Genomic DNA, 136,850 nt, shown 5'->3' on the forward strand with positions numbered 1-136,850 from the left:
GACATTTTTGTTTGAACGGCTGAAAAGTCGCAGCTGCATAAAGTAAGCATGTTCTCCTACGATATCATTCTTCTTCACATTTTAAATTAGGAAAAAAAATAGTCTGCTTTAATTTGCAGTGCAAACCCTGTGCCTTTACAGAAGGGCCAGGTTGAGCCAGGTGATACCGTCATCTCCAGCGCCCTGATAAACTGAGTGGAGGAGAACACGTGTGTGTCCACATTCACTTTGCAATAGAACCGGGGAAACGATTGGGGAGGAAGCCAACGAAGACAGTGATTGTGGCCTGGGAGACTAGCAGGCTGCCCAGATGTGTTTTACAGGGAGTCAGTTTCCTGGTGTGGACACCAGTCTGTGAACTCTGGCCTTTAGTTCGCTTTAGTAGGCTTAAAAATTCAACTGTGCTAGAAAAGCAAGGTGACTGGCCTTCTAGAGATTGACTCACAAGAATTAGTCACAGAACACTTTAAACACCAGGATATAACTGTGAAGTTCATTAGTGAATTCTGTTTCTCCAGAGTAGATTCCATGTGAGACCAGTGACTATCCAAGAGGGAAAGAGGTTGGGAGTGGGATGGTGGGGAATGACCCTCCCTATTGAGCAGGGTCCTCAGTCTCTCTGGGGAAATTGTTTAAAGCTACTTAAATCCCCTCTATCCTCTCCACCCACGCCCCTCTTACCCAGCTTGAGACAGCCTTGAAATTCTGCTAGCCCCTTCTAAGATGTCATGGTTCTTTGACTAAAATTATGGCTAACGTTTTTTTAGGAAGGGTGTAATTTGCTCAGCTCTGTATCTTTAACAAAGGTAGAGAATCATTGCCTTTTCCAAATTCTTCTCAATGTAAAAATCATCTCAGCCATTTACTTTAAGTGGTGTCTGGACTTCCTCCTCTAAAGGTTCATGTGAGCCTCATGTGATGGTGATTCTTACAAATCCAGCAAGTCTGGGCAATGCCGCTCCAGGCTACTCCATCTAGACACTAAATCATTGTTCTCATGCGGGCCTCCTTTTCCATGCTGCTGAATATTCCAAGTCACCTGTTCCCACTACCCTCCAGGAGATTCTCAGAACTTTTATTTGCCATTTCTCATGTGGCCCCAAAACTTAACCCTGTATGCTGGAGGCGAAGGTCATACAGTAAAACCCAAACAATGTCACTGTTAGCCAGTCAAGCATATACACAGAACTCTAGGGGTTAAATCAACCCTTACTACTGGTTCAGGTGCTATATTTCAACCAACCAGATCCCACCCAAGAGTGATGGATATTTGGTACTGTTCTTTCTAGCTCGGTCAGTTTACTGCCCTTCCAATTCTGCTCCACCACAGCTGTATACTCTCCTAACAGACCCGTGGTTTCCTCTCTTGGTCAGCAGTGGTCAGTGTTCTTTTGGATCCTAAGGAAAAAGGCAGGAGCAGGGATCCTCATAGTTGTTTGACCTCTGAATGGAACAGCTAATATAAAATGAGACTATTTGTGCTAAGATTCACCTCCTTTTTGACATATCTCCTGAACTATATTATGCTAAAAAAAGTATGTCTGCATTCCAGTCTACACAAGACTATTTTCTACTACCCTGGCTTTAGGAAAGGGTCAAGCTATCAGCTCCAGAAAAGGCAGGGGGTGGGGATTTAGGAGGAAAACCCACCCCACTCACATGTCTGCTCCATCCCCATTCACTTCCACAATACTCTCATTGATTTCCCCTGAGCTCTTTGACTCTGCCTGTTACCCCTTCTTCATGATCACAAACTCTCCAATACTCTCAATCGTTTCTTGCAATATTCCCTGTATTTTTGGCCTTAATTGAAATCTGGGAACACACATTCTCTGCAGCCTGTAAAGGGTATCTGATTATCTTCTCACACTCAATGTACCTTGGAGTTGAAAAGGAAAGTCTGTGTTCCTTTGATTTCTAGAGATATTTCAGAACTGAGGTTATGCCAGGCTTTAGTGAGATGCCCCACTCTTTTGAGGTATTCACGTCTTCTGTACCATCTTCTTCCGCTCTTCATCCCAATGTATTATTAATGTTTGGCTCCTTATTTACAGTATTCTCTATATCTTGTCTGGCCATTATTCTGGGTAACTTCAACATCCATGAGAATTATTCTTTTAATGCCCAGAACTCTGAAGTGACCCCTTCCTCTTCTTTCCTCCACCTCACTCACCCACTCATAGCCACATCCCAAGGCCCTGCTGTTGGCTCAAAGTGCTCAGATAAATACTTCATAAATCTTACCAGCTGATCTCTTATTCATCCATATTCTCCCATCTATCATTCCTGGTTTGCAAGTTCTGCCACGTCTCCAGATCTCTAGGTATTGATCTTTTTACTTTTCTTTTATTGGTTGGCTCCCTCCTCTCTTCTCTTCCTGACCATTTTTATTTCTGAGTCCATTGTATTGACACTATCCTAGACTCCCTCCCTCCTTTGCCTGTGTCTCCCATCCACCCCTTCATTCTCTGTGCCATGCCTAAGCGGCTGAGTGCTGCTGGAGAAAGACACTATGGCCCCGAATTCCATTCAGTCATCAATGCCATGTTGTCAGATTAAGAAGTTTCTCTAGTCAGTTCATGTTCTTACTCTCCAGTGGGGGTACTTCAAATGGTCCCCATTCTTTCCCAAGCCTTTCACCTGTCCCACTTCTTTATTCTCAGTTGATGATGTTCCTTTGTGGTCAGCAGAATAGGCCCCCAAAGATGTCCACACCCCAATCCTTGGAACCTGTGAATATCTTACATTACAAAAGGACTTTGCAAAACAGCCTGGATTATCCAGGTGGGCCCAATTTAATCACGCGAGCCATTAAAAAACATAACTTTCTCCAGCTGAGGTAGAAGAAGTCAGATAGACTCCATGTGAAGATTCAATACACTGTTGCTGGTGCTGGGACAGACCCCTCTACCTGCTAAGGGTGGCCCACAGCTGACAGCCAGGAGGGAAACAGAGACCTTGGTTCTGCTACTGATGCGAAGTGGATTCTGCTAACAGCCTGGATGAGTTTGGAGTCCTGCTGGAGCCTGCTGCTAAGACTCTTGCTGGCTGACACCCTGATTTCAGCCTTGTGAAAGCTGGAGCTGAGAAACCAGCAGAGAAGCCTGCACACCTGCCCTACATACCTGTGAGATAATACATTTGTGCTGTTGGACACTAGCAAGTTTTTGGTCATTTGTTATAGCAGCAATAGAAAACTAATACATGCCTTCTAACTCACAGAAAAACAGAAGCACCAGAAGGAGTGATTGCAACTTTCTGCAAGCAGTCTGCAAACATTACTGCATCACTCCCATGCTTTTCTTTGTCTCCTCTTCCCTCTTGTTTTATTGGAGGAGCTGTTCTTTCTCATTTCTCAGGCTATTTTTTCCCATCTGTGTTCTGGATGCCATCTCCTCCTGACTTCCCCTGAACTGTCACTTTCGATTATCCTCCCCACCGTCTCTCTCATTTCCTTTCCTGCTTCCTTCCCATCGGCATTCCACTGTAGAACATTTTCATCACTACAATACCTGGTACCCGTTAGCACTGACTCCTCATTTCCCACCAACCCAAATTGTGTTTTGTGAATTTATTATGGTATTACTTTAGCACCCCTTACAGGCCAGCACTTCAGAGAGCCAATTCAATGGCCTCCTGCTGGGCTCTCCCTTGGCCCATGCCATCAGGATCCTGCTCCACCACAGCATACCTGCACTTCCTCTGGTTACGGTCAACACAGACCTCCCTGCCACCAGATCCAATGGACTTTTTCCGTCTTTATTTCACTTGCTCTCTCAGGAGTGTTTGATATAAATGAACACTCCACCTTTCTCAAACCTCCCTTTTTCTTGTTTTGTTTTGTTTTTTTTTTTGACACTACGTTATCCTGGTTTTCTTCCTCTCTCTAGTTTTGTATTTTCATATCTTCATTGTTCTCCTCTATCAAAACCTGTAGTGTTGGGCTCTCTCAGACCTCTCCCTTTCTCACTCTGTATGCTTTCCAGGCCACCTCATTTTTTCCTTATAGCTTTCTTGTTATCTACACACTGACTATCCCCAAATTCACCTCACTAGTTTATGCCTCTTTTCTGAGTTCCAGGCTGATACCACCACATTCACTTACATCTCCACTGAGTCGTTGTACATCTCAAACTCATCAAGTTTCAAACTAAGCCCCTTCCTCCACAAACCTGTTTCTGTCTTGGCATTTTCTGTATTGCTTGGTAAAAGGCACCACCATCTACCCAAGTGCGCATGTAAACAAACAAAAAAAGCAGGAGTTATTTTGGCTCCATTCCCATATCTAATTGATCTGTACATTCTGCCCATCATACTTGAAATCCACTCTGCTTCCTACATTCCCATCACCACTCTCCTAACCTAGACCACTGCCATCTTGCCCCTGGACTGCTACAAAGCTACTTATTGCTCTCCCTACACACCCCTGCCCCCCACCCATCTTGCTCCAGTCCAGAAGTATGGACAATAATATTAATAAAATGTGGCACATGGTACCTTTTATTTACTTTTCTGAGGACCCCAACACTTTTATTTAATTAGAGTATTGTATACATAGTGTAGTAGTACTAACTATAAAAAAGGTAGTCCAAAATTTTCCATTAATAAAAAACTGTAAAAATATTATATTAAACTGTTCCCCAAATATAATCAGACTACCAGATTTCATGTTCAATATACACATAAGTGCACGAGCAGGACCCACTAATATAATAATTGTGAGAAAAGAGTATATTGTACAGTGCTAAGTTTTAAAAAATCAGAATAAAAATCACATGTATGATGTTGAAATTATCTTAAACAATAGAACTCTAAAGAATGCAGGTCAGAAAACAAAATGTAAGAATGTTTCTTTTTCCTTATCTTTCACTTGCTCTATAATATGGTAATATTACCTTATATTTTGATAAAGTTTAAAATGAATGTTTTTCAAACTAAAAAAGTAAGATTATTGTTACATCAGTGTAAATGATACAATTTAAGAAATGGTGGTCAAAAGTATAAACTTTGGGGACAGATGTCCTGGTTTTATACAAGAGTGTCACTTATTTGAGTATGATCTCAGGAAAATAGCAATCTCTTACCTTTGCTTATCTAATATGCAGAGAAGAGCTTTATGAGTACCTACCTCAGAAGGTTACTGAATGGATTAAATGACGTAATACAGGGAAATAAATTTGCATAGTTCCTGGCATACAATAACTTCTCAATAAATGGTATGTGTTTGCTCTGGCACAGGGTGAATACCTGAAACCCCAAATCCACAGGGTGAGCAGCCTTAATCTCTAGTTGTTCTGGGAGTTACTGTCTCTCCAACTAGGTAGTAAGCTGCCCTAAGTCATGGACTCATTGTATTGGGTTGGCCAAAGAGTCTGTTAAGCCCTGGCTGGCATAGCTTAGTGGATTGAGCTCAGTCTGCGAACCAAAGCATTGCAGGTTTGATTCCCAGTCAGGGCACATGCCTGGGTTGCAGGCCATGGCCCCCAGCAACTGCACATTGATGCTTCTTTCTCTCTCTCTTTCTTCCTCCCTTCCCTCTCTAAAAATGAAGGAATAAATAAATAAATAAATAAATCTTTTAAAAAAGAGAGTCTGTTGTTTTTTCCAAAATATAAAAGACATTTTTCATTTTCACAAATAACTTTATTGATTTATTTTGAGTATGTCGGCTATCTCCTGCATGACATAACACTGACTGTTCTCAATTAATGTCTCGATTTGATCACTATTAACTTCAACCTCTCTGACCGTGGAGCATCGTCCAGTGAGAAATCTCCAGCATGAAACTTCGAAAACCACTGTTGATACGTTTGGTCAGTCACAGCACCATCTCCATGAACTGCACAAATCTTTTTTTCTTTCTTGCATTGTAGTTGTGTTTTTACCTTTCTTGAAAAATAAAGCATAAAATGATGAAAATGTGTATTTTCTGCCATCTTCAATATTAAAATGGCTACACCAAAATTATCCAACTTTGATGTTTTTTAAAAAATGCACACTGATAATGACAGCTGTCACAATACAATCTAACAAAATTGTTTTGAATGTAGATAAAGACAACTAAGTGTTACCAGAGACATCTTACAGAAAAAAACAAACAAACTTTTTGGCCACCCAATATTACTGCCTTTCAAATTCCAATATTGCTTGGGTTGTTGTTTTTAATTACAAAAGCAATGCAGGCTCACTGAAAAATTGTCAAGAAATACAGGCTTCCCCCTCACACTCTACCCTTCTATATTTCATGGCAAGAGTTAATATATAGTTTGGTTATGGGTTTTTCAGAGGGCAGGGTGTCTTTCACAAAAATAGTATGTATGTGTTGTGTGTATCTTCTCGCTGCTTGTATTTTTCACTTAACAAGGACCGTTTTCTAATTCAGAACCTATGGGACTATTTTATTCTTTTTTTCTAATTGCCTACATAGAACTCCATTACATGGAGTTCTATGTAATGGTACTTTACCATTGGTTTGTTCTTTAAGGCTTGTTCATTTGTTTATTTCACTCACTTAGCAGTTACATGGCAGGCACCATGCTGGATCCTGGGAAAATTATAAATAGTGCCACAATAAAAACCCTTATGCAGATTTTTTGAAAAGCAAACTTTCCCATTGCTGGGACACATGTTTAGAATAAGCACATAGAGATTCTTAGATACACAACGTGGGCACAAAGTGGAAACTCAATAACCATTTGTTGGTTGAGAGAATGACTTAGGTACATCCAGAGTAGGAGTTGCTATAAAAGGAGATAGACACAACAGATACAAGTTTTCCTAACTCAGTATGTTTTAATCAAACCAAATGAATATCTGTAAAAGTTGATTTACAGTATGCAATGGTTTAGGAAAAAAATCAACAAGAACATACCTGTCTGCCTTTTTCTCCCTTACAACACTTAGCATTATTATTTTTGGAAGGTGACTAATCAAGGACTTAGTAAATTTTGATACATTATAAGAACAAAAAGCTGCCATTAAAAAGAAGAAAAATCACCTCTGTAAGATGGACAAGACACTATTTTTCAAAACAGAAATTAGGACATATGTCTCCTATGTTGACAAAGAGTAGAATGTAAAAACTTCATGCAACTCAATCACAATTATACTGTTGTTTTTATTGGAGGATATTTAGGTGGTATATTAAAATGACCTAATTATTTATTTCACAATATTAAACTGAAGCCCAATAGTAACCACAAATGCAGAACTACCCACTAGGCCTCCCAGATGGATCTTCCCACAACAGAGCTGCAGGATTTACATCACATGATAATGCAGACAGGATGGCAGGTTTTGTTTTGTTTTTTTTCTATTTCATCCATGTGCTTAGGCCCCAAAGCCCCACAACATCATTTTTAAGATCTATAGAAAGTCTTATTTACACATATTTCCATAATCTCCAAATATCTGGGCCATAAAGTAGGAAGTATGTATGTGGGATATTCACCCAAACTTTCCTGTGGCTGCCCATATGAATCTAGTCTTTTCATGTTACCCATGGACAAGACACCTGAGGTTCTGATTAAATCTGTGATGGTCTGTAAAATATGTTGGCTTGGCCCTGACTGGGTGGCTCAGTTGGTTGGCAAGGAGTACACCAAAAGTTTGCAGGTTCGACTCCCGGTCAGGGCACACACCTAGATTGTGGGTTTTATCCCTGGTTGAGCATATAGGGGAGGCAAACAATTGATATCTCTCTCTCTCTCAAATCAATAAATGTATCCTCAGGTGAGGATTAAAAGATTTTATTTTAGAGTTGGTTTGAATTTCCATTTGCTTTGACTACATCCTGGCAAACCAATCTATTTGCTATTGCCTTCTGGGCAAAATGCCTGGGCTTTGTAAAATTAAAAATGAACTCCTATGGAAAAGAAAAAATAGACCCAAGGAAAATAAATTTCAGTTGTTGGTGTTTCCTACTGAGTGCATTTCCCACAACAATGCTGTGGAACCTTTGGTTAATTTCAGGGGCATTTTTATTCAAGGGAGACTTCTCTAGTAACATCTCACACTTGTCTGTTTCCAGCCTCACTGCATATTTTTCTTTTTTTCTGCTACCACTGCGTTTAATTACCATAGACAAATGATTGTTTACTCATATTATTTCTGCACGAGGCACCCAGAGATGCCTATGGATTACTTTTGTTGTTGATTATATGGAATCACCCAAAAGCCAGTATAAATCTTAAACACAATTACTCTGTCCGCAGGTAGAAATTAACAGAAATCATTTGTTAATTCAATTCAATGCAGATTTGGCAAAATCTCCTCTAATTCATCCTAGGTAGAATTTCTGCGGCTGCCATCCTTTACTTTGAAAACTGCCCAGCAGGTGTGTATGAATAGAAACACCAAAAACTGTGGAGCCTTGACAATTTTTAGGAAGGCAACACCCCTTCTAAAAACATCAAAGAAACCACACATGACTTCCTTGTGCCCCCAAAGCTGTGGCAAAGTGCAGTGTTCAGTTGAGCAAAGAAAGACTCTTTCACTGTTTATTTTGGTTACGGTTTCTTATCCTTAAGAGAAGTGAGTCAATTAACAGGACAAATGACACGGTGGTTAGTCACCGAAGGGAAAGTATTATTAGCCTCATTAACTTGGAGCACCCTTCCACCTTGCACCTGGAGTTGCCACTGTACGGACTGATGACTAACCCTGCCAGGCCACTGGGAGGTGTGGGCACCCACCTCTCAGATTTTAGGCCCGGGCAACACCCTTTGAATAACCGCCGGTGTCCCCAAACCCACTCATGTCCACGTCAGGAAGCAGTTCCCGAATTAGACGAGTTGCGGGGGGGGAATCCCTCCCCGGCCCCGCCCCTTAAAGTAACTGGGAGTGACACCTAAACAACTTTCCCAAATTAATCTCAGTCACTGGTCACCGAGATCCGCTTCGGGTGCTCAGCCTCTGCGCGCAGAGCCAATCGGCCCTTCCTGACTAGCCCCTCCTTCCCTGCACCTTTAATGGCTGGGAAAGGGGAGTGTCGGCCGGGGTTTTCTTAAGAAGTCGCACCGGTTTTTCGAGCTCCGCTCCGCGCCTGGAGAGCCACAGTACCGGGAGCGGGCGCTGCCAGTAGCGGCTAGCGGTGAGTCACTGTTTGGACAAGGAGTGGGCGGGCGAGGGTGTGAGAGAATGAATGATGTCAGGAGCGCGCAAGGCGGCGGGCGGGGAGAGCGGGCCTCGGGGCCGCGGTAAACACCCAGCACTGCGCCGCCGGCCGAGACGGGAGGGGAGACCCCGCCCTCGGCGCGCACTAGCCACCCCAGCAGTGGAGGTACTGCAACGCCGCCGACACCGGCCTCGGGGGTGGCGGCCACGGGAGGGCGAGACCCCGAGCAAACTTTCTAGCGGCTTCGGCTGCGGAGGTGGCTGCGACAGCGGGCTCTGTCCGCTAGCAAGTCGTCTGCGGGGAGCTAGTGCCTTTGCCTTCGGCTCGGAGCAGGTAAGGAGCATTCGTAGGGGCTGGGAGGATGATGGGGAAGCTGCGCGTCGAGCAAAGCGCGGGGAAGGGGAAGGTAGACAGACTGCTAGCGTGAACGCGGCTCTAATTCTGCCCCCGTGAGCTCCACCCCAGGGCATCCCGCCTAGGTTTTGCCGGAAAGAGGATTGACGTGTGGTTTCAGTCTCATTGCCTTGAGCTTTCAGCTCATTCATTTGCAACCATTTCGGGTAACTCGGTCCTGGCGTTGAAAGGACGCTTTAAACCATAGGTTGTTCAGAGGCACTCCGGAGGTCAAGGCTGAAGTTCAGGTGGTGACGGAGGGTCTGATTCTCTTTTCCTTTTTAAGAGGCTCTGGGCAGCCCGTAAATAAACCTTTCAGCGTTTCGCGGCCCCTTAGGGAAAGACTTGGTTTCTTAGAGCAAATAGGTGGGAAAGGACCTGTGTATCTTTCTGAGATATGGGTACTTGTTAATAACTCCCAGCTGTGTCTTGAAACTCAAGCGTCGTGTCCTGCTTTCTTTTATTTATCAGTCTTTGTCATTCTTCTATTTTATCTTGCCTGTTCTGATACGACCTTAAACTCATTTTGACATGTATTTTAAATTTCAGAGAGATTTGTTTAGTGTCTCCAGGTCAGGTGCGAATTTCGAATTTAAACTTTATAAAGAAATCTTTGTTCCACCCCTCCTCCCATATATTAACGGTTGGGTCCTCAGTTACATTAAACATTGTGATTCAGTAAAATGGGACTATAAGGACTTTAGAGATAATTAGAATTAAAGCGCAAAAGACCTGTAATGTCTGGCACAAAGCAGACCCCAACAGATTGTAACTGTTTATATATAAATAATAGGGTGTTCCAGCTGGCTCAGGTGATAACCAATTAATTTCCACAAGTTTTCCTACTTACAGATTTGGTAGACTGAGGTTTTGCTTGTGAAATCCTTTGGCAAGTTCCTCCGAATGAGAAGGGGTGTCTTCAGGAGGTAAACATTTCAGTGTATATACCTGAAAGGTGTTTGGTTTCCACCTCAGGTTGAGGAAACTGCTGCTCATTGTTTAAACAAAGTCAGAGTTGCTGAAAGTGAAAACTTGGAATCTGAAGGAAGACTGGATGTGTGGAAAACTCTCTAACTATCCTTAAGTCTTCTTAAAAAAAAAAAAAGCTGTGCCACATTCCCTTGGCTTAATGATACTCTTACTTCACAATAGTCTTCCGGTTGAAGTGTTATTTTTTTTTTCATGAGTTAATATTTAATTTGGTTTCTTTAGTTTCGTTTTTGAGTAAAGCTGATTGACCTCTGAACCTGGAGTGAAACACTTGGACACCTTTGCATTGCTGCTTCCAGTCCTCAGTTTCTCTTCTGCCAGTCTCATAAAAGCCCTAGGAAATATTCCAAAGAAGCCTAAGCACTGGTTCAGGTGAACCAGTTATTGAAAACATTTGTTTTTCCCATATCTACAACAGTTTTTAGAGTCAAAGGTCATGGGTGTTTTCCCTCAGCTCCTTTGTAGAGATCTTGAGACTTCAGTGGCATCCAGAATACCTGAGGCTATCTGGGTGGTCATTTACCAGCTGAGTTACGCTGAACGAATTACTTAAACTTTCTGGGATTCTTGTGGGACTTAAAAAAAAATAAGGAAAAAATAGAAATAATCTTACATTCATTAACATAATCAATGGAATGCAAGTGAGAACTTTCCTTTTTAAAGATTTTATTTATTTTTTTTACTTTTTGAGGGGAGCAGGGGAAGGGAGGGAGAAAGAGAAGGAGAGAAACATCAATGTTTGAGAGATACATCAATCGGTTGTCTCTCACACTCCTGCAACTGGGGACCTGGCCCACAACCCAGACATGTGCCCTGACTGGGGATCCAACCAAGGACCTTACGGTTCTCAGGCTGGCGCTTAATCCACTGAGCCACACCAGCCGGGGTAAATTTTTTTTAAAGAAGTGATACTTTGAAGTGCGATTATTTATTTGTTTATTTTAAGAAACAACTACTAAGAATTCTAGACAGTTTCAGACTAAAGGTAGCCTATCTGCCTTTGCCCAGTTCTCTTATGGAGAAATTAAAGCCTCTGTTCTGAACTACTGCTATCAGACATTTATTCGGTTCATTCTGTTGGTGAACATTTAGTGAACAACTGCTATTCCAACCACTGTGCCAGGTGCTATGGATGCTAAGAAGAAGGAGACACTGGAATGAACTGGGTTCATTCTCTACATACTATTTTCCAACTTACTTTTCTCCCACCCAAACATGGGCATCTTTATATCTTTAAAATATTCGTACAGTGTCATTTACAGTTTTCTGTTACATATCTGCATTTCAACTCAGTCTCCTATTGTTAATTTGTTTCCAGTTTTCACTAAAGCAACTTTGCATTAAATATCCTTCTAGCTATATCTCTGTTCACATCCGTGATTATTAGTCATTTTAAAAAGTGATTTATAATGTTTAATTTAGCTTCCTTTTTAAAACCACATTCAGAATTAGAAAAGTTTCTCCTTCCTCTTTAAAACTTGGGTTTTACATTCTGTGTACCTTTAGTGTTTCTTATAAGGTTTCAGCAATAGGATCAACATTCTCTGTGGAGCTGCATAATAGGTCACTAGCTCATTGCATAAGTGTTTATCTGATGAAAATGGAGCACACAGGCTTTCTTAAAGAACTGTTTGTATTATTGTTATTAGTTCTAAAGCAAACTTCTTTTCATGGGGAAGGAGAGAAGAATGGAGCAGAGCTAATTGTGCCAAGCAGCTCTCTAGAATAAATTGTACTTCTTCAATTTGCTCACTTAGGTGCCCAGTAAGATAGGTAAGTTAAATTTTTCAGATACTGCATTTACTAGGCTTATCACTAGGTTTTAAATAGTATTAATCACTTTTAAATAGGTCACCTTTTAAAAGAAAACCTTACACATTTGTTGTTTGATTTTTTTGAAAAGTATATCATTGGTAAGACATTTTGGGTTGGTTTAATGAAAGTGCAAGAAATTTCCATTAGTGAATTTTCATTATAGGTATAAAGTATAACTTCATTTAAACATTCTTAAGTTTTATTGGGTTGACTAAAAAGTTCATTTAGTTTTTTTCATACAATCGTTGTAGTAGTGCTTAATTGTCTTTAACTTCATTCAAAATAATTTTGTTAGATTGTATTATGACAGCTATCATATCGGTATGCTTTTAAAAAACATCAAAATTGGTGAATTTTTGTGCAGCCATTTTAATATTGAAGAGGGGAGAAGATTCGTAACATTTTGAGCGTATTATGCTTTATTATTTGAAGAAAGGTAAAAACACAACTGAAATGCAAAAAAAGATTTGTACTGTATATGGAGAAGGTGCCGTGACTGATAGAACAGGTCAAAAGTGGTTTGCGAAGTTTCTTGGTACTGCTGACATTTTGGCCAAATAATTCTTTGCTGTGGGGCTGTCTTATGCATTGGAAGATGTTTAGCGACACCCCTGGCCTCCACCCACTAGAAGCCAATAGAAGGAGATAGCCAACATACTCGAAATATCCAAATCAATAAAGTTATTGGTGAAAATGAAAATTGTATCTTTTATGGAAGATAATAATAGACTTTTTTTTTTGCCAATCCAACACTGTAATATCATACTTTCTTTGCTACCCTGAGTCAAAATTTTAATTTTGCTTTGGGTTTATTTGTCTATTTCCAATGCTGGTTACTTTATCCTGATAGATATGATAAAGGTGTTGGAATATGAATGTTCAATTCAGCCTTTTCCTACAGAAACCCAGATCAGTTCACTTTAGTAATTTCTCATAATGACTTGTAATTAGCAGAATTTTAAAAAACAGTTAATAGAATTAATGTGTAAATAGGATAATCAGGTATTTGCTGGTTGTTTTTCCCTACTTCCAAACCCTAATTTGATTATTTTCTTACAATTCAAAATTCAGTCCTACAATTTTGTCTTAGTTTGATAGTGTTGCTTAAAACTTCCAAACCAAACTTGTGCACATTCTTAGATTTTTTTTTTTTTTTTGAAGACACATTAACTGGATTGAGTGTCTGGTATGTACATCTTTTCTCTCAATATACTCCTTGGTACTGCTCTTAAAAAATTAAATAAAATCACACGCTAAAATTTAAGTTAAAGTAGAGGAGAATGAAAGGGGATGGAAGGTAACGAATTCGAGTCTGGTGAAACTGTATCAGAAGGCCCGTCAGGTGTGCCCCCCTGCGCCGCCTGGTAGTGCCTGTGCTGAGGCTCGTGTGTGGTGACACATTTTGACTGTGGAAGGAGAAATGTCCGGGTGTCAGGGCCAGCCTCAGACAAAACTGAGCCGGAGCTAAAATAGTCACCTTAAGCATTCTCAACTCTAAGTTTACCCAGCATGCCTGCCCATACCAAGAAAGTGTTCCATGGTTATCTGAATGAAGGCGAATTACTGTCCAACTGAAACCGTGGAACTGGAAACATTGTATTTATTGAAAATTGGGGAATAAGCATTTACCTCTGGACGCAATCACTTTTCATGAAGATCATTAGAAATGCAAAATACATGATAAGAATTAAACTTTTAAAAATCCTTTCTACTAATTAGAAGGGACTGCAGGGAGGGGTGTCCCTGAAGGTGGGAAAGGAACTGCAGAAAGAAGATAGGACAATGCCAAAGGCAGATCCTGTGCTCCTGGAGGGGTGTACGTCCTCTCAAGGCTCCTGGGAACTGGCTTCTTCTGTTGGAACTGGGGTTGTGTGTATGATCCCTGAGGGCCTGGCAGGGGTAAGAATGTGTGTCAGAGGTGTCTCTCGCCTGCTGTCCAATAAGAATCTTCCTGCGAAGCTGCCTTTTAACACACAGCCCACCCAGGTGGGTTAAGGCAGGGATACTTTTCCTTATCTGGGAAGTACTTCAGTTAGGTGGTCTGATGTAACACCTAGAGAAAATGAGAAGGAATGAGGGTTTTTTGTTTGTTTTTATTGTTTTGTTTTTAAAAGATTTTATTTATTTGTACTTAGAGAGATGGGAAGGGAGGGAGACGGAGGGAGAGAAACATCAATGTGTGGTTGCTTCTCATGTGGCCCCCACTGAGGTCCTGGCCTGCAATCCAGACATGTACCCTGACTGGGAATCGAACTGGCACCCTTTGGTTCACAGCCTGCGCTCAATCCACTGAGCTACACCAGCCAGGGCTGGGGATTTTGGGGGGGTGGGGGAGGGTAGGGAAGAGAATCAAAGAGTAAGTGGTTTTGAGTCCTGGACTGCTTAACTAATAGGGGTGCCTGGGAGGGATACCTTCAGATAGTACCTGTCTCCAAAGAGTTGTGGAGACCTTTCTGGAAGACTGGCAGCAGTAGTTGGAAGTGAAGGTAAGCCTTTGAAACAGAGGGGCCAAACAGAGAGGCTAAACACTCAGGTTAGTTCTCCCAAGCTTCATCATATGCAAAGCTGGAGGCAGTGAGGTAAAAGTGTGAGGGTTAAATAATGGCAGGTCCTCTGAGGTAGGATGGCGACGACAAAATGAAATGATGTCGTCATCCTTAGATGGATGGGGCTTCGAAACAGAAATTGCGTTATCTCCTGGGGAGGGAGGAACAACACAGAAAGGTTAATGTACTCAAGGCTGCAGAGCTGGTAGGAGGTGGAGCAGGGATTTGAAGCCAGAGGCAGGGGTTCTAGTGCCCACAAGCTGCCCCAAGTCCTTCTTGGCTTCCTGTAATGTCTCCACTGGTTTCCGAGATATGGCAGGTTTGTTGGGATGTACTTTTGGCACAGGATTGTATGTTACCACCCCATCTCCTGGGATGTTTCTCCGGCCTGTGCTGCCTGAAGGTCGTGAAGTAATGCAACAGAGATGAGTTAGGCCACGTGGACTTGAGTCCCAGCACTACCATCACTCACCACTAGGTGACCTTGAGCAACTTTCCCGGCTGAACATCCATTCCCTGAAATGGCTGAAAAATGGAAATAAAGTGGTATTTACTTCATAAGGTGACCGTACGAATGCCATGACTTTTATGTGGGTAAAACATGGGGAATAATGCCTGTCTCAGAATAAACACTGAGGGCCTCAGCTCTTGTTACTTCTTTACATAGAAGCTTGACCTCTAACTTTGAAAACAAAGGGTTCAGTCCTTTCATCTCAAAAATCAAATTGTTATTTCTCATTAAAATGGCTTATTTTGTGATTAGAGTATGTATTTGTCACATCTTGCCTGGACTGGGATGGCCTGGATCCTACCCCTCCTCTTCCCCTCCTCTTTTCCTTCATAAAATGAAAATATTGAAGTCAATTGTACACTGCCACTGAATTCAGGAACTTTCATAAGAAGTTTGTAAGGTCAGCTGTGAATGCTGAAAGCTTTCAAAGCCGCAGTCACAACACGCCGGGCCTCTCAGCGGATGCTGGTAGTGTCCCTGTAGCACAAACACTGCTGTCCTTGCAGACCTCAGCCTTCTGCGGAGTTTTGTGCCACAGACACCACTGTCCCAGAAAATGCCGGGGCCATTAAGAATCACAAACCCTACTGTCCTCTCCAGTGCTCTGCATCTTTCTTTAGGAGGCCCTGAGACAGTTCATTTAACACAGCTGCTGCTACTTCTGGATTTGCATTTGTTCATTGAGTTGCTTACCCATCCAGTTATTACTACCCCTGTAGTTGCTACTGAACTTCAATAGCAAGAAGGGGCATTGTTGGTGTTAAATTGTGTGTGTGTGTGTGTGTAAAATATCATATGCTCTATGAGAGATTAGTTAGTGCTGAAAAGTACATTCCCTTGAAATATAGTTTGATTGGTCAGTTATGATCAGGAAGCAGGAACATTTAACATTTTACTTAAGATACTTACAATGCTCACTGTGTGCCAGGATTTGTTTTGAGTACTGTTAGTCATTTATTCCTCTTAAATTACTGTGCAGCAGATATACCCATTTTAGGGTTTCTATTTGAAACAGAGGTTAAGTCACTTGCTTAAGGTCACACAACAGAGTTGGGCTCTGAAGCAGACCGTCTGGTTGCAATCTGACCGCTGCTCTGTTCACTGTGGAATCCAGCATTCATCTCATAGTGTGGGCCTCAGTGGTGTCCTTAAATTTGCAGCTTTATCAAAGGAAAAGGTACACCCATCCAGACTCCTTATGTTGTCAACTCCTTATGACTTACCGTGTGGAGGATTGCAACTAGGCCATGTGTTTCCTTCTGGCTATTGAGAGATATTGACACTAGCATTTCCATATACTATTGTCAAACATTTTTCTCTGAAAGCTCCTGAGTGCTTTATCAGGTCTGGGAAAGCAACAATGTATTCTCTCTCCATTCCACTATTCAGCACCTTCAACTCAGCAAGAAGAGCTGCAAATTACACCTGCTATTCTAACAGTTTTTATTTTTAGTTTTAGGGCTTTCACCTATTGCAAATTAAGACAGTTAAATGTCCTTATTTGTGGAGAATCTCTCATGCATGTGAGGTTTATTTGGCCGTTTTCTAATTACTATTGAAGACAGTAGAAGACAGTGGTAGGCAGAATCACATCTTAATCCTCAGAACCTGCTATTTTAATACGTCACAAAGGGGAATTAAGGTTGTGGATGGAATTAAGGTTGCTAATCAGGTGATGTTAAAATACAGAGAGAATTCTGGGTCTTCTGGGTGGACCCAGTGTAAGCACAAGGGTCCTTCTTAAGTGCAAAAGAGAAGAAGAGTCCAAATAGGAGAGTTGGCATCAATAGAGAAACTCCCACAGCCATTGCTGGCTTTGAAGGTGGAAGGAGCCATGAGCCAGGGAATAATGCACAGTCTCTAGAAACTGGGAAAATCCAGGAAATGTGTTCTCCTCTGGACCCCAGGAAGAAATGCAGCTATGCTAACACTTTTATTTTATTTTATTTTATTTTATTTTATTTTATTTTATTTTATTTTATTTTATTTTATTTTTTATTTTTAGAGAGCGGAGGGGAGGGAGAAAGAGGAAGAGAAACATCAATGTGTGGTTGACTCTTATGCGCCCCCTACTGGGGAACTGGCCTGCAACCAAGGCATGTGCCCTCCCTGGGCACTGAGCCAGTAACCCTTTGGTTTGCAGCCCACGCTCAATCCACTGAGCTATACCAGCCAGGGTGACACTTTGATTTTAGCCTAGTGACATCTGCTTTGTACTTCTGACCTCCAGAGCTGTAAGAAAATAAACTTGTTTTGTTTTAAGCCACAAAATCCGTGGTAAATTGTTACAGCAGCAACAGGAAACAAATACAGGGAGTTACTAGAACAATCTAGGTTTTGATTAGTTCCTGTGCCAGCCCTGGGAAAGGCTACCTAATCTCATGATACATTGTTATGGGCACATCAGGCATAGCAAGTGTTTACAGTTTGAGGCTGTTTTAGTTTACTATATAAAATTAACCGCTTTGGGCAAGGGTGTGAAGGGGAGTTAACTTTTAGTAATTCTATACATTCTTATAACTAGCAAATATTTAAAATGACAGTACCAAGATTTCAGCAAAAAAACAGTCTTATTGATTCTGGGGCAAGTGGAGCCGTGTCGGCCTTTTTCATTAGAGTTTCCTGACAGAAATGTGGTTCTGCATCCCACCATGGAGTGGTGGTCATAACTGCGTTCGTTTGGGATAAGATGATAGCCTAAATGCGGTGGTGGAGATTATCACTTGAGTTTTGACTTCAGATTCCCTTTAAATTTTTTTAACCTTTTATGTGCTCTGCTTGCCTAACAATATTCTTATGAGTTCTCTGAAAGCAAGGGCACAAGGGCTTCCCAAATTGTAATGAATTAACGAATAAAAGGTGTTAATCATTCATGGGGTCATCTGTAGTAAGTACCTTGGGAACTGTAGGCCCCCAGGGTAGACTATATCTTGGATTGGAAGTGTCAGTTACTGAAATTAAAAATAACAAGAAATACTGTCAGGCATGGAGTTAGTTTTTTTTCCCCCTTAAGAAATCCTCCGATAACAATCTTACATTGTGATTTGTAGACAACTTCCTTCAGTTTAGGGTCTCCTGTTGGTACAATGTAGAAAGAGCAAGAAATAAAATCTGTACAATGTACCAGAGTAAGAAATAAAATCTTGGGAATCTTCTTGTCGTGGGAAATAAAATGCGGGATAATGTAGGATTTTTAAAAAATAACATTAAGGAAATATGGTGGCAAATTAGCTGGATGGTATAAATATATGGCCTAGCAGTTTCTGGGAAGGGGTGGAATAGGCTCTCTTATGTAGAAGTATACAAATATTAAAAACTTAAAATCATGGGATAAGGTATTTTCATATTTGCTGTTCTTTTAAGTATACCCTTTTTAGATCTGGAATTGCTTTGTTAGTTTAGGGGAAAATACAGGGTCCAACAGAAGTATCATCTGCTTCTGTGTGGTTGGTAGGTTAATCATATGGATATAATAATTTACAGTTTTAATTAGAACATTTCACCTAAAATGTCATATGGTGTGCTTGAGTGTGATATTGTTATTTTACACAATTACATGCTTATGATTTTATAATAAAATGTTTTGTAATAAAAAAGGGGTGTTATTTGTGCTGGACCCTATACATAAAATGATCAATTTCCTCTTATAAATGTGAAGGTGTAGAAAAAAAACAAATGATGTGAGTGAAGGAAAGTTTTGATCTGTGTTCTAAAATGCTTTTGTCTAGAAAGTTCTCAAGATGTGGCACTGTGGGTGTACTATCCTACATGACTACCTCACTTGCATTTTATCCTCATCAAGCAAGTATTGGTTAATAGCTTGCTTTTCCCTGCCAGTATCTCTATAGCAGAATGAGCATGTCTTGGCTATGTACGTGGTCAGGTAAGCACCTTCACCAGTCATCTCCTGGCTGTCATTCATAAATTAATAGTTCCATATTTTCTGTTGCATTTTCATTAGTACAGATCAAAACTCAATTAGTACAGAGAATTAGTACAGAAATTCTCTCTCCTGGGTGAACTGGCAAATAGTTTCTAAGCTTGCAGAGGCCAGACCCGGGACCAGTTGCTGACCTGCTCCCAGAATGTAATCATCCTGTAAGAACCCATAGCAGTGGATTTCATACCAGAAAATTCCCCCAGCCATTGGGCAAGCTACTGTTCTCACGGAGTTCTCAAGATAGGTTGCCTTGGACTTCATAAATGTGTTGACTCCATCAAATACTGGCACTGTGCAGTTGGCTGAAACAGACTCCAAGCCCTCCGTAATTCCTTCTGAAATTGATTAATGCAGTCAACACAACTTTTTTGAGCACTTGCTTTGTGTTAGACATTATTTTTGATCCTAGGGATTCAGTGAACCATGGTCAAGGCTTCGACCCTCATGGAGATTGTTTGAGTTTATGTGTTCAGAGAGGAAAAGGTGTTGAAAAGGGAGGTTGAGCAGATGATAAGTAAGACCAATAAACAAACCAGGCAAGTGCAGATTTGGACTTTGGAGGAAACGTGGTGGCCCTGTAGAGTGACTGGGGACACCTGCAATAGCACCATTGGGAAAAGTTTGTTGGAAGAGGTCAGACTTGTGCTAGGATGTGAAGGAAGGAACCAGCAGAGGGAACAGAACGTGCATCTGCCTGGGGAGGGAAAGTGCTTGGTTACACAGGGAAAGGGCAGGAGGCCAGTCTGGCTGCAGCATCTGGGCGGGAGAGAGCGGCACGAGAAGGACAGAAGGTGGGCAGGACCACGTTGGGTAGCGCTTGCAGACTTTTTAGCAGTGCGAGTCTCACACCAAATGCGATGAGAAGGCATTGTGAAGTGATCCAAGGAGGACAGGGATATGATCTGAGTTGCATTTATCACAACTGTGTAACTTAGCTGCTGGGCAGAGTGGAGTAGAAAGGGACAAGAAGAGGAGCAAGGAGATCATTTTCAAAGCTATTGGCAACATTCATCGTGAGAGGTGGTGAGACTTGGAGTAGAGTGGAGAGCAGTGGATAGATTTGAGAGGTTTGGAGGTAGAATCAACAAAACTTATGGTGTTTGGATGGGTGATGAGAGAACAGGAAAATCAAACAGGACTCTTAATGTTTTGGTGGGTGATGGGCTTGTAGGGAATAGAGATCTTTTTGGCCCTTGGCTAGACTGAGTTGCCTATTAGTCATGTAATGGAGATAGATGTGATATGGCCAGCAGTGGTTGAGACCTACATTCAGAGTTGTGTCAGCATAGACATGGTATGTAAGGTTAGGGAAATCTAAAATCACCTAGGGAGATTTTATAGGCAGAGCAGGGAAATAGACGTCAGACCCTGAGGAATAACAGAATTAATGGATCAGGTGGGAGACCATGAGGTAACTGGGGAGGTAGGAGGAGGCCAGAAGAGCTGTGTTGCAAATGCAAAACAGAATCTTGTGTTTAAAGCAGGGTGGAGTCCTCAGTTGTGTTGTAAGTTCTTCAGTTGAGAAAAATGAGAGCACAGTGTTCACTGGGTTTTGCAATGCGGAGGATTCCTTTAGGTGGTGATCTTGTTGTACCATGTTTAGAGAAATGATTTAAAGCACAAGTGAATTGATCTCCAGCCTTCCTATAGGCAGCTTTCCTCACTTCTGCATTCTGCCCACGGGGCCAGGGGTTCCCTCTTTGTTCCAGAGTACTTGGGCCTTTCTCTCTCACTGGACTACCATATTGTAATATGATCTTTCTGTTGAAATTATGTTCCTTCTAGACTGAGCTTCTTGAGAACAAAATTTATACTTTTTTTGGTATTTCATAGCATGATGCAGATACTCAATACATGTTTCCGAATTAGTGAGTTGAGTATTCTCAAATACTAGTTTTTTTGTGTTGTATTACATCTGTATACCTTTTTAGGAGACACATGCAAAAACCTATCGAAATCACTTCTTATGCATTTCAGAAACCTTATCTCTTCCCATCTCTGCATTCTTTTGGTGAAGTCACTGCTGTTACTCTGTACATTTCACCATTTTTGACACTTGATTTGCCCCATTGCATACTTAAATATCTTAAAGGCCTAGTAGCAACCTCAAAAAGGTTCTTGTTAGCAAGTTTTCCTTTTTTTTTTCCCCCTTGGTAGTTATTTTCCCACTAAGGCTGTGTGGAAGTGGTTTTTTCTTCCACACTACTATCCCTTTGTTTTCCATTTCGTTATCCTTCTGTTGCAACACCCCAATTATTTCAGTTGCTGTGGAGATATTAAGTGTATTGCTAATAATGGAGGTTACTCCTTCAGGTGGAAGAATAGAAGTGAGAAGAGGATTTTAATCTTGTTTTTGTGCAGATGTTTCCTAGTGACAGAAATAACTAAGTGGTGCTGGAGATTGAGGTGCAGCGGCGCTCTGGGGCCAGCTTATGTGTTTAGAAAGGAATGGTTTTCTTAATTAAAGAAAGTGTTAGTTTAAGCTTCTGGTCCTATTAGAGATTAATTCCATGTCTTAATAATTTAATATTGATTCTTTTATATCCTTTGTTTAATAGGATGTTCCCTCATAGAGAGAAAATGTTTTGTGGACTTTCTTTTTTAAAATTCATTTCTTAAAACCTTTTTTAAAAACTTTACTAAAAGAAGCATTTTTCATCTGATATTTGTTTCCTGAAACCTTGCAGTTTTTCATGAACTTTATTATAATTAAGGTGATCATGTGTCCTAGTTGTATATCCCAGCGTACACCTGTTGTCCTGGTGTGATTGTTAGTAAGGATGTTAAATTGTGTGCTCACCCTGATTAAAGACCACATCCAATAGAAAACTGAAGGAATTAAATATTTTTTGTTTTAATCCATGTAACTTTTATATATAGATATATATGGATATAAGTGAATTACATACATACATATACACATTAGGCACAGATATACTTTTTCTTTTGCTCTTTCCAACTAAACTTATAGTTTAGCACTTGCCAAATGAGTTGACTGTACGAGGATATAGATATGTATTTTTTGTTATTGTGAGCAAGTCAAGAGAACTTTCATCTTCCTGATCTCCTCATGGTGTATTTTTACTAACATGCATTTCGCTGCAATAATGCCTGACCTGGCTCCACCTAAATGGGCAGAAGCCTATTTTCAGGGTGGCAGTAAGGTGTAAATGTTCACTGTTCTGATTCGAAACAACTTCCCATGTCTCTGGTTTGATTTCCCTCTGCCCAGTGTATTTGCTCTCCTCTCGTTCACATTAGATTCCCCCCGGCACGTGGAACAGGTGAGTATCCTAGACTGTTCCCTGGCCTCATCTCTTTATTAGCAGCTCAGTTACTGATGCATCTGAAAGTAGAACAGCAGCCACTGGAATAAGGAAGAGAAGGTCTTTTAAATTCTTGGACATCTTGAAGAGTAAAAAATGCCATTTTGACACTCAGTCTTTCATGTAAAGAAATATGCACATTCCTTCTCCAACCCATTCCCCTTAATATAAAATTTATTATTGTAAAATCTCTAAAAACTATACTAATTTTTATAATTGATAAAGATTTTTGAGAAAATTGGCAGGTTATGCTCTGGGATCAGGGGACACCTGAAGTGGTTTTAAATGAAAATAAGAGTTAGTGAATTGCTAGTAATGGAGACCCTCCCTTGAGGTTAATCTCTAGAAAGCGGTCCTGACACACCTTTCAGTATGTCAGGAGAATACAGTTGGTGAAGAGGAAGGGCTTGGCAAAAGCCAGTGAACACCTATTTCGTGTCAGGCTGGGTGTACTCTTGTGAACAACCAGACACAGTCCTACCCCTGGAGCCCGCCACCTAGTGTGGGAGACATCCAATTCAAACAAGGAAACAAGTTCTTAACTACACTTTGCAAAAGGGGATGAGATCTGAGAGAGAAAAAGAGGAGAGACAAATGTTGGACAGTGGTCAGAAAAGGACCCCTCTGAGGAAACAACATTAATCTTGAGGAATGAAGGATGAGAACATGTGGGAATCCACACAGAAAAACCCATGCTCTTGGTGGTATACCAAGGTAAGACTAGGTTAAGTAATTTGGTCATGGTAATTTAGCCAATTGGCAAATGTAAAGCTTCCTGTAGATTCCATCGTCATTGTTTCTCAACCTTATTTTTTTTTTCATTCTTGTATTTCTAGACAGGTTTTTTCCTAGCCCTGCAACCCCTCTGAAATTTGGCCCACAAACCCTTTTTATTCACCCTTAGAGCAGTGATTTTCGCTATTGAGAATACACACTCTTTTTAGTTATTGTCTGTGGGGCTCACTTTGGGACAATCAGAAATAGGCTTTTATTGGGTTTAATCTAGTGTCCTTGGATCTTCAGCTAGATTTTAAGTTCCTTGAGGCTTCAGACCATCTCTAGCAGGAACAACAATAATAGTAGATGCCACTTACGTGACACTTTAAAAAAAAAAAGTCTTCCATAAGGTTGGGAGGGATGGAATAAAAATGTTGGAAGTAAACTATGAAAAATCCTTAAGTAGTTTAGTTAGTGTAATTTTGTATTTAGATGAAGAAACTAAGATTACTGGGAAAGTCAAGAGTAATCCGTCTCTCTAACCCAGTTTGGTGCCGTTTCCAGGACCAGGAAGAAGGTGATTGTCGTGGGGAGAAGTTTTGGGTGTGTTGGATGTCCTGGAGGATGTGGATGTGCACACCGCTGCAGTCTTAGGAAGGTTAATTAGGCACACTTCCCGTGTTTTCTGAGGCGTGATGATAGCCATGACAAGGGATAAAAGGGAAGACTCGGATTAATAATTGTTTCTGTGTTTCCGCAGTAGCACATTTTCTGGAAAGATAACTATAGGAATCAAGAAAAGTAAACTAAGCTAGTAACTTTTAAGAGAGTGAGATAAAGGGGGTGATATAACTACTTTATCACCGAGATTCTTATCATTAAAGTTGAGATTATACATGTCTAAAGGACACAGGTTTATTAAGGGTAATTAATGTTACATATTTTAAGTTGGAAGGAATGCAGGAATAAACAGGGTCCAGCACAAATAATGCCCCTTTTTATTACAAAATCATTTATTACAAAATCATAAGCATGTAATTCTGTGACATAATATTATCACGCTCAAGCACACCATGTAACATTTTAAGTGAGATGTTCAAATTAAAACTGTAAATTATTATGCCCATATTATTACCCTGCCATCCACACTCAAGCAGGCGTTACTTCTGCCGGACTCTGTATTTGAAGGACGCTCTACTCTGTATCTTTGTCTTGTATCTCTCTCTGTGTTAATATGTGTGTGAGAGAAATTTAGATGAAGCTAGTTCTGGTTATTTGGCAAACAGTGATGGAAACTGGAGTAAAGTGTGCCTGTCTTAATGAACTGTCTCCTCTTTTTCAATTGTGCCTTGATGAATTTCAGAGGTAGGCTCAGTCTGTCTAACAGACAAATTTCGCAGTGATTGCTTCCTTTTATTGTTTCTTTATCGACTACTAGTCACATGTACTGTAGACCTTCATTTTTCTGCAGTATTCTTTATCCAGTGGTGTAATGGAAAAGCTTATATTATCCCCCTCTTTTAATCTTCTTTATTGTTTTATTTTCCTTTTTAACAAGTCAGTCGCCTTTAGTAGGCGAGCATGAAGCAGGAAAATTATGAAACAATAGCTGGAAAGCTGAAATTTATGAAAGTACTATCTAAATGGCTCAATTTAAAACAAATAAAGGTAATCAACCTATAACGTTAGTGCCTACGTTTCATTTCTGGGTGTTTTGGTGTTTGTTTTGCCCCATTCGCACAGCCGTGGAGCCCTGACCTCACCCTGGCCTCACTCTGCCAGCGTTCAGGGAAGTGAGGCCGGGTTTCTTTCTTGTTTGTTTGTTTGCTTGCTTATTTTAAATAATGTACTTGAACCTTACCTCCAAAATGCTATTTGTAAAACAGTCTTAGGGTTGCATACATACTTTTTTAGACACCTAATTAATTAGCTACTTTGGAATCCTAAGGCTCCTGTGATCCCTTCCAACACAAAACTAAAAAAGACAAAAACATTAACAAAATGCTGTTTTTGAATCACTTGTCCTCAAAAGCAGCTTTGTTCATTTAAATGAGATTAGATTATATTCTAAAAAGAAATTTGCTTTGATACCTTAAACATAACCAGAATTTTAAAATTTTGCTGTCTGATAAGCCAGCTGTATTATTAACTATTTGTTTATAAACCACAAGTGTTACTAATAGTTTCTAAATATTGTGTCTGAAAACCGAAGTGTGAAAGTAGTACAGTGTCAACTGTGAATTGCCATGGACACAGTTGTCAGTGAGAAACAGAAGAAGCAGAGGGTGTGACCACAACAAAGGGAAATTGGAGGTGGGGCTCTGTGGTCCAGAGTCTACAGGATCCACATTGCTCTAGGGCTGCTTTTACAGGAGGAGGCTCGGAGATCCTGTACCTTTTGGATTAAAAGTGAAGAATAAAATTATTGTGCAGTGAAACACTGCTTTGTAGAAGGTGTTCAGGGTGACCACTCAGGTTGCATGTGTAATTATGAACTGTAGGTGTAATCCACAAAAGCCTTAAGAAGGCTGTTTGAAATTGAGATGTTTTAATTTAAAATCATAGTGTAAAACTCACATGGAATTGTGCAAATGGCAGAAAAACATCTTTTGGGACCTGGCCATTGTTTCTGTAGTCAAATTTCTGTCTTACTGGCAGATACATTTCCTGTAAGCTTCATTTTCTTAGCTGATAGCAAGGATCTGGTAGCAGGGTTCCTTGAGGCACACAGCTTGGGAACCCATCACTTAGGGGCTTCCATGAAAGTGAGTCTTTGGCTACAAGACTATTCTTAAGGGATGTCGTAAAGATGTCATTTTGGAAGTAAAGTCTTAGGCGTAGTTCCATCAGGATACAACTTTGAAAATGACACATCACAGATTTGTGCTAAGCCCCCTGCCTATATATGTTATGCTGCACACTGAACGAGACCTTTAATTTCAGCAGGCAAATGATGTACCCTGCCATTTTGGCATTTAGAGCGTCGCCTTCACGTCTGCTGGGAGGAATGTGTGCATAGAGCGTGACAGCCTGTGGTGGCGATGATGGGGTTACAAATCTAAACATGTCACAGCTCAGAAAGGCGTGCCGCCTTGACCACAGATGCTGTTTCATCAACATTAAGCAGTGTTTAGAATGTTCTTTACATTTAGAAGCCTGAAGTGATTTTGAGCTATAACACAAATTTAGATCAGTGGTTGTACTTGAGCAAATTTTCATTATTCTTTAAGCTGTTAAGTGAGCACCGTTCTGCTATTAATGTTCGAGTGTTGCTTAACAGCTTAAATCACAATATTTGGAGTACTTTTTTATCTTTGAAAAATTATTACAATCTTAAATATGACTGTGTTTATATGTAATTCTGAGGAGTACTTTTTTGTAAATTAATCAGTCTTATTTTCTGGAGCAGTTTTACATTTACAGAAAAATTGAGCAGAAAGTGTGGAGTTCCTGTCTGCCACATCCCTTCCTCCCCCAGTTTCCTGTCATTGACATCTTGCACTAGTGTGGTACATTTGTCACAATTGATGGGCCAATATTGATACAGTATTACTAGATAAATTCCTTAGTTGATATCAGGGCTCACTCTGCTGTAGAATCTCTTAGTTTTGACAAATGCATGGCGTATATCTGCCATTACAGCACCACACGGAATAGTTTCACCACCCTAAGAATCCCCTGTGCCTCATCTAGTCATCACTCCCTTCCCCTGGCACACTGATTTTTTTCCGGTCTCTTGTAGCTTTGCCTTTTCCAGAATGCCAGATAGTTGGAATCATACGTCTGTAGCCTTTTTAGATTATTTTTTTAATTAGCATTTTGCATTAACAGTTCCTCATGTCTTTTTGTGGTTTGAGGTAGCTCATTTCTTTTTACCACTGTGTAACATTCTGTTGTAGAATGTATCATGGTTTGATTATTAATTCACCCTTTGAAGGACATCTTGGCTGCCACCAGTTTTGGCAGTTGTGAGTAAATTTGCTGTAAACATCTCTGTGCTGGTGTTTGTGTTAGCATGTTTTAAACTCCTTTGGGTTAAATACCAAGAAGCATTGCTGGATCATACAGTGAAAATATGTTGTTTCATAGTCAACTACCAGCCTGCCATCAGGTTTACAGAAAATTTCACCAGAAAGTGTAGAGTTTTTGTATGCCGTTGGCTGTGTCATTTAGCATTGCCATGAGCAATGAATAGGATTTTCTGTTGTTCTATATCCTCACCAGCATTTGGTGTTCCAGATTTTGGTGTCACTGTTCCAGATTTTGGCTGTGCTAGTAGATATACTGCTATCTCATTTTAATTTGCATTTCCCTGTGACATACATGTGAAGCCTCTTTTCATATGCTTATTTGCCACCTGTGTATCTTCTTTAATGACGTCTGTTCAGGCCTTTGCCTCATTTATTAATTGGGTGTTTGTTTTTCTGTGGTTAAATTTTGAGAGTCCTTTGTATATTTTGGATTATAGTCCAGACGTGTCTTTTGCAAATATTTTCTCCCAGTCTGTTGCTTGTCTTATTCTCACAAAGCTGTCATTCACAGAGCACAGGTTTCAATTTTCGTGAAGTCCAGTTTGTCACTTCTTTCATGAATTGTACTTTTGGTGTTAATATCTAGAAAGTCACTTCCATACCCATGGTCAATTAGTTTTCTGCTGCATTATCTTCTAGAAGATTTGTAGTTTTTCACTTTACATTTAGGCATATGATCTATTTTTAGTTAATTTTTTAAAGGGTTTAAGGTCTGTGTCTAGATTCTTCTCCTCCCTCTCCTCTTCCTTCTCTTCTTCTTTCTTCCTTGTGTGTGACCAGTTTCTCCCGAGCCACTTATTGAGAGGACTGTCTTTGCTCCATGGTGTTTTGTTGTTCCTTTGTCAACAGTTGGTTACCTTTTTTGGGGGGGATCTGTGTCTGGGTGCTCTGTTCTGTTCCATGGACTTGTTTGTCTGTTCTTTCACAAACACTAGACTGTCCTAATTACTGTAGCTTTAGACACTAATACGTCTGAAGCTAGTTAATGTTCTGACTTTAGTCTCTCAAAATTTAGTTGACTATTCTAGGTCTTTTGCCTCCTCACACGAACTTTAGAATCATTTTATCAGTACTCACAGAGTAACTTGCTGGGATTTTGGTTGGGATTGCTTTGACTCGTTCAAGTTGGGAAGAACTGACATCTTGACAATATTGAATCTTCTGTATGTGAACACGGAATATCGCTTCATGCTCTTTTTGGTATCTTTTGTCGGAGTTTAATGGTTTTCCTCATATAGGTCTTACACATATTTTGTTAGATTTAAACATAAGTATTTCATTTTTGAGGGAGGCTGCTAATGTAAATAGTGTATTTTAAATTTCAAATTGTATTTGTTCATTGCTGGTTTATAAAAAAGTGGTTGACTTTTGTATATTAACTTTATATCCTGCAATCTTGCCATACTTGCTAATTAGTTTTAAGGGGTGTTTTTTTTTTATCAGTTATTTCAGGTTTTCCCTGTAGATGATCATGTATTCTGTGAAAAAATTTTTTCATTTCCAATCTGTATACCTTTTCTTTCATTTTCTTATCATATTAGCCCAGATTTTCCATTTCATATTAAAAGCAGTGTAGAGGGAACATCCTTGCCTTGTTCTTGATTTTAGTGGTAAAGCTTTTACATTCCCAGCATTATGTATGACAGTAGCTTTAGTGGGGTTTTTTTTGTAGTAGATATTTTTTTATCAAGTTGTGTAAGTTCCCCCTACTTTTTCTAGTTGACTAGGAGTTTTTCTCATGAGTGGATGCTGAATTTTGTCAAATGCCTTTTCTGCATCTATTGATATGATCATGTGATTTTTCTTCCCTAGCCCATTGATGTGATAGATTACAATAATTTATTTTCACATGTGTAACCAGCTTTGCATATTTAGTATAAATCTCACTTAGTCATGGAATATCATTCTTTTTGTACATCATTGGATTCAGTTGATGTTTTGTTGAGGTGTTTTCCATCTGTGTTCATGAGAGATGGTGGTCTGTAGCTTTCTTGTAATAGTTTTGTCTGGTTTGGTATTAGAGTAATGCTGGCCTGATAGAATGAATTAGGAGATATTCTCCTTCTATCTTCTGACAGAGATTATAGAGAATTGGTATCATTTCTTCCTTAAATGTTGGTAGAATTCATCAGTAAACCAATCTGGACCTGGTGCTTTCTATTTTGGAAGTTTATTAAGTATCGATTCAATTTCTTTAATAGCTGTAGGTCTATTCAGATGGTTTGTTCCTTGTGTGAGTTTCAGCAGATTATATCTTTGAAGTAATTGGTCCATTTCATCTATATTTCCAAATTTGTGGACAGAGTTGTTTGTCGTATTCCTGTATTTTCCTTCTAACATCCAGGGGATCTGTAGTGACGTCCTCTCTTTTATTTCTGATATTAGTAGTTTGTATTCTCTTTCCTTTTTTCTTACTTAGTTTACCTAGAGGCCCATTGATTTTATTGATCTTTTCAAAGAACCAGCTTTTGGTTTCATTTATTTTTCTCTATTGATTTTCTGTTTTCAATTTCATTGATTTGTGCTCTAATTTTGTGTTATTTCTTCTATTTACTTTGAATTTAATTTGCTCTTCATTTTTTAGTTTCCTAAGGTATACACTTAGGTTATTGATTTTAGACCTTCTTTTCTAAAATATGCATTCGCTGCTATAAATTGTCCTCAAGTACTGCTTTTGTTACATCCATAAATTTTAAAAAGTTATGTTTTCATTTTTATTTAGTTCAAATTATTTTTAACATTTTCTTGAGATTTCTTCATTGCCCCGTGTGTGTTAATTAGGAGTATGTAATCTCCAAGGACTGTATTTTGGAATTTTCCAGCTATCTTTCTGTTTTGCTGATTTCTAGTTTAATTCCATTGTGGTCTGAGAGGAGACATTGTATGATTTCCATTCTTCTTAATTCATTGTGTGTTTTATGGCCTGGAATATGGTCTATCTTGGTGAATTTTACTTTTTAAGATTTCATTTATTTATTTTTAGAAAGAAGGGAAGGGCAGGGGAAAGGGAGAAGAACATCAGTGTGTGAGAGAAACATCAATCCGTCACCTTCTGCCCATCCCCAACTAGGGACCTGGCATGTGCCCTGACCAGGAATTGGACAGGCGACATTTCAGCTTGCAGGACGAAGCCCAACCCACTGAGCCACACCAGTCAGGGCTCTGGGTGAATTTGCTTGTGAGTTTTAGAAGAATGTGTATTCTGCTGTTTTGGGATGAAGCAGTCTATAGATGCCCATTAAATCTAGTCGATTGATTGTATTGTTGAGTTCTATATCCTTATTGATTTTCCGCTTGTTGCATTTGTAAAGTGATTTTTTTGTTTCACGATTAGCAACATCAGAATTCAGATTAAAACCAGATTTCCTGATTATAATAAAATATTCTTTGCCAGTGTTCTTCCCCCCATAAAACCCCTTTACTTCTTGTTTTTATCATATTTCCCACAGCTCTCAATTAGAGTGGCTCACCAAGTAATGCATTATTACAGTTTAACCAAGGTACCATGAAAAGTGAAAAATGAATGTGCCTCTTCTCACTGGAGAGAGTACACCTGCTTGCATTGACATTATACATTTTTGTTTGTACAGAAATGTGGTGGGATTATTTAGTCTCTGTAAACCTTTCTGTGAGGATGAATAAGAATTATTCTTTAATCTTTCCTATAACAAGCTTTACATGTTAGAGAGTTGGTGGAGGACCTCAATGGTTCTTTTTCCCTGTGCTGCCAAAGTTCACCCTTCTCTTAACAGTACCATATTCTGAGATCATGGTGGTATCTCAGCATCCAAAGCCTGTGGATTGTACTCCAAAAGCAAGAGAGTAGCATGGTTATTAATAATGGTATTCAAAATGCTTACTCCTTAAACTGTTCCTTCCTGTGCCCTCAGGTGTAGCAGGTGGCTGACTTATTTACTTGGTCAACATCACCATCCATTTGGTGACAGCCCATTAGAGCCAGAACGATGCCTCGGGTTCCACCAGCAGGACCTGTTGGTTCAATCTTGCTACTCACCTCTGACGCCTGCCCCTAAAATGTGCTTATCATTTCAGGCATTTGGCTACTTTGCTTCATCTTCCTTCATTTTGCTAAGGTTCAGTTGCACAAATTTCAACTTGTGGGCCCTTACTTCACTTCCATCTTTTTTCTTCCTCTTTCTCAGTAATTCTTGGTACTTTAATTGTTCCTTTATTTGAACACCAAATAGCTCTTTGGGGTCCTGAGAGTTTATTTCTTGACTGTCATTTTGTTCTCTAAACATTGTACCTCATCCAAGACTTAAAAGATATTGAAAGATGCTGCTTCATGAAATAGAAAGTTATATAAATATGCCAATATGTAATTTGCTTTGAATTTCTTAGAAGAAATGTTGGAAACCTGGGGTGAAGGTGTCTGATATGGGTAGTAACAGACAAGGGACACCAAATAAAGTTTTAAGAGTTAAAGTATGTACAGATTATTCATTTTCTAAACCGAGTTTCTCACAAGGGAAGCAAACTGCTGGTGGCTAGTGAGGAGGCTCGAGTAAGCAACCTCTTAGAAATCTTAAGACAATGAAAGATTAGGAGAGAGGAAAATTTTTTTAAATTGAGGACATGTATTACAGAACTAAGAGATCTGGATGCCTAAGAATCTAAAGGAAACTTCCTAAGCAAGAACTGAAGAGTTAGCGCAAGTTTAGCTCTAACTAAATTACTCAGGTGTGAACTAGTCTGCACATTCTGTTAACCTGATCAGTTATGGTATATACACTATAGGGTCCTTTAGGTTTATAATGCTTATGTATGTCCTGAAGAGTAACCCTCTCTCCCAACACACATCCTCTCTCCCTGACCAGAGGTGAACTCTCTCTGGGAGCCCTAGTTCTACCCCCCTCCCAAATTTGTTTCTATTTTAATTCATATTTATCCATCTCTACTTTCATTTTTCTAGTTTGTTTTATTTTCAAAGAGAACTTTGTTTGAGCAAGAGTAATAATCATAGTAAATTTGTACATTTTTACTTTAATTTTATGTACTATATAATTATGCTATATTTACCCGGAGAGGCTAACCTTTTAGCTACCTGGTGCTGCATCACCACAAATGGCACCTTGCTGAAAAGAAAACTTGTAAGTTTTCAGAACAGAGTACTCTTATTTGCTCACCCTACCCATAGTGACCAAAATGAAAAATTGAGGTTTACTATTTTTATCCTTAGTAAATAATTTAAACAGACTGTGTACTTATTGCAATAAACCTTTTTTAGAGACTTAGTTAATATAGTAGCTGATATTTGGAAATTTGTCTTTTTAGGGAGTTTTTAACTCATCTTTTCTGTAACTTTTTAGTGACAATGACAATTCATGTTTACTTTAGAACATTTTAAATCTGGAGGCAAAAGCAGGATTTAAGTCACCCATATATCTGTTACCTGTTAACATTTTGCATTGTCTTCCCAGCACGTGTATGCTTCCCCATGCAGCTTTTAAGAAAACAGGATCAATAGAGTCACACACACATATTTTCTGTACACGTAACTCTATCATGAAGTTGTCACTCTCCGCCAAACATGGCAAAGAAGCATTTCACTGTTCCATTGCATCCGTCACCACAGTTCATTTAAGTGGTCCGCAAGTTTTGGACCCAGTTGTTTCCAGTTTTTCTGTATTTTTAACAGTGTCAGGACTCAGAGCTCCGTCTTTGTTTCATTCTTAAGGCACTTATAAAATGCTAGGAATGTGTGTTATAGCAGCTCTGGAGAGCAGCTCGATGATTTTGTTTTTGATACATAAGATGCAAAATCTCACGTTTTTTATTTGGCTTTCTTCACCAGCAAAATTAAACACTTCCTCAGTTTCAGTGCAAAGGTATAAAGGGTTTATTTCCTGTTGTTGCAGAAGGTCTGAACGGCTTTTCTGAAATTAAATAATTATTTAAGTTTCACTGTTATGATAGTATGTGACCTTCAGGTCATTCCTTATGACTTGCACTGTGAGGGGTTTCAGGAGTGTGGATGGAACAGTAACAACTTCATGCCATGAGGGAAAGAACTAGGTTGGCCGTTGTTTCTTCATGGAAGACCCAACAGAAAAGCTGTAGAAAGCGGAGGTTGCAGGCACGGGGCTTTCTAATCTCTTGTTCAGCCTTCCTCTCTGGGCTTTAAAAAGAAGTCCTATTTCTAGGATGTTTTGAGTGCAGCCTGTATTAGGCAGAGGAAAGTACAGAGTGATCTTTCAAGACATTTTAAATTTAAGAATCTATAATTAGAAAACACTGTGTGAGTTCATGATGCCATTTCACTGTTAAAGCACCCATCTAGTGGGATTATTCTACCATGCACCCCCTTTTTAATTCTTTTTGAAAAGGACACACATTTTAAGTTTGACTAGGTGAAAGTCATGTTTAGCTATGTAATTGAAGAAAATGTGTGAGCCGATGGCATTATTAATATCATTAATACCACGTTATAATCAATTACAGCTGTCCACAGACTTAAGTTATGGACCAAGAGCATCTACCTGCTTTTCTTTCATTTGACTTAGGCTTCCTACCTAAGAAACGAGATGTTGCTGTTTTATGAGCTACTTTGACTTTCAGCTTCTCCCAGTTTGACACTCTTGGCTCGTTTCCGTGTGGCTGTGTGTAGGTACATGAAAGCCCTTGGACCCTCCGGATGCGTCTCCCTGATGAATCCCTGTTAGCCTAGTTCTCACTTAATCAGGTATTTCTCTAAGCCAGAAATTTTTAATCTTTTCATCTCATGTCACACATAAACTAATTACTAACATTCTGTGGCACACCAAAAAATATGTATTTTTTGCCCATCTGACCAAAAAATAGGTATAATTTTGATTCATTCACACCAGATGGCTATTGTTGTGTTGGCTATTGGTATTTAAAAAAAAAATTGACAATCTAAAGGAAAAGAGGTCAGTGGCCCTGACTAAATAGTCGGGTACTGTGTGTTTTAAAAATTTAACACTAGTTGAAAATTGCTGCTCTAAGCTAATTTCACTTGTCTTTATAAATGGGTAATTAAATTGATCCTTATGAGAGAGTCACTCAAGTTGGCAGGTACATAGCTAAGCCCAGTGAGGTCACTGGTGGGTGTTCACGCTGCAGCAGCCGCTGCAGACGGGGTGGGGGGGTGCTCAGCGTGGGGCCATCTGGAGGCTGTGTGTGTGAGTGCCTTTGATGTCACAAGCCACGTGACCCTTTTGGTTCCCTGTGACTGAATATGAGTGCACATTATTTTTTCCTAACCACTCTGTGCTGTAGAAATGTCTTAATATTGGGAACCTCTGAAGGGTTTAAAATAGGAAAGTAAAATTTTAGAAAGACTGCTGTGGAAAATTGGGGTGGGGGTTAACGAAGAGATTATGGTAATCCAGGGAAATAGGGCAGTGACTGGAAGTAGGGTCAGGTTAGTGGAGATGTGAGTGAAGTCCAGAAGGAGGGTAATAGCTGGAGTAAGGTTCCAATTGAAATGAGAAAAACATCCTCCAAGGGTAGGGTGGTCTCTCCAAAGGGTTATGCAAGTCCCACTGAGGGTGTTGTAGGTGAGTGAAGTAGAAAACTAAGCTGCTTATCTCTTATTATGGGCCTTACTGGAACATGGTGTTTTTGACCAGTAGAAATTTATTTTATTTGTATACTACAGTTCAGATGTACTCTTGGCCTTTTATTTTCATAACAGCTTTATTGAGATATAATCACCTACCATAAATATCACCCTGTAAAGAGAACAATTCACTGGTTTTTGGTATATTTGCAGAGTTCTGTAACCATCACCACGGTCTAATTTTAGAACATTTACATCACCCTCAAAAAGAAACCCATTGCCATTCACTCCCTGTTTGCCTCTACCCCCCCGCCCTGGTAACCACTAACCTACTTTCTGTCTCTGTGGATTTGCCTGTCTGCACATGTCACATACATGGAGTCATACAACATGTGCTCTTCTGAAACTGGCTTCCTTCTTTTAGCATAATGTTGTCAGGGGTTGTTTATGTTGAAGCGCGCATCACCACTTTACTCCTTTTTATTGCCAAATATTTTTTATTTATAGATACGCCACATTTTGTTTATCCATTCATCAGTCAATGTGCATTTGGATTGTTTCCGCTTTTTGGCTATTGTGAATAATGCTGCAGTGAACATTTTGATACAAGTTTTTGTGTGGACTCATGTCTTCATTTTTCTTGGGTCTGTACCTACAAATGGCACATTCATTCTTGAGCCTCTTCCAACAGCTGAATATTTCTGGTGAAAGTGGCATCTCAACTGAAAGTCAAATTCTGGTTGCAGACAGGTGTATGTCCCGTGATTGTTAAATGGGTTGTTAGGCAGTTAAAAGACACACAGATCAACTACTGTGTGTGTGAGTGTGTGTGTGTGTGTGTGTGTGTGAGAGAGAGAGAGAGAGAGAGAGAGAGAGAGAGAGAGAGAGAGAGAGAGACTGCAGTCGCCTCGTTGATCTCAGGGTGTGTCCATAGGATATTTACACTGTGGTTCCATGAACAGGAGACCTCTGGACTATGGCAGTTTATACGTTTACTCCCACCCACATCAGTTACTATCCAAACGAAAATAGCATTTCCTCAGGCAGACTCCGGCACTGATTGCTCTAATTCAGCCACATTAGCTTTGCTCTGATGTTCACTGACTTCTCTAGGAGACTTGATCACAATTTTTTGTTAACCTGTTACCATAGTTTGTTCCTCTGTGAGAATGTGGGTGTCATGAGGGAAGGGAGTCTGCTCTGCCTGTGAGCAGGGCCTGTCCTGTATTAAGGAAATACCCATAAATGAAGGGCCCAGTTGCTTTCCTGCTCCTGAGATGCTGGTACCTGTTAGAGCTAGTGTTTTCCTGGGGACAGTATCGGATAGCTCCTGATTTCACCTCCACCCCCGGAAACCAACAAAACATTACAAGAAAGTATCAACTTATTTAACCTCTCACTTCCTCCACCGTTTACAGCTGTCGTCCTGTGCCCTGCACCGCTCTGCAGAAAGGATCGGCTGCGAGACTGGGGTTGTTGACTGCTGTGAGGACCAGCGTGAGATTGCTGGGCACCACCTGCATACAGTAGGTCTGGTATCTCCTGGCGCTATATCGTAAGTATAATTTCCATCAACAGAAGACTGGCTGCCTCCCAGTTGTCCTGCAACTTCTCTGCTGGCTTCTCTTTCCTGTTAAGACATTCATTCCATAAATGCGTCAGCAATGAGAATTTCAATTTTACTATCAGAAAAGGGTTAGATTTCAAGCTGTTTCAGGTGAGAGGATGCTTCCTCACTTGCTGGATTGTTGCCTTAAATGCCAGCGAGAGAAAGAGTGGTAACATCAAAACAATGAACCTCCTTCCGTTTCTGCTAAGAGACAGCCCTCAGTAACTATGTCAATGACGCACTAGGAAAGTTTTATGGCACCAAAAATCTTCAAAGAAACATCAGTCAGCTCTGCCCCTATTTGGCAATGTTACTACAATTATTATTAGCAATGTTATTCTGCTTTGCAGTTATTTAAACCAAGGTTAAAGCGGTGTGGTAGTTACACCTATTCTGTCCCCATGAAGAGGAAGGAGGTTTTCTCTTTTGTGATTGACATTGTGCAAGTCAATTCACTGTCTGTACTAATTTGAATCTAATTTCAGTGATAATTTTATTCTTGAAAATAAAGATAGCAGTTGCATTTTTAATACAAAATGTTTTCTCTTTTTTTTCTACATATATGAGCACTTTATGACTGGGGCTCATTTGACTCTTATCACAGCTGTTCTTTCTCATCATTACTTGTTAGTGTGGTGTTTGCCTAAAAAGACTTCAGCTGTAAGATGGACCCCAGGGCCATGTAATCCCAACTTAATTAAAAATAAGTTTTTATGAGTATTTGAGTCACTATTCAGCATAGCATTCTGTAGGGTTATTTGTTTTCTGTAAAATTCAAAATAATTCTAGGAATGTTCCTGGGCTTCTAGTGCCTGTATTGGGCTGACACTGCTACTGCACAGCCACACGGGGTTCTGCTGCCCGCTGCCCATGGATTCCAGAGGCAGAAGTTTGGTGGAAAAGGAAAGGAGTTGTTTATTTAAAGGCTATACAATTTAGAAGAATAACAGGTTTGCCTCAAAGCCTATTCCCTTTCAAACACCCAAAGGCAGATAACTCCTCCACCTCTTACCAGCTCTGTTCAAGGATGCGCCTGGAATCCCTTCTCCCATTAAAAATACTGTCCTTTGGGATATGCAGGTGGCTGCAGCATGATTATCCAGGCAGCCTGGCTCCTGGTCACAGCCTGGCTTCAGGCACCTCTCTTTAGTCTGTGTGTGCCTGCTCGGGCAGGGCCGTGCAATAGCAGCTGCTGCCACCGCTTTGTGCACAGGGTGGAGTCTGGCTGGTTCCTGGTCACAGCCTGCCTTCAGGTACCTCTCTTGGTCTGCGGTGCCTGCTGGCCTGGAACACTATGGCCCCCAAACCCCGACTGGACTAGCGAGGAGGAAAGAAAGAAAGCAAGCTTTCATATGTGCTCCATTTTAAATCTTTCACCCCCAAGTCCCACGCTCTGTGGGAGTGTCCAGTTTGTTAGCCAGTTCGGGCTAATGTCCACCATGCACATCAGCTCCACACTGTTCTTGCCCCCCCCCCCCCCCCATGATCTGGAAGCAGGTAGGAGGGCCTTCTAGCTGCCCAAGGCAGGGGGCCACCTTGTTACATGTGTGTTGTGATCTATTCATCCCTGTGCAGGTTCTGTGCAAACTGTGTCATGAGCTGCGTTAGTTGTTTACTTTTCCCCGGGGATATGGAAGCCTATCAAGCCCTAGCTCTGGTTTCAGTGTCCGGCTGCCTTCTGCACTTCCCAGCCCCTCTCAAGGGTCCGTCCCTTCTCAGTGAACGCAGGTTCTTTTACCAGCTGCTGCTTCAATCTGCTGCCTTGGGGTGTCCTGCAACCCTTCCCTTCTCTGGGGAAGTGCAGCCTCTCTGCCTCATGGGGGTTCTCCTGCTCCTCAGCAATCTGACCAGACCCCTCTGTTACAATACCAGGAATGACAACTACTTCTAAATGTTTGACCCCAATGGTATCTCTCCCTTTTCCTGGTTGTCTTTCCCATTGAAGCCAGGAAAAGAAAAGATTTCATTTATTCAACAAATACTGAAAAGTTTGTCTGTGTTGAACACTTTTTTTCGGTCTTGCAAAGAGGGCAGTGAGCAAAACAAAATCCTTGCTTTCATGGAGCTTTTAAAAAAAACTCCCATATGTCTTCAGCAAACAAACGGGAGGAGGGAGGTACAGAGAACTTGGCTCACACTCAGGTGTCTTGGGGAAAACCCCTTGAAGACGACAGCCAGGCACAAGATGAAAAGGTTATTGGAACCTGATTTAGAAAATAACCTCATGTTCTAGTTTAATCATTGCAAAAATATAGAAGGTTATTAAAACAACAAACAAACAGAAAGATGCCAGGTTGATGTAACTGGGGCTTAGAAAAGAAAGAGGAGTTACTTTTCAAGTATACCATTTTAGTACATTTTTTTGAGGTTTACAGATTCTGCCCAAAGTCTGCCTCCAACATCCCCTCCCAGCCTCATTGTCAGAGTCTAAGGCATCATTCCTGTTTCTCTGTGCACAGACAAGCAGCTATGAATGTGAGCTCCTCTTTGCCCCCTTCATGAAGATAACAAAGTATACTTCTCTGTAATACATGTTTTTCTCATAGTGTATGTAGGAGGTTTTAACACATCAGTACCAAGTGAGCTTCCTTGTTCTTTTTTATTTTTCCTCAATGGTTGCAGAGTAGTTCATTTTATGGATGTACCACAATTTAAATAGTGACCTATTGACACTTGGGTTGCAGCCAATCCTTGCTCTTAAGCAATGCTGCAGTAAATGACGGTGCATAGGTTATTCTGCATGTGTGCAATGATACCATGTATGCAAATGGTATCTGCCAGTTTATACAGTTGGAAAAGTAGAATTGCTGATCATAAAGTGTGTGTATAATTTTGGTAAATATTGTCAAATTGCCTCCCAGAGAGGGTTTTTCTTATTCGTACCACTGCTAGGAACTTGTGAGATGAACTGTCACCAGGGTCTGGAATTTTTGCTCATTTGGTGGGCTAAATGATGTCTCAGGATAGTTTCAGTGTAGGAGTATTATTTGTTCAGAACTTTCAGTGTATTTTTTCCAAAAGAATAAAATGCTCAGAAAGCTAAATAGGACTAGAATTCACCTGTTTTTATTATATAAGGTGACTATTAAAGGCCATCCTAAGTCTTCTCTTATGTAATTTAAATAATCCTTGTTCAAGTTAAAAGTGCTACATTTTAAATACTGAAAACCTACAGGATAAAAGTGCCTCTCAGGCTCGTGATGGACTTAGGTGACCTGCTAAGAGTAAGTCCTTTCTCCCGTAGTTTGGTGCTGCAGCTGACTGAAATAGAACAGTGTACAAGTGAGTTACCACAGCAGGCCTAGACTGCCGTCCTTACACAGGCCCGCTTGTAGGGTTGGCCTCGGCTGGCCTCTGGGAATTTGGCTTTGAGGAGGGTTTCCATCACGATGTCACTGTGCCTGAACTGTCTGTGCAAATCATCATGGTGTATGGGGAACACCTGCTTGCATTCTGGGAGGAATTTTGGGGACATGCCCGGCAGCAAGTGTCTGTGTGAGCAACCCCAATGAACACCCCAGGCACTGAGTCACTGATGAGTTTCCCTGGCAGACAGCATCTCACAGGTGTTGTCACACTCATTGTTAGGGAGCTGAGTCTAACCTGTGTGACACCCCTGGGAAAGGACCCTTGAAAACTCACTGCTGGTCACCTGCAGAATTTGTCCCATGTGCCCTTTTCCTTGGCTGATTTTACTGTGTATCGATTTGTTGTAACAAATCATAGTGGTGAAGAAACTGTATGCTAGGTCCTGTGAGTCCTCCTAGTGAATCACTGAACTGGAAGTGGTCTTGGAAACTTGGACACAATCAGCTTTGCAAAGATTTTAATACTCTGTCTGTCTGCAGTATTAGTGGTGAATGACACACATATTTTTTGCATGCAATTAATTGACCTTTGGTATTATATCTTGACTTGTAGTCTGTGTTCTGTTGTAAAATGTGTAATCTGTGAGATTTCTGAACAGGGCTTAATATTTATATCCACAAACGGAGGCAACAAGAATGCTGCCAGGCACTGAATGGTTTTAGGTTTAGTGACGAATCCACAACTGGCCCTTGGGTCCTCCCAATGTCCTTATTTAGGCTTAAAAGTTTCTGGCTTTAATTTTCTATAATTTGGTTATTAGCTAAATGGTTCGTTCAAATTCCTTTGATTTCACAGCTGACACGGACACCAGCCCACAGTATCCGTGGCATTATGGATGAGACGAAATAAATTCACACAGACTACCGAGTCCTGTGGAGGAAAAGGGACCGCTCAACTTCTCTCTCACAGGGAGAGCAAGCTTCTGAGCACCTGGGCCACCCTCGCAAGAGGAGACGCCCAGACCCTTGCCTTGAGAGGCTTGTATTGGATTCAGTTTGCATAGGAATTAATCATTATCAGGCAGTAAGGATCAAACAATAGATAACGTACAAAGAACTCTGAGGGCCTATTTTGAGTCAGGGTCAGATAGCTAAATGGCCATAAACTTTGGGGAACAAACTCACTTCCTGCTTGGACCCTTATCATTTAATTGAGAGCGTCCTAAACAAAACAGGTTTCACAGGATTTTACATATTCTTTCTTAGGCCTGATCGCCCTAGGGAACCTGCCCTTTCAAGCACAGGGCTGCACCCACCACCAGCATTGTTTCAGGCTTAAGTCAGGCAGGGGAAGTAAGGCAGCCAAGAGATTAGACTTCTCAAAGACAGAATGAGGACTCAGACTATGTCAAAGCCAAGGGACGAGGGTCCATCTCCCCTTTTCTATAGCCCCCAAGTCCTTCACTAGGGCCTCCCAGTGATCATGCCTGTGTTAGGTCGTTCCCCCCTTGAGGAATCCTACCCTCATTGGCTAACCAATCAAGTACTGGGGGCCAGGCAGGATGAAGTAAAAGAGGCAAAGGAGGTGCCCCTGCCAGGGAGATAAGCTTTGTCTCCTTAGTGGTTTATGGTCTAAAGGCCACTCCCTCAGCCTTAGCCATAGGGGGGGTTACAGCTCCTGAAACCAGGCAGGGCGGTTCCCAACAACAGCCACTGGATTTTAGTTAGGCAGCCTGATGTCTAACTGTGCTCTGATGCTAAAGCTCACTCACAAATCAGTGATCCCAGAAACCTCGCTCTGGATGGCAAGCCTTTGTCTAGATGGGACATAAGGCCCAAAGATTTTGAAATGAAGTTTTATTTCATATAATTTTGTATTAGCATCTCATTTGAAATTTGTAAATACTCGAATAGAAAACTGACGAATGTGTTAAACATAAAGATTAGTTTGTTTAAGCTGCTTTTGCTGAAGAATTAGATGGTGTCTAATGGGAAACGTTCATATTTATGTGGTTTAAAATGTTAAACATAGACCACAGTGGTGTTCTCCATGCTCACAGTTGACTGGTATATATTTTTTTTTTGTTTTGAGAATAACTAAGGTTGCCATTGTGGCAGCCTCTGTGCTTTACATACATACCTTATTTAATTTTTCATAGCAACTCTATGAGGTTGCTACTATTAACTCCAGTTTAAGACACAGAAGGTTTAACTGACTTGCCTAAAGTTAAATGATTGGCTAGCACGAGGCAGAACTAGAATTTGAATTCAGCTCATCTTTCTTCAGAGGCTGAGTTCTTAAGCCAATCTGGTTTCCAGGGTCACATGGTTACTGGTGCTTACATACTATTCCTTCTGCCTTAATAACCCCACCCAACTTGCCCAACCCCACTTTACCCTGCAGATGTGAATCGAGAGTCTCTTTCTTCCAGGAAGGCTTCTGGGACTGGGGAGTGTGCCTTGACAGTGGGTTTCCATAAAGCCATCGACTTCTAATTACCCAGACACTTTTTCCTTGTGTTACAGCTATTCCCCCAGCTAATCTTCAAGCTCTGCAAAGGCAGGGGTGAGGTCTGTCTGGTTCACCTGGCCATGACAGATGTGCAGATACCTAAATGAAGGTTGAGTAAGGTCTCAGAAGAAGAGACAGAATTAATGGTAGTTTAGCACTCAGAGTACACAAAGGCAGGAAACCGCTGGCCATCACAGATGAGGCTTTGCTCCCATGTAAGTATCAGGAAGCTTTAGTTGTAGTGTGGGGACAGGCATTCTTTTATTGCTGAAGCTTACATTAAACAGGTTGTCAGCAACAGATTCATGAACTTGAATCCTAAGCTTTCTGCTGACAGTTTCATTTCCCAAGACTAAACTCCATTTTGGAAATTTGAAGAAGAAGCTTTGTACCCCAGCCACATCCGCGAGGCCAAGCATTCCATGAGGCTGAAGCAGGTCTGCTTGTCCTGTGCGAGCCCCAACCTGGGAGAACTGTCTTTGGACAGGATTAAGTACTCTAAAATGTTTTGGAGGAAAATTGACCCCCATATTGCTTGCCAGTAGTAATAGTGATCAACGATAAACCAGTTCTAAACAATGAGAATACACCTTTCTTAAAGCTATTACAGAGTTTGGTGGATTTCAGGAACTCTACACATGAAAAGATTTCCCCCCCCGAACTAGCATGCCTTTCAAAAATATATATTTTGAAGATGATCATTTTAACATGTTTAAGATGAAAATATTTGATAAGTAAACTTATCTACATACCCTTTTAATAGCTATCAAATACAAAGTAAAATTTATATCATCTATTAGGCTTTTTTAAAAATATTTATTTTTCAATTATACTCAACATATAATATTTTATTAGGTGTACAACATAGTGATTAGACATATATATAACTTACAGCTTGATCACCCTGATAAATCACATACCCATCTGACACCAAACATTGTTATCACAATATCAGTGACTATGTTCCCTGTGCCGTACTTTACATCCCCATGACTATTTTGTGACTTCCAATTTGTACTTCTTAATCCCTTCTCCTTTTTCATCCATCCCCCAACCCTCCTCCCCTCTGGCAACCATTGGTTTGCTCTCTGTATCTACAAGTCTGTTCCAGTTTTGTTTGTTCATTAATTTCCTTTTAGATTCCACATGTAAATGAAATCATATGTTATTTGTCTTTCTCTATCTGACTTATTTCATTTAGCATAATGCCCTCTAGGTCCACTCGTGTTGTGGGAATTTGATCTTTGTTATGGCTGGGTCATACTCCATTGTATATGTGTACCAGTTTATCTTTATCCATTCATCTATTGATGGGCACATAGATTGCTTTAATATCTTGGCTATTATAAATAATGCTGCAATGAATATATTGATACATATGTCTTTTTGATTTAGTGTTTTGGGTTTCTTTAGAGGAAGAGCCAGAAGCAGAATTGCCGGTTCCTTCTTTGTCCCTTGTTACAGAGCCTTTGTTCAAAAGCCTATTTTGTCTCATATAAGTGCTACTGCCTGGCTTTTTTGTTTTTATTTCCATTTTCTTGAAATATCATTTTCCATTCCTTTAATTTCAGTCTCTGTGTGTCTTTCAATCTGAAGTGAGTCTGTTGTAGACAGTACAAGTAAGGGTCTTGTTTTGTTTTTCATTCGGCCATGGTGTGTCTTGATTAGAGCACTTATTCCATTTGCATTTAAAGTAATTGTTAATAGTATATATTTATTGCCACTTTACTATTCATATTTTTTAAAAGATTTCATTTGTTTCTTTTGTTAGAGATAGGGGAAAGGAGGGAGAAAAAGAGGGGGAGAAACATGATGTGCAAGTGAAACAGTGATTGGTTGCCTCTCTCATGCCCCCAACTAGGGACGTGGCCTGCAGCCCAGGTATGTGCTCTGACTGGGAATTGAACAAGAAACCTTTCAGTCTACAGGCTGGCGTTCAATACACTGAGTCACACCAGCCAGGACTTCATATTTTTAACTTTATTTTTTTCTTCTAAAGAAGATCCTTTAACATTTCTTATAATACTGGTTTGGTGGTAAGGAGCTCCTTTAGCATCTTCTTGTCTGGGAAGACTTTTTTCCTTGATTTTAAATGATATCTTTGCTGGGTGGAGTAATACTGGTTGTAGGTCCTTGCTTTTCACCACTTTGAGTATATCTTGCCAATCCCTTCTTGCCTGCAAAGATTCTACTGAGAAATCAGCTGACAGTCTTAGGAGAGCTCCCTAGTAGGAAACTAACTGCTTTGTTCTTGTTACTTTTAATATTTTATATTTGTTTTTAACCTGTGGTATTTTAACTATGATGTGTCTTAGTATGAGCCTCCTTGGGTGTATCTTCTTTAGGATTCTCTGTGCTTCTAGGACATGTATGTCTATTTCCTTCAGCAGGTTAGGGAAGTTTTCCATCATTATTTTTTCAAGTAGATTTTTAATTTATTGCTCTCCTCCTTCTGACACCATCATGATGCAAATGTTGTTACACTTGAAATCATCCCAGAAACTCCTTATAGTATCCTCATTTTTTGGATTCTTTTTTTCTTTTTGCTTTCTTATTGGGTGTTTTCTACTTCCTTATCTTCCAAATCACTGATTGGATCCTCTGCTTCATCTGTTCTACTATTGATTCCCTGTAATGTAGTCTTCATTTCAGTTATTGTAGCTTTTATTTTTTTCACTGTTTTTTTTTTTTGTTTCTACTTCCATTTTTATGTTTCCTAGTGGGCCAAGACAGGCCATTTGTATGGAAAAACCACTGGAAATGCTTTGGGTAGGTCCACAAGTTGAGTGGGGTGGGATCTCAAGGAATCACTGGTGTGGGGTGAACAGTGTTAGCCAGGTTGGAGACTCAGATATGGTGCCTGTCTGCTGGCTTTGTGGGGAGAGGGCTCAGCAAAGGAACAATGGCCTCTGCCAGTACTTCTGTTTGGAAGAAAGCTGCCTCTCCAGCCCTCACCCCAAAACCAAATGATTCAGTTCCTCTGTGTTTGTCCCTGGAGCCTTTGGAGCTGCTGTCCCAGTTCTGGAGCTCAGAGAAAGTAAGTCTAGGCATGGGCCCTTTAAGAGGAACACCTGGGACTCCAGAAGGTTTCCGTCTCAGTAAACCACAATCTCTATTGGTTTTCACAGGTAGAAGTTTTGGGGACTTCTCTTTCCAGCAGTGGATCCTGGGCTAGGGAGTCTAGTAAAGGGCTGGGACCCCTTGCTTCTCTGGGGGTACCTCCGCAGCTAAGACATCCCTCCTGATAATTTTAACTTCCACACATGGGTATGGGACCAGCCTATTCTGTATCTCTGCCCCTCCTACCAGTGCCCCTGCTACTAATCTCCATGTGGTTGTTCTGTGTGTCCTTAGTTACAGGATTTCTGTTTAGTTAGACTTGAGGTTGTTCTCAATGATGGCTATTCTGTACTTTTGATGTGGTTGTGGGAAGAGGTGAGTACAGCATTCACCTACTCCGTCCACCATCTTGGCTGGAAGCCTCCATCTGTCAGACCTTTAATAGTACTGAATAGATGTCAGGCATACCGGAACCCTTGTGTTCGGATGAATATTATTTGGTAAAGGTAAGGAAAAAATCTTCTAAGTTACTTTGTATCCTTCACTCTGTAAGCATTACCTAATCTTAGGATTCAGGACTTTCCTATAAAGGTAAGGTAACATTTAGGCACACTCTTAGGTCTTGCTTTCTGTGTCTTTAGCAGGCATGGATAAAAACAAGGACAAAGAGAAAACTTCAGTTATCTGGTGTGTATGTGTTTGCTTTTGTTTAAAGCAGTTTTCCTCCTTTGAATACTTAATGCATAGAAATGACTAAGAAAAATAGTGGTGGTGCCCCAAAATGTAAGAGGAATAGCAATAACTGGTAGAGAATTTATTATGAAGGCAAACCATTCTTTTACTCTAGCGTGTTTTATTCTATTTAGATTGTTGGCTTCTAGAGTGACTTAGGCATGTGTGCTAACTTAAATTTGAAGATAAAAGTCAGCAAAATGACCTTAGGCCTACTGTGACATGTTTATATTTATTATGGTATTTGAGGATGAACCCCCTCAATTCTGAAGCTACTTATATGTGGTCATGAATTCTTTTTTGTTATTCCCCCCCCACCCTGAAAAAAAATTTAAAAAGAGAGACAGAGAAAGATATAACAGGTTTTTTGGCCTGAATGTTGCCTACTAAATGAATCAACCCTCTAGTTGCCTGGAAAAAGTCCTTTTTGGAATATGAGGTCAGAAGTAGTGACTCAGTGCTGTTTAAGAATATGTTACATTAACTGAATTTGTGAAAGAGAACTAATTCTTATGGGGATGGCAGGTTACTTCTATGACACCATATAATTTTAATTCCCTATGTATATAAGATTCATGTAATTATCTTTTGTCTTAAAGCTTTTCTTCAGAGTTCAGTAAGTAAAATAATGTAGCATATATTTCAGCTGAAAGGGATCTGTCCATTCCACGCTCAGTATAGGGCCTTTTGAATTTCTGTGACTTAAAAAGAACATGGGAAAGAAGCTGTCAAGGTTAAGCATGAAAGCAACAGTCTAGTGCTCAGAGGAGGTCGTGCTTAGCACATGTCTGCTTTACATCTGACTGTACCTGTGCCTGAGTCACCTTCCTCCTGCCAAACACAAATAGGTTTCTAGGCAACAGAAGTGATTCAGACTCTAAACAGCTCACTACAGTGCAATGTCCATCTGCAGTGTTCCCAGGAAATGCCCCTCTTATAAGTCACTGGAGAGTGGGATAAAGATTCACACGGGCACTGGAGGCATCAGATGAGTCTGAGCTGGTGACCATATGTTAGAAGGTAGGGCTGGCTAATACTTGGGAGGAAGTTACATCGCAGGGCATACACAGACTATAATCTGCATTGAAACTCTGGGGAGGAAATTGGATGGGGGAATCTCTCCCCAGAATGACTCACAGGGAAGGGAAATTAATTCATAGCCCTTAGAGGGAAAAATAGTACGTCTCTAATTGTAAAAATAGACCAAGACCTCGGAAAAATCACAACATAACATAGTGGCCAAGAACACAAACTCTGGATCTGCATTTCTAGGTTTCACTTCCTCATACCTCAAATGGCGGTGATCAGGGCACCTACCTCATAAAGTGATTGTGCATATTAACATGTTAATATCAGGGAAGCACCCATCTGTTATCGTAAGCTCTGGGGAAGTGTTATGCCCTCCACCCTCCACACTACTCCCTCAGTGCTGGGGGCAGAACTGTGAAGGAATGAAGGAAGACCCAAAGATAGGTAAGAACTTTCTAATGATTTATCTCTTCTTTTATGATTTTGAGGACTGCAATTATAGTAATTATGATTATAGCATCATTTAAGGAACCTCTCCAAAGGTTTTCAGTGTTAATTTAAAAATGTTTAAAAGCCCTGGTCAATGCTATAAAATAAGTACATGACCATTTTATTGAGTAACTGTGAAGATTTCTTTATTGCCAAAATAATAGCCTAATGAGTTATGGTTAACTTTTGGGTCTCTGTAAAAAAGTAAGAGGAAAACCTGTTTAACTCTAAAATTTTCTGACATTCCTTGAAGCCACATATATAGTGCTTCTCCAGATTTGGCATTGATGGTAGACTCCATGTTTTAAATGCAGTCTTCTAGCTTGAATAACTTTCTGTGAGTTTAGAATACCAATTTAGGAGAAATGCTTTTAAGTTCGGTTTGTTTTATAAAGAAGCTAGCATTTCCCCATTCATTTAAATTCTCAGTCTTTCATTGGAAATCTTTATTATACTTAATGGAAAACTGTTTAATCATTCGTAGTGAACAAACAACTTATATATTCAAAAACATAAGAAGCCATAAAATAATGCTTCAGAGTTCTAACATGATCAGCTGCTTTCAAAAATTTTTTTATCATGTCTGGGTTAAAAATGGAATAGCCTGTTACCCAGAAAAAAATATCATGTGTAGGATTGCTCATCCATTACCAGAGAAGTGTATTCTTGTTTGATAGTATAAATTGTTTGTTTTAAACATTAATACTAGCAAAATGGATTAATTAACTTTTTAAATCAAGATACTCAATTTCAGATTATTTGGGACATTTTTATTTCTTAATTTTAAATATTTCAGAAAAAAACCTTTTTTAAACACCAAGTATTTTAAATATAGCTTATACTACATTATTTCCTGATTTTGAATCTGTATTCATATAATGGTCTATTGGTATAATTAAGTGTAATACTTTATTCTTTTATGTCCTTTGGTGTTGACCTCTGAACTCACCTAATAACTTCCTGTTATTTACCTTGCATCTACTTAGCCATCTCTGTGGCCTAGGTTCTAGAATATAGGACCTTTCACCTTCAACCTTAGGAAATTACTATTTCGTTTTAACACCCTTTTTCCCCTTCTAATAAGCCTGAGATCTGGAGCTCTTCATGAAGATGTAATTGAACTGGTTCAGCCCTGGTGGGAAAGGGTGTTCACATCAGATCCCACACAATAGTCTCCTTACTCCATTCAAATGCCTAAATAGTGAATGGAACCTAATGGGCGAATCTTCCATGAATTTATTTCCTTTTTCATGTGGCCTATTCTGACATTGTGATTTCTGACCATGAGAAATAAAGAAAAAAGATAAACCATGTTTTTAATAGTTATAATATGCTAATGACCAGTCATTTAACATAGACCCTTGAGAATTGTGACAAAGGTAGGGCAGAAGAAACTGAGGTCCAAGGAGCCTGCTTTATCTTTTCCTTTTCTTTTTAAATTAAATTTATTGGGGTGACAATGGTTAATAAGATTATAGAGTTCAAGTGTACAATTCTGGTACATACACGGTGATGGAAGAAGACCTGACTTCGGGTGGTGGGCACACAGTGCAGTGTACAGCTGATGTTTCAGAAATTGCTGTAATTTTCATCAAGTGACAAGAGTCAGGGTTAGAACCTGGGTCTTAATAAACCTATGTGGAGCTGTTACCCATCAGTTCTCTACATCAAGCTAAATTAAAATACCAAACATTTTCATCTTTGGGGGCCTCGACTTCTCACATCACAGGACCAATCTCATGGCGGTGGTTTGAGCATCACAAGGAAACACCTAGAGTGCCCCATGGTTGGTGTTCATCAGTGTTGCCTGACCCTACGCCTTCTCTTTCTGTGAGAAGTGGGACTTTTTGTTTGCCTTCTTTAATTCTCTTCGGTGAGATCACTAACATGTCTTTGCTTTCTTTTCATAGAATGATATGTGTGTACAAGGTGGGGCAAAAGTAGGTTTATAGTTGTTTATATGGAAAATAATATAATAGTTAATAAATAAGATAAAAATAGACTCTGTGCTTCATATACTCTAACTATAAACCTACTTTTAACCCACCCTGTATGTGTCTTAATATGGCAAAATGTATTAGAAATCCATAAAATAGCAAGGGTGTATTAGTGAGAACACTGAAGCCTAAGGTTGCTAAATTACCTGCCCAGGATTAGTCACGGCCTCTTTGTGGCCAAATGTAGATGAGGATTCCAGCCTGTTGACTTCTGATCCAGGGCCTTACATTGAGGTCCTTAGTCCTTAAACTTTTTGGCCATGGAACCCAAATTTCAGCTGAGATTTTGGGTAACCCTCCAAAATTGAAAGCAAAGCAGAACTTGACTAGTGGAAGTAAGATGGGGGCCTGGAGACATGTCCGCGTGGTCTCCCCCAGACGCTGCCTTGTAGCAGGCCTCTTCTCAATGTAGGTCACAGCGCAGGTAATGCGTGTGGCCCTTCCCTTATCCCCTCACGTCAAACTAGCCCTGGCCTTGTTCTGCTTCTCTGGAGCATTTCTGTCCCCCCATATCTGAAAGTGAACACAGTGGAAAAGTTGGGGGAGTTTAGTTGCCCAGACTGGAAGTCAGAGCTGTAAAGTGAAGGGCATGTCTTCCCAGTTGACCCGGAACATTTTTACTGTGTATCCGGAAGCAGCAGCAGGGACAGTCTGGCCACGCAAAACCACTGATCTCCAAGGTTGGTTCTTCTGACTCAGCAGGGGCGTCCTACCCCATTCCTTTTTCTTTGAGGTAAGAATCCGTCCTGAAGCTGCATGGTCTTGTGTAGATGCTTGCCCAATAGAGTGGTAGAATGATGTACCAAGTCAGGAACTACCAAAGTACCAAATGCTGGCCCTACTACCTACTTGCTGGTGACCTTGGGCAATTCACATAACCTCTGTGTCATCTGCAAAATGTGAGTAGTAGTAACATCTACCTCGTAGAGTTGTGGTGAAGATCAAACAAGATAAAGTATTTAGAATAGTATTTGGGCAATAATGACTACGATATCAGTGTTAGCTGTGGCTCTTACTCTTAAATCTAAGCCATATAAATTTAAATCATTAATGGGATACAAAGTCAACATTTTTAAAACACTTAAATATTCTAATCCAGTATTTAAAATATATATTTATAAATACTTTTGCAAACAAAACCTTTCTTAAAATAACCACAAAGCCAAAAGTATAATAATCAAACGGCTTCACAATCTAAATGAGACTTGAGGCCCCAGAGAAATTTTCACTTCTCCCTGGTTGTTATTCAGGATGAGGCAAGTTACACCACTTGGTTAACCGACATTTCCTACTAGACTCTCTTTGATAGTTGATCTTCAAATGTAGGTTTCGGCTTGTACTTGGGTGAAAATCTCTGTAGAGAAAGTCTGTTTAGTTAGGCAGTTACCTGTTGAAGAACAGCAGCATCCTTGATGGCTGCATTTTTTGTTTTTAGGAGTAGGTGCACCTTTCAGAGTAAGATGAAGCGGTTTTCTGCTCCCTGCCGAGCGGGTTCCAGAGCCCTGCTGCTGCAGAGTCCGGCCTTTCTCCACCCGCTGCTCTGCCCCTGTCTTGTCACACTCGCACATTCACCACGTATGATGACTGAATATAATGATTCTGGGTTTTCTTACCATTTACAGCCTTTGTAATCAGACTGAAGTCTGATTTACACCTATAGAGCACCGTTTTTCAGAGGTTTGTATAATTGTGCATGAATATATCAGTCAAAAGGCAAACATAAAAAATAGCATCTGTACCGTGAAAATGTTGGACACAAACCCCACCCCCCAGGGGAAGGTTAGTTTCTAAGAAGCCACAAGTTATAAATTGGCGTTTGTTTTTAAATGGGAACAGGAGAGAGGAGCTATTAGGCTTAGTAACCTCACCGGGCAGTGAGTACCCTGTGAGATCATTCACTTCTTGGCCCAGGAGTTGTAACAGGCAAGGTTTCTTGGGTAACTCACATCTAAGCTGAGACCTGAAACCAGGGGGTAGGGCTGAGAAGAGGTTTAGGCTGCTAAAAAAAATTATATATAAAGGCCTAATAAAAGGGAACAGAAGTTAAGTAGATATGGAGGGAGGCACAGGATTTAGGGAAGAGAAAAAAAAGAAGTTCAAAAACTGATTCTGAAAGGAAGGCAGAGGCCAGACTGGGAAGGTCCTTGTGAGCAACACCAGAAGGGCACACCCACCTAAGAAGCAGCCGAGAGAAAAAATAAGTGAGGTAATTGGGGAAAGGTGAGCTGACTGGATATTTGCTCTTGCAGAAATCATGTTAATTTTGTTTAGATGTAACAATGGCATTAAGGGTTTTTCTAAGAGAGCCTTTATCTTAAAGAGACATACTGAAATATTCACAGATGGAATGATATGATCTCGGGGATTGCTTCCAAAAAATCCAGGTAGAAGGGAGATGAAAAAGATTTTTCACGATAAGTGTTGTGCCTGATGAGGTTGTTTACTATACTCTTCTCTCTACTTTCAATATAATGTGTTTGAAATTTTCTAAGCTTTTTTTTTTTTTAAGTCAAAATAAGCAGTGGACTTTTTGACCATCAGGAGACATTTAAGGGCTTCGAGTCAATAAAGCAGGAAATGGACTGGGAACGAAACCAGGGGAGGAGGAGTGCTGCATTGAATGCCCGGTCAGTCTTTTCCCACAGTGATTGTGGCGCCTCAGTTTCTCCTTGAGGATGAATGTTCATGACTCGATCTCTTGTTAGTGAACTGTGTGCTATTACCATTTTCTCTGATCACGTTCACTTTGCACTCTAGTAGTACAAAATACTAGCAGCACCTGATATTCCTAGGATTATATTGGCTTTCTTTTTGTTAATAATAATAATAATGTTGTCCTGACTGGATAGCTCAGTCGGTCAGAGTGTTGCCCCCATGCATCAAGGTTGTGGGTTTGATTCCTGGTTGGGGCACATGCAGGAATCAACCAATGAACACATAAAGAAATGGAACAGCAAATTGATGTTTTTCTTTCTCTTCCCCTCTCTCCTTCTCTCTCAAAAATCAATTTTAAAAATTAAAAAAAATAACGTATCTTTCTGGTAGATGGATTTAATTTGTTGTGTCTACTGATATGTTTGGACTAATTCCTGCCCTCTGCAAATAAGAGGTGTTGGTGAACTGAGCAAATAAGCTAGGGAGGGCGGAGGTGAGTGATAGGTGGGAGATTAGAATGGGCAGGACCTGGGCTGATTGTCAGGGGAGGGAGGGGAGAGGGCTGGGCATTTGAAGCCGAGAGGACAGCTACAATTTTATTTGCCCTGAGTAACTGGGTGGGTGGTGGGACAGTTTACTGAGATAAGAAGCAGAAGAGGAGGCATTCGCCTGCTTTAGGGAAGTGACAGTTGCAGTTTGGGTTATGAGTTCCAAACATCTGCTTTTTCAGTTCTTAGGGCTGTGGACCCTTCAGATTGAATTTACTCTTCTCCTTACCCCCATAATCCTTTTTGGCATTCTTAAGATGTGCCCCTAAAGTATAGATACACATTAACTGGAGTATTTCTGGTCTTGTTCAGCACAAGCTTTGGGCCCCCAATCTCCAAATATGGATATTGTAGAAGCAAAAAAAAAAAATTTAAAGTCCTCTTCAAAAAAAAAAAGACCCCAGAAAACAAATACCTTCTCTTTTTCTAGGTTGTTAACTTTGTTTCAATTTTTTAAAATACTGGTTTTTGAAAAATAGCATACATATGTTTAAAAACCAATTTCAAGTGATTATTTATAATAGTCAAGTACTTTTATTTATGTAGAATCATCAATGAAAATTAGATTTAATGGAAATAAGATTAAACAAGGAATTACATCTTTTAGCTTCCTGCTACTAATTGGACATTGAGTTTATACTCTTTCCTGACTACCTCTTGGCGTGATGTCCAGGTTCAGAGACAATGCTTTTAATCATCCTGTGTTGTTCTAAGTCTGCTTCACTCTGTAGGAAACAGCTCTGACTGAAGTTGACTCCCAAGGACAGGCCAGTGCTAATTTGAATCGGACAACTTTATACTTCCCTGCTTTTCTATTTGCTACTGATTTTTGGAGCTTGGTGTGTTTAAAGGCTTTTGGAAAAATAAAGACTATTAAGCATTAAAAATTTCATTTTCAGTTTCATCTGTACACCCAAAACTTATAAAATTCCTTAATGGTGGGTAATCAGCCTCCCTCCCCCCCATTTTATGTTCATTGTTTGAATTTCCTTTTTACTTTTACCTGTATCTGGTATATGGTTTTACTAAACTTCAAGTGCTTTTCAGGCTCCTCTGTAATTTATAAAAGTCGTTTTCATTGCTCATTATTTTTTTAAGTGACCTTTGGTTGAAAAGGGGGGAAAGTTATAGTCAACAATCCCTTGAGGATGAGAGCCAGCCTTCTCTGCCACCTTCGTTGGTTAGTGCCCAAACCCCCTCTGCACAGGATGGAAGGCCAGAGATAGTTCTCTCTTCCATGGTTGTCCCTAATTTGTCTAACCATCCAGGCTGTCAGCGGGAATGGAACAGTTGCTACATATTTAAATCTCAAGTGTTGCTTATCTTGAATTTGGTCGTTCTGTTTCATTACACTCGGTACAGTTTAAAAAGTTTCCTATATCTAAAAGTTTTCTATCCTGCCCGCTTAGGATAAAATTATAGAATTTCTTCATTGAAAGTCCCATTGAATCCTGAAACCTCCTGGTTATTTGACAGCTTCAGTTTTTCTGTCCCCATATTATGTCTTTGTTTTTATCCTTCCTGCATTTATAATGTAGCATCTTTAACCTTTTCTTAAAAGCCTCATGTAGATTAAACATTTCTTAGAAGACAGCACTGGGGTGGTCGATTAAATAAAGTCCATTATGACCAATATCATTAGAACATTATACACAGACACCCATTAGAAATGGAAAAGAACTCAAGGCAAAAATCTATAATTAAGTATGGGGACATTTTTAGTGGAATCCCTTTTACATTTTAGAACGTTATATAGGTTTTGGGAGCTGTTTACTGTACTTGAGTCTCTGCAGGTTGGAACAGAGATGTTCTTGATATTCTTTTGACCTGATGGCACTTCGATGTTTTTCCCCGATAGCGAGCGTTCATTTAAAATGTTTGAGTTGAGTGTCACTTCATAAACCTGATCCTAGTTTGACTAGCTCTCCTGTAACTCTCTTGCCCCATCCTGCTTTATTTTTCTTCACAGCACTTTTAATCCTTTTGTTATTGTTCCTGTTACATGCCAGCAGATTGTAAGCATGAGGGAAGTGACTTTTTAAAATTTGTTGAATCCCTACAATGGTTCCTAGTATAGAGTAGGTACTCACTAAGTATTGTTGAGTGAGTAATCTTTGGCTTTGTAAGGCAGTAAAATCAAAGCCTTCTGCTTATTTTTTCAATGTTAAAAAAGGTAAAAAAAATAAATGTTCCATATAATTTCACATTTACACTTTAACCATGTATACATTAATATATATAAATCAACCAACATGGTTAATTTATGTATATTAACATGTACATAAATCTGGTTATGTATGTTAATAGACACATAAATGTGGTTATATATATTAGTTTAATATATGTAACCAAATTTATATAACCTTTGATTAATATACATAACCAAATTTATGTATATTAATATGCGGCACAACTTTTCCCCACAATGAAGAACTGTGCTGTCCTCTCCATTTTGCAACTTAATTCCCTCAGCTAACATTGTGTGGTAGTATTTTATTGTACTAGTAAAACATTTTTAATGTAACTAGTCCTATCTTGATGGTCAGTATGGTTTTAGTCTTAATAGGTCCAGAATCACTTATCTGTGATTTCAAAATCTAAACTTCTAAAAGTGAAAGGCTCCTCCTTCCTTCCCTCCTCTACCCCTCCCTCCCTCTCTCCCTCCTTACATCTGTCCTTCCCTTGATAACCTTTGGTGTCAACACTTCTTGAACTGACCAAGATTTCTTTATAGTCTATTCATCCATCTTAGTGTGAATATCCAGCTGTCTCATTTAGATATATTGATGTGTGATTATCTGCTGTTTCCCAAATCCTGCAAGATAGCGGTGGTGAGCTGTGTGACCTAATATATGGTACATGTATCTATAATCTTTCTGAAATCCAAAGTTCTTACTTTTTAAATGCATTTTTTCCAAAAAAATCTAATTAGTGAATTTGGAAAATAATCTTTTCATGCTTATCCAGTATCTTTAAGATAAATTCCTAGAAGCGATTCAGAGTAGGTAACATACAGCTTTTGAAATTGGGGGGGGGGGGAATACTAACCTAAAAAAATATGGAATTAGAATTTTGGAATACTCGGGATTGTTATTCAGTAATATTTTAATGTATTTCTACAAACATGTTTAAATTAATGTTTCCAATCATTCTTTCAGTTTGTTAAAATGATTGTTACATATAAGCTACATACTCTTTTGAAAGTCATAGTTTATTTAATCATTTGGTAATTTTAGCTTATATCCAAAGTTTTATTGTCACAGAGAGCAGAGGACAGAAACTGTTAGCTGATAATGAGTACCATACAGCAAGAATTCACCCAATATCAGGAAAAAAAAAGTTTAAAAAATTCCAAGTACACAAACCTATTAGAACATCCTTGCACAAAAATTACCAGTATTTGCAAAAGAAGGTGTGGGATTTGCGTTTTTGACTGAATTGTCTTCTCCATCAAATCCAGTTCGGACTGGTTCTCTGCTAATTTGGCAGCTGGTTTTTTTCAGGGGAATGACACCAAATGAGTGACTGGCTTTGTTCTGTGAAATATTGAGTGACATCCATTATATAGAAGTGATTCATTTATAAAGTAGTCCTTACTTCCCTCTTGCTCGTAAACCCTGCAGAAAAGACATCACACTTGAGCACAATTAAGTCTCTTCTTGAAAGTCAACACTAAATAAAGGCCAACTTAACTGATTGCGTGGACTTCAGATTAGGGCCGCAGCACCCACGTGGTTATTAGTTTATTAGGCTTTCTCAAGCAGCAGCATTAATGCAGACTTTTCCAAAATGCAATATTCTGTATATTTTTTATTGCAGTTGCTTGAGGCTGAGTTGAAAACATGAAACTGAGATTTCAGTTAGTAAATGCAAAATGCTTCTGTAGAAACAACAGTAACAACTATACCTGGTTTCTGATCCTTTTAGCCATAAATAACACATTTATAATGAAAATTTCTAAAAATATGGACTGTAGACAAATGTAGGAAGGAAAAAATCTTATCCTCCTACTACTTGGACAACTGTTCTTAGTAGTTTAGGTAGTGTACTTGGGCTCTGGCTTCTCTGCATGCATTTTTTACATACTTGAAATTGTACAAAACACAATACCTTTTTAAAAAAAGCACATTCTCTGTGTTAACTATGTCAGTGCTTGCATAGTCAAGATAACCACTAATATTTAGCTGATTATAAGAACAATTAATGTGGAAATTTAGAAAATACAATCCAGAATAAATAAAACATACCCCCCCATGAATTCATCAAGTAGTGTTAATATCTGGTATATTTTCTTCAGATTCTTTTTGATATATATATAATATATATCTTTACATTGCAGAAATCTAAAGATTTGATTTATTTTTAGAGAGGGGTAGGGAGGGAGAAAGACATGATGTATGAGAGAAACATCTATCAGATGCCTCTCACACACCCCCAACTGCGGATCTGGCATAGAACCCAGGCATGTGCCCTGACTGGGAATCGAACTGGTGACCTTTTGGTTCTCAGGCCAGCGCTCAATCCACTGAGCCACCAGTCAGGGCTCCATTGCTGAAATCTTAACTGCAGTTTTCTTATCATTAAAACCTTAAACATAACTTTTAGAAACTATTTGAAAATACTTTTGTAAGCAGATGCAAGGATAAATACTTTTATCACAGAAACTTTGGAGAAAATAGTAAAGTACAAAAGCAAATAAAAATAACTGGTAAACCTTCCTACCAGCATTAATGTGTAATATTCTTTTGTTATATTCATTAACTTGGTCTGTTTTATGCATACATTTACATGTTTGTGAACATAGAATATAGTGCTGTTTTTAAACAATGAATTTAATGTATTTCATGGATACTTCAGTCTCCTGCTGGAGATTTTTAGATTGTTGTAATGTTTCACTGAATGTATTTTTGGATAATGTTTTTCTCTGTATTTAAGACATGTTCCAAAATTCTCTATCATAGAGTTACTATGTCAAGGGGTATGTATAAGCATTTTTAAAACTCAATCATATTTAAAAAAAGAGAGGCAGACCTTCAAAAGAATTGTACCGATTTATGATGCTACCAGCAGCTCACTGCAGTTTTCATGCTGCTTTCCCATTACAGTTTAAACTGCATTTTAATGGGCTTTGATTCAAGGTCACCTTTCAGTGTTCCTGTCTATGGATTGTAATGAGGTAGAAGCTTGTGTGTTAATTTGTCAATAAGACATTCAGAAGGAAGTTTTTGTTCTAACTATTGGGAGCTATTTACTCATAGGAACTCTGTTGCCAGGATTTGTCAACGGGAGAAGGAAGGGGTAATCAGCTTTAAGTAGAAAGCAAGGAAGTGAGACTGGGACACTGTAATTTTATCCCCTACTTCTGTTTCCTTGCCTGCCCATTCTCTACTCACAGCATGGCTCTCTCAGCAGAAGTTATTCCCTGTGCTGTGTCTCATTCCCTGTTCTCCCAACGTCTTATGAGGGCAGCTTCAAGGCTTAAGTTCCTGAAGTCACTGGCCCTTACCACAAAGCTTATGAGCATGACAAACTGACTTAATGTGCAAAGAAAGACGAGATCCAAGGCCCCACATGCAAGCCTTGATTAAATGAATAATCATAATTATAATATATTTTATATATTATTTAGGTAGAATTTATTTATATTTATGTTTCAATTATATCTATTTACATGTAGTAACTAATAGTTTCTGCTAAATAGACTATCTAACTTTTTTGACATGCAAAATTAATTTTAATTGTAGTTGTGTTTACTGTTGCCACAGTGGAAATGTTTCAGCATAGGTCGTCACCAGCTTTGTAATACTATGTTGCTGTGCAACAAAACCTACCTCTGATCTCCACCCCAGTTTGGTTTTCCATCCAAATGTTCAGGGCTCTCCTGGTTCTGATGACAAAGACTGATGCTCAGCTCCATCGCCTGTGTGTGCTCCCCAGGCTATAAGCTGCCCTTTTCCAGAATATGTCTGTCTGTGGGGCCCAAAGAGCCATTTAGGTGCAGCAATCGTGTTATTTTTACTTTTCTATATTTCTTTCTGTTTATGGCTTCACTGTAAAAAGCTCTTGCTTGTTATTGTAATCTCTTTTCCATGTTTGGATTTTTTTTCCCAATTATCTTTTGGAGGGACTGCTTGGGTATGTTATATTGGAACTAAATTTCTCATGTCATGGTATTCACTAAAAGCAATACAAAACAAGAACCGTGTATCCCATTCTTGATATTTTTGCTTAAAGGATATGGACAGTTGGTTGAGGCTCACTACAAAATGGTATGCAGACATCCATTCTGTGGTCTTTATTATACCAACAGCTGCCTACACTTTGTTGGGGAGTGTTCAAGTTGCAGACAGGGGACAGTGAGGAGAGTGAAGAGTGAAAGACACATTTGTTTATTAGAACCTTTGCTTTGCAACTTTGTGAACCAGTATGGTGGGTCACAAATGGAAAAAGACTTGAGTGAGCTGTTCTCCCTGTTTTAAGAGACAAATGCATCAAAGCATTTTGACACAGCTGAAGCTTCCTGGATTATTTGTTCTTGCTAAAGACATTGGGACTTAGTTCTAAAAAGTCTTGTATTCCCCTCACAGAGCACATGTTTGCTAGCTGGCATTCTGAATATCCAGATACATTGTTAAAATGGCTTTCTTTTAGTCTCAGGATTTTAATCTCGGAAGTTACTTTTGCTGCCTCTTCCCCATTGTGTAGTCTTCTTGTGTTGGATTGGGTTGGGGAATCTGGGTCCCCCTTCACATCCCCAAATCTAGGAAACATAAAGCACCATTATTAGGTTATTTGCAGAAACCAAAGCCTAGATTGGAAGCATTGGTCAAATAAGAAATAATTTATTTAAATACAACATAGCAGTTTAAATTCTGGGAGAAACTGGAGGCAAACACACTGACCTTAATAGCTTTGGAGTTACTTTTTATAGTCTTGCACCACTTGAAAGCAAGGGCTTGTTCTGCCAGTCATGCAAAGGCAGCTTTAGAAAATACACAGCCCTGTGTTTCTTGATGGGAGCTGAAAATAGCATATACCTTATGTGAGTAGAACACATTCTTTATTACTTTATTTGTAGAACATTTTTGTGGCTGGCGTAAGAGAATGAGAAGTGTAGGCTTTTGCAGGGCTTTCTGAGTTTTCCATGGTCCCTTTCCTTTTGTGGCTTTTCCTTTCCTTCAAGTGAAAACCATGCTCTGCCAACTGGTTGAAGCATAGGACTTTCAGATGCACAGAGCTGTCTGGTCTTCATGCCCCCTACTCACCTTTGCCCTCTGCCAAGGCCAGTAAAACACCACACCTGAATTGCAACAAGCAGATGGGGTCAATTTGCTGAAGGTGCAAATTCTAGAACCTTCCTTCTCCTTAATTTTTCAGTGTTAATTCTGGCTGTCAGGAAATGTTGTCCCCCTAAATCTCCCAGGTTGTATTAAGGTGTTTTTTGAACATGTGTTGTTGACACAGAACACTAAGCGGAAATATAATAATAACCCACTGTACTTTAAATACATTATCAAAATGTCTGATTCTAGACTTCAGACTTCTGCAAGGAAATTGTGTAGCTCCGAGTCATTCCCACAGCAGCACCATTGGAGAAAGCTTCTTGTTCATAGACACTGGCCCGCTGCCGTAACCATGGCATGCACTAACCGCAGGCACTGGATTAAATGTTTCTCCTAAAGTCTCTGCTTTTGCTTCCACGTTAGAGCTGGATTATTAAATCCCTTCTTTGGATTCTTGCTTAAAGGCAATTTCACTTAAATCTCAAAAAAAAGTGGTAGTATTCTCTTCTAATGCACTAGTAAACAGCAAGCAAACTTTCAAGATGTTCTTTTAAGATACCCATTTAAGTAGCCTGTTTTTATATTATTCCAGGCAAACTTTTTTGAAATTGTATAAAATAGACAGTTTGGTCACCATGTGGTAGATGGAGAAGTCAATAGGTATATTTCTAAATAAATCTGAAGGTTATGGGATAAAGGAGCTTTGTTTGTAAAAACAGAGAATTCTGAAATTATTTTTAAGGAACTATTTTTTTCTTCTTATTCCTTAGCATGTTTTCCTGTCATAAGATATTGTGTTTCCAAATCTAAAAACATTTTTGTTGACAAGGAAATATACTGGGACTCTGATAGTGTGATCTCTTTGTTTACTTAAGAATGAGATCTCTAACATCAGAACACGTGTGCTTTGGGGAGGATAATGTTAAAATCTTAGATCCAGCTTCTGCTTCTCTCCCTTTCTTAGTCTAGCCGTTCTTAGGAGAAAATATAAGCTCCTATATCAGACTTAAATATCTTTTTAAAATGTTAAAGGGAGTGTTTTTTATGGTTATCAGAAACCTCTCACTTGAATAGGTAACCTGCACAAATGCCTATCCCAGAGCAATAAGTATTAAAACCTACGGGAATCAGTTTCTAGGTATGTAAATCTTTGGGGCATATAGAGCCAGCAAAGAATGCAGAAGCAGATAATTATCACTGTTGTTCAGTGAGGCTGTTAGATGTAGCCTTCCTGATAAAACCTCCAGGGCGTTTATGTAAACAAGTGCTGGCTGCCTTCCTCTGACCACTGAGCGTGGAGCCTTCCTGCCTGTTGTATGGAGCCACACTAGTGACCAGACACCTACCTTGCAGTGCTTCTCCATTTCTCATGAAATAACAGAATTAACGGTTTGGATTATTCAAAGTACCAATGTCTGTTTAGATTATAGGGGATGTCTTTTGTTTACCTGCTGAAGCAGGTAAGTATTTAAACACAGAGATAAGCCTTCAACCCAGCTTATTCTTGGAGGCCATTGGTGTATCCTGTGTCACTGGCAGTAAGTTCAGAAATGGTGGGAAGTTAAAAAGCCCAGCCCAGTTCTTTTTACTAAACACTGAAAGCACTTACCTAAAGGAGGAAGAAACTGCTTGGCAAGTCCCCACCCCCACCCTCCAGGAATTCTCCAAGCTCTCCTTGAGGAACGGAAAGGGCTGGGGTGGGGCAGGGGCGAGCAGAAGCCAGCTTTTGGGAAAGGAGCCTGAGGTGTCCCACCCTGTCCCTTAACTCTGAGAACCTCTGGTTTACAACATCCCAAAGGCAATCGGAAGGATTTTTTTCAATATTCCCTAATCTTTGACCCCGTTTTTACCGCCCTCTTCTGTCTTCAGGGCCTGTTTACCTACCTGTCTAATCCACACACTCCTTCACTCTAATCCATTTATCCCGGCTGCCCTGCTCACTCACAGATTCATTTGTGTGGTGTTAAATTGTTTTTCCAAGTCGAGTTTTAGTGAAGATACCTTATTATATCAAACATAGTAAAATCAGGGACAGTTGATACTGGCTGAAGACTGTTCCACCTTCTCAACACTCGCCAACCCGTGCCCCATTCCCACAAGTCATTGTTTGCAAAGTTGCACAGCCAGTATTTGCTCTGTGTAAACAAGGGCCCATGTCAACGAGTATTATAGTGTCTACCTGGCTTGTTAAAGAGATTGCTTTTTTCCTTAGTGAGAAAGAAGGCAGACCATCTTATTTTTCCTTTTAATCCAATTCATAGTAAATTTTGATGAGTTCTATTAGAAAACCCATCTGTTTTTTGTCACTTTATATTATTTAGTTACACGTTTATTTTTGGAGCACAGTTTACAGAAATTTTGTTAAACAGTTTGCCTTTCATTGGCTGGTTCTTGGTCTTGTCTGTAGAAAACATAGAAATGTGTGTTATTTCAGAGTCACTGCTAAAAATGTGCTCAGCTGGTAAGTACGACACTTTAAAGGGGTAATTGATCCTGGAATATAATAGAGGATGGGATATTCCTTGATTTTCTAATTCTTGAGAAGCAACTTATCTCAGTGGGTGCTAAAAAAATCTTTTTAACAGCTTAGTAAGTTATAACTTACTATGAAATTCATTTGTTTTAAAAGGGTATAACGAAGTGACTTTTGGTAAATTTATAGAATTGGGCAGCCATCGTCACTATCTAGTTTTAGAACATTTTCATCACCCCAAAAAGAAACTTCAAGCCAACATGTTTGCCATTCATTCCTACCTGCTGGCCCAGGCAACCACTGTGGATAGGTGTATCTTTCCCTCTGTACAACTGGATACAGAACTAATGTCCAATACGCTCTCGTATGGGATAGTAAGTAGGTATCAGAAATCAAAAGGCCTGTCCTCTGCCCGAGCATCTCTCTCGAAAAGTTCAGAAGGGCAGTCATTGATAACTGATTTTTCAATTCTGTCTTCTACGTTAAAAATGTTTGTCCTCAATCTGTTCTCTGAATTATGTCACCAAGCTACCTTACAAGCCTGCTCATTTCCCTACTTTAAATCCATCACCCCTATACAAATGTGGGGCTTGTGGCAGTATAAAAACGTATAATGCTCTTTCAAGGACACTTTTTCGTGGTAGTTTGTTGAGAAAGTATTTCACAAATATACATGATAAATTTTTAGTGAGCAGTAGATCTTCTTTTTCAGTTCTCAAAAACTTTCTAGTAAAAATATTTAACAAATTTTGTGGGTGCTGCAGTGGGATCTCATGACTCATAAGGTGGGCACCCTTGCATCCATAAGCCTGTTAGTACTTAACATTTTTAAAGGGGAAGTTTTTATAAACAAATTAAGCTCTACGAATGTTAATAAGGAAAAGCTAAGATGTCTTGGTCTCAGAAAAAACTTTATGGGCATAAAATTTCTTGGCTAAACTGGCTCCTGTTAACATAAAGTGATATACCTGTGTTACAAATTGAACATGGTGGTTTATTAGCTACTAGAATCAAGTGGCACATATGGGTAACAGGGAAACATTTTCCAAACTTTTTTCCCCTCCTCCATAAGAGGGTTGGATTATGTATTAAATTTTTTCTTAGTATATATTAATTTTTGCAGAAATTACAGAGATTGAAAATGGCTGTAATGTTATATCTAGAGGGCTTTCCTGTGTATTTATGTATCACTTTTCAGAAAATAAACCTTATAGTTGATTGTCTCAATCTTTTCCACTGACTATATTGTTTACCTGTAATATGTAATAGAGGGCACTGAGGGGGGTGGTTTGCCATTAAGAACAGGAGCTCCTGAGGTCAGATTTCTGATTCAAATCTGGCCTCTTGCCGCTTTCTACCTGTCTGACCTTAGGCATCTCACTTCATCTCAGTTTCTCTTTTTTAAAATATTTCCTAGGGTTGGTATGAGGATTAATTACTGTATTTTTTGGACTATAAGACGCACTTTTGACCCAAAATTTGAGAGGAAAGGGGGGTGTGTCTTATAGTCTGAATGTAGCTTACCTGGCTCACTGTGCAAGGGGGCGGGGGGTGGCGACAGAGAGGTGAAGCTGGGTCATAGGAGGCAGCATCAGGGTCGCTGCTGCATTTTCCTTCCAAATATTCGGAGGCCCGGGGCTGGGGGGGGCGGCGGGGGGGGAGTGTGTCTTATAGTCTGAAAAATATGGTAAATGATACACAAAGCACAGTAAGTACATTAATGGCACATGAGTAACATTTATTGAGAACTGTTACTTTGTGGCTGTTTTATTCCACAGCTTGACTTTTTAGAGGCTTTCTGATGACTACTGAGTTTTTTTAAGGCCTGAGAAACTCATCAGCTATTTGTTTTCATTGATAGTCAATTCAGTAAATTCTGTTTCAAGACCTAGATTTCTTAAACCATTAGGTTCACTGTATAAATCTCTTCTTTATTGTTCCAATTTGTAAATGTTAGAAACACATTTTCTTTGCTCAGTGTTTAGCTTCCATCTTCAACAGATTACATACAAGTAACAGATTATATTAAAACCCATACATAAATGTCTAAGTTTCCTTAATTTTTAAATTATATTTACACATTTAATATATTGCCTTCTTGAACACTTCAAATGTATAACCACACTGACATGCAAATCTGGCAGCAAAGAAGGTCCAAGCCCTTCAGCCAGAAGCACCGCATGTCTGTGCTGTCAGAGAGCCTCGGGTCAGAGCTGCAGTGGGGTGGCGGGGGAGTCACGAGCCTCACCCTCGTGCCTCTTTTTGCAGCCTTGAATATGCGTCGTGTGGCCCCTTCCCCTTTTTAAACCATAACCTCTGATATAAATTGCTGAGATTCTCCATCCATTCAGATCTAAGTTTCTACTAATTCAGTACTTCACCCTTCTTCTATTCTATTTATATACTTGACTCACAGTTTCATAGTTGCTGAATCAAAACATGTTATTTTATAATAAGATAACCAGATTTTATTTAATACCCTGTCTTTGGATATTTTGCTGTTTCCAGTTTTCAAGCATACTTGTAGAAATGTTCTTCTGCACACCCTTATCTCTTTTGGGTAGCTCACAAAATAGAGTAACTGGGTGCTGTTACCCCAACATTAGTGATGTGACGTAGTCTCATATCTACTGGTGCAAACCTTTGACTGGTGAGCCTGTCTGCTTCCTGGTGAAGCCGAGAATCATTTTATCAAATTAAGGAACAATCCTATTGGGATTACTAAGAGAAAATATTGTTATATATTAATACTGTAGTATCAAGCCCTTTATGATATAGTGGAGGTAATAGAAATAAAATATAGAAGCAAAATGATAGGTTTTTTGTATTTTGACCAAAAAAAGCTTCTAAAGTTAGTTCTCTTAGAGATAAAAAGAGGAGCAGCAGTGGAAGTCTTTTCTTGGCAGATATTAGAACACACATTACACAGTTAAAATTGTGGCATTGGCATCAAGAGAGTGTAGCTAAGACTACCTTTATTTCTCCTATTGAAAACCTTCCTAAAAGTCACATGGATGCAGTTGAATTTTCACAGAATGCCTTTTTGATTGCATTCAAAAGGATAGTTTCTTTCTGCATTCATTTGTATTTTATCATGATCATTTACTACGGTACTTGGAAACCTTCCTCCTTGCATTTCTGGAATGAATCACCCCTCGTTCTAAAAAAACAGTCATGAAACAACATCAGTGTACTGAAAGTTTCAGAGTTTTGCATTTGCCTTCACAAGGAAAATTAGTCTGTAGAGATCTTTTGCTCCTTAAATGTTATCTGGGGTAACTTCTGACATTTTGCAAGGGAAAAGGACTTGGAAAGCTGTTTTGTGCTCCAGCACAGGCCCCTAAACAAATGCACTAATGGGACTACCGTCCTTGGAGAGGGCTATCGTGGCTCCTGTCACTTTCCCAGATACTTACTGGTTGGGAAAGATCACCAAAGGAATGCATGTGTTGTAATCATCGTGACAACACACATTGCAGCCCAAGGTTGGTTGACACGTGCTTTATGTATTTAATCTTCCTAATGAAATCCCAAGGAAAATATCAATCAAGCTGCTAATGACGGTAAATGGGCTTTGCTCTCACAGAGTGCTCTCACTCCCAGGGGCACAGAGCCCTTCACGGTTAATTACTTCAGTCATCCTCCTGGTTGTCCCAGGAGGTGGGTGGCTGAGCACTTCCTCTTTAAAAAAAAAAAAAGATAATTAATTGAATTTTCTTCTGTTCTACATTCTGTGTTCTAGAACCGGGTAGCTACCTTATAAAGACCATCTGTACGTCAGTTGGTGAACCTGGATTTTAAAATCACAAGCTTCTTTCACATACAAATGCCAGGCTTGAGGCAGATGTGGAATAGTAAAGTTGGAGGAGATTTGGGTGGTAGTTTGGCAAGATGCTCTGAGTGGTACAGTCCACAGCTGGTAAAGAGAGACAGGTAATGGCTGAGTTACTGCTTTGGCACCTCAATTAGAAGTAGTAATCCTTGGTGTTGCAGGTTGTTTCTGACACTACCTTCCTGAGGCATCTCCACATTATACGTACTCTTCCTCCAGCTTTGTGCTAGGTCACTGCAGAGAACCTCTGTGAAGCCCGTTTTACAGAGAGGGACACTGCTTCTTTCTCATCCTGGTCTGATGTGTTAATAGCTGGGGTTTTCACAGGGACACAAGTGAGATGTCTGAAATTTTTAGTGGGTTTCCATCCTGCCCTAACCCTCTGTTTCCCTGCCAGGCTGACTTTCCTCTTGTTTTTGCTTCCTCAGAAATGACAGTGCCTCTCTCTGGAAAACATCTTGTCAGGGGAGCAGGAATATAAGTAAAACTGTTTTTATCTAGCAATCACCTTCTTCCCATTACAGTATGCCATTCAGTCTTCTCAAATAGTTGGGTGGTTTTAGTTCTTTCTGTCTCTTCAGTTAGACTGGAGCTTTTTGGGTGAATGTTCAGGTCGGTGTCATTTTGTTGGGGTTTTTTTTTTAACTCCTTTTAATTGCCCCCACATACCCCTCATCTCTGGGGCTTCTAGGTGCACAGTGAACACTTGTGGTTGCTGTATTTGCCATCTACAGCTGTCAACAAATATTGCCTTTACCTATTAACTGTGTCATTTTAACATTTTTTTCTTTCGTTAAATAAAGGCTTAGCTCTCACCACTTTGAGTTTTTTTCCTCCTGCTAATTTTTTCCCCTGAAGTTACCCTGAAAGAGAGGCCTTTAAAAATGCAAAGGATTATACTTAAATTGTGCAGTGTACTCAGGCTGGGGACTAATTACAAGGTCCAAAAACCTCTTCAGGTTGCTGGGCTCTGTAGCAGGACTTAAAATACTGCTTTCCTAAATTGAGAACAGCTGGGGCCGTGTTGCCAGCAAGTATAAAGGGCCTGTGCTGGTGCTCTGTGTTGTGAAGAAGCCTCTGCTCTTTGGAGCCTGTGGAGCTTCAGCCAGAAGCACCCTTTCCTCACCGGGGTCCTGGTGGGTAAGTGCCCAGAGCCAATCCTCTGGCTGCCAGCTTCTATTGTTTGCCAGAAATTGTTGTGGCTGCATCAGAATGTTACTAATGTACCGTCAGTTGTAGTAAATTATTTTATCCTTCAAAAAAAAGGAGAGCCTGTTACCTCAAGAGACATAGTGAAAGCTCTGTGTGACTAAGGCTTTGTGTTATTTTGGAGGCTGTCAGCTTTCCTAGTGTATGGCATGCATCTCTGAATATAAAAGGGTAAACTGAGGCAGCTCCATTTCTCAAATATATTCTGGCGTGGTCACTTTAAAAGATTCCAGATTTTTAATAAGAATATAGGACTGTTTGGGCAAATGCTGAGGGTAACAATTATTCAATGCATGTAATCAACTCATCACAGTTTTGAACTCTTTAAGGCTCATAGAAAAGGCACAGTCCTAGAAAAGAATGATATGACCCGGGTAGGTTCTAGCTTATTATGACTTCATGGTTAGCAACAGGTAGTAGTGTTGGAGGAAGTGTGTGCAATGTTTGGTCCTGGCTTCTATTTAAAGAAATTTTAAAGGAATTGATATGCTGACATCAGCTCAAAAAGAGAAGAATTCCAAGATAAAACAATTCATATTTTTTAAATAAACTCATCTCAGCAGCTCTATGTTCTGACAATATATTTATAAAGCAAATGGCCTTGGTATTTGTTTCCATGTTTCGATAATGTTTTGTTTTGGATAGTTGACAGTTGGACAGGTGTGATTTCTGAACATAGTTTTGTTTTGGTTTGACAGGTGGGACAGTGAAACCGTCTGGGAGGAGAGAGCCAGCTTGCTGCCCTGAGAGTGCTGGATGCACAGCGGAGAGCTGCATGGGAGGGGCGGTCCTCTGGCGGCTACGTTCTACCTTTTGTACCAGGAGGCAGTACCAGTTGAAGAGTCCATGTGGATCTTGGAAACAGAAGGATTAAAAAACGTTTCTACAAAGAACTTGACCATCTCTCTTTTGATCTGAAGACTGGGAGACAATGGATATTATAGAGACAGCAAAACTTGAAGAACATATGGAAAATCAAACCAGTGATCCGGCAAATACTTACACAAGACCTGCTGAACCTGCTGAAGAAGAAGAAAAAAATGGCAATGGTAAACCTAAGAGCTTATCCAATGGGTTGCGAAAGGGCGCCAAAAAGTACCCGGACTACATCCAAATCGCTATGCCCACTGACTCGAGGAACAAGTTCCCCCTGGAGTGGTGGAAAACGGGCATCGCCTTCGTGTACGCTCTCTTCAACCTCGTCCTGACCACCGTCATGATCACAGTTGTGCACGAGAGGGTCCCTCCCAAGGAGCTCAGCCCTCCGCTCCCAGACAAGTTTTTTGATTACATTGATCGGGTGACGTGGGCGTTTTCTGTATCAGAAATAAATGGGATTATATTAGTTGGATTATGGATCACCCAGTGGCTGTTTCTGAGATACAAGTAAGTAGGCCTAACGTGTTTTTTGGGGAGTTGCCCTCAGTTTGTATTTAAGTCAGTAGATGTGTACTCGAAACTGTCTTTCTTGGTTTTACCTCATAAATTCAGTCTTATTCAGGCATTTGATGAAAGGAAGCGATAGAAAGGTCTACCACATTGGATAAGTCCAGTCACCATTCAATAAACATGTATAGAGCAACTATGTATGAAAGTGACAATTGTATAGAAAAAAAAAAACAGAAATGCTGTGGTGGGTGATTCAGAGCTTATGAATTTAAGGTGCAGTTGTGACTTCAAGCAACTTGGCACTATGGTATTGGCATGATAAATCAAGAGTCCCAGAGAGTAATACCATTCACTTCATCATGCTGGTGTTCTTTAGGGCTTTTGACAGGTGGGGAAAGGGGGAGGCTGGGGAGCTTGTTTCTCCATTACTCACAGCGTGATGACTATATTACTCTACACATATTAGCATGCTTTGAGGTTTGCCTTTATTCAGGAGTTCTCAGTTTACATTTCTTTTCCATTTGTCTATTGGCAATCCAGTCACAAGAATCTGTTTAAGAAACTGAATTTAGACATGGGTCCATGCGGTTTTGGTTTTAGATTTCTAAAGGAAATGTGCTGTCTGGTTTCCCCCGTGACACCACAAAGGGGCTCTCAGTTCCCTCCTTTGTGTCTCCCTGTTTTCCGAGGAGCAGGAATCAGGAAGTACTAAGCCAGGTACTTTTGCTTGGACGACACTGAAAACTAAGGCATAGCTCTGAAGTAATTTTTGCTTTCCCATTAATTCCATAAAAAAATAAAATCCCCTCTATTTCCTTCTCATCTCATCCATCATTCAGATATTTGTCCTCTATTAAGGTTGTAGTAATTAAATCACTAAAATATAAGTTTAATCGAAACCTTGATCACAAATGGAGGCTTTTGAAAATGTGTGCTTAGTTGCTACAATTCAAAAATTCAGTAGGATTTTAATATGCCTCAAGATCATTTTTAGAAGAGGGAATTTATGCTACATTGTTCTTTCCATTGGTTTTTGCTGTGAGGTTAGAAGAGTTCAATCTATTTATCTTTGCTAATGAGCCCCCTAAGTATTTTCCTTAAAGTATCTCTCTTAATATGTTTCCTTAATATGTGTAAGTAAAATAGCTATCAATTTTCTTTTACTTAGTGTAACTTTTTTTGCTGCTAAAGTTGTCAGTTATGGCATGCTGATGCTAAAAGTGAATTATATTTGTTGAGCTCCAGCATTTTTCTTTTTCATTTCTGGAATTCACACTGAATATAGAGAGACTGCTTAGGCCAAAGATGTTTGCCTTCTCCTCTAACTGAGAGCCAAATTTTATTCATATATGGGTGAAAAAAATTTTCTAGCTTCCAACCTGAAGTACAATCTCACTTTGTTTGAATCCTCACCTGAGAATTGTTGACTGCTTCTTCATTATTACCTTACAGTTTACCATGTCAAAACTTGTGGTCACGCACCTGACCACATATTTTAGTAATATCTACTGTTTTGTCACGACCCACCATCAAAAACTTGTTGGGGAAATCACACTAATTTTTCTTTCACTTCTGAGGTAAAATTGGAGCTTGTATTTTAGTAACTAGTAGAGTAATTTTCATAACCTGTTTTGAAAATTTCAGCTGAGTAAGAACTCTCTCTCTCTCTCAAAAACTCCTTCAGAGCCACGGGAAAAAGTCAGTAGTAGTAGCTCTTTTTCTAAATAAGGCTGCAGAATGCATGTTGCACCTTCTTAGTTAATTTTCCATACAGCTGAACTCAATGTACTGGAGTGAATATAATTGACTGTTAATTCCTGCTTATTACTACTTCATCTTGTCTAACACGTGGAGCACAATGCGGAACTCTTTGGAGGCCTGGAGTTGAATCAAAAGGTGAATTGTTTTTCACTTCACCAAACTGAGAGATTCAGCACTGTTCTATAGCCTGTTCCTCTTCAGCGCTAGAAAAGGCAAAGTCTGAACAGGAAGCCTTTAAAAGAAGAGCCTTGCAATAAATACATACCTTCATCAACTAGTCAAGGTCCTTGACTAGTCTAAGAAGACCCCAGAAGCCCTGGAGTATTCTTAAAATAGTACTGGAAATGGGCATCTAAACTTCTATTTGTACATGATTCTTTAAATTAGGAGTCCAGCAGGTACCTGAATTAGACCTCGATACATGTTAGACCACAGTCTTGTAGAAAACTTAAAATATGACACATGCCCAAAATTGCCTGTTTTTTCCAGAAGTCTTTGACTACTACCAGTGTTAGAAGGTGATGGGTCTGAAAATGGGAGACCTGGAATAGTAGAGTGTGTGCACTAGGGAAGGCACACATTGTAATTCCAGGGGCTCTCGGGATCCCACTCATCTCTTAATCCCCAGAGCCTCAAGTCTGTAGACCCACCCTGTAGCCAAACGTCGGAAGAGGAGCTGTCATCTTCAACTAGAACTCAGGACACTCGGCACCCTTGAGGCCCGTTCAGGTACCCGTGAGACAGTGGTGCAAATGGGCAAAGCCCTTCCTTTGGAGGACAGTGTGCTCAAGGTCGACAGCTTGGAACCACTGCCTTAGATGGAGGACATGGGTGGTAGGGGACAGGGACTAATGTTAGTCAAGACAACTATCTCACCAAAAAAAAAATAAGTGAAAAAGGACTTGTGAGTGGGCAGGGTTTTGATTTTTTTTTTTTTTTTTTTGCCTTTCTGTTCAAGATTGAATAAAATAAGGGTAAAATGATTAGTTTATAACTTCACTATCAAATATTCTTTAATGTACCAGGATGCTCTAAACTTCTTCAAAATATTCTCTGAAAATCTATAGTATAGTCTTAGATCCAATAGACCAAATAGCTCATGCCCAGATCATCAAAATACTTTTGGATGTCCCCAAATAAACCTTGCTTATTGTATAACAGGTTCAATGAGTTGTCCCATCTCCCTATGTGTCCAATTATGTAGTGTCACCTTAGCTCATTAGTTAATTCCTCCGTGACCGTGGGTTACTTATACCTTTGAAATGTTCTCAAGAGATGGTTTATTAATGCTGTGAGTTGACTAGAAACATAGAGAGGTTCATTGACTTCTCTCACAAAGAGTGGCTTTTTTAGGAAAGGCGGTTTTCTAGAGCCCTCAGTCCGTTTTAACTCCTCCACTGCCCACAGACTCACCGCTCGCCAGCCAGCCCACCCAGACTCGTTACAACATGTGAAGCCCGCAGTGCTGCCTTTCCCTGAACCGTGGGGACGGCCGCTCAGAAACAGGCTGCCACACTGTGGTCTGTTAATGCCATTCTGCGTCATCTTTTTATTCTGTTGAACACTCTTCGTATTGCATTAGGAACAGACACAACCAGTAAACTTGTTCTTCCCCCATCCCTGTTATTCCTTTAGGTCAATAGTGGGACGCAGATTCTTCTTTATCATTGGAACTTTATACCTATATCGCTGTATTACAATGTATGTCACGACCCTGCCTGTGCCCGGAATGCACTTCCAGTGTGCTCCAAAGGTAAGTAAGCACTTCTGAGTTACCATGTACAGGAGATCAAGAAACCAGCATTAACATTGGCTCTCTGTCATACATTTTTCAATACACTTTCATGGGTCGAACTGAAATCTAGCATATTTTCTGTTTTTCTTTAGATTTGTGGGGGAAGAAACAAAAATGTAATCATAAAATGTATATCTTTGTACGTAAAAATTTTATTTTCTGCTAACTGAAAGTTGTGATCGAGAACTGACTCTGCTGACTCTGCTGACTCTGCTGTTTTACCTTCTCTGTACTCAATTATGCACTCATTCTGCAAGTGCTGCGATGTACCAAGCACTGTGAGGTGACAGCACTGACCTACAGGTTCTTCTCCTAGAGCCTATATTCTATTGTGGGATGACAAGTAAGAAAGAAATGTGTAACCTGTCACATGGTGATAAGCCAGGTGGCTGTCAGATGAACAGTAAGGCTGAGTAAGAGTGACTATGGGGTAGGTACTGTTTTATGCAGAGGTCAGAAAGGCTTCTTTAATAAAGTATTTGGCAAAAATCAAGATGAGCGAGTGAGCCATGCGGATGGGTGAGAGCTCCAGGCCAAGGAAGTAGCTCAGTCACAGTATGTTCGAGAGAGAGCAGGGAGGCCAGTGCAGCCGGCAGAATTGTGTGCACCCGTAAGACCTTGTGGCCATTGTAGGAACTTGCACCTTGGTGGTGGCAAGTAAGGAAGAAATGAGAAGTTATTCGATTCGGGACACAGTTTGAAGATAGAGCCAACAGGATATGTTAATAAGTTGGATATGGGTTTAAAAGAAAGAAGCCAAGGATGAGCCCAGTTTTTAGCAGTTGGAAAGACCGAATGGCCTTCTGCTGTGACAGTATGAGAATGGACACTGAAACTGTCTTAAACCAGGATTCACAGCTTTGCCGGGAGAAGTCATTTCTTGAGAGAGCTGTTCATCATCTTGGACCCCAGCATACCCAGGTTTATACAAAGGAAGACTTACAAATCCTGTGCTTTCTGGATGAAGGAATGAAGTCCAACATCATACTTCACTGGACACTAAGCAGATGTCCAAAGTGGAAGGAAAAATAGAGTTGTTCTAAAGAAGTCAACAGTCTCCCTCACCAAATATAGGTGTGGTTTGGAGAAGCTGTAATTTTCCAAAGCCATCAAAGCAGAAAGTATCTGTAATTAAAACAGTGTGCATATTGAATTTAAACATTGGCTGATTTTTAGTGAAGCTAAATTAAGGCATGGGAGAAGTTCAGAAACATAATAAACACTTCTAAGGGGTTATTGCATCGTGTTAAATGAAGAAATGGCCACAGGAAAAAAGGCAAGCCCATCCTAGTAATGGATGAGGTTTGCAGGGGTGAATTGCTATGATTATAGAAAGAAAGTAACCTCCATGGAGGAGTTGCAGTTTTTGGAAGCCACAGTAGTAAAAATACCCCTGGAAAACCCAGCAACAAACACAGTGGAAGCTCTGGGAGCATCCTTACTAATCAGCTTCCATGTTCAGGTGTCGGGACCCCTTCCTGGAGTGTAAACAGGCTGAAGGTGCTCAAGTCTTGATTCGGTAAAACAAACACCATCACTCTGTTGGATGGAAGCAATGTGGTGTTACAGAACAGGAGTCAGAATTGCATTCTAAATGTGGTCTGGCTGCTGGCTTTGAGTGCTCCATAGATTTTGCGGTTACAAGGCTATTAGGTAGTCTGCCTGTCTCCTTTGTTGCCAGCTCTGTAGAATGCCCTTTGTGACTATAAGCAATGACAGAACTGTGTATACTGAAACCACTCTCTGTGGCAGGGTGTCAGATCTAGTCACTGATGCCTAATACAACTTGTCACCCACTGGATGTAGTCATCACAGGACCCTTGCTGAAATCCTTGGCTTTCACAGATTCCAACAGCCTTCCCCTTATCTGTCCCCTTATCTATCCTCATTTCCCTTCAGTTCTCTGCTTGTGACTTGCTTCCAAACCACCAATCCAAGCTTTTATTTGCAGTCACAAAATCTATGTTCTGAAAAGTGTGTTTAAGTAAGTTGCACATGAAATTACATAGCTTTTAAAACCCATTTTGCTACGTACAAGAATGTCGGGCTGGCACAGATACAGTCCCTTCCCTGAGAAAATCCCCCCATAGATGTCCAAAGGACTTCTCCCCTTAATTGAAGGGACGATGTGGATGGTAAGGTCTCTGGTTTGGCAGTAGTCAAGCTGGGCTCTCTTGCATCTTATTTATTTTTGTGGAAAACGGTATGTGGTGCCCTGGCTGATGTGGCTCAATTGGTTGGGCATCATCCCACAAACCAAAAGGTCACAGGTTCAATTCCTGGTCAGGGCACATGTTTGGGCTGTGGGTTCTGTCCCCAGTCAGTGCATGTGGGAGAGGCAGCCGATCATTGTTTCTCTCTCACATCAATGTTTGTCTCCCTTTTTTTCTCCCTCCCTTCCCCTATCTCTGAAAGAAGACTTTTAAGAGCGGGGGCGGGGGGGGGGGGGTAGGGGGAGAGACTATCATGCATGGTGGTGATAGTTTGAGGAACCCTTAGGAATACTGAGTCCTGTCTGCTTTGGCTGTTATGATTGATGCTTTTTCTCTTAGCTTTTTACATCTTCTGATGTCCGAAAAATGAGGAAATTCATAGAAATTAGGATCTTAAGTGTGTGTGATAGGGGGTTCTAGTGAAATAGAACAGAATTAGAAAGCAATCCATTCATTCCCAACTCTATCCCCACCCCCCACTTCCCAGTATTTTGTCTATGTTCTTTATTCCACCCTCCTCCCCACCAAGCTAAGGTTTTATTTAGCATTTTTACTGGGCATGATTGGACGTCTCAGGGTAGCAATGACAAGATTGAGGAAATAGGAACTGAGAAAAGACACAGCAAGGAGACAGTCCTTCCTCTGTTCTGTAAAGGTACATTGAATCAAATGCTCTCAGATCTGCATTCACCAGGACTGCTGAAAGAAAGAGGGGAGAAGAGAAATGTCTGGCTTATTTTGGCTCCTAGTTTTTTTGTTTTTGGATCCCTCCAACCCCAAGTAAAGGGACTGATGGCTTTAAGTGTTTCTGCCCCTAAAAAACTAGAGTATTGACTTGGGGTGAGTGAGTGGATAAAAAAATTGTGGTTTTGTGATAAAGAATAGTGTGTCCTTTTAGAGGGAACATAGTGGTTGGGCAGAGCATACATACCTTTATATTTGATCTCGGTGTTAACAGTTGTTTGCACCAGCTGCACGACAAATTCCTGAAGGGCCGAGGGTCATCTGATAAAGCACGTGGCCAGGTCCCGCCCTCCGTCAGGGCACAGCACATCCTTTGTGCAGTTTGCAGTGTGCCTTTCTCGAGCTGCACCCGAGAGAGTCCTGCAGTTCTGTCAACAGTAGTCCCCTTCCTCGGCTGTGGGTCCTCGACCGCCTTCTAGAGCCTGTCTGTCTCCTCAAGGCAGCATCACCTGTTACTCGGCACATTCACTTCACAGACTGTCCACTCTTGCTAAAACACACAAGTGCTCTTGGTTTTTGTCACCCAGGTTTGCCCTAAGCAGACTTTTGAAGAAGGTTGTTTCTTCAAAATCTCCTGCTTCTCCCCCTTCCCTGGAGTCCTGGCTTACGTCATTTTCTGTTGGAGACCTGTTCTCAACTGCTAAGCTGCCATGTGTGTTTGCTTCTTTTTACAAGGGTCACCCAAATACTGCAAGGCTGTCCAGACCCATGAGGTAGTAATTATTCAGGAAAGTTTACGTACCCCAGTGCGGATGTTTCAGACAAGGACTCCTGCTCCAAGTCCTTATTGTACCGGATAGGATGGATTTCCATGTGCTTTGGAGGCTACCTTAATTTCTCTCCTCCTAAACTCTCCTCTCACCCATCTGTACAAGTCTTACCGTCTTTCGCCACCGTAAATCCACCTGGACAAGACAATACCCGTCTTTACCACTAAACGGTGCCACTAAACAGTTTACCAGCATCGTGCTGAGCTAGCCATGCTTCAGGCACCAGCCGCCCAGAAGGATCAGCATTGAGTATAAAAGGCAGCATGTGACACAGCTGCCCCCTCAGGTCCCAAATGAATAGTCATTAATGTCTTTTTGTATTTCTGTTCTCCTGTGTTCTGTTACCCAACCTTATTTCTGTGTCATTCTTTAATTTTCTAAGCACAGTGAGTTTATTTTAGATTGATCTTAAATCTTCCACGTGGCCTCCCAACATGTCAATATTGCAGCGCTCCATGCCTACCATCGTGACCAGCTCAGTCCACTTCGCCTTCTTATAGGCAGAAGTTGTAATGGGATGTAAACTTTTGACTATTGCCTCAGATTCCTGCCCAGCCCGTCATTGTTTCCAGGTTCTCATTGTGGCCTCTAGTGGCTTCCACATCCTTGTCCAAGGGAGCTCTGCTCTGAACCCCTGCCACTGCACACAGGTTATTTCTTTGGGGGATGTTTTTCCTGATCAGAGCTACTCGTTTTTAAAGCTGTCAGTACTTTGCTAATCGGTTATTTCAAATCTACTTAAAGTATTTAATGTTTTGCAGCTTCCCTTTCTAACTGTGCTTGATCAAATGTTAATATAGCTATATGTACACTTCAGGCTGCCCACTTAACACAAGGTATGAATACACTGTACAATATTGGCAATGTGGTATGCAGCTGAATTAAATATTAATCATCTGAAACCCTGACTTCCCCCTGCAAAGAGGAAGGAATGTAGCTTTGATCTTCTTTTTTAGCGCATAGCTGTGGTGAGGTCATTGGTTATTAATATTTTTAAAAGCTTTGCCCAAGGACACAACATCTCCAAAACATATTATTATTAGTAACATGTTGAATAATTTAAAATGTATCACTAAAACTGGCCAATAATAGTGTATAAAATCCAGTCTGAGGAACTTCCCCCTGGACTTCTTTTTGACTTTTTAAGTTAAGAAGAAAAACAAAAACCACAACTGGTGATCTTTCTAAGTGTCCCACAAATTAGTCTGAAATATGATTTTATCAGCTTGTAAATTTTCTTCCTGATCCTGTGTCTTTCAGCTCAACGGAGACTCCCGGGCCAAAGTGCAGCGGATCCTGCGGCTGATTTCTGGTGGGGGACTGTCCATCACTGGGTCGCACATCTTGTGTGGAGACTTTCTCTTCAGCGGCCACACGGTTGTGCTGACACTTACTTATTTGTTCATCAAAGAATGTAAGCACTGACTCGTTCCCACATGACTGATTGCTGTCGTGGGAGGAATCCCTGGGCCCTGAAACTGATGGGAGCTCTTGTTCTATTGGAATCAATAGCTACAAGAGAGAGGGACAGAGAGTTAGTCAGTCAGCTTTCAATTGCTTCAACTAGTCATATGTGATTTAAACACTGAAGGCTTAAAACGTGGCCCTGGCTTGTCTCTAATATTTAGCATGCCTCCAAAATGTCTCCTTCCTTGGTTAGTACTTCTCAAGGTATGAAAAGCTTTTTAATGTTGGGACCAAGAAGAACAATTGTCAAGTTTATTGCAAAAAGAATCGGTGCACACTTAAGCCAAATATAAATGACTTTTGAGGGAAACTACCACTGTGTCTGAAGCTTCTATTCCTTTATTTCAAATAATTTAGTTACTGTTTTTCTCTTTTCCTTTTTAAAACATTTCCTTGCCCCAACTTATTCTAATTTCATCATTTCGAGCTGACTTCTGTGGTTTAATAGGTGTCTTCATGGAACATTGTGCCAATACTGATCCTTTTCTTCTTAAGAAGCGTTACATAGGCAAGAATTTGAAGTATCTTTCCTGATTTATACACTGAATTTCCATTATACAAAACCGTAGTGTATCTCAGCGACTTCAGTGGCTGGAACAGTGGCTGTAACAGTGTCTGGTTTATTGTGGGTTGTGTTTGGTTTTAGCTGCCCAGCAGATCCCATTCTTGTAGATTTCTGAAGTATTATATATTTAGACCCATTATCTCAAACCCCTTGTGAAATTGTGATGCTTCCCTTCCATTTTTGCACAGCTGGTCTGTGATGACCTTCATCTTTACTTCCAGGATACCCCACGCTAGTGTTTTTCAGAGGTTCATCTCAGTTCTCTGCACTTTTCTTATCATAGTGTAAAGGAGGTGCTTTGCAGAAACCAGCAGAGGGCAGCCTACCCCTCTGCCCTCCTTCCTCTTCCCTGCTGTCTTGGCCAGTCATTAATCCAAATAGGTTGGGCGTCATCCACTGCCAGTGGGGACACCAATGTTTATCTTCCGGTGGTGGAAAAGTGAATGCTTGCCCCATAGGTTGTCTGGAGTGTTCGATTTAAATTTTGCTTTATAGGCAGTATGACAAAGTATGGAGATACTATGCAGTAAAGTCTTTTTTGTTTTCTTTTCAGTGAGAATTGTGTAGCTTCTGAGTTGTTTCCTTGGTAAATGCTACATATGAACTTAGAGTAGGGAGAGTAGCTTGTTGAGTATGTGGCCTTCATCACACTCAACTTTTTAAAAAAATTTTTAATTGTATTTTGTTGATTATGCTATTATAGTTGTCCCACTTTCTCCCCCTTTGCCACCTGCCACCCAACCCCCACTCCCTAAGGCCATCCTCACACCGTTGTTCATGGGTCAGGCATGCATGTCCTTTGGCTGCTGTTTCCCATGCTGTATCGTACATCCCCATGACTGTTTTGTAGCTATTAATTTGCACTTCTCAATTCCTTCACCCCTTTTCCCTGTTTTCCGGGCCCTCCTCCCCTCTAGCAACCATCAAAACTCTCTCTATGATTCTGTTTCTCTTCTGCTTGTTTGTTTATTTTGTTTTTTAGATTCAATTGTTGATAGATATGTATTTGTTGCCATTTTATTGTTCATATTTTTTATCTTATTTTTAAAGAAGACCCTTTAACTTTTCATATAATGCTGGTTTGGTAGCTTTTTCTTGTCTGGGAAGCTCTTTATCTGTTCTTTGATTCTAAATGGCAGCTTTGCTGGTAGAGTAATCTTGGTTGTGGGCCCTTACTTTTCATCACTTTGAATATTTCTTGCCAAACCTTCTAGCCTGCAAAGTTTCTTTTGAGAAATTAGCTCACTGTCTTATGGGAACTCTCTTGTAGGTAACTAACTCCTTTTCTCTTGCTGCTTTTAAGATTCTTTGTCTTTAACGTTTAGCATTTTAATTATGATGTGTTTTGGGGTGGGTTCATCTTGTTTGGGACTCTCTGCCTCCTGGACTTGTATGTGTATTTCCTTCACCAAGTTAGGGAAATTTTCTGTCATTATTTTTTCAAATAAGTTTCCAACTTCTTGCTCTCTCTCCTCCTCCTGACACCTTCATGATGTGAATGTTAGTATGCTTGAAGTTGTCCCTGAGGCTGCTTACAGTAACAGTCCTAATTTCTTTGGATTCTTTTTTCTTCTTGTTGTTCTGATTTGTTGTTTTTGCTTTCTTATATTCCAGATCTCTGATTTTATTCTCAGATTCATCCACTCGACTGTTGATTTCCCTGTAAATTGTTCTTTATTTGATTAGTGTATCCTTTGTTTCTGGCTGGATCTTTTTTTATGCTGTTGAGGTCCTTACTAAGTTCCTTGAGCATCTTTATAAATAGTGTTTTGAACTCTGCATCTAATAGATTGCTTATCTCCATTTTGTTTAGCTCTTTTTCTGGAGTTTTGTTCTATTCTTTCATTTAGGCCATTTTTTTTGTCTCCTCATTTTTGCAACCTCCCTGTGTTTATTTCTGTTTATTAGGTAAAGCTGCTACATCTCCCAGGCTTGGTAGAATTGCCTAATATAGTAGGTATCATATAGGATCCAGGGGCACAGCCTCCCCTGTGACCCAAGCTGTGTATACCCTCTGTTGTAGTTAGCCTTGATTGCTTTTGGCACTCCCGGGGTCAGCCCTGCCTGCGTTCTGTCTAGGGTCACACGGCATAACCTACAGAAAAGTCTGTAGATGGCTGCTACTTTTGCTGGGCTGGGAGGTGCCCCAGGAAGGCCAGGCTGTGAACTCGCCCAACTTAGCAAGAGGTACCAGGGCTTGCTGAAGCCAGATGCTGTTTGTTTGAAAGAAGTTAGGACGATATGAAGCATAGGCCAAGATAAGCCATTCTTATGGAAAAGCCGCTGGAAACAGCTTGGATGGGCCTGAAAGTTGGGTGGGGCAGAACTTCAGGGAATCACTAGAGTGGGGCAAATAGTGTGAGTCAGGTCGATGGAGTCTGATATGATACCCACCTGATGGCTCTATGGCTGTGTTGGGGAAAGGCCCAGAAAAGGTACAGTGGCCTCTGCCAGCACTTCTGTCTGGGAGGAAGCTGCCCCGCTCCCCCCTCCCCCCACCCTCGATGCTGGACAGTTCACTTCCTCCATGTATGTCTCTGGATGCTGCCCCCATGCTGGAGCTCAGAGGGAACGAGTAAGTCTGTCTGTGGGCCCTTTACGAGGAACTGCCATGGAGTCCAGCAGTTTCTGTCTTCCACAGCATCAATCCCCACTGGTTTTTGCAGCTAGGATTTGTGGGGACTTATCTTCCTGGTACTGGAACCCTGGGCTGAGGGGCCTGGTGTGGGGCTGGGAACCTTCGCTCCTGAGATATTCTTCCTGATTTTTATCTGCCACATGTCAGTGTGGACCTCCACCCTTCCTGCCAGTCATGATGTGGTTTCTTCTTTAATTCCGTAGGTGTAGAACTTCCATTCAGCTCAGTTTCTGATGGTTATTCTATAGTTGTAATTTTGATGTGGTTGTGCAAGGAGGCAAGCCTTGTTTGCCTAGGCCACCATCTTGAGCAGAAGTCCACACTCAATTTTATGGTGGCATGCCTTCTGCGCCTTTCCCCTGATTTCTACTCATGTTCTGGGAAGTTGTGGTGGAAGGAACCTAGGTCTGTCTCTGCACCAATAGCAGAAGATCATCTCTTCCTTACATTTTAGTTACTACATTTCCAATGCCTAGTTATTACTGGTTCTGCAAAGCAGGTAGAATGATGTGTGTAGCTTATGTCTCTAGCTTTTGATGAAAACACATCAAGAAAACTTCCATCTGTCTGTATGTAAGATCAATCATTTTTCAGTCCAAAGGGGCATTTCAGTTGAAGGATCATCTCTCTAATCTGAGCATCATAAAAAGCTAATAGAAGATGAGGATGAGAGTAGGGAGGAATTGCATGTTAAGAGTGAACCCACTGTGAGTTGAAAACCATAATCAAAAGAAAACACTCCAGGGAAGCAAGAGAATGTTTTATAAAATAAGCAAAGACCACATGATGTTAACAATAACAGCAGATAGACATAATATGTCTTCTGTGTCAGGCATGTTAGAAGTAACACCTTGATGTAAATTAACTTGTTGAATCCCACAACCACCTGTAAAGGGAACACTGTTTCTCCTCATTTTTCAAAGAGGAAGCTTAGGCCCAGAGAAAGTGAGTGACAAGACTGTGGCCCACAGTTAGTAATTGGAGGATAGGTTATCCAAGCCCAAGCAGGTTGACTCTAGAAGTTACACTGCTAATTTCTTGGCTCTGTTTAGAATTTTCAGAAGCCCAAGTTGTCTGATTTTATAAAATTACTAGTGAGTGCATTGCTCATTATTGTTCTTTCTTTTACCTCAGAACAATAGCAGGGCAAGTTATGGTAATTTTTTACCTTAACGAAGACTATGCTGTATGTAGAGATATTTTCTTCCCAAGAAATGATTTTGGTCTGAGGTTTTTAAAATTGTGTAAGTTTACATACAGCAAGGAAAGAATTACATTCTGCTTTTCCCAGTCTTTGATGAGAAGTAAAATGGCAAATCCGTAATACTTAATACAACTCAACTGTTTCAGTTTTCTATGTAAACAGGGCATTCTGTGTTTCTGCCTGTTTCCTGTGCTATTAGGAAACAGTCACTTTCTAAGTTACACCATATGTTACTATGGTATAATAGTTAGAGTAAGGGTACCATATGAGTGAGCACTGGTTCCAGTGGTTCCTTTGAACACTCTGCTTGTAGAATCAGGTGCATCATTTATATATTTTTTGCTTTCCTGCCTTTTGATCAATGTGGACTCTCTCCTTGTTGCCCCTGTTGTCACAAGTGGATCTGAATTTAGTCATAAGAGCAGATGAGAATGTGGGACCAGGACCACTTTGAGGTTAACAACAGAGGTTCTTTACATGGTTGTACAAATATTATATCATTGGAGCTTAGATTTCTGATAAAATTACACTGGAGAAGTCAGCCTGGCTCCTAGCATTGGGTTGGCAAAAAAGTTTGTTTAGTTTTTTCCATATGATGCTTCTAGCAGTGCTTAGTTGTCTTTAACTTCATTTGAAACAATTTTGTTAGATTGTGTTGTGACAGCTGTCATATCATCGTGCATTTTTTAAAAAACTTACTAAAATTGGTGAATTTTTGTGTAGCCATTTTAATATTGAAGATGGAAGAAAATACACAACATCTATGGCATTTTATGCTTTATTATTTCAAGTAAGTAAAAACGCAACTAAAAGACAAAAAAAAGATTTGTGCAGTGTATGGAGAAAGTGCTGTGACTGATGGAACGTGTCAAAAGTTGTTTGCAGAGTTTTTTCGTACTGTTGACATTTTGGCCAAATAATTCTTTGCTGTGGGGCTGTCTTATGCATTGGAAGATGTTTAGCAGCATCTCTGGCCTCTACCCACTAGAAGGCAATATCAGGAGATAGCTGACATACTCAAAATATCCAAATCAATAAAGTTATTGGTGAAAATGAAAAATGTGTCTTTTATTTTATGAAAAAAACTAAACGAACTTTGTGGCCAACCCAATAGCATGTATGTATATGTCTTGGTAGTCAAGAAAACATTTTCTTTTTCACCTTGCTGCCACGCAGAATGCGTTGTCTCTGTTATTCAGTGATAATTGGACTAGGATACCACACAGACAGTGGAGTTACTAATATTTGTGTTATCAGCTTTTAGTTTGATGTGATCCCACTGGGAGAGCAGAGGGGATTACCATTTGGCCATTTATATTAATTAAAAAGCCAAGGTTCCAGGGTGGTAGTGTAACAGAAGATGCATTTTTTAAGGAAAATCAGCGCTGGGGTTCCCACGTATCCTGAAATCTTATGTTCAATTCTGTGGAAGGTAATATGACCATCAGGCCACCCCCTTACTCCTTCACTACTTTGGCTTTACTTCTTTTGGATAAACAGATACAAAATAGTCTGGTTTACTCAGACATTTTGAACTTGTAAAATGCCAGATGACATAATAAGTACAGGAAGCAGGTGTGAGACTGTGGGGAAGAGTCGGGGTTATGACGCTGAAGAACGTGAAATCTCTGGATTTCTATGTGTTAGGCTCAGAATGCTAACAATTGAACAAACCAGAATAGCTATGGGGACTGGATCTGCCTCCTGCCCCCCAGGCTACAGGAGTAAGGCCTCTACCAGCTTTAAAATTCTGGGACTACATGAGTTTTCTGCCAGGATTTAGTAGCAGGATGAACCATATGGAAAATACTGAGTTGCACATTCATAATTAGAAGGTCATACTTTCAGAGGCAAATATTATACTTGAGAACAAAAGAGCAACAGCTGTTTTACCAAAAAGTATCTTTTATTTGAATGATCCCTGATTTGGTATTTCATCTACAGTTCTGGAAATAGAGACTTGCTTTTCAACCATTTTTCCACATTTGAAAGTAAATATCACTATAGATGTAAACACAAATAAGAAATAAATTTTAATTTACTAGATTATTAACATTGTGAGCTAATAAAGTTTTAAAATAGAAAAAAGATACTAAAGGAAAAAGAGGAGTTGCTGGAAATGAACTCTGGCCCCATTCGCTTATGTTGTTAACTCTTGTGTGGGAATGTGGTGGGGACTCACATCTCAGCTGAGGACTCTTGTCCAACCAATCAGTGTGGCAGACTTCTTAGTGGCCTCACTAGGAAGGCTAAAGTCCATCAGTGAATGGGCAAGAATCCTAAACTTTCCATAGGGAGTGTTTAATAGTTGCTAGTGTTTAACAGTTACTTTACATAGGGAGTGTTTAATAGTACCAGTATAAAATTGCTCAGAACCAAAATATTGTTAGCCACAATGCCATTTTTCTCCCCTTGGGGAAATCAAAGTAAGCTTCTGTGAGTCCTGAAGGTGTTACTCTGGCATTCTCATCCCCCACCCCATTTTCACTGACAACTGCCTTTTCCTTTGACCGCTGCTCCTTTTCTTTCCAGTGGAATCTCTGTGTGAGCCAGTCCAACCAACCTACTAAGACCCAGTTCTGTTCACCTCCATATTAAACAACTGAGCAGGGTGGGGGGGCATCGAGAGTCCAGTGTGAGCAGCCTCCCCAGGGAATGACCATTAGACCTGCTACCAGTGGTACCCGCTTCTCCCTTCCTACCTGAGCAAATCCTGGGCTGTTCACAGGGACTCATTTTGGGTCATTAGTTTTCTCCTTCCCATGACTTGTTGACCTTACATTATTCTAATTAAGGTCATTAGGATACACTAATCATTAGTTCATCTGTGGAATCTTACTAATGCAACAGTTTTTCTACTGTCCAGATTCACCTCGTCACTTCTGGTGGTATCATTTAATCTGCTGGCTGCTGAGCGCCGCCGGGATCGTCTGCATCCTTGTGGCACACGAACACTATACTGTTGATGTCATCGTTGCCTATTACATCACAACACGGCTGTTTTGGTGGTACCATGCCATGGCCAATGAAAAGGTGAGAGTGGTGAAATTATCCTTGGGTAATTTCTTTTCTTTAAATGCACTGGAACACTTTTCATACAGTGGGGCTTAGGTTAATTCAGTTCACTTCTTAAACTTACATCCATCATTGCTTAAAATAAAGAACACCACAAATGTAAATAACATTTGAGGATAAAAATATATGACTGTAGAGCACAGTGTTTTACTAATTCAACTAATTTTTATGAGAATTAAAGAAGTACATATGCTACATTAAAATTTAGGAACCTTCTCTGTAGAAGTGTTGTAGGCTGCTAGGTAAGACACCCCCTGCCTTTGGAGAACTTAATTTTGAGAACAAGATGACAACTACTTTTTAAAGTCAGGCGAAGTAAGTCACTTATGAATAACTGGATTTAGTACACTTTTTGGGTGATGCTGTGCTAGCTGCCTTCCCTTCTTACTCTTATTTCTGCTTTGTCCTATTTCCAGATGAATATTTTTTTCTTCTCCCACTCATTCAGAAAGCACTAACTCAAATGCCACCTCTTCTGGGGAACCTTCCCAAACTCCTGTCCTCTGCCTCTAGTCCTGAGGTAGAATTAATCCTCCCTTTCTCTGTGCTTCCTTAGCCCTGGCCTGTGTCCTTGGTGTGCTAGAGGTAGTCTGTGTGCCATGACATAACTTACCTTGAGGTCGTCTTGTCATATTGTCTGATACACAGCATGGTTGGAGAATTTGAGAGAGATTGAAATGTGTCTTTCCCAAGGTACCTAAATCTAGTTCTCATTTAGTGGTGTCCACTAATAAATGCCCTTTCTATGCATTTATTTGTCTTTTAGCTCTATTTCCTGTTTTATAGTCTCCTACTTCCGTCTTCCATTTGGTTGTCTGTTGATAACCACTGAACCAAATTTTTCATCTCTCCTCTTAAACACACTCAGCCTTGTGAGCTCTCCTTTCCTTCCCTCTTCCATCTTCCTTGACCCTCAGATCTGACCACTCACACTTAGTGAAAATTGTTCCTCCCAGGTAACTGTCACATCACGTACCTCCCTAAGCTCCATTGTGGTTGCAATTGCAGGCAGAAGATGTGCACAAGCTACAAAGAGGGATGAAAGAGGGGGCTGGGGAGCGGGGGGCCAGGTCACATCAGAGTTAGGGAACAGGGTAAAGACTGCCTTGTGATGTGGATTCTGCTGCTTTCCCTGCTAAGTTACAGTGGTGGACAGTTTAATTGGAAAAAAAAATCTGGATGTGAATCATGAAAAATATGTCTCATTTGACTTTTCCCCTACCTTTTACAGAACTTGAAGGTCTCTTCACAGACTAATTTCTTGTCTCGTGCATGGTGGTTCCCCATCTTTTATTTTTTTGAGAAAAATGTACAAGGCTCAATTCCTTGCTGCTTCTCCTGGCCACTCTCCTGGCCTCCTGGCTGCTTTAAATCATCGTGCAAAAAGTACTCCCGGGTTCAGAAGACAGGCGAAGACAATGAGAAATCCACCTGAGCCGCAAAACGAAGGCAGCAGCTCTTATACCAAAAGAGGTATCGCTGTCACCAAAGGTGTAGTTTTTTGTTTCTGTTTTTTATTTTAGAACTGACTGGTAAATGAAGAAGTGGACCAAATTTGGGGTAAATGATTAGGAAGGTGAACAAAGTGTTACCCTTTGACTGTTCTTTTTAATTCATCCTGAGAAAGTTATATTCTCCTGTGGCTCTTCATTCACTGGTGACAAGCCCTCCACCTGGGATTTGACTAGCGCGCTTGTCCAAGAGGTGCCAAAGAACACGTTACACCTTTCCTCAGTCTTTCTCCACTAAAGAATTTTTTCAGGATTTTTTTCCCCTCCAAGGTCGGAAGAATTTGTTAATGTTTTAAATAAACTCTCTGGACAGATACAGCTACTGTGTAAATAGAATAACCTAATGTTGAGAGTGGGTTTTCGCATTAGGCCTGTTAGTGAGGGGGAGACTCAAGGGTTGTGAGTAAGCTTTGGGCGTGCTTATTTCGACCCTTTCATGGGGAAGGATGAGGTTAGGCCTGGGAATATGTACTGCTGCTACCACCCAATGTACTATCTATCACTTTTACTTTATTTTTTAAAACGATTTTATTTAAAAATGGAAGAAACGTGATCTAAGTAAATATGGAAGCATTTGACACACCCCACAGATATTACTTGTTTGCAAATATTTAATTTTAAGATCTCTATTACAGACACACAGGAAACATGGGGCTGTTTCTGCTCCCAGCGGGCCTGGTTTGCACTTACCTGCTGTCTGCCTAGTGAATTTGCACCTGGTACCCGGGGCAGTCAGCTGCTGAGCACAGGCTGAATACACGTGTGTGAACCGATGCTCCAGCACACGAGGAAGGAGCTGATGTGTCTCTCCCAGGTCTTGTCCTGTGTGAGATCTGTTTTAGAGCTGCTTATTGATACTCAGAAATATAATTGGTCACATTTCACTGAAAACCTTTTCTTTCTGCTTTATGGAAAAAAACCAAGATGGAGTCCAAAAGTTTAATGCATCCTTGCCTATTTGCAAGAGACCCAGCTCCTTATAGGCTGAGTGTTTATAGGAAGCACTAAGGACACACCACAACTGAGTCATTTTACTCTGACCCTGAGATCACACCAAGTTGCTGATCTCTAAGCTGTTGTTGGGATCAGGGTTTGAGGCCATTGCAGCTAGTCGATAAAGGGGGCTTATCATTTCTAAAGTTCTTTCAGGTGATGCAAAAAAGAAAAAGGTGGACTTGATCAGATTTAATTTTATCAGATTAGTGTACTGTTTAATGCTGTTGGATCTTGTGGATAATTCTTACTTAATTTCTTAAGACTTCTAGTAACCTTACAAAAAGATTTACAGTTACAAAATCATTGACCCAGAGAGCAGGGAGGCCAACTGGGGTAGAATGAGGCAGTTACATTTATATTGAAGGTAAAAATTTCCCTCCACTTAGAATGGAAAAAAAAAATCCCTGAATATGTTATTATGAACTAATCAGCCTTGATTTGATATACACAATTGACTTTTAAATTGCTCAAAAGAAGCACAATACAAACTTAAATGTGTTCAGATGGGCCATTGTCCGTTGGTGCTAAAATTCTGTGTTTTCAATATGGTTCTTGCTCTGTATAATAGAAGAATCACTAAAGGAAAGGTGGTCCAATTAAAAGACCGATTATTTAAAAATAGAAATGAAACCCTGAACTTTCTTGGCAGGTTTTGAAATGCAAGAAGTTTCTCCAGTATTTATTATTAAATCAATAAGAAACATATATATACCTTACCTGAGGTGTTTAGCTATCATTCTACATAATTTTCCCTTTTCGTTCATTAAATATTGATAGTTGTGCTAAAACAAGGTGTTCTGCTCGAAAACACTGGTTTTAAATTTCTGCTGTCTGATTGTGAGGAAAAACATCTGGCACTGTAGCCTGGGTTTTGCTCTATGACACTGGGACATGGAGCCTCTAATACAAATAAGACAACCTCGTATACCTTAGAGCCTTATTCTGCTACATCTTATATAACCCACTTTTCTTCATATTAAATTGGGAAATGTATTTCAGCTTTTAAAATCATGGTGCACTGATTGTTGGAAACCCTTGAAACAGTAAACCTTGCATTTTAGTCAAGTCATCTAATGTTTCATTTTTAAAAAAAATAATGCCATCACCTGTTAAAGAACTCAAGGAAACATCTGTGACCCCACGTGTGGACGGACACTGCCTCTGCCTTCCACTTTACAGCGTATGTCCTAGCTTTCTGGTAGAGGCTGTGGGAGTACGTGGTGTCCAGAGAAGGGTGAGAGGCAGAAATACCAAAGTTTCAAGATAGGAAAATAAGAGAAATAGTGAATCTCTTACATTTACGTTCAGGAAAGCAAACTTGAGGTTTAACCCAACATGCCACTTTGGAATATAAAGCAATTACTAGATTTATTGTGGTGATCATTTTGCAGTATATAGAAATAGCGAATTGTTATGTTGCATACCTGAAACTAATATAATATGTAGATTATATCTCAATTTAAAAAAATTTCAATCTTGCCTTTTTGAGGCAGATTTTGGGAGCTCCTTTTCCTTGCTGATCAAGATGTGAATCTTACTAATTATTCTTGTTTTTGTAAATTACTACTCCTGTTGGAAACTTTTGCTATAATTTAGTCCTCTGTGCAGTATCTATAACATATAATTACTACAAATTATACCACTTTTTAAAAAAAATTTTGAAGTGGCAATGAATTCCTCTCAGATTCTATTTTTTAGGCTCCTCTACTAACTCTAAAAATCAAACATTCTTTCCCAATTCCACTGGAAGTAATTTTGAATTGGTTATTTAATACACTGGCATCTTGGGAAGTAGGTTTTGCTGTGGAAGGAAGGCTGTTTTGAGGGAGGGCGAGAGTGTAGTCTAGTTTGTGGATGAGCTTGCATCAGGTTCTTTGCTGTATACCAGCACCCCCTTGTGGAAACGTGACGTGGAACACAAACTTGCCACTTTATTTAAAGTGTATTTTCAGAAGACATGTTTCTTATCATTTTGTCAATAATCTGAAAGCATAGTGCAAAAGGAGTTATTTTTAAGGTATTTTAAACCTTTCCCAAAGGGAAAAGGTACTGGATCACAGGGTGTTGCAATTCTAATCTTTTAATCCATTGATCAAAGAAAATTCGCAGGCCATTTTTACCTCTCACCCTCACAATCATTGTCTCCCTTTATAACTACCGACACTATGTTTACTTTGAAACACCAAGTTGGCTGCCTTTTCTTTTACATGCTGAAACTCAGGCAGTTTCTTTTTCCCTTGAAAGTTCACATTTTGTTGCTTGAATATTTTCAACATTTTAAAAATTTTTGTATTTTTTTATTTTGCACTGTAGAATTGATTTAAAATTTAAGCCGGTCCTAACACACTTCTTTAGTGTAAAGGAAGTGTAAGAAGGAATTTCTTAATAAATGAGTTTGCAATGTTTAGATTAAGCATATTAAAAGTAATATGTGTTGAAGGTTTTCTGTTTGTATGTATAAAGATTACTGGTATTTTTTTAATGTCATTGTGTTGCAATAATTTAACTCATTTGAGTTACTTGCTAAAAATATTTTGTCTATTAAGAAGTGCTCTTGACTTTAGTACCTAAACATTAAAATCATGTCAAAGGTACCCAAAGATGAGTTTTTATACAGATACACATCTTGTAAGTTGTGGCTTATTTTATTATTCATTAATGTAACTGTGCTATGTTCTAAATGAATCATGAATGAGAATAGTTCTTTATTCCGGAGTTAAAATGGTTTTTTAAAAGAGAAAGAAGAAGCTACATAAGCTAATCTAGCTGCCAAGTTGGAATTCATTATTTAATTTACCTCCTATGCAATGATTAATGCTCCAAAATGTATGGTTATGTTACAGTCTATTCACAAAACAGATATATCATTACCAGATTTGAGTAGTAACGAATCGCATTCTTTCAGAGATTTACTGTACTGTTTCAATGTGTTAAGTGCCTTGTTGTAAAGTAAAATTTTAAGCCTAGAATGCATTATTTTCCTGACATATATTTTTCATCATGATATATACTGTATGTTATTATAATAGTTTTATTAAATGCTTATTATGTTTTAATCAAATGTAAATTTCAGAAGCTTTTTTTCTCTTCTACTCACCAATACCTTAATCCTTGGTCTGTCATTTGGGATTTAAATTCAGGTTCTTTTTTAAAAAAGAGGAAGTTATCTTTGTTTAGAAGTATAGTTTCCATGCTTGTGCTTTTGTGGTTGTAAAAACATTTCAGGAGGAATTTAGGAGTGTAACTGTAGTTTGTACTTCAAAATGCTGTTTTACATTTACATTTTAAGTGCCTAATTGTTAGTTAAAACTAATTTATGTTTTTATTCTGAAGAGATTATATGTACTTGGTTTCTAATCTCTTTGGCTTTGCTTTAAAAAAAATTTTTAAAAAGCAACAGCTATACTTTGTATTTACCCAATAAACCACCGTGACATCAACAGTCTTTTCAAATTCAGTACTACTGTTTCTTTTATTGAAAAGAAAAGTTATTTTCTTGAGCGATTTTAAAAATTTACTTTGTTTTAAGTACTTATTAAAACTACAGTGGGTATTTTTTCAAGCACTATTTTTGAAATAAGCTGATAACCTTCAATGAATGGAACTGTAAGTAAACTGTGTGCTATTTTTCCTGCCCTTGGATTTAAGGTGAAAAAATAATTCATGAAAAAATAAAGTCATTCAACGAGAAGAAAAAGATAAGTTAACCACTCCATCATTCTGATTCTCTTTGCTTACAGACAAAGCCACAAACTTTTCAAGGACAGCAGGCTCCTTTCCAACCAGTCTGAAAGGAATGTCACCTTCATTCCTTCACAAAGGGGGCACCAGGGTGATGTCCTCGACTAAACATTCATAGGATGGTCATTGCAACAGTAGATTGTAGCAAGTTGTTCTTAGGCCCTCTGACTCCCAAGACCTGTTTATTAACAGCAAATTCAGTAGAGTGAGGGGAACTAGAATAAGATAAATATGTTTCAAAGGTTGAGTTTTTGGATGTAGTCAAGATTATTTTAGATTATCTGGAAATGATCGAGTATAGATCAGAATAGCCTTTCTGCCACCTCCACCCAGGCTTTGGATGAAAAGCCCATCACAGCGATGGTCCCATCCTCCTGTTTGAAACATTAGTGTGCTGATTTTGTTGACTGTTGCCTCAAACACTGCCTTACCCAGAACGCATTACACAGGGAACTGATGTGATGCTTCACAAGCCTTGACATCTAACATTCCATTCTGTTCTAAGAAAATATACAAGAGTATCAGAAGCATGGTCTTAGATTGCTCACTGATATAAGTTAGAACAAGAATGGTTTATGCACTCTGGGCCTCCATAATGCATATTTAATTCATACATGGCACGTGTGATGAGGCATAGCATTTTACAGTTTTTATACTTGACATACATTCTTTAATTGCTTTTATGCTTGACATACATTCTTTAATCTTCACAGAGCTACAGGTGGTGCCCTTTTGTGACATGAAAGAGTTCATAGTGTCAGAGTTTGGAGCCTGCGTTTTGTTTCCTGTTTTGCTGCCTCCCTGTCCTAATTACTGTGCTTGCCACCACAGTTTGTTAAAAGTTTTGTTGTTTGTTAGGGGAGTTTATTCCTTTTATAGCCAATTAATTAAGAGAGAAACTCGTCTTTGGAACAGATTCTTTGTCAAATGTTACTGATTTTTTTTATAGTCGCAATTTAAATTTAAATATAGTTTACACTTCAGAGGGGAGAGAAGTCAAGGCTTCTAGTTTGAAAAAGATCCCCAAGTGTTCGACTTACAATTGTTGGAGCAAACTCATTGCAAGTATCACTTACAGCACAGGTGGCAAACACAAGGCCCATGGGTTGAATCCGGCCCTCCACCTTGTTTTACCCGCCCCCCACCTTGTTTCTACCCAGCAGCAGCGCCGAGCTCCTTGACCCTAGCTAAGCCTAGGGGTAGTTATATTTATACAGCCCTAAAATTATATTCGGCCCTTTGAAGGCAACCTTGAGGCTGATGTGGCCCCCGGTGAGAAGGAGTTTGACACCCCTGACTTATAGGACTATGCACTTCTAGCCCTACACAGGTTAACATGGGGTCATAACTGTGCAGAAAGCTTTATGTCTAAATGACTCCCAGGACTTGTTCCCAAGGGAGTGTGAAAAGGAAAGCTGTGAGGACCGCTTTCAAAGGACAGCACAGCTCTGAGGAAGCAGAAGAGAATTGGAATCAGTCTAGTCTGGATGGCTTCTGGGATCCCCCAGCACCAAAGTGGAGTCATGGTGGTGTTCATCCTGGCACAAACTGGTGAGATTTCTGTACTGAAAACCTGGCCAAACCAGTATGTGCACTTGCTTCTGGCCAAGTTTTGGGGCACATAATACTTCAGGTCTTAGATCCAAGCACGTATCTCCTTTTCTTTCTAAGTTCCTTAAATGAGGTATTGACTTGAGTAAAAAGAAAAGAAGCCACTACTTTTGAGAAGCTCCCATACATGAGGCATTGGTAATAGGTTTCCTGTCATCTAACATGCATAGCAGTTGTGTTGGTGAGTCTCATATGCTCCTTATATAAACATGTTTTTAAAGCAAAGTTCACTGTTCATAGTGCAAAGTCTCAAGCACTTTGGGTTTTGTGGTTCTTAACCTGTGAGTCCTACTTGTGAAAGGCACTTTTCTACTGCTTTCTGCCAGCAGTGCCCTCTGTCCTGGCTAGACTGCTCTTGTCCCTGCCCTCTGCACTGCAGTGGTCAGTCCGATTACGTCATATGCTTCCCCATCCAGTATATCACCTGTCTCCCAAGGGAGAATCGTAACCTGGTGGCTCTGTGCTCTCTGGGTTTGAATCTCAGTTCTTCCAGTACTGGTGGTTCACGGAAGACCTTAAACAAGTTGCCTGACCTTTCTGTGCCTCACCTTCTTTATCTGTAAGATGGAAATAATAATAGTCCATGTCCCATGGAGTTGTTACAAGATACACATTCAATAAATGTTAGTCAAGTTCAGTTAACAAAGATTTTAGGTACCATGGTTCTAGCACTGAAATTATTAATATATATCCAGATCTTGCCTGTCCTGAAAGTTCAGCTGAAGTCTTAGCTCTTACAAGCTTTACTTTCTTCTCTGAACTCCTTCCTGAAAGACACAAAAATTGCCAAAAGGTGAGATGCAATTACTACTTTAACATTTTAAGAAATATTTCCAGCCAAGGTGGAGGTGTAGGTAGACACACTGTGCCTTCTCACACAGCCAAAAGGATAACAAAAATTTAAAAACAAAAAAACAACCGGAACTGACAGAAAATCAAACTGAATGGTAGTCCAACAACCAAGGAGTTAAAGCAGAAATATTCATCCAGACCTGTAGGAGGTGCAGAGTTGGGCAGCTGGGTAGAGAGGACTCATGGCAAAGCTGTGGCTGGAAGACTGGGCTCGAGGGCAGCTGGCGGACCCAGCAAGGCGGCAGATTGTGGAATGGGGTGTGCAAGGCTGCAGCTGGCAGACCAGGTGGTCCCATATTTGTGCATAGATAAACCAGGAGAAACAAAGGGGGAGTGGGAACTCCCAGCCTCACAGGAAAGTTCATTGGAGAGACCCACAGGGTTCTAGAACATATACAAACCCACCCACATGGGAATCAGCATCAGAAGGGCCCAATTTGCTTATGGGTAGCAGGGGAAGTGACTGAAATCCAGCAGAGAGCGAAGCAGGCGCCATTGTTCCCTCTTAGACCCCTGCCCTACATACGGTGTCACAATCCAGCGACTGGGTTGCCCTGCCCCAGTGAATATCTAAGACTCTACTCCTCACTATGTAACAGGTGTGTCAAGACAAAAAAAAAAAAATGGCCCAAACCAAAGAAGAGATCAAAGCTCCAGAAAAAATACAACTAAGCAACAAAGAGATAGCCAGCCTATCAGATGCACAGTTCAAAACATTGGTAATCAAGATGCTCACAGAATTGGTTGAATTTGGTTGCAAATTAGATGAAAAATGGAGGCTATGCTAAGTGAAATAAAGGAAGATGTACAGGGAATCAATAGTGATGGGAAGGAAACTGGGACTCAAATCAAAGATTTGGAGCAAAAGGAAGAAATAAGCATTCAACCAGAACAGAATGAGGAAACAAGAATTAAAAACAAGAGAGGCTTAGGAACCTCTAGGACATCTTTAAATGTTCCAACATCTGAATTACAGAGGTGCCAGAAGGAGAAGAGGAAGAGCAACAAATTGAAAACTTATTTGAACAAATAATGAAGGAGAACTTCCCCAATTTGGCAAAGGAAATAGACTTCCAGGAATCCAGGAAGCTCAGAGAGTCCCAAAGAAGTTGGACCCAAGGAGGAACACACCAAGGCACATCATAATGACCTTAACCAAGATTAAAGATAAGGAGAGAATCTTAAAAGCAGCAAGACAAAAGGAGAGAATTACCTACAAAGGAATTCTCATAAGCCTGTCAGCTGATTTCTCAAAAAAACTTTATAGGCAAGAAGGAGCTGGAAAGAAGTATTCCAAGAAACAAAAGGCAAGGACCTACATCCAAGATTGCTCTATCCAGCAAAGCTATCATTTAGAATGGAAAGGCAGATAAAGTGTTTCTCAGATAAGGTCAAGTTAAAGGAGTTCATCATCACCAAGCCCTTATTATATGAAATGTTAAAGGGACTTACCTAAGAAAAGATAAAAAACATGTACAGTAAAATGACAGCAAACTCACAATTATTAAAAACCACACCTAAAACAAAAACAAAAACTAAGCAAACAACTAGAAGAGGAACAGAATCACAGAAATGGAGATCACATGGAGGGTTAGCAACAGGGGAGTGGGAGGGGTTAGAGAGGGAAAACGTACAGAGAATAAAATTCCTTAAGAGAAAGGACTGTCTTAATGTTCATTACAGTGTGTAATAAAGTTCTTATCACATACAGGTTATTCATCAAATATTAATTGAATGAATATTTTAAAATGTGCATTTTGATTATTAACAAAATTTATGAAGATTCAATGAAAAGGAAATTTCCCATCATGCCACCAAATACTTTAAACTAATTGAAGCATTTACCAAACTATCATATGTTTATAACTTGAAAATGTTTCAGTAACAATCATATAAGTGTTTCGGCCACAATGTGGATTGAAAAGGCTGAACTGGAAAATTCAAAGACTGTGGACTTGGCCCCTAGATTTAATTGCTAAGGCAGTTGCTTCCCAGCCATCCAACCTTAGGCAAATTACCTATCTGAGTCATTATGTCCCCTCTAGTAAATGAGAGTGAAAAAACCAGCTCCCAGTGTCATGTTGAAGATTAGAGATAAATATATAGGAAAGAACTAGATACTACCTGACTCATTAATATGTACTAAAGTTGAATAAAATTAATTGATGGGATTTTAGAAATGTTTTTCAAATTATTGTAAAGAATTTGAGAATTTTTAAATTGTAAGAATTTAAGGATTTTTAAGTGAGACATTTTTATTTAATACAAGATACAAATATTTGAACTGTTGTACAAGCTTTTGGATATCAGTTATAACAATGTCAAGTGTTCAAGCTTATGTTTCCAAAGCTTGTATGCTTTATGTATGCTCACTGTGCATTACCTTCCCCACCTTTTGTATGCTAATAAGGTATCTGCATGGTTTTACTGTCTCTCTCCAGAGACATCCAGAAAAGGGAGTGATGAATTATTCATGTGGAAATATTTTTTCTAATAAAACAAGGACAATTCATTTAATAAAGTTAATCCTGGGCCTGCAGCCCATGACCTAGGATCAAGAGTGATCATTTTGTCCCAGTCATTAGTAGCCACAGCTAGTCTATCGCAGGGGGGTAGTATGTCCAGTACAGTGTTGTACTACCAAGAAAGTTACTCTATTTCACCAGTAACTACACCAGTGACTTTTGAATGACCTGCCTGTCTATCCCAGGGAACACCAGAGGTTGGTAACCTCACAGGGGTGCTGAGATTAAATATCAAAGAGAGTTGAGCTCAAAGCAGAAAAAGTTGTTAAAGTTCATTTTGTTATACATTAGCCTTCCCAAGGAAAGTGGTGAGAAACCTGCTGGAGCTATTTAAAATGATATTGCCCTAACAGAAAAATCACAAATATATGGAAACTAACCATTATATTCAACTGGAGGGTAAAAAGAGAAACCCTAAGGGAAATCAGAAAATACCTTCAGACAAATGACAATGAAAAGATAGGAAGCAAAACGTGGAACACAGTGAAAGCAGTGCTAACAGGGAAATTTATAACTACAAATGCACACATTAAATAAGAAAGATAACAGACAACAGTATAGTGATTACCAGAGGGAAAGGGGTGTTGGTGGAGTTAGGAGAGGAGAAAGGGGATAAAAATGGTGATGGAAGGAGACGAACTGGGGTGGTTAACACATAATGCAATATACAAATGACATACTATAGAATTGTACACCAGAAACCTGTATAATTTTATTAACCAATGTCACCCAAAATAATTCAATTTAAAAATCAAATATAATAATTTGTGTAAAGTTTTAAAGAAGAAAGATCTCAAATCAGTAACCTAACAGCGCATCTTAACTAGAAAAAGAAGAGCAAACTAAACTCAAAACTAGCAGATGGAAGGAAATAAGAGTTGAGATAAATGAATAGAAAACAACAAATCAATAAACAAAGTTGGTTCTTAGCAAAGAGAAACGACAAATCTTTAGCTAGATTCACTAAAAAAGAAAGGGTTAAAATTGCTAAAAGCAGTATTAAAATGTGCATATCACTCATGATTTTATGGAAATAAAATCACTACTATGAATAATTGTATGCAAGCAAATGGAATAACTTAGATGAACAAATTCCTAGAAACAAACAAAATAGTAATGAATGATGAAGAAATACAAAATCTGAATAAACATATAGGACTAATAGGAGAATTGAATCAGTAATCAGAAACCTCCCAACAAAGAAAATCCCTGGACTAGATGCTACACTGGTAAATTCTACCAAATATTTAAAGAAGAATCAACACCAGTCTTTCTCAAATTCTTCCAGAAAACTGAACACTTGCTGACTCATCCAAGAGGCCAGTATTACTCTGACACCAAAGCCAAATAAAGACATAAAAAGGAAACTCAAGACTAATACCTCTTATAAATATTGACACAAAAATCCCCTAAAAAATGTTGGAAACCAAATTCAACAGCATATTAAGAGGATTATGCACCATGACCAAGTGGGATTTATTCCTGGAATGCAAGGATGGTTCAATATGTGAAAATCAAACAATGTCTTATATTGCGTTAACAGAATGAATCACAGAAAAACATGATCATATTAATTGATGCAGAAAATTCACTTGACAAAACTCTACACCCTTTCATGATAAAAATACTAAGCAAACTAGAAATAAACCACCTCAACATAAGACCATATATGAAAAATCCATAGCTAATATCACACTCAATGCTTTAAGACCAGGAAGATAGCAGAATGCAAGCCTTTGCCACTTCTATTCAACATAGTATTAGAAGTTTTAGCCAGGACAATTAAAAAAGATAAAGGTATCCAAATAGGAAAGAAAAAAGTAAAATGAACTCTGTTCACTGATGATATCATCTTATGGGTTTAAAAAAACCCTAAAGATTTTATTTATTTATTTTTAAAGAGAAGAGAAGACAGGGAGAAAGTGAGGAAGAGAAACATTGATTTGTGAGAGAAATATCAATCAATTGCCTTTCACACACCCCCAAGTAGGGACAAGGCAGCAAGCCAGGCATGTGCCCTGACCAGGAAAGGAACTGGTGACTTTTCGCTTTGTGGGACTTAGTCCAATGAACTGAGCTGCACTTGTGAGGGCTAGACCTAAATTTAAGACTGAAAACTATAAAAGTCTAGAAGGAAGCACAGATGAAAATCTTCATTACATTGGTTAGGCAATAGTTTTTAGGCATGACACCAAATGCACAAGCAACAAAATAAGAAATAGATAAACTGGACTTAAAGCTAAAAACCTTTGTGCATCAAAAGACAGTATCAGTAGAGTGGAGAGACAGTCACAAAATGGGATGAAATATTTGCACATCATTTATCTGGTAAGTGATTAGTATCCAGAATATATAAAGAATTCCTACAACTCAACAACAAAAATAACCCAACTCAAAATTAAGCAAACAATTTGAATAAATATTTACCTAAGGAATATATACAAAAATGGTACAACCACTATGGAAAACAGTATGGAACTTCCTCAGAAAACTAAAAATGGTTCTGCCTTTTGACCCAGCAATTCCACTGCTAGGACTATATCCTAAGAACCCTGAAACACCAATCCAAAAGAACCTTTGCACCCCAATGTTCATAGAGGCACAATTTACAATAGCTAGGTGCTGGAAGCAACCTAGTTGCCCATCAGTAAATGAATGGATCAGAAAACTATGGCACATTTACACAATGGAATTCTATGCAGCAGAAAGAAAGAAGGAGCTCCTACCCTTTGCGACAGCATGGATGGAGCTGGAAAGCACTATGCTAAGCGAAATAAGCCAGGCAGTGAAAGACAAATACCACATGATCTCACCTTTAACAGGAACCTAAACAATAAAAAAAAGAAACAAGCAAAATATAGTCAAAGACACTGAAATAGAGGACAGGCTGACAGTGACCAGAGGGGAGAAGGGAGGGAATTTCAGGGGAGAATGGGAAGAAGGGTTTACAGGAACAAATATAAAGGACACATGGACAAAAACTAAGGCGGGGGGTGGAAATGGGAGGGAGGTGGGGAGGAATGGGTGGGTGGGCTGGAATTGGAGTAAAGGACAGAAAACTACTTGAACAATGATTAAAATAAAATTTAAAAAATATATATACAAATGGCTAATAAGTACATGAAAAGAGGCCCAGTGTCACTAGTTATTAGAAAAATTTAAACAAGCCCACAATGAGATACAACTTCACACTCATTAGGATGGCTATTAAAGGGAAAAAAGGAACAACAGAAAATGACAATTGGCGAGGATACAAAGAAATTACAATACTCATCATTACTGGTAGGAAGTGTAATGGTACAGCCACTGTGGGAAACAGTGTGGTGACTCCTCCAAAAGTTGAACGTGGAGCTGCTGTATGTCAGCTACTTAACCCTGGTACCTGAAAGGGTTGAGAGCAGGGACTCAGATATTTGTGCACCAATGGTCACAGCAGCATTGTTCACAATCGCCAAAAGTGGAAACAACTGACCATCGATGGGTGAATGGATAAACAAAATGTACTATATACATACAATGCAGTATTATTCAGCCATAAAATGAAATGAAATTCTGAAATAGGGTACCACATGAGTGACCCCTGAAAACATTATGCTTAGCAAAATAAGCCGAACACGAAAGGACAAATATTGTATGAGTCCACTTAAACACATTATGAATATACGTAATGTCACTGAATTGTACACTAAACATGGTTAAGATGGTAAATTTTGTTATGTAAAACATAACATGTTTTATTTATTTTACCACAATAAATAAAAAAACTGGAACTAATCACATTATTAACAGAATTTGCTTATAAATCGTGACATACCTAGATGAATTTCCTAATGGTCTTGGTTTCACTTCTGTCTCTTTACAGCTAAAGTGATCTATTGAAACATAAGCCAGATGTTGATATTCCTTCTCAACCCTGCTATGACTCATCATCTTAGAGTAAAAGCCATCCTCTTTCCAATGCCCTACAAGGCCACCTATGTGATTTCATCTCCTTCCTCCCTTCCCCTTGCCTTTTTCACTGAGGCCTTGTTCCTGGAAAACTCCCAGCATAATTCAACCTCAGGGCCTTTGTGATTGCTCCTCCTTCTGTCTGGAACGCTCTTCCCCCAGGTATCTGCAAGCTTCCATCATGTGATCAGATATCCACTCAAAACAAAACCTTCCCTGAAACTTGATGTAAGACCGCAAGCCCTCCCCTCACACAAACAGACAACAATCTCTACCATTTTCTTTATGTGTCTTATTTCCCCCACAGTACTTATCCCTGACACATTATATACTTGTTCATCTTTTATCTGTCTTTCCCACTAGAGAATAAACTCCTTGAAGGGCAAGTACTTTGTTTTGTTCACACAGTATTCTCAGAGCCAAGAAAAATGCATGACACTCAGTGCTCAGTAAATATTTATTGCATGAGTCCATTTAATGAAACACCAGACAGCTTAAACAAGATAAGGGAGGCAGATCAATACTCAGTGACACAGCAGGATTCTCAAAAAATACCAGTAAATGAAAAGAACAGGCTAGTGAACTGATGCCTTTGGGGAAGGGATGGGTAAGGGTGGAAATCTATGTAAGAATATGAGAAATCTGAGAGGATATATATCATGCTTTTTAACAGAGGTCATCTATGAGAGGTAGTAAGGCAAATTGCATGCATGTTTGTGTGCATGTATATGTCTGTATGTACTTCATTTTACTCAGTAATAGCCTTAGTACCAAAATTTTATGTTTTTTTTCTGCTGAAATTATCAAAATATCACAGTACTGTTCATAATTGCAAAAAGAAAGAAAGAAAAGAAAAGAAAGAAAAAAAGAAAGGGAAAGAAAAGAAAATAGCCTATGTGTCAACAACAAGATGTTGGTCAGATAAATTTTGAAATATTCCTAAATAATAGATTTTTTAAATCTCAGAGGTCAGCAAATAATAGCCTGAAGGCTAAATTTAGCTGCTGTGTTTTCATAAATAAAGTTTTATTGAAATATAACCATGCCTATTTACTTAATGTCTATGACTGCTTTCCCACTCCCATGGCAGAGCTGTATAGTGTGACAGAGACCATATGCCTGCAATGCCTGTAATATTTACTATTTAGCTCTTTTAAAAAATTTTTATTTATTTATTTTTAGAGAGGAGAAGGGAGGGACAAAGAGAGGGAGAGAAACATTAGTGTGTGGTTGCCTCTCACATGTCCCCTATTGGGGACCTGGCCCACAACCCAGTCATGTGCCCTGACTGGGAATCAAACCAGCGACCCGTTGGTTCACAGGCCAGCACTCAGTCCACTGAGCCACACCAGCCAGGGCACTATTTAGCTCTTTACAAGAAAACGTTGCTGAACTCCTGGACTAGAGTACAGTAATTGAGAATGATTTGTGGACAACAACATAGAAAATGTTCATTATATATACTTATTTGCATATTTATTAAATACATGAATATTATAAATAAAATATTTATAAAGTTTTAAAATACTGATAATTTTTTTAAAAGAATTGAAGAATACTTACAGAAAAGTTACAAATTACCACTGAGTAGGAGGAAGCAATAGTGTTAACCTATAGAGTTAACAGAATAATGCCTTAAAGGCATTATTGGTGCCCCAATGATAATTGTTATAATCACAGCTTGTATTATTAACCCTTAACTAAATACTATGCATTGTGCTAATTGTTTTATCTAATCCTTATGCTTGAGGTAGGTACATTTATTATCCCAACTTCAGGTAGAGCACATGGTCAGAGGGTACATAAAGAAGAATGTAAACATAAAGAAGACACTCAAAGGAGTGTATATGAAGCTATCATAGGGACTTAATGGAAATGAAGGGGTTAATTTTTAAACCACTAGTGGTGCAACTAAGTAATATAAATAGCATTTTACCTTCTCTTTTCATTAGCATTTTGCAAATTCTTATGGAGCCATAAGCCCTCTCTGTTCCTGCTCACCGAGTCTGAATGGCTGTAGTGTGTGACATTTACCTCCCAGGGAATTACAAGCCAGCTGGACCACTATAGTTTTACGAATGGAGTGATTTAACAGCACTCTGGATAACAAAATAATATGTACTTTGATATTTTGGATATACCATTACCAACAATTCTGGCCAAAATCCATGTATGGCAAGAAAGAATTTCAGTGGGAAAGAGTGATTTAAAACTGATCGTGGGGATTTATTAAAAAATGATATTTTTCTTTAATGCTCTCCTTAGCTCCCGTCCCCTCTCTACCCACCCCAAAGATTGTTTAGTATTCTCTTCTTTTACTGCTACTGATTATTATATTATTCCCTCATTTAAAATAGGAAGGATGGAGCAGAAAGTACTCCCTTTTCTGTCAAAAAGTCCTAAATACAATTTGGGTAAATTCATCCCTAAGAGGCACTGGGTGAGCTAAGTGCCTTCTCGTTTAATGTAGTTTATCCAAGGTATTATGAACAATATAGCTTCCTGTATTAGTTTGCTAATACTGCCATAACAAAGTGAATTGTGGTACTCAGTGAGGCATCCCCAAAGTCTCCAGAGCCCGTGGTTGGGTGTTGGGGTGTAGGGGAAGAGATGATAGAGCATTTGGGGTACTTTGCACAACAAAAGACAAGATAATAGCTGTGCTACTGCTCAGGGTGTAGGGTATGTACATGACTGTGATGTAGCCCAGGGTCTGTACAGTCCCTCACAAGAGGCAGGGAGTTGGTTGCCCCTGGGTCACTTGAGTCACTCTTGTCCTGACTAGTGAGGGCAGCCAAGAGAATGTAAATGATAGGAAACTGGCAAATGTAGCTCATTGTGGGAGGATCTGGGAAGCTCTGGGTCAGGACTTAAACTAAGGATGGGCAGAGAGAGAGAGGCTGGCCCAACATGAGGGCTTAGAGAGTAGGGAGCAGCTGTGCTGGTCTGTAGTAAAAAGGGCAGTCATGTGAGGGAGATTCACCATGCCGCCAGTAGTGAGATAGGAGCCATGTGGGTGGAGTGATTGAAGAAAGAGCCATGAGGTAGCAGCTAGGCAGTTTGTAGTTAGGATCTGGCCATGCAGCCTGGTGCAGTACAGGAGAGAATGGCATGCTGCTGCTTTGATTGTGCCCACTATAGCTGACTTGTAAGCCATCCGGGACTCTGACTCGCAGAACGCTGACCTGCTGCCTTGGAGACCTAGTCTCTTCTGGGCTCTTGGGACTTGGAACACATGGAGAGGCCACTCTCTTGGGACTTGTTCCTCTCCCGGACTTTGCCACAATCCAGTGTGATATGGCACATGTGTTCCTGGACTATAACATGGAGGCTGATGATTACATACCCCAGATTCTGAAGGACAGGGCTGCTGTGAGACTGTTTGCACTGACTTAAGCACAGAAAGGATATGGGGAACTACTGGGCTTGGCTTTGGCTTTTAGCCTTTTGGGGAACAAGGGAAGTGCTGAATCTCAGGGAAAGACAGAGCACCGAGCATAAGTGCTCTCAGCACCCACAAGGTTGGAATCTGGTAAATAAAAACTGATTTCTTTCCACACTAATTATTGGGCCATGCATCAAGGCACAACATGGATGGGCCCCTGTTTGCTTGGTTACAGTTTTTGTGAGCCCAGATGGGACTAAAGGAACCTGTAGTCAGGTTCCAGCCACGTGGGGCAGGCAGACCCTTGGAGAAAGGCTGTGGAGACTTCCCAGTCTCAAGAAACTGCCCTGCACCCCAGCTCAAGGTGCCAATCACCAGGAATGCCAGAATTGAGTAAGGAAACAGGTTTGGGGAGGAGGGAACCTCTAGGCTCTGTGAGCAGAACCCATGTGCATGTTGGGGTTCGGACACTGAGCCGCATGGGTGTGCCACCATTTTGGTAAATCACGCGAGTGCTCTACCATGGAGGATGAATCACATGGGCATGCCACCATTTTATAGGTGGTACATGGTTGCTCTGCCATCTTGGACGACGTAGCATGTGAGAGTACCTCCATCTGGGATCCGGGCAAAACAATGGGCTAAGTGCAGTCTTCAGGTTATGTGCTGCTTGGGCAGTGCACCAGTAAGGTTCTCTGTGCAACTGAGTTCTGATAGGGATGTCTCTGGTCTTGATGGCCATGAACTGGAGTCCAATGGGGATTGTCCTGGTTCTGAAGGCTATGAATTGTGTCCAAGGGTGACAATGCTTCTGTTAACTTTATGCATGTGCTTGAAAAGCTAGGGACGTTTAGCTGCCAAATAATGAGTTTGAGTATGGTCCTTCCTACTGTGGAAAAGAATAAGGATTGAAAGTGGAGTATGGTTAAATCTGAAGGAGTCTGGTATATAGAAAGTTTGTGAATGTTGCAGAACATCTGTGGAAAGTCATAAAGGCTATAAAAGGTTATGAAAGTTTTAAACTTGTAGGAAAGGAAACCTCAGCTCTTAGGTGAGATTTCCCTAAGAAAAATTGAGATTTCCCAGGAAGAGTTAAATTTCACACTATGTGGGAAAGTGAACAAGGGAAAGTATAAGGCATGGAAATGTAATTTTAGTACTGAAAGTAAGGTTTGTAAACATGTACAGAAGGCTGTATAAGTTTATGAAAGTTTTGGAAAGAAATTGTATGGTTTTAGCAATAGCAGGTATAAGGTACAGAGATGGATTCTTGGAAGGACTAAGTGATGATATAAGTTTTCTTTGCATAAAACCAATAAGACTTATTGCTAATGGTGGTTTTGTCAACCAAGATGTTGAGTGGAATGTCATGCCTGAAGGAGGTGTGCCTGAGCTCTGGACATCACCAGAAAGCCCTGAGGAACTGGGATTGACTTTCAAAGCCAGTGAAAGCCCACGAGAAAAAGCCTGGTGCCCTCATTTGTTGTGTGGTTCATGGCAGTCTTCCCAGGGAAGGAACAAAGGTTGCTTTCCTGAAAGATGGTAAGGAAGGAACCTTAAGGCACAATGGAAAACCTCAAGGACTTGAGAGAGGCAGGTGGTACAGGCAAGGCCAGATGGCAGGTGTGTGGCTCAGATTCTGTGCCCTGAAGGGAGGACTAAAGAGTCAATCTATAGGTTCCTTGTATAAGTTCCAGCAGAGCAGACTTAAAAATCATATGTAATCAGGTGTTGCTTATTGTGGTTATTCAAACAAACAGGCAAAATTAAAACTGCATTTAATGCAGTCCTTTAATGACAATGAGGGGTGATCTTGAGAAAAATTGTGATTCAAGGAAGACCACAATGTCCAGTGGTGGACATTAGACTGGTGCAGCTAATTGTCTTTAAGGTTTGTTTTCATGTGGAAGTTCAAACTGGGTTTGTGATATCATCAGAGGTGCTCAATTTACAGGCAATAAAAATATGTCAAGTTGGCACTATTAAATGTCATGCCAGCAAAGGTCTTGCACCTGGATATCTTCCCAAAAGACAGTCTTGCAGCCTCAGAGACTGGTTTGTGGGTTGTGTGAATTATCATGTGTGTTCTGCCTTCTGTTCTAATAGGGTATAAGCCTATGATCTCATTACCTGAGTGATCAGTTGCAAGACAGGCCTCACTTAAGAAGCCCATCAGCATCATCAACTCCTGAGATTCAACAGTTTGGCTAAACTAGGTGGCTGGGTTGGTGAAGTACGGGGGCGATCAGTGGGCTTCACTTTAGAACTGGTTTCATTTTCTGCCCTAATGGCTTGGACAGAAAGGGCTCAGAGGTCTAAAAGGGGGAAATTCTGTAATATTCCCCTCAGCCCAAGCTAAGCATAGTGGGCAAAAGGGCCTTGGGTAGGTGTGACACACCTTGCACACCTTCCTCCAAAGAGTCACTCTTTTGCTCATGTGCAACACTGTAGAATTGGCCTGTGCCTTTGTCACTTAGTAGTTATGGTATTAATTTTGCCTTCTAACCCTCCTGCCAAATCTTTGCCTTCAAAATATGACAAGGATGTCAGTTTGTCCAGCAGTACCAGCCTTTGGACACCAAGCATGCTGCTCCCCAGGACAGTCAACTGACCTGGACTCTGCAAGGTCCTTCCCTGTGCGTGAAAGCCACTCTCCACTCTCCACCCCCACTCTGTTATGGATCCCTGTTAAGTTCCACTCATATGACCTCATTATACATTAATTACCTCTCTAAGGACCCTGTCTCCAAATATAGTCACATTCTGAGGTACTGGGGGTATGTTTTCACATATAAATTGTCAGGGAAACACAAATCAGCCCCTAGCACTTCCCACCTGCATCACAGACCTGAGGAAATAAGAGAGTATTGAGGAAAACACTATGAGTGCAGTTACATCCTGTACAAGAGGATGTCTGTTTGGGTTGCTAAATTAGTCACATCTACCACTATTCTAAAATCATCTGTGAATTTAAGTGGCTTGTAAGGAAAGATGTTAGTGTCTACCATTTTAGAGAACAGGACCATGAAGAGAATCAATTGAACATGTTGACATTCATATCTGCAAACAAGTGCAATAGTTTAAATGTTAAAAATTCTCTAAATTCAAAACAATGAGAAGAGTAATCTAATGATTATAGAATATATAAGTTTTTTTAAGTTAAGATAACTTACAAAGAACTTGCAAAAATTATTCCAGAACAGGGTAGACCTGAAATTTAGCAGAGCCTCCAGATATCCTTTTGCAGAAAACAGAATGGATCACAGAACAATGAACAGGGCTCACTATGCTTTGGTCACACTGGTGCAAGCTCGGCAGGGTGTTCAAACTTGCGGTGTGTGCAGAAGAATAAAAAATAATCAGATTTAGGGAAACGTGTTCATTATGATCAATGAAGAGGATTCATATGAAAATGGCCTTTCAGTAGATTAAAAGAAATGGTCTAATATCCACAATTCTATGTGTTAATCCAACAAAAGAGAAAGTAGAGGATTTACCAGTACAAGAGGGAAAAGGGAACCAACTGGAAGCCATTATGACAGATTAACAACGGGACTTTTGTCTGAAAATTGTTATACAATTCACATATATCTTAACCTCAGCATTTCAAGTTTGGCCTCCTATCAATAATAATACTATCATCCTATTAATATTATACATATCTAAAATTAGCTACTTGAATCTTCCAAGCAAGTTCCTGAAATAGGTCAGCTTTACCCAGGCCACGGGCTGAAATGGACACCGAGGGTTCACTCTGCGTGGTTTCCCTGACCCTGGCAAGTTCTAAGAACTTGACTCCACCACCCCACCCGCCACCATCCCCTGCCCATCCTTTCTGCAGCTTTGGCCACCTATGTCTACAAATTTAACACATTACATTTCCGCCATCCTTCTGTCTCTCGGAGGAAGGAAGGGACCTTTCTTCCTCCGAATCCTGATTGGGATAAAGAAGTAGCCCTGTCTTTTTGCTATCAAGGGGTGGGTCGGGGACCCCACTCTCCCAGCTCAGGGAGGAGCTGCTGAGGTGGAGGCTGAGTCGCCTCAGGGACCGGTTTCTCTGGCAGGACTTATACTCCAGCGGGACAAAGGAATGACTCGGAAAAAGTCCAGGAGCCAATCAGAGCGCAAGAATACGTTGCCTGCATCTCTGCGGCTGGCCAGACCCAGAAGAGGGGGACTATGGGAATTAGTGGGCAAAATGGCAGGCAGGACGCCCCGCCTGGTCACCGGACATCATCAGCTGCTTAGCAAGCTAGTCCGATTTTCCAAATGGGTGTCGCTGTTTGCAGGAGGTGTGCAGAAAGGGGAGCGTGTAACAGCCAATCCGTGGCGCCCTCCGCCACTCCTTCCGCCTCAGGCTCCCCGCCGAGGACACAGCCCCACATCTGCGTGCACTCGGGAAGTCAGAGGTCGCTTGCTCACCAGCCATGGACGCCCTGGCGCCGCCTCAGCCCCCAACCCAGAGCTGGCTCTGGCCTCCGAGTCTCCTGCCCGCGCCCCTGGGCCTGCTGCGGCTGGATCCCACGGGCGGCGCGCTGCTGCTGCTCGGCCTGGCCGCGCTGCTTGGCTGGAGCTGGCTGAGGCGGCACCGGCCGCCCGGCATCCCCCCAGGGCCCGCGCCCTGGCCCGTGGTTGGCAACTTCGGCTTCGTGCTGCTGCCGCCCTTCCTTCGAGGGAAGAGCTGGCTGAACCGCCGGGTGAGGGCCGCAGGCTTGGACCTTTCCTCCCTGGGCTCGCAGGTGCTGCTCACCGACCTGGCCCGGGTCTACGGAAACATCTACAGCTTCTTCATTGGCCACTACCTGGTGGTCGTCCTCAACGACTTCCACAGCGTGCGCGAGGCGCTGGTGCAGCAGGCTGAGGTCTTCAGCGACCGCCCGCGCGTGCCGCTTATCTCCCTCGTGACCAAGGGGAAGGGTGAGCTGGGCCGCCGGGAGCCGGGGTGTAGCGGGCCGGGCCGGGGGATCACTCAGGGCTGCAGGGCTTGTGCCCCCTCCATCCGCTGCCCCCCCCCCCCCACTCCTGCATCCGAACCCAGGGGGATGGCGGCGGGAGCGCCACCCTTTCCTGCGTCTTTAAGATGCCTCCAGCTGTAACTGAGTAGTAACTCATTCATTTATCAGGATTAGCAGTAGGAGTGCACCAGGGGAAACTCAGGAAGTGCAGAGGGAGGAAGGGGGTGAGAGCACCGTGTGAAGCCTGGCTATGTCTCTCCAGGGGTGTTCTCTCCTTCCCAGGACCAAGCCTCAGTCTTCAGGTGGTGTCCTGGGAAGAAACTGGGCTGAGCGAGAAACACCTTCTGAGTTTTGCGTGCAAGAGTTTAAGATGTTTGTTTTCCCATAAGATGAAAAGTCAAGAAAATACATTGCGAGCCTGTTGGCTAACTCAATACACTGGGTTTGTAGCCTCTGATTCCTGCCCATGGAGTCTAATTTGGGCAACTTTTCTGGGTTAGAAAACACCACATCTGTTGCAATAGAATTTTACGTTTACTCTAACCCTGCCTGCCTTTCTGATTTTCCCTCTTTCCACTCTCCTTTTGCTTGTACATTTCAACCTGCTCTAGGCACAGTAAGCTGATTCCTACCAGGCTTGTGTCTGCTTCAGGCCACTGAGTTTGTCGTCCTTGAGCCCAGAACAACTTTTCACTTGACTGACTGACTCCTCATCATCTCTCAGGCCAATTATTGTCCTTTAGCCCTATTTTTGGCACTGTCCAGTACAACTTTTTCTTTTTCACATTGTTACTTCATAGATAAATAAGCACTTGGAAAGTCTTTAGCCTATTACCAAGTCCACCTACCTTTGGAATGTGAGCTCTGAGGGCAAAGATTTTGTTCATCTTGGTAACCACTGTTTCCCCACTAATTGGCACAGAGTAGGTAATCAAGAAGTGAAGGAATGTGTGCATACAAGCATTTGTTGACACACCACATCATATTGTAATTTGTGTTGCATGTCTGTCTTTTCCTGTACATTTTTCAAGATAGGAGTTAGATTTTCTTCTTTGGGGTCCTTCCTGGTGAATGTATAGTTTGGCCAAGAATTTACAATAAGACAGTTTCTAAGCATTAGTTGGATCATACATTATTATCAGCTCCCTCTTTATTGAAGAAAGCACTGGGAACCTGGGGAAATTTAGGAGTTTTGGTATCTCAGCTAAAGCATTCATTTCTCCAAGAGACAGGATGTTTCTCCAAAGGCAGGATGCTGCCCTTATTTTGGTGAATGTTTGTTGGATGAAATGTGCTGTGAAAGAATGAGAAAATTCTCTGTATCTGATGAAGATGATGGACAAGAAAAGGCAGAGGAAGAACGATGTGTCACAAAGAAAATGCTTGTGGACTTCACTTAGAATAGAGACAGATCATCTGAATTTGTGTAATTTAAAAGTTGGTGAGTAGATGATACAGACTGAGGACCGAACAAAGGAAAAATAGAGTTCCCTGAGAAATAGGACAAAGCAGAAATGTCATATGTAATATCTTAAATAATGAGAGGGTAAAGGAAATAGATTTCCAGGAAGTCCAGAGAGCCCCAGAGAAGTTGGATCCAAGGAAGCACACACCAAGGTACATCATAATTACATTACCCAAGATGAAAGATAAGAAGAGAATCTTTAAAACAGCAAAAGAAAAGGAGACACTTACCTACAAAGGAGTTCCCATAAGACTGTCAGCTGATTTCTCAGAAGAAACCTTACAGGCAAGAAGGGATGGGAAAGAAGTATTCCAAGTCATGAAAGGCAAGGACCTACATCCAAGATTACTATATCCAGCAAAGCTACCATTTAGAATGGAAGGGCAGATAAAGTGCTTCCCAGAGAAGGTCAAATTAAAGGAGTTCATCATCACCAAGCCCTTCTTATATGAAATGTTAAAGGGACTTATCTAAGAAAAAGACCATCAAAACTATGAACAGTAAAATGACAACAAACTCACAACTATCAACAACTGAACATAAAGCAAAAACAAAAGTAAAAATAAACTAAGCAAACAACTAGAACAGGCACAGTATCACAGACATGGAGATAACATGGAGGGTTATCAGTGGGGAGGGGTGGGACATGAATGAGGGAAAAGGTACAGGGAATAAGAAGCATAAATGTTAGGTACACAATAGACAGGGGAAGGTTAAGAACAGTATAGGAAATTGAGAAGCCAAAGAACTTGTATGTATGACCCATGGACATGAACTAAAGAGGGCGAATGCTGGTGGGAGGTGGTGTATAGGTCAGAGAAGAACAAAGGGGAGAAAAAAATGGGACAACTTTAATAGCATAAGCAACAAAATATACTTTTTAAAAAGAAGGTAGTTAGAGTAAGTATCAAATCCTGAAGTTAGAGTGAGAGACCATACCTTTCCAAGAGAAGAGGAGGCCCAATAGCACTTAACAAATGTTGACTGCAGCAAAAGACTTGGCCATGGTCAAAAACAGGAAGAGTGACTAAGCTATGGTGGCCTAGGAAATAATTTATGGAGTTTTAGTAAACAGAGGCAGAGTTCTCTTTTCGGGAATTGCTGAAACATTGTCTTGACAATCACAAACCAAAGCAGAGGGAATTTTAACAGAAGCATGTAATCTACCCGTGATGAAATGTATTTACAGTTCTGCACCACAGCATCTGAAGACAAAAAAGTGGACACGAGATTGGCAAATGACTTTATAGACTGAAGGATGACAACCTTTATGTGTCTACAGTGGATAGTACTAGTGAAACATGGAACAGTTTACCCTGCAGAAGCCCCCAAAGGCTCAGGAATTGGAGGTATAGGGGTGAGAGCCAGTGGGCTAAAAACAGCCATTGTTTGAAATGCTTGTAAGGTGTAGTAGTTAGAGGAGTTCCCATCACCACCCTGGCTTCTACAGAAAATAGAAAGCAAATGCTCTGGAGAACCTTGGGTTTTAGCGACCTCTTGGCCAGCTCAGGATGCCAAGCGGGGGAAGTAAGGTCAGAGAGATGTGGCATTGTACCACTCATGAAAAGTTACCTTTAGATAAAGAGAGGACTCTTAAAGAGCTTAGCTCTGAATTAGACAAAGAGAAAGCTCAGTGAACCTGGCCACCAGCAAAAAAAAAAAAAAAAGAAATCGCTTATCTTGGACTGGACTAATCTCTGTTGCAACTACTCTGCCATTTTAGTACAGAGCTGTAGACTATTGTAAATGAATTACTGTGATTTAATAACTGGTTGTGTTCTAGTTAAATTTTATTTATTGACCCTGATATTTGGATTTCATATCATTTTCACATACCACAAAATATTCTTTGCATTTTTTTTCTAACCATGTAAAAATGTAAAAGCTAGTCCTAGCTCTTTGTCAGTAAAAAAGAGGGGGCAGAATGAATTTGAGTTTTGGTCTCTGATTTGCTAACCACTGAACTAGACTTTGAGTTATCTTTTTAAAAACTTAAGGGTAAGTACTCAACCTGTTTCTTTCAAAGCCAAAGAAGGCAAGAAAAAACAAGGAAAAAGAGAATAGATATAGCAGGACAAATAGAAAGTGCAAAATGGTTTTAGGAATAGTAGTTATATTAAATGTGAAAGGCCTATACTTACAGGCCCAAAGATTGCCAAAATGGATTTTTTTAAGAAAAATCCAAATATATGTTGTTTTAAAAGAGATATGTCATCCCCCCAAAAAGGTGACATACCCCAAATACAATGATATATTGAAGTTCAAGGTAAAAGGAAGGAAAAGAACATTATGCTAGTGAAATCATACTTGAGAAAGATAAGTATATTTTCACTCATATGTGGAATCTAATGAACACACTGAACTAACAAGTGAAACAGAGACAGACTCGTCCAAAGAGAGCAGGCTGACAGCCCTGGGGAATCTTGTTGGGGAAGGATTGAGCAAAAAAAAAGAGAAAAGACTCATGGACAGGGACAATAAGTGTGGTGACTGAGGGGGATAGGGGAGTGGAAGAAGGTGGGAGCATGTATAAGGGGGATAAATGGTGATGGAAAAAATAACAAATAAGTAAAAATTTTTAAACGAAACTACTTGCAAAAGAAAAACATGTATTATTGACAAAATACACTTTGTCTGATTTCATTGTTAAGAATAAAGAGGGCATTACATGATATTATGATTTTTTTTAAACAAGGAAAACATAAAAATTCTAACTTGAATGCACTTGAATGTACCTAACAATGCTGTCTAGTGTGTGTGTGTGTGTGTGTGTGTGTGTGTGTGTGTATATATATATATATACATACCCCTAAGAACAGACAGATACCTAAATATAAATGTACGGCTATGACATTAATTTACATGTAACAAAACTTACAGAACTGCAAAAAGAAATTGACAAATGCAACATTATAACAGACTATTTTAACATAAGCATTTGAGTACTTGAGAGAACAGGAAGATAAAAATTTGGTAAGCATACAGAAGATTTGAGTCCAACAGTTATCAAGCTTTCTTTGTTGGACATACAAAGAACCTTATACACAATAATTGTGTAAATAAAAATTCCTCTTAACTATTGGAAGATTTATTAAAATTGACCACATACTAAGCTAAAAAGTAACCTCATCAATGTCAAAAATCAGTATGAGACAAACTGAGCTAGGTGGCAAAAGATAATCATAAAGAAAAAGGTTTTCTTAATTAAACTAATGAAAATACATGCAAACAATACTTATCGACTACAACTAACAAGGTAACAGACAAATTGCAGAGCCTTATCACTTATTAAGATAAAGTTCTGACAATGAGTTAAAAGACCAACTTTATATATTAAAAAATGAACAAAAGAATAAACTGAAAAGAAAAAAGAGGAAGATATCATAATTTTAGACACATTCTTCCATAGAGAAAGAATACACCCTGGCTCATTTTAGGAGGCCAGTATATCCAGAAGGACACTATGAGATAGAAAATATATAGGCATTTTCATTTACAATATGAATTATTTTTTAAAAATTAGGAAACCAAGTACTACAATATTTTTTGAAAAGAATAAAAACATAACTGGAATAGAATTTATTCTTGAATTGGAAAAAATCCAATTACCAACAAGAATGCCATTGTCAAATTAATCTATATATTGCATACAATCAAAATTCCCAAGGCACTTTTAAAAAAGTAGAACCTGACCAGATGATTAAATTTTCTATAAGTTAAAGCACCAAAAATAATCAAAAACAATTTTGAAAAAGTACACAGTGGTGGTGGTGGTGGTAGTGGTGGAGGGGACAGGGAAACTTCTCCATTAGATATTAGATTAATTACAAAGTTTCTATACATCTCACTATAAAGTAACAGTATTAATTTTATTGTTTTACATCCCAGTTCCTGGCACATGGTAGGGACTCCGAAATACCTGTTAAGTGAATGAAGCATGTCATTGAAGGTAGCAGAAATGGAATAGATTACAAGTGAGAAAGGCGAAGAACTGACTGAAACCGTAAAGCACACTGTGGAAGGTAGGAGGATGAAATAAGTCACAGGAAAAAAGGAATATCTGAGAGCAATACTGTTGGGTTTGATGGTGGAAGAAGTGTAACATAAGTGAGGGTCAAATAAGATGTAGTTGTGGATGACCTTGAGTTCAGATGTTTTCAAATCAGGGCTGTTGCCAACAACAGACATTTCAGATTACCTGCCCGTTTTTCGGTTCCAAACTTTGGTGTCCAGTGCTCTAATCCAGGTGGACTATTGACTTATTTGGCTTATTTTTAACAAACTCCTGCTTTGTGCCCAGCACTATAGCAGAAGCTGGGATTTCGATGATGAGCACAATCAGATATTTTTCCTGCACTCATGTGCAATCTGCTACCATACTGATCATTCTTCTGGGAGTGTTAGGAATATATATGTATCCAGCCTGAAATATTTTCTAAGCCTGGATTCACTCTCACAAGAATAAGATTTTGAAATGTATACTAACTCTAGAAATTGAAAGTCACTGCTTTTCATTGCATCAACAGTTAGTATCTATAATAATAAGCTGTACAGCACAATTTTTCCCTAATCAAATTGCATGTGATTTTTGTTGTTAGAAACATATATGCTATCCTGACAACTATACTTGCTAATCATTTGTCTTGGCTGGTGATCTTTATCTCTATGTGAACTTTGCACAAGTGACTGAGAAATACACAATACATTCCTGGTATGTCCTGGTGAGTATTGTCAGACATTGTTCTCTCTCTCTCTCACCTTTTTCTTCATGTGTCCTTTTGCAGGGATTGTATTCGCACATTATGGTCCAGTCTGGCGACAACAGAGGAAGTTCTCTCACTCAACCCTTCGTCATTTTGGCTTAGGAAAGCTTAGCTTGGAGCCCAAGGTTATCGAGGAGTTCAAATACGTGAAAGCGGAAATGCAAAAGCATGGAGGAGACCCCTTCAACCCCTTCCCCATTGTCAACAATGCCGTCTCTAACATCATTTGCTCCATGTGCTTTGGACAGCGCTTTGATTACACCAATAGCGAGTTTAAGAAAATGCTTGATTTTATGTCACGAGGCTTAGAAATCTGTCTGAACAACCAGCTCCAACTGGTTAACATATGCTCCTGGCTTTATTACCTTCCCTTTGGACCATTTAAGGAATTAAGACAAATTGAAAAGGATATTACCACTTTCCTTAAGAAAATCATCAAAGATCATCGAGAGTCTCTGGATGTTGAGAACCCTCAGGACTTCATAGATATGTACCTTCTCCATGTGGAGGAAGAGAAGAAAAATAATAGCAATAGCAGTTTTAATGAAGATTACTTATTTTATATCATTGGAGATCTCTTCATTGCTGGAACTGATACTACAACTAACTCTCTGCTTTGGTGTCTTCTGTACATGTCACTGAACCCTGACATACAAGGTAATTAATGTTCCCTGTGTTCATGGCAAACTAGGTTGTTGAAATTGGATCAGTCACCTTTGTGATCCTGTGTTTCCTAGCACTAAGCATGTCTGCAGGCAGGAGAACAAAATGGAAATCCTTGCAACTCATAGGCAGTTGGTACCGTGTTAGCAGCGAAACTGCAAGTTTCTAATGCTGTCATACTGCTTTAAATCTCTAGAGGCCTGACTCTGTGGAATCTATGATGAAGAGAGAACTTTAGAGAGGAATAACAATTTAGAGCTGGAGGGGATCATAATGGTCATTGGAACCCATTCATCTTGTTTTGAAAATGGAGAACAAAGGTCCAGAGAAGTTATATGACTTTCACAAGTTCACACAGCTAGTTCCGCCACATCGATATCAATAGGCAGTGAATGCCAGTGGCCGTTCATAGTGGGAGAACACAGGGGAGGATAATATATTAGTTTTTCTTGCTCCTGTAACAGATAGTCACAATCTTAGCATCTAAACACAAATTTGTTATAGTTCCTGTTGTTAAAAGTCTAACGCATGTCTCCCTGGGCTAAAATCAAGATGTTGGCAGAGTTGCATTCCTACTTGGAGGTTCTAGAGGAGAATTCACTTCCAGTTCTCTCCATCTTTGCAGACAAAAATGTTGCATCTCTCTGTGCACTCATCCGTAGTCACATTTCCCTCTGACTAAAGTCCACCGGGAGAACTTTTCTAATTTTAAAACCCAAGTAATTAGGTTGGGCATACCCAGATAATTCAGGATAATCACCTTGTCTGCAGGCCCTTAATTTAATCACATCTGCCAAGACTCTTTGGCAAGGTAAGGTAGTATATTTATATTTATAGGTTGCAGGATACTAGGTTGTGGACATCTTTAAAGGGGGCAATTCTTTCATAGTATAGATGGGATTATAGCTCCCAAGAGTTAATTTACTACTGAGTAACACATTATCCCAACATTTAGCAGTTTAAAGTAGCAACATCTCACAAAGCTTCTAAGGATAAGGAATCTAGGAGTGGCTTAGCCTGGCTGGTCTGGCTTAGGATTTCTCATGAGGTTGTAGTCATCTATAAACTTGACTGGGACTGAAGGATCCACCTCCAACATGGCTTACCCACTTGGCTACTGGCTGCAGGCCTTAGCGCTTGGACCTTTTTATGGAGCTGCTTGATTTGGTCCCAGAGAGTGAATGGCCAAGACAGGAGCCACAGTGTCTTTTATAACCTAAGTTCACAACTGACATGCCAACTCTTCTCCCTTAATTCTGTTGGTCACTTGGACCAACTTGGTACAAAGTGGGAGGGGACTGTGTAAGAATGTGTAAACCAAGAGGCACAGGGGTTGTTGAGGGCCACATAGGGCTACCACACAATGTCACCCACAAAAGCTTAGAGACTCAGTCCAATGTTCATAGGAGAGAAGGATTCGGAGGGCTCCTGATAACAGAGTGCTTCCTGCTTTGCCCTCCAGCTGTTCTGTTATCCATCAAAGTCACAGAGTGGTGCAGGGTCCCTGGACTAGCTGGCTCCACTTGGACTATCTGACCAATGCTTCACTTCACTCAGGATGACTCAGGCCTGTACTGCCAAGTTACCAGCTGGGGTTTATGGTGATGGAAAGTGGGCGTAGGGGGCAGTCTGAACTCACTGCTGGCTTATCTCCTGGTTTATTCTTTCCTTTTGTGTATAGACAAGGTTCATGAAGAAATTGAAAGGGTCATTGGTGCTGACCGAGCCCCTTCCCTCACTGACAAGGCCCAGATGCCCTACACAGAAGCCACCATCATGGAGGTGCAGAGGCTGGCTATGGTAGTGCCACTTTCCATTCCTCACATGACCTCAGAGAAGACAGGCAAGTCTCCGGGCTTCCTCCTTTGAATGCCCTTGTGGGAAGCCCAGTCCCTTAATCCAGAAGAGCTGAGGTGAGGGTATGATGGCCCTCACCTGCCTTGATCCTTCTGATGGTTTAGCCTTGTGTCATGGATGATCAAATGGAATGCTTCAGTCCTACTTGTTCACTATTTATTGTCTGGCATTTCAGCCCAGCTTCTCTTTTAAACAGCTCTCTAGTCTTCAGAGCACAGATGCTCACCCTGGTCAAACAAATTGTGCTGCCATTCACAGTGGCTGCACTGACAGAAGAAACTCTAGAATTTGCAAAGTGCCTGCCTCAGTGTCTTCTTCTCAGAGGTAGAAGAGCTAGTCTAAATATGGAATTCAGGATTTTAGCTGGAAACTGTCCTACGTCAATTGTTACAATTCTGCCACTGAAGCATAAGTAGTGAAGAATTAGAAGACTCCATCTGATTATAAGGGTACCTGTTTCAACCCCTCTCAGTGAAGTGTGTCCTTTTGGTCATGCCCTTGACACACAGGGTAGACAAAGGTAGGTTTTCACTTGTTCACATGGAAAACAATACAATAATCAAGAAATAATAGTACAAAAATAAACACTTTGGGGTGGTCAAAACTGTAAACCTACTTTGCCCCCATCATGTGTAGGCAGTCAGACATTCTGTAAACACCCCTCCTCACAAGGGATTTACCTTCTGGAGCCAGACATCCATGTAAGAGGCTTAAATCTAGTCAGGAGACAGTTGTAGGCAGCAATCACTTATAAATGACATCTAACAATTTCTTTGGTACGAATTAGATACACTGTGTGAGCACCATCTTTTGGACATTCTTTAAAGTGCATATGAAATTTTCAGCTGCTTAAGAGACAGTGCTGACTTCCCTGTACATCCCTTTACCTTAGTTTATCTTTCTCATAGTATTATTGTGCGGACATAAAAGGCTCTGAAGTTTACAAAGTTGTATACAAGTATTTCAAGATTAGGGATTTGTATTCTGTGAGAAAACTTATGTGGTATGCACTGTAATTTGTTTCAGTGTTTTTTCTTAATCATCTTGTAGTGGCCATCCAATTCATTACCTCAGGGTTTGTTGGACTGACTCTGAGGCTGAGTCCTAGGGTGATATGGAGGAAAGGGTGTCAGTGGTAATGTCCTGCCCCTGCCTGCAAGTAACTTATGGTTCAGTCTCAGCAAATTAAGAAGCTCTATATGTAACTAGATTTTTTTTGATAGTGATGTTTACAGAGAACTGTTCAGCAAAAAGCATGTTGAGTGACACTGGGTTGTTTATTTGTTTCAGTGCTCCAAGGATACACTATCCCGAAAGGCACAGTGATAATACCCAACTTGTGGTCAGTGCACAGAGACCCAGCCATTTGGGAGAAACCTGATGATTTCAACCCTAATCGATTTCTGGATGATCAGGGACAAGTAATGAAAAAAGAAACATTTATTCCTTTTGGGATAGGTCAGTTAAACTTTTATTTTCTTCATGGCATAATTTGAAATGAAGTAGAATCAAAAGAATCTTTTATTGTTTCATGATAGTGTCTTAAAAATATTTTTTCCTGGTAAGCTAATGTAAGAGAGGAGCTAAATATTTAGATGCTACATCTCCACTGGTTCATTTCAGATTTTTAAAACCAAATGAAAGCACTTTGGTTTTAAATCTTTAAATATATTCAGAAATCTTCATCTGTGAACTGCTCAGGTGACTGTTTGAGTCCCAGGGACCTGCTGGAGTTAAGAACAACTCCTGACCTTCTGCTGGGCTGGTGGGTGACAGGAGGCTTCTCTGTTCTCAGCATCCTTCATGTAGGTTCCCACATTAGGACATGTAGGACTCTTTCTACAAAAAAGGAGTGCTCCAGAGAGTCTTGACCTGATTTATTTCCTCCCTAATCATCCAGGTAAGGGCACAGGAAAGAAATGAGTAGGTGCGTAGTAAGTAGGAAGGGACAAGGTTGCCACCACATTGGCTCTGTCTCTAGTTCCTGTCCAGGGTGAGGTTAGTTTTTATGCATAGGGGGTTGGAATGTGAACTTCCTCTGTAAGCATTCTGATCAGCATTACTGTGGGAGGTCATGTGGTATATGTGGCAGATATTTCATGAAAATGTGTCCTTTTTGAGATGGGAAACGGATGGCGTTATAATGCTTACTTTTTTTCTGATCTCTTTTTAGGGAAGCGGGTGTGTATGGGAGAGCAGCTGGCAAAGATGGAACTGTTCCTCATGTTTGTGAGTCTGATGCAGAGTTTCACATTTGCTTTACCTAAGGATTCTAAGAAGCCCAACCTGACTGGAAGATATGGTCTAACTTTAGCCCCACATCCATTCAATCTAATCATTTCAAAGAAATAAAGGACATCTCCGAAAAGAGATGGTGAACAGAATGTAAATATGTGTCTTCTAAACACATACTTTCTTCTGCAGTTGACAGCAGGGCCAGGTTAGGCTCAGGGTAGAAACTAAAAAGAAGGTAGAATGAATGGGAGCTTTCATCATGAACTATGCTCTTGTCTGTGACTTAGTGGGTGCAACTGGAGTACTGGATTGGGAAACAGGAGATCAGAATTTTACTCTCAGCGGCTTCCACCAATGAGCATTTCCTCTCATCTCCCAGTGCCTTACCATTTCACCTGATAACTAAGCTTGCCTTCTAGCTCTCCATACTAAGGAAGGTCAAATGCCCTGTGTCTTTTCTGAAATCACCAAAACACTGTTAAGTTCTGGAGAAAGAAAATTAGGAATCAAAGGAAGACCTCCCTGTTTCAGACCTGTGACAAAATGAACGTTGTGTTCAGTCTTAAATACTTCATCAGAGAAGGAAGTGAGTTCAAGCTGAGTTGGAGCTCTCCTGGCACAGATCCTTTGTCAGTTCGGGGACCCTTGTTTTGTTCTTGTTAGTCTCTTTGTTTATGATTTTAGTGTTTACATTTTGTAACCATGAGAGAAAATGGACCCTGGTCCAGTAATGTTGAGGAAAGGTCTGAATGTGTATGTCTACCTTGTATGTCAACTATATAAACCGCCTGGCTGAAGAAGCAGCTTCATGGCACAATTCCTTTCTGCCCTGTGTGCTTGCAAAGACACGGCTCTGCTTTTGACTTGAGCCCTCACTAGTGAGCCTGGGGATTTCGGTACTGGGACTCATCAAGAAAGGATTCAGATTGTACCGAACATTTCTTTCCTATTGTCCCACAACTAGGCCTAATGTATCTCATCCTTAAATACCACTCTCAACAACAGGAAGGCATTCTTCTCAAGATAATTGTATTATTTCTTAATTTAGAAGGGCCCTCTGGAATAATGTCAGGAAAGGCAAATGATCTCTTTCAATGGTGGTTTGGAAAGGAATGGGTGCATTTTTGGTTACCACAGTGATGGGGTTGCTACTGGCCAGTTTGCTGCCTTAAGGCCAGGATGCTAAATGTCTGAGCAATTCTGTTCAAGAATGGTCCTGCCCAGTATGCCGATATTTCTCCCAATGAGAGCGCAGTCCAAGAAGGATTAGCCTTTCCTTTATTCACCCATAGTACTCCTTGCTTGTATAGGAGTGATCATGATACTTATGTAAACAACTATATTTTTAAGCTTCCCCTTCTCTGGGCATCATATTTAATGCTTTACTTGTAGGCATACAAATTCTTTCAGAACCTCTCTTAAGAGGATGCCACTTTGTAGCTGATAAAGCTGAACCTTAAGGATGTTTAGGCACCTACTTAAAAGGCACCATTGTTTGTTTGAAACTGACCCCAGTTTTTGTGTCTGCAGAGTCTTTCTGAGGCACTTCCCTGCACTGCCACCCCTCTGCTTGATCCCATAGCAGTCCACCCTCTGCGTTTTCAGTATGGAGTCATGAAATGCAGGCGAACCTTTAGGTGCCTTGAAGATTTGTGTTAATTAAAAAGAAAACTAATAAACAAAATTGCCGGGAACAGACTATAAAATAAATAAATGGGGAGGCTGTTGCGTGGATTTTAAATAAGACACATGTATGTATTAAAATGCACCTTGAGCAACATGGTTTGTTCCTAATCTGGAATTGTATGTGCATTTGAATTGTTCTAATACCTTGGGATTAGCAAATTTGTAACTCCTTACTATTACACATGCTTAATTTCAGCTTTCCTAATGAAAGTTTGCAGCTTACTTGAGGAAAAAACTGTTCTGTGAGACTATGTTAAAACTAGATGTTCATTCAATTTTTAAACATAAGGCCTCACTCTGTAGCACTTTAAAAACAGCTTTTTATATGGTAAATCACCAAAAGGGCTTTTAATACTTTCCTTCCATATGTTGATATTTTACAATTTTATACTTTATGATTTCTTTGAAATGTGAAGATTATAGTACTTTGTTTTATAAATCTGCCTAATGTATACTTTTTAGTCTTCATCTCTAGCATAATTATATGCTTTCATTAAACATTATTTTGACTTCGGTAGTTTTGACCTTTTGTTTCTTGCTTATTTTAACTGCTACACAAAATTCTGTTTCACCAGATGTCAAATTAGGATGTGGACGAGGGAGTAGACCTCCAGAAAGAGAGCGATGGGCACAGCACTACACCAGCAATTTGGATAGTTGGGTAAATAGTTACTCTCAGGACTGTATCACAGCCCAAGTTTCTTATTTGCCATGTCAGGACCAGCATTATCTGAGACTAAGGATGAATCTAAACAAGTGCCTTTGGCAAAGTGTTGTTTTCAATTTATTTTTTCTATTTTTCAATTACAGTTGATATACATTATATTCATTTCAGGTATACGACATAGTGATTAGACATTTATATTCATTATGATGTGACCACCCCAATAAGTCTAGTATCCACCTGACACCACAGAGAGTTACAACATTATTGAGTATATTGCCTAAGCTGTACTTTACATCCCTGTGACTATGTTTTTAATAACTGGCAGTTTGTACTTCTGAATCCCTTTCCCCTTTTTCACCCATCACCCCAACGCTCTTCCATCGGGCCACTATCAAGTTTGCTTGTTTTGTTTATTTTGCTTTTTACATTCCACATATAAGTAAAATCCTATGGTATTAGTCTTTCTCTGACATATTTCAATTAGGAAAATGCACTTTAGTTTCATCCATGTAGTTCCTAATAGCAAGATGTCAGCTTTTTATGGTTGACTGACACTGTATTTTACATATGTACCACACGTTCTTTACCCACTCATCTGTTGATGGACACTTAGGTTGCCTCCAGATCTTGGCTATTGTAAAAAATGCTGCACTAAAAATAGGGGTGTAGAAATCTTTTTGAATTAGTGTTTGGATGTGTTCAGATAAATATCTAGAAGTGGAATTGCTGGGTCAAGTGGTAGTTCTGTTTCTAACTTTTTGAGGAATCTACATATTATTCTTCAAAGTGACTGCAGCAATTCACAGTACCACCACCAATGCATGAAAGTTCCTTTTCACATCTTTGCCAACACTTGTTGTTTGTTGATTTATTGAGGATAGCCATTGTGACAAGTGTGAGGTGATATCTCGTGTGAATTTGTACTTCTTTGATGATAGTGATGTTGAGCATCTTTTTATATGTCTACTGGCCATCTGTATGTCTTCTTTGGAGGAATGTCCATCCAGGTGTTCAGTCCACTTTTTAATCAAAGTTTTTTTTTTGTTTGTCGTTAGTTGTATAAGTCCTAATATTTTTTATTTATTTATTCATTCATTCATTCATTCACTTATTTATTTTAAAAAATATGGAACACTTCACGAATTTGTGTGTCAGCACTGATCAGGGGTCAGGCTATCTTCTCTGTATTGTTCAAATTTTAGACTATGTGCTGCCAAAGCAAGCACTCCTTATATATTTTAGATTTTAACCCCTTATCGGGTGTATAATTAGAGAATATCTTGTCCCATTCAGTAGGTTGTATTTTTTTTTTGTTTTGTTTCTTTCACTGTAAAACATTTTTAGTTTAGTGTAGTCTCATTTCTTTATTAATTCTTTAGTTCTCTTTCCAGAAGACACATATCAAAAAAAATATGGCTAAGAGTGACGTCCAACAATTTACTGAATATGTTTTGTTTTGTGAATATTATGCTGATGAGACATTTAAGTGGTTAATCTATTTTGTATATGGTATAAGGAAGTAGTCTAGTTACTTCTCTTTCTCTCCATTTTCTTTTTCTTTTTTTTTTTTTTCATTATCTGTCCAGTTCCTCCAATGCCATTTATTGAAGAGACTGGTGTTACCACATTGTATATGCTTGCTCCCTTTGTCATAGATTACTTGACCATATAGGCATGGGTTTACTTCTGGGGTCTCTATGTACTTTTCCACTGATCTACGTATCTGTTATGGCCAGCACCATGATGGCTTGATTACCACAACTTTGTAGTATAGTTTGATATTGGGTGGGATTTACTTCCAACTTTGTTCTTCTTTCTCAATATTGCTTTGGCTATTTGGAGTCTTTTGTGGCTCCATGTAAATTTTAGGATTATTTGTGCTAGTTCTGTGAAATGTGCTATTGGTATTTTCATAGGGATTGTACCGAATGTACAGATTGCTTTGGTTACTATGCGCATTTTAACAATGTTAATTCTTCTTACCCACAAGCACGGTATATGCTTCTATTTATTTCCATCTCCAATCCTTCCCTCAATGTCTTATAATTTTATGAGTATAGTTCTTTTACCTCCTTGGTTAAATATATTCCTAGGTATTTTATTTTTGGTGTGCAATTGTAAAGGGGATTGATTTTTAATTTCTATCTTTGATTGTCTGTTATTGGTGTATAAAAATGTGACCAATTTCTAAATAGAACATTGTGTCCTGCTACTTTATTGAGTTCATTTATTAGTTTTAACAGTTTTTTGGTAGAATCCTTAGCAGTCTCTCAAAGCCTCTATTATGTTGAGGTATGTTCCCTTTGTTTGCACTTTGTGAGAGTTTTTAATCACAAATGGGTTGGATTTGTCAAATGTTTTTTCTGAGTCTACATGATCATGTGATTTTTATCCTTCATTTTATTTATGTGACATATCAGATTAACTAATTTGTGGGTACTGAACAATCCTTGCATCTCAGGAATAAATCACACTTGATCATAGTGTATGGTGTTTTTAATGATTGCTGAATTCATTTTGCAAATACTTTCTTTAGGAGTTTTGCACATATATTTGGCCTATAATTTTCTCTCTCCCTTTTTTCTTTTTTTGGTAGTGTGTTTGTATGGTTTGGTATCAGGATAATGCTGCTCTGTATAATGAATCTGGAAGCCATGCACCTGCTCCAATTTTTTTGGAATAGTTTGAGGAGAGGTGTTAATTCTTCTTTGAACGTTTGGTAAAATTCACTTGGGAAGCCATCTGGTCCAGGACTTTTGTCAGTTTTGTCAGTTGAGAGTGTTTTGATTACTGATTTTGTTTCATTAGTAGTTTTCAGTCTGTTCAGATTTTCTCTTTCTTCCTAATTCAGCCTTGGAGGGAATGTGTATTTCCAGGAATTTATCCATTCCTTCCAGGTTGTCCAGTCTGTTGACACGTGATTGTTTGTAGTATTATTTTATTATCTGCTGTATGTCTGTGGTGTGGTTGTCACTTCTCTTTCATCTCTGATTTTACTTACTTGGACCCTCTCTCTCTTTTTCTTGATGAGTCTGGCTACTGGTTTGTCACTCCTATTTATTTTGTTAAAGAGCCAGCTCTTAGTTTTATTGATCTTGGCTACTTTTCTAGACCCCACTGCATTTATTTCCAATATGATATTTATTGTTTCCTTCCTTCTACTCTATTTGGACTTTCTTTTTTTTTTGTTTGTTTGTTTTTTCTAGTTTTGGTGTAAGATTAGATTGTTTATTTGAGATTTTTCTTGTTTCTTCTGGTAGGCCTGTATTGCTATGAATCTCCCTCTTTGAATTTCTTTCACTGTGTCCCACAGATTTGGGGTTGTTGTGTTTTCATTTTCATTTGTCTCCTGCTATCTACTGGTTGTTTCTTTGATCTATTGATAACCAGTTCATTGTTTAGTAGCATGCTATTGAGCCTCCCCGTGTTTGTGTGTGTTTAGTTCCCTTCTTCTAATTGATTTCTAGTTTATTATCATTGTGATTAGAGAAGATGCTTGATAGGATTGTATTCTTAAATTTATTGAGGCTAGTTTTATGACCTATAATGTGGTCCATCTTGGAAAATGTTCCATGTGCAGTGGGGAAAAGAATGGGGTTTGTGGACCCTTGTTGATTCTGTGAAAGTCTTTAGAATGCACCAATCTGGCTGCTGATGTGGAGGAGCTGCTGGAAGAGTTTCAGGCCGGGGAGCAAGCTGGGTGGATTGTGGTCTCAGGGAATCATGCTGGTGGGTGAATGGTGTTAGCCAATTAAATGGAGAGCACAGATTTGGCAGCTGCCAGCACTGGGTTGTCTCGATGGTAGGAGAGCTCAGCAGAGGAATAGTGTGGCATGTGCCTATGCTTCTTTCCCCACAGAGAATTGCTCCAGCCCCTTCCCCTCTACTTTTCCCCCTGAAGTCAGTCAATGTAGTTTCTTCACGTATGTCCCTGGTGCTTTTTGAGCTGCTATTCCTGAACTTTCCTTGAGCTTAGCGCAAGTATGTGTGTATGAGAGTAATTGAGTTAGTCTGTCGGCCACATAAGAGCAGTAAGTCTCAGTTTCCAGCAGCCCTTTGTCTTTCTTGGACACCATCCCTGCTTGAGTTCACAGCCAGATGTTATAGGGACTCCTCTTTCCAGCACTGGTTCCCGGGTCTGGGGAGCTCAGGTGTGGGGCTGGAAAGCGCTGCTCCCCAGGGAGTAGTGCTGCAGCCAAGACAGCCCTCTTGATTATCACACCATGGGTGGGGGACCTGCAGTTCCCTGGTTCTTCCTAGCAGTCTCGACGTGGTTTCTTTACATCCTTACAGGAATTCTATTCAGCTAGTCATCAGGTGGTTCTCAATGACGGTTTTTCTATAATTCAGTTATAACTGTGATGTATTCCTGTCAGGAGGCGAGAACAGAGTTTACTCCACCATCTTTACTGAATGTTCCATCCCCTTGTGGCAAAGTGTTGAGTGCTTGTCTCTCTTACACTTTTCAGCTCAGGAAGAAGAGATGTTTTAAAATACCTCAACCTATGGATTTTTGCCTATAGATAAAGCCCCCTGCCATCTTTTCCACTGCCTGCTCTTCCTCATATAGGTCACATCTCAGAGGTCACCTCATCAGGGAGGCTTCCAACCAAAGCCCTAGTAAAGTAGCCTTCCCTAAGACCTCCCCACTGTACACTCTATATCTGTGTAGCCTCCAACTCATGTATGGTAACCTATCTCCATAAATGTATTTGAAAATACAAGTGACCAATATATAGAATAGTGTTTAAACCCTTCAAAAATGCACAAAACATCTTCTGGCCAAGATGGAGGCACAGGTAGATATGCTTTGCCTCCACATACAACCAAAAGAAAGACAACGACAGATTCAAAAACACAAAACAACCAGAACTGCCAGAAAATCAAACTCTGTGGAGTTTGACAACCAAGGAGTTAAAGATGAAACATTCATCCAAATTGGTAGGAGGGGCGGAGAGGACCAGTGTCAAGGTGGCAGCTTGAGGATTGGTTGGGAGAGGTAGAAGCTGGTAGTCCCACATTTGTGTGCATATAAACTGGAAGGAACAACTGGGGAATGAGACAGACCATGCAACTGAGGGTACCAGTATGGGGAAATAAAGCCTTAAAGCCTCTGGTTGTAAAAACCTGTGCAGGTTGTGTTGGGAGAAACTCCCAGCCTCACAGAAGAGTATTTTGGCGAGATCCTGGGATCCTAGAATGTACACAAACCAAGGCACCCAGGAATCAGCAGCAGAATGGCCCACTTTTCTTGACAGTAGCAGGGTAGTGACTGAAAGTGGGGCAAGGGCCTAGCAAGTGGTAGTGTTCCCTCTCTGACCCCCCCCCAACATACAGTGCCAGAATGTAGCAACATGGGTGACCCGCCCTGGTAAATACCTGAGGCTCCTCCCCTTTCTATATAACAGTTATGCTGAGACAAAGAAATATGGCCCAAATGAAAGGACAGATCAAGACTCCAGAAATAGAACCAAGTGACAAGGGGATAGCTAACCTATCAGATGCATAGTTCAAAACAATGGTAATCAGGATGTTCACAGTAAAAATTGAGTATGGTTGCAAAATAGAGGAAGTAAAGGCTATGCAAAATGAAAAAATATATACAGTGAACAAGCAATGAAAGGAAGAAAACAGGGACTCAAATCAAAGATTTGGAACAGAAGGAAGAAATAAACATTCAACCAGAACAGAATGAAGAAACAAGAATTCAAAAAAATGAGGAGAGGCTTAGGAACCTCCAGGACAACTTTAAACATTCCAACATCCAAATCATAGGGGTGCCGGAAGGAGAAGAGAAAGAGCAAGAAATTGAACACATAATGAAGGAGAACTTCCCCAATTTGGCAAAGGAAATAGACTTCCAGGAAGTCCCGGAAGCTCAGAGAGTCCCAAAGAAGTTGGACCCAAGGAGGCCACACCAAGACACATCATAATGACATTTTCCAAGATTAAAGATCAGGAGAGAATCTTAAAGCAGCAAGATAAAAGGAGACAGTTACTTACAAAGGAGTTCCCACAAGACTAGCAGCTGATTTCTCAGAAAAATCTGTACAGGCAAAAAGGGGCTGGAAAGAAGTATTCCAAGTCATGAAAGGCAAGGACCTACATCCAATATTGCTCTACCTAGCAAAGCTATCATTTAGAATGGAAGGGCAGAAAAAGTGTTTCTCAGATAAGGTCAAGTTAAAGGAGTTCATCATCACCATGCCCTTATTCTATGAAAAACATTTCATAGTTTCAAAGGGACTTAGCTAAAAGAAGATAAAAAATATGAATACTAAAATGACAACAAACTCACAACTATCAAAAAATGAACCTAAAAAAAACCCCAGCAAACTAATCAAACAACTAGAACAGGAACAGAATCACAAAAATGGAGATCACATGGAGGGTTATCAGCTGGGATGGGGAGGGGCGAGAATGGGGGAAAAGGTTCAGGGAATAAGAAGCAGAATTTTGTAGGTACAAAATAAACAAGGGGAGGTTAAGAATAGTATGGGAAATAGAGAAGCCAAAGAACTTATATATACGAGCCACTGACCTGAACTACAGGGGGGAAATACTGAGGGGGGCATTACAGGGTGGAAGGGAATAAAGAGGAGAAAAGATGGGACAACTGTAATAGCACAATCAATAAATTATACTTAAAATGCATAAAACAATAAGATAGTAATTTTACTCATCGGAATTTAAAATAACTTTATAAAGGAAAATATCAAGTATTGATAAGTGAGATGCATTCATAAACTGTTATTGGCAATATAGATTGGAACTATATTTCTGGATAAAATTTAAGGATATGTACAAAGATTCTGACAGTATTTGTTCCCAAATGAGTGGTACCCTAGATTGAATCTGGGAACAAATTACTACATTAAGGGAAAAAAAAAACGTGAATCCCAATAAAGTCTGAAGTTTAGTCAATAGTATTATACCAATGTAGATTGGATCCCAGAAAGGAATACTGCAGTAAGTGGGGGGAAAACAGTGAATCCCAATAAATCTGGAGTTTAATGAATGGTGTTGAACCATGGTTAATTTCTTCTTTTTTGACAAATATGCCATGGCTATGCAAGATATTGAAATTGGGAAGCTGGGTGAAGGGTACATGTGAACTCTCTGCACCATCTCTATATCTTTTCTATAAGTCAAAAATCACTGTAGGATGTGAGCAGTGTGGTGGCGTGAGAGGACCTCCAGGTCTCTCCCCATGAAGTTACAAGTTGGACAGCTATAATTCTACAAAGGATTTCCTGTCCACACTCCAGCATGTCTGACACAGCTGACGTGGGCATATCGGAGCAAACAGTGTTGATGGACAGGGTGAGGTAAGGACAGACACAGAAGCCGAGTGCTGTCTGGTGCTCACCCTGACCCTAGACACTATAGCAGTGACTGACTGTAGTGACGGTTCAGGATGCAACCCCCACTGGGCAAGCCAGAGGGGTGCAGACAGGAATTGTGCCTGGATGGCTGGCATACAATGAGGCTGTGCCAAGGGGCAGAGTGGCAATGTAAACCAATGCAGACCAGATTCTGCAGAGCCGGGAACCCACCCACTCTATCCACCTGTGGCCTATTTGGCAGTAAAAACCCTCACTTGCCAGATGCAAAAGGCCCAGCCTACGTGGTCTGTACTCCTTGCAGCTAAATCAACTGAAGAGAACAGAAGCCCAGATATGCGAACCCATTTACCCCTGCACACCTTTCCCCCCACCCATTGCAGCACAGAGTCGTAGGGGCAGCAGGATCAACCTAGACTGAGCAGCTCTGCTGGCAGCTTCTGACTACGGAAAGGTGGTGGCATCAGGAACACACAAAAGACACACAGGCCAGTGACTTCCGAATCCACAGTAGCGATACCTTGAGACAGAGGCAACTCCAATAGAAAGGGGATGCCCACCTCCTAGGAGCACCAGGAGCTTTTTCCATGGCTGAGGCAACGCAGCCCCACAGAGGTTCCAGAAGCCCTAGCAGTTCACCATAGGAGAAAATTTTAACTTGCGATTTAGCACCACCTACTGGAAAGCAAGTGAAAGACCTCTACTTATCAACTTACTAAACACTGAGTGGCAAGTACTTAAAAAAAAAGTTTTCATTTCTACAAATGCTCAGGTAGAAAAATATTCCATAAAGCAAATGAATAACTAAGTTAACAAGGGAATTCAGAAAGAAAATGAAAAACCTCCAGAAAATAAACATATGAAAGACTGTGACTTAAATGGCAGTGAATTCAAGATTGCAGTTCTAGAAATACTCAATGAGTTACAAGGAGAGTCAGAAAAACAATTCAACAAGCTCAGAAATAAAACTGATAGACAAAAGGAGTACTTCAAAGATACTAAAACTCTAAAAAGGAATTGAACAAATTCTGAAAGGAAAAACTTAATAAATGAGATGAAGAATAAATTAGTGAGCTTAGGAAACTGAGCAGACCAGATAGAGAAAGAATTAGTGATATAGAAGATAGAAATTAGGAATGACCCAGCTGGAGTTCGAGAGAGAATTGAGAGTTTAAAAAAAGATGCATGAACTCTACTAGGAGAGCGACCTGACTTCATTAGATAGAGCAATATCAGAATAACGGACATACCAGGAGAAGAGCAGGAGAAGGGGACAAAGAATCTATTCAAAGAAATAATCAACAAAAACTTCCCAAATCTATGGAAAGAACTGAATCCACAAACCTAGGAAGAACACCTAATTATCTCAATCCAAAAAGGCCATCTGAACGGCATATTATATTAAAATTGTCAAAAGTAAAGACAAAGAAAGAATTCCCAAGGCAGCCAGGGAAAAGAAAATGGTAGCCTATAAAGGAAACTCCATTAGACTATGATTGAATTTTCCTGCAGAAACCATATAAACTATGAAAGAATGCAATCAAATATTCAAATTATTGAGAGAAACTACCAGCCAATAATAATATATCCTGTAAAGTTATACTTTAGATATGAGGGAGAAATAAAGACTTTACCAGACATACAGAAGGTGAGGGAATTTACCACCACAAGACCTAAATTATAAGAAATGCTGACAGGTGCTTTCCTACATGGAAGAAAAAGACAAAAGGATACAGAACTATTAGCAAGATGACTAACAGACAGACAGTGGCAGGAAACTGCAACCCTTGTTCAGAATAGGGTAGTAAACACTTAACTTTAAAATAAAGGTTAATGGAGGTAACAACATTTTAGAAAAAAATAACAGCTACTGTAATTTGCAAATGAACACACAGCATTAAAAGGAATAATTTGTGACAACAAAAACATAAAAGTGCTGGGGGGACTGAACTTGCACAGATGAATGGAGTAGCAATCAGAAGAAAAAGAATTAGTGTATATATGAAAATTTATTTTGCATAAACCTAATGGTAACCACCAAAAAACATCTAGAACTGAGGCACATAACATAAAAAAAGAGAAAGCAGAGAAAAAAATATAGAATACTACCAAATGACAGATACACAAGGGAAAAGAAACAGTGGAGACACAGAGCTACCACAAAACAAAAGATAAAAAGGCTATAAGAATTCCTCATATATCAATAATCACGTAAATGCAAATAGACTGAACTCACTAATTAAAAGGCACAGAGGAGCAGGAGCCCTGGCTGGTGGCTCAGGGTTGCCAGGTTAGATCCTGGGTCAGGGCACGTACAAGGGCTAACTGTTGAATGCATGGGTAAGTGGAACAGCAGGTTGATGTGTCTGTCTGTCTGTCTGTCTGTGTCTGTCTCTCACGTGAATTAAAAAAAGGCACAGAAGAACAGGATGGATCAAAAAACAAAACCCAACTATTAATATATGCTGCCTTCAGGAGACACATCTCAGCTGCAAAGACAGACTAATTCAAAGTGAGGGGTCCGGGAAACAATACGTCAAGCGAATGGTATCCAGAGAAAACAGGGTGTTTACCTCAGACAAAATATATTTCAAGACACAAAAGATAGCAAGAGACAAAGATGGACATTTTATAATGATGAACAGGACAACACATCAAGAAGACATAACACTTACTCATATACATATGCACTCAATCTGGAGCACCAAAACATAAAAAACAACTACTAACAGAACTAAAGGGAGGAATTGACAAAAAAATAATTATGGTAGAGACCTAACTACATCACTGGCAGCAATGGATAGAATCATCCAAAAGAAAATCAGTAAGAAAAAAATCAGTCTTTAATGACACATTAGACCAAATGGAGATGATTGACATTAACAGTTCTTCATCCCAGAACATCAGAATACACATTCTTCTCTAGTTCACATGGAACATTCTCAAGTATAAACCATATGTTGGGGCACAAAACTAGCCTCATCAAATTTAAGAAGATTGAAAACATATCTAGCATATTTTTCCCACCACAATGCTCTCTCTGTATTTGGAAATCAACTGCAAAAAAAAGACATATACATTAATATGTTTATTGCAGCACTACTGACAACAGCCAAGCTTTAGAAGTAACCTAAGTGTCCATCAATAGATGAATGGATAAAGAAATGGTGCATATATACAGTCAAAGATGATTCAGCCATAGAAAAGAATGAAATATTGCTATCTTGAACATCATAGATGGACTTATTTCACTTAGAATGTCAAAGACAAGTGCCAGATAATTTCACTTAAATGTGGAATCTAATAAAACAAACAAGCTGAACAGAAACAGACTTAGATACAGAGAACATTTTGGTGGTTGCCAGATGGGAGAGGTGTTGGGAAGATGGTTAAAAAAGGTGAAGGGATTAAGAAGTACAAATTGGTAGTTACAGAGTAGTCATGAAGATATAAAGTACAGTACAGCAAATATAGTCAATAATATTATAATAACTATATATGGTGTCAGATGGGTACTAGATTTATCAGGGCAATTACTTCGATGTTATATAAATCTCTAATCACAGAGCTGTACACCTGAAACTAATATTGTATGTCAACTGTAATTTAAAAAGAAAAAAAAACATAGCTCTTATATAGTCTACAGGTGTAAACATTGGGAGTCACTGTGAAATTTGCAGTTCTGGGCTTTATTAATAAGACTGTCTAAATAAATTAATCTGCTTAACCTTTAAAATAGTAGTGTAACAGTTGAAGCTCCAAATCTAGACACATATAATGATTACTGTAAACCACTCCCCCCCTTCACTTTTTTTTTTTTTTTTTTTTGGTTTAGCAGCTAGGGAACTTTCTAAGGAGTATGGACGTATGAAAAGACAAAGGCTGGGAGCTTGTGGTCAGAATGGGTTCAAATCTGAGCCTGGCTGGTCAGTAGGTAGGTCACATTTAATAAATGTTTTAACTGTTTGGAACCTCGGTTTCTTCACCTGCAGAGGAGGACAGCAGTGGTAGCCTCTGGGTTGTTATAAAGAGAGGCAAAAGAGCATAATGGTCGAGAACATGAGCCCTGAAAACAGACTGTCCTGGGTTTGGGTTCTACCTGTGCCATTCATTGGACATGTGACTTTGACCAAGCTTCTGAACCTCTCTGGGCCTCCACTTCCTTACAGGTCAAAGAAGAGTACCTTTAGTTCCTACCAAATAGGGTTTTTGTGAGGATTTAATGAATTTTCCCAGTAGGGGTGGCAATGTCAACCCTAATTTGCTATATGTAAGCTTTTGGTTGGGGTTTCTGGGTTTTGCTGTTGGGCCGCCCTGAGTAGCCACGGCTTCTGGTTTTCTGCCACACGAAATCTAAAAATCTCTCAACAAAACACAGTGTTCCCAGTAAGCCAGAAACCATTAATTTCCCACAAACAGAAGGAAAATTCCAACTTACATAGTGAATTCTCCCCATTAATGTTCCTGACTGCTAACACACCCTGTCCATGGGTCACTATCACATGACCGTGTGAAGACAGCATCGGCTCCACCTTCTCTGCCTGCCTACCTCCCAAAGCAGGACAGGCTTTGATATTCTTTATATACCGCCACTTTGTTGGAGGCCAAGGGCCAGTTGCACTCTCTCCTTCTGCCACTCCCAGAGCCCACCACCATGTACGTTTTCAAATAACGCTTCTTTGGTATCTATTTTTGAAATATTAGTTATCCACTTATAGGACAAACCTGAGTAGTCATTACTTACTCAGTTCTCTGTGCCAGCACTTTCCTTTGCCATCTCTGAGTTGGTTCAATGACTAGGGTCATGCTTCCTAGCACTTCACTCTTTCTGCAGAGACAAAGGAAGCATGGCCCCAAGAACAGGGTGACTGTGCAAGGCAAGGACCCCAGAAATTGTTACTGGGCACCCGAAAGCCCAAGGCCACACTTGGAAAAGACTAGCTGTCCTGGTGAAAGAAGAATGATTCTACTGTAAGCGTCATCTGATTGGGACTGGGCGGGGGTCAGGGCAAGGTGGCCCTTGCTTCATAAGACTCTAAACGGAGGCTAGACTTTCAGTATGAAACAGCTGCAAGATACCTGTCTGGCTGTTTCTTTTGACAGACAAGAGCACGAGAGCCCCAGGAGGTGTCTGCATATGGCCATACTGCCCACCAGGGACCGAGCCAGGACCCCTCCCAGTGCTTCCTTCTCAACATGACATTTACATAATACAGATGGCCTCAGATTAGAGAATTGCTAAAAAATACAGCACTGGTTATTCTTTCTTTCCTAAAGAAAACAACTCATGGATCTGAAAATGCACCATTCTCAGGCATTTTGTTTGACATTACACACATTTTAAAAAAATGCTGTGACAACATGTCATTAGAATATGTTTAGCCTTGCATTAGACACAACTTGTAACTGAGAATGAAAGGTTTAAAAATCCACCTAAAGAATCATCCATGCATCTTCCTAATTTACCGTTTTCTTCACCCTCATCATACGTAATTCCTTTTCCTTCTCACATGCCAACATTTTCTTGTTTCTACCTGTGCATGTGCTGCTTCCTCAGACTTGAATACTTTTTTATTTTTCTCATACACGTACTCAATTCTTCGAATTACTTAGGTTTCTCTGTAATTTTCCTTTTCCATTTCTAGTCCCATCGGGTTTTGCATTTGCTATACCCTAGCATTTAATGGACTTTATTATTTGGATGTGACCCTATCTCTCTTTAGTACTGTCCCAAGTCTAACAGTGCTCATCAACAGCACTTCTCCTGTGTTTTTACAGAATTAGATGTGCTCACAGCAAAGGAATGGCGAACACAGGGTTTACTATGATAGCTACTTTTCATAGGAGGAAGCCTACTTTTGATTTGATGGTGAGTTTGTGGGTCCTTATTACATATTTACAAATAATTTTTTGTAAATATGTAACAAAAATTTATTTAAAAAGTTATTACCGAAGTGTAACTTTGTATTGAAATATTGCACCTTTGTAAATTTGTAACAAAAAATTATAAAAAAATTTTTATTATTGAAGTATAGTAACTAGAAATTACTCACATGAGGGAGAAGATTGGCCTTGTCGATATCAATTACTCCACAAAGGTTTCTCTTTAACCTGAAACCATCAGATGTGTAAAGCCGAAATGAGACTGTTACAGAACAGACTCAGGATGGGGGAGAGAATGATATACTATTACCGAATGGGCCCCATTCTGCTCCTGGGGTCCCCCTGTACTAGGTTCGCCTTGCCCACTGCCAGGGAATGATGTCTCTCAATGCCAGAGATTGGTGAAAAGGAAAGGAATTATTTATTCAAAAAGTTATACAGACTTAGAGTAATGACTTAATGTCTTCATTAAGATACTGAAGTCCTTTAGAATACCCACAAATGCACACAGTCCTTCCTTCTCCCTCTGCCCAGTCCAGGGTACCGTATCTCAGGAAAAGTAGAAGTCCGTGGCTCAGGTAGCCCCTCGGTTCCAGGTACCATCAGCTGTGTTGCTGCTGCAATCTCCAGTTAATCCAAAACCACATGGCACCTTCTCATGGCCCACTCCAAGAGTCCTTTCACCCCTTTTCTTCCCAGCAAGGTCTCTCCTGCTTCCCAAGCCACGTGGCAAAAGGGAGCACCCCAAAGCCCCATGATCCCTCTGCCCTTGCATGGCTGACATACCTAGGTTTAAATCCCAGTGCCAATCTTCCTTTGCAGCCCCATTTCCTACTTCTTCCACAATCAGTTACACCTGCCAGCATTCCCATATTTCTCCAGCTTTTCTGGGCTGCCCTAGTAGCCCAGTAAAGCCCTTACTGGGCTTGCCCTAGTAATCCCAGCAGGCGTGGCCCCATGGCATGGAGCCAATCATCTCCAAGCTCTCACACAGGCGCTGTAACCAGAGGGAATTCCTTCCCAGTTACATCATGGGTTGAAGTCACTCCCATCTCCCTGGCTTAAAGCAAGGCCCCAGCTATTTAACATATCTATGAAACCAGTTAAAGGTTATAGATATGTTAAATGATCATGCCAGAGGTTACCTGTGAAACTATTGCTATGCAAAACAGCTCTCAATGACCCTGCTCCATGTGTCCCATCCCCCTGTTCAGACTTGTGGGGGTGAGGACATCATATATGTGTATATATATACACATACATACATATACATACATAAATGTTTCCTAGACACCCTGAGTTCTGGACCCCATTACAAATCCCTTTTTGCGCCCCCCCCCCCTTGGCTGTACCCTCTATGAAGATGTCTAAATCTGATCTTTACATAGGAACTCTTGGGCCATTAGATATATATTTCGATATGAGTAGTTTCTTTCCGTTTTAGCAGAAACACTTATTATCCACAGGAGTTAATCCCTAG

At 40.0% G+C, this 136,850-nt stretch overlaps 2 protein-coding genes and 1 non-coding gene across 4 annotated transcripts; 2 read left to right on the forward strand and 1 right to left on the reverse strand.

Moving 5' to 3' along the window:
- Positions 1-8,992: 8,992 nt before the first annotated feature.
- SGMS2 (sphingomyelin synthase 2) lies at positions 8,993-90,852 on the forward strand. 2 transcript variants are annotated; one of them, XM_045820304.1, is made up of 7 exons: positions 8,993-9,091; positions 36,346-36,482; positions 68,362-69,049; positions 72,449-72,566; positions 77,596-77,749; positions 85,076-85,242; positions 86,516-90,852. In XM_045820304.1, exons 3-7 carry the CDS (start codon positions 68,595-68,597, stop codon positions 86,717-86,719), a joined length of 1,098 nt encoding a protein of 365 aa, XP_045676260.1. In that variant the 5' UTR covers positions 8,993-9,091; positions 36,346-36,482; positions 68,362-68,594; the 3' UTR covers positions 86,720-90,852. The 2 variants fall into 2 exon arrangements, with proteins under 2 accessions (XP_045676260.1, XP_045676259.1); XM_045820303.1 differs by lacking the exon at positions 8,993-9,091 and adding an exon at positions 9,177-9,448.
- A 17,254-nt stretch (positions 90,853-108,106) lies between these two features.
- LOC123806905 (cytochrome P450 2U1) lies at positions 108,107-121,994 on the forward strand. The gene is made up of 5 exons (XM_045820368.1): positions 108,107-108,770; positions 115,058-115,693; positions 117,381-117,542; positions 118,847-119,014; positions 119,730-121,994. The coding sequence occupies exons 1-5, from the start codon at positions 108,281-108,283 to the stop codon at positions 119,906-119,908; spliced, it is 1,635 nt and encodes a 544-aa protein (XP_045676324.1). The 5' UTR covers positions 108,107-108,280; the 3' UTR covers positions 119,909-121,994.
- Positions 121,995-123,264: 1,270 nt separating this feature from the next.
- Positions 123,265-123,370, reverse strand: LOC123807006. The gene has a single exon (XR_006783577.1). It is a non-coding gene; the product is annotated as a U6 spliceosomal RNA (small nuclear RNA).
- Between the last annotated feature and the right edge of the window lie 13,480 nt (positions 123,371-136,850).

Source organism: Phyllostomus hastatus, unplaced genomic scaffold, assembly GCF_019186645.2.
Source record: "Phyllostomus hastatus isolate PE091 unplaced genomic scaffold, TTU_PhHast_1.1 phas_scaffold_39, whole genome shotgun sequence".
Lineage (NCBI taxonomy): Eukaryota > Metazoa > Chordata > Mammalia > Chiroptera > Phyllostomidae > Phyllostomus > Phyllostomus hastatus.

Excerpts from the sequence above, each read along its gene's own strand:
- SGMS2 (XM_045820304.1), top strand. The coding sequence starts at position 68,595 with ATGGATATTATAGAGACAGCAAAACTTGAAGAACATATGGAAAATCAA. Across the intron at positions 77,750-85,075 it reads TTATTTGTTCATCAAAGAAT|ATTCACCTCGTCACTTCTGG; the intron begins GTAAGCACTGAC and ends TCTACTGTCCAG. Across the intron at positions 85,243-86,515 it reads ATGCCATGGCCAATGAAAAG|AACTTGAAGGTCTCTTCACA; the intron begins GTGAGAGTGGTG and ends TACCTTTTACAG.
- LOC123806905 (XM_045820368.1), top strand. The coding sequence starts at position 108,281 with ATGGACGCCCTGGCGCCGCCTCAGCCCCCAACCCAGAGCTGGCTCTGG. Across the intron at positions 115,694-117,380 it reads ACTGAACCCTGACATACAAG|ACAAGGTTCATGAAGAAATT; the intron begins GTAATTAATGTT and ends TTTTGTGTATAG. Across the intron at positions 117,543-118,846 it reads CATGACCTCAGAGAAGACAG|TGCTCCAAGGATACACTATC; the intron begins GCAAGTCTCCGG and ends TATTTGTTTCAG.